Source organism: Oncorhynchus keta, chromosome 9 (assembly GCF_023373465.1).
Source record: "Oncorhynchus keta strain PuntledgeMale-10-30-2019 chromosome 9, Oket_V2, whole genome shotgun sequence".
Classification (NCBI taxonomy): Eukaryota; Metazoa; Chordata; class Actinopteri; order Salmoniformes; family Salmonidae; genus Oncorhynchus; species Oncorhynchus keta.
The window spans coordinates 43,243,905-43,345,964 of NC_068429.1; the positions used below are offsets into that span (position 1 = coordinate 43,243,905).

General features: G+C 42.4%; 2 protein-coding genes and 2 long non-coding RNA genes across 5 annotated transcripts; 1 reads left to right on the top strand and 3 right to left on the bottom strand.

Annotated features, from left to right (window-relative positions):
* Window positions 1–3,773: 3,773 nt before the first annotated feature.
* On the bottom strand, window positions 3,774–7,662 carry LOC118387891 (uncharacterized). Its single transcript, XR_004826467.2, has 3 exons — window positions 6,438–7,662; window positions 6,135–6,324; window positions 3,774–6,019 (listed from the first exon to the last, which is right to left on the bottom strand). It is a non-coding gene; the product is annotated as an uncharacterized LOC118387891 (long non-coding RNA).
* A 166-nt stretch (window positions 7,663–7,828) lies between these two features.
* Window positions 7,829–45,081, top strand: LOC118387890 (phospholipid phosphatase 1-like). 2 transcript variants are annotated; one of them, XM_035776707.2, is made up of 6 exons: window positions 7,829–8,293; window positions 23,994–24,148; window positions 38,284–38,567; window positions 42,232–42,289; window positions 44,083–44,259; window positions 44,538–45,081. In XM_035776707.2, the coding sequence occupies exons 1-6, from the start codon at window positions 8,236–8,238 to the stop codon at window positions 44,658–44,660; spliced, it is 855 nt and encodes a 284-aa protein (XP_035632600.1). In that variant the 5' UTR covers window positions 7,829–8,235; the 3' UTR covers window positions 44,661–45,081. The 2 variants fall into 2 exon arrangements, with proteins under 2 accessions (XP_035632600.1, XP_035632601.1); XM_035776708.2 differs by lacking the exon at window positions 23,994–24,148 and adding an exon at window positions 33,073–33,224 and having other exon boundaries at window positions 7,836–8,293.
* On the bottom strand, window positions 9,191–11,173 carry LOC127931863 (uncharacterized). The gene is made up of 3 exons (XR_008143365.1): window positions 10,747–11,173; window positions 10,481–10,546; window positions 9,191–10,292 (listed from the first exon to the last, which is right to left on the bottom strand). It is a non-coding gene; the product is annotated as an uncharacterized LOC127931863 (long non-coding RNA).
* On the bottom strand, window positions 45,021–95,580 carry LOC118387889 (exosome RNA helicase MTR4). The gene is made up of 26 exons (XM_035776706.2): window positions 95,020–95,580; window positions 94,310–94,453; window positions 92,637–92,703; window positions 92,432–92,494; window positions 92,171–92,283; window positions 91,422–91,596; window positions 91,031–91,246; window positions 90,414–90,512; window positions 89,457–89,577; window positions 89,169–89,300; window positions 83,372–83,451; window positions 82,214–82,324; window positions 81,888–81,989; window positions 73,333–73,458; window positions 69,635–69,785; window positions 68,435–68,607; window positions 68,139–68,207; window positions 67,787–67,915; window positions 63,416–63,526; window positions 62,777–62,965; window positions 58,610–58,773; window positions 54,222–54,327; window positions 47,950–48,006; window positions 47,018–47,180; window positions 45,710–45,814; window positions 45,021–45,251 (listed from the first exon to the last, which is right to left on the bottom strand). Exons 1-26 carry the CDS (start codon window positions 95,109–95,111, stop codon window positions 45,199–45,201), a joined length of 3,111 nt encoding a protein of 1,036 aa, XP_035632599.1. The 5' UTR covers window positions 95,112–95,580; the 3' UTR covers window positions 45,021–45,198.
* Window positions 95,581–102,060: the final 6,480 nt, after the last annotated feature.

A 102,060-nucleotide genomic window follows, 5' to 3' on the forward strand; every position in this document is an offset into this window, starting at 1 on the left:
ATCAGGAGCATGCCCAGGCGTTGTAGGGAGGTCATACAGGCACGTGGAGGCCACACACACTACTGAGCCCCATTTTGACTTGTTTTAAGGACATTACATCAACATTGGATCAGCCTGTAGTGTGGTTTTCCACTTTAATTTTGAGTGTGACTCCAAATCCAGACCTCCATGGGTTGATAAATTTGATTTCCATTGATAATTGTTGTGTGATTTTGTTGTCAGCACATTCAACTATGTAAAGAAAAAAGTATTTAATAAGAATATTTCATTCATTCAGATCTAGGATGTGTTATTTTAGTGTTCCCTTTATTTTTTGAGCAGTGTATTATTATTCATTTTTTCATGGGCTATTAGCTGAACAATAGACTATTCAATCTTTACCAACCCCACTGCATCTTGGTGCAAGAGGCTTTTACTACAGTCCCTGGTTCGAATTCAGGCTGTATCACATCCGACCGTGATTAGGAGTGCCATAGGGCGGCGCACAATTGGCCCAACGTCATCCGGGTTTGGCCGGGGTAGGCCTTCATTGTAAGTAAGAATTTGTTCTTACCTAACTTGCGTAGTTAAATAAAGCTTCAATTTAAAAAACAACTGCCAGCAACCGCAGCGCAATCAATAGGAGGTGAACAGTGGCTGGTGCTGAAAATATAGCTAACTTGTTACGCAGGTTTTGCACACCAACAGATGGCTTTATAGGAGTCTAGAATGTATCCCATCATGCAAATGTTTCCTATTAGCAGGACAATAGATTTCTATAGCCCAACTACTGTTGTGAAAATCACTCAACTTGCAATGTATTCGATGCTTAAGTACTCTAAAGTGTTACATTTTTAACTCAAAACAGCATTTCTTCATCGACATCTTTATGCTTTTGTTAATCTTCTTGATCTTCTTCCTTTTTTCTGTAGCAATTTTGAGCAAATTGCTCAAGGGCCACGGTTGATTTGTCTGTGAAGATAACGTTATTGAAAATCTCGCCAGCTTTGATTCATGCCTGGGCCTGCAGGACACAAAGTTCTTTGTTTGTCAGACGAATCACTAGAATCATTGACTCACTCACGTGTTGAAAAGGGCGAGGAACGAGATGGAGTCACCATCCATGTCAGGCACACCTGTGAGCTCTGGTATTCCACCTCCGACGGGCAGAGTCAACATACGTGGCAGGTTTGTCAGGTCTTCGGTTCACCCTGACATTTCCATTTCTCTTCTGACAACTTGACCAACTGCTCACCAGGCACAGCAAAGGCCGCCCGGACCGTTATGCTGTTCTGCTATTCCAAGGATGTGTAACTGAAGAGAGATTCCATGAATGGGCACAGAATACATAGCCTTCCCACTGCGGACGTCTATTTCAGCACCGTTTCACGCTGCTCCGAGACAAGCATTGAGAAACAAAAATGTTCAAATATTCCATGATATTCTTAAGATATGTGTTGACTTGAATGTCTGCAAAATAATCAAGTTAGGTTTCTCCAGAAATAAATCATTAAAAATAACAAACTGGCTTTATTTAGAAATTAGAGAGAATGCCTCACCCCATGTTCAAGAATTGCCTTTTTTTCGGTCACTCTAGGTTAAATTACATTAAATTAATAACATTAAATAACATTTTTAAACAAAGCGATTATTATTATTATTAATTAATTTAGAATTATATAAAAGCCCCTTAGATATTCTCAGATATTCTCACAGGAAAATTATTGCGTCGATACTACAGAACAGTACAAAACAAGCGAGCACACATGGTTAATGTTCTGATCATTTAAAAAATAAATAATATATATATAACATTTTTCACCGAGCCTTTCCATAAGTCCACGCAAGTTTCTTCAACTCTCTTCTCACTGTAATTAGAGAGAAAAGCCTACAAATATTTTAGCATGGTTTCGCGCTGCTCTGAGGCAAGACTGGTCTTGATAAATCAATGAGATTTTTATTTTCACTTCATCTCTGTTTGGGTATTGGTTAGACAATAATTAGAAAATTAGGGTGCAGAAATGTTATGCTCTTAGTGTAACCTTTATTTAACTATGCAAGTCAATTAACTTCTTGCGGCGACCCATCCCGGATCCGGGATCGTGACTACGGCTCAAGCTCATTACCATAACGCAAAATGCAAAAAAATATTCTTAGAAATATTTAACCTCCACACATTAACGAGTCCAATAGCTCAAATGAAAGATAAACACCGTGTTCATCTACCCAGCAAGTCAGATTTCTAAAATGTTTTACGGCGAAAACATAGCACATATTTATATTAGACCACCACCGAAACAAAAGACGAGAGGCAGCCATTTTGTCCCAGAAAATATAAAATTATAAAAGCAGGATTAAAAAATAAATCATTCACTAACCCTTTGAAAATCTTCATCAGATGACAGTAATAGTACATGTTACACAATAAAAAAAAATCTATAATATGCCATTTATATCCATAAATCTCTGTTTACAATGACGACATTTCAAAAATGCTACTCAAATGTCCGGAGAAATGATGATAGCTCCGACAGATAACGTCAGATAACAAGCAATAAACATGACTAAATATACATGTTCTACATATAGTTACAAAGATACACTTCTTCTTAATGCAACCGCTGTATTACATTTATTTTTAACGTTACAGAATTCGTTCACTGGCTATACAATGAGATGGCGCTCAGATATTAGCAGTATGTCTCCTCTACGTTTGGAGTCCACAGAAACCCAAAATAACCACATAAATATTCCCTTACCTTTGATGTTCTTCGATCAGAAGACGTAGAAGGTGTCATACTTACCCAATACATCGTTTGGTTTCACGTTATGTGTCTCTGTATTAGCATATGCTAACAGCTTCAGCTGAAATGCACCCAAAATGACTTCTGGTCCCGCACTCTTGCGCATCAAAACTGTAAATTTACATATTATATGTTGACTAAACTGGTCAAACTATGTGCAGAATCGAGCTTTATGATGTTTTTAACATGTAAAACAATGATCAGTGCGAACAAACAAACCGCCTTCAATTGGTGTTTCTTGGAAAAGACGGTGCCCCAAATCGGCCGCGCGCAATAGAGTGCATGTATTTGAAAGTGACCCGAACATTTTCGCCCGCCAAACGACGAGGGCTCGCGGGATTCTCACAATGAACGCGCCATTTGAAAGCAGGCATCGCGCCGAACACATACATACTGTTCCCAGATCGGTAGCTGCCTGGGAAGGGTGGGGGCGATGACGTCAAAGTTGACCCAACTTTTCTCTTGACAAGAGAGAGTTTGGGAGAAAGGCTGCCCTGAGAGTTCTGCTTTACATACAGACATAATTTAAACGGTTTTAGAAACTTTAGAGTGTTTTCTATTCAATAATAATTATTATATGCATATATTAGCAATTTTGAAAAAATATTTTCAGTTTACTATGGGCACGCACTTCCTCCAAAGGGGGCAGTATTGAGGCCTAGTCTTGAGAGGTTAAGAACAAATTCTTAATTACAAGGACAGCCTACTCCTTCCTCGTGCCCTGCGGGGAGTCTTTAGCTATATAGCCCAGTAATGTACTGCCGACTGTCACGTTGTACAGTGCCATATTTTCCATTCCATCCTGAGGGAAACCAAGAGGGTTTTTTGTTTTCCTTGGAATAGAAAAAACATAATATGAATCAAATGAATTAAGCAAGTACCATTCAAAGTTTGGACACACCTACTCATTTCATTTTTTTTTTACTATTTACTACATTGTTGAATAATAGTGAAGACATCACAACTATGAAATAACACCCGTCTCCCGTGTGCCCTGCATTCTGTAATAATAATAATATAATATATGCCATTTAGCAGACGCTTTTATCCAAAGCGACTTACAGTCATGTGTGCATACATTCTACGTATGGGTGGTCCCGGGAAACGAACCCACTACCCTGGCGTTACAAGCGCCATGCTCTACCAACTGAGCTACAGAAGGACCACATGTCTGTAGTACAGACATGGCCTGCTCTCCCTTATGTAAGGAATTAGGCACCTTCCCATGTTTACTACAGTATGTATTGTAGACTGCACAGTAGCCTAATAAACAAATACACATTTCATTAATAAAATAATGATGAAAAAATACTCTTTCAAAATGCAGATGTTGATTTAGTTATGGATCCATAACGAATTACTATGGGAATAAATATCACTGATTTACAGAAATATTGGAACAAGGTTGTGTAATGAAGGCAAACATTTTAGAAACCTCCAATCCTGTAGCCTATTCCCCGAACGTCGCGTTGTACAGTGCCATATTTTCCATGCCATCCTAACAGAAACCTTGAGGGTTTTGTTTTTCTCTGAATAGAAACACCATAATATTAATCAAATGAATTAAACCAAATTTCTTAAAATCAATCCCATATACTATGTTACTACAAAAAAAAAATGTTTTCACTATGTCCTTTTGGGGTATTGTGTGTTGAGGGATTGATGAGGGAAAAATATTTTCATCCATTTTAGAATGAGGCTGTAGCGTAACAAAATGTGGAAAAAAGTGAAGGGGTCTGAATACTTTCCTAATGCACTGTATTTAATGAGATTATTAGTGATTCATTTACATTTGTCCCTCATTTAGCACATTTATTTTCAGTCATATCCAATACCAGGTGTATCAAACTCCGTTATTTGAATGATGCTGAGTCTGCGTATATGCAGATAGACAGACTAGAAATGTTTTAATAATTTCATTTTTTTGGGTGAAGCTTGCCACTCCCTTTAGCACACAACATGCTTCGATTCACCCTGTCACAAGGAGATGTATGGTTGATTTAAGAAGAAATGTTCAACCCTGTTACATGCAACCCTCTTACTTTATTTGGTACTTAATAGGCACTTATGATAGTCAAGTTGATCATGTGCTCTTTTTATGACCGAATGTTAAAATGAGGCGAATTTACACTTCTCAAAAGGCCCAGAATTGGTGGAATGATCCATGCCATGTTAGGGTACTAGGGGGTAACTAGCACCCCCTAAGAACAATGTTGAATTGCTGACACAAAAAAATAAAATTTTGGTATGTGCATTTAAACCTATGAAGGTCATGCTAAGGCAAATAAAATATAAAGTTAAATAAACACTTTTTAAGTTATTTCATGAAATGTTGTTTTTAGATAGGGGTGTTTTTTAAGTACCGGGGTAACTGCCCCCCGAGTAGAAGATTATGGCATAGAGTTTCACACAACTGTGTTAAAATCAATTTAATCAGTTTTATTTAGAAATGATTTAGTAAGTAATACTTAAAAGCTAAATCTAGCTGCCTTATTTTAATGATTTAAAAAAAATATTGGTGTAAATTGTGTTACACATGTCACTATTAATATCTGCACTATGAGTAGATTTGATGTAAAGTCCCTCTTTTTAACTCACCTGCACATTCATTTTCTTTGTTCTTTCATTGTTGCTTCTTTTTCTTACAATCCATTATGTACAATTTCACTAAATAGTATTGGAATAATGCAAGATTTTAAATCCCTGCAGTCTTTAAATTGACATTCAGGAGCAAAAGGTTTTCAATAGCTTTTTTTAAATTCATTAAAAATAAATATATTAATTGGAATATAATATTGGAATGGAATATAACTAATAACATGAAATAACACTGGAATATAACATTTAATAACAATAAATCATAAGTTAACCAATTCAGTGTAACATTGATGTTACATCTCTTTTGCTCTGCTATTGCACAACCCATGAGCCCACCTCCTGCAGTTCTCACACCTAATCCAGTCCCCACCTGTGACTGAAACCAGCACCTCACGGAAAAGACCCTCCGCACCCCCTTCTTTGGTGGCTGATGTGGCTTGTTGTGTTGCACCAACCTTCTTTGAAGAACCTGATTTGTTTTCTTACTCTCTCTCTCTTTTCTTCTTGTTGATGTTTCTGTCGAGCATTTTCCTCCAGCAACCTTTTGTAAGGTGAGGCTGTCAATACAGCTGCAGACTCTGCCTTCCTCTTCCTCTGCCTCGCCTCCTGGAGCCTCGGCCACAACTCCAATAGAACTGCTGCAGTTGTTGGTTGTTGGTTTAAGCAAAAACAACAGGAACACATGAGTATTGGTACAATAAACACTGCTAATCACTATATGCAAATATATATTCCCTAACAAATATATATTACCAACATTTGGAGCAAGGGTAGGCTGCACGGTGGAGGTTGTGGCGGAAGTAGATGTGGTGGAGGTAGAGGTTTTGGCGTTAGAGCTGGTGGCGGTGTAGGTAGAGCTAGTGATGGTGGCTGTAGTGGTGGCGGTGGTAGAGCTGGTAGCTGCATCGGTGGCAGCGGTAGAGCACTGTGGTTGAATGGATTCCTTGCATTGAAAATAAACGACCATAACAATACATTGGTGTAAGTACAATAAACACTTTCTACCAAGTAGATGCTTCTTCTGCTACTTTTCGTTTATAGATAACTTTATCTTACTGGCAATGGGCTCTGGCTCCTCTATAACCTCAGTGACCATGAGGTCTGCCTCTGTGAAGATGTCCTTCTCCAAAGGCCACAGCCCACTGGCCCAGAAGGCCTCCACTCCTCTCTCCACACTGGCCACCTTGTTATAGATCTTTGTGAAGAGTCTAGCCATTTGGTATATACATATCCTTTTCCCAGGATGCATCGTCATCCACTGATCTGCTGCCCTGTTGTAAAAGGATCAGACCCTTGAAAATGGTACGGTCTAACGGCTGCATTTTGTGACAGCCTCTTGCTGTCAGAACAGCCTCCGGGGTCTTATGGGAGTGGTGTTCATCGAGGATGAGGATGTGGGGTTCCTCAGGGGTGCAACCAACACTATGGCTGAAATTGTGGAGCCAGTCGACAAAGATGGTACTGTCGACTCAGCCTGAGTCACTCACCCTTCCAACGGGCTGTGCAGGTGCTCCAACCAGCAGCTGTTCGTTCATCCTCTTCCGAGGGAAGATGAAGAGGGGCAGTACGTACTGCCTCGCTACACTGATAGCACAAATGACTGTGACTGTGAAGCCACTCTGCGCTGGTCAACCATGCAACACGTTTTGTTCCCTCGGTGGCCACCACAGGCAACAGTTTCTGGACTTTTGTCCATGTTCCAAATCTTTGTTTTCCCGATGTCCCTGATGCTGTTTAAAATGTCCTTGTAGGCCATAAAAAAACTGGTCAACCTTAAGTTTATTAAAGCCCACGGCCCTCGCAAGACTGGTTGCTTGCAATACTCAAACTGACAGTTGAGGGTTGCGCTTCATTAAGCAACTGAACCAATCCACCCATGCATACCCCTTTCCTTTGATGAACCTGTGCTTGATTCCCATCCTCTCTGTCAGATCAAAGGCGAGTCTTCTCACGTCCCATGATGCGATTGACGAGGTCACTTTCAGACACGAAAGAGAAGACTGACGCCCCACCCATTTGGCTGAAGACTGAGTTTTTCACCTCCTTTCCTCTGTGGTGCCAGAGGAAAGGTACTCTAATAATAAGTACTCTAATAATGGTATCGAGTGAGAATGACTAACAACATCAGTGGGGGCCCTCTGGAGGTCAGGGCACATGCCCTGCGTGCCTGGTTGGTACTCAGCCATGAGTACTACAAGTTTAGTTAGCTGGCTCTATTAAACAGCCTGTGTAGTATTTTCTTCCAGATATCTGTGTGCCTTTTCCTCAATTAGTTATTAAAGGACCATAATAACATTGCTACAGTAACTGAGAAAAGTAACGCAGCAATGGGACAGATTATTAGAGTAAGTACCGAAAGGGGACGTGACCGGTGTTCTCATATTGTGCTGGCAAGCAGGCGATAGGCTCTTCTGTTGATCCGCGTCAGCTGCTATCATGAAACCCCACTGTGCAATCCTGTACAGAACTCCACCGAATAGTTTACGCCGGCGGCCAAGCGATTTTGAATGAGACGGCAGAGACCGTCTAATTTAGCTTTGATTAGAATTTCGATGCGCGCTATAATTCGGTAATTCCAAGGGGAAGATCAGTTTTGCATTCCGTGTCACGTTACGGCGACTGGGCTATCTGTCGCCATTAGGTTAGCCCTCCAATGGTAGGCTACTCGATTGACGGTTTTTAATCATATTTTTAGGTAGAAGTGTAGTTTTAGTCTAATGAGATCTGCGGTTTATTGATAGGCTTGGCTTCTGCGCTTTCAAGGATAAGACAACGACACGTCCGAGGAGCAATTGACTCGTGCGAGTGTTTTTTCTCATCTGTGTCCACGAGCTGAGGAGAAGAAGCCGCAATCATGTTCGAGGCGAGAGGGATTCTTTTTATTCTGCTTGACATAGCCTGTTTAATTATCGGTATGTATCTGGTTGGCTTGACTTGCGTATTATGTTGTTACATTGTAATGAGTTAACCTTGTTTCCGTAATGATGTTTTTGACAATCGCTGTCACGTGCATGCATAGGCTATGGCGTTGGGAGACCGTGGGTTTGAGATTCGATATTAGCCAGACATTCGGACCTTCAAATTCAATAGCTCGTTAACGACTTGAGGTACATACCTCAGGTTAAGCTGTTTACGAAGGCAAAAGTTGTACAACATTGCACAGGTCTTATTTTTTAATAATCATATGGTAACGGTGTAGGCAGTGTGGCTCACCGTCAACGCAACCAGTTCGGGACCGTCGACAAAGTACATGATCACAATATTGAAATGTCAATAACTCTTCAACCACATGACTTAGCAACATATTTTCAGTTGTCCATTATTCCTTACAAGGAGAGCTGTGTTGCACATCCGTTGGCTTTGTCATAAAATTATTATATAAAGAAATAATTTAATTAAAACAATTCTCACAATTCAATAGCTCCTTGATCACATGACCAAGGCACATCAAACCAATTTTGTATTGCTCAATGGAGAGGGGGCCACATTGCACACCCTTTGGTAAAAAAAAAAAGAAGCACATATACAATTTTATATAAATATTGAAAGTTTAGAATTTCAATAGCTGTTCACCCACGTGACTTAGCAACGTCATTTCAACTAATTTTACATGTAAATGCCAATATTGAATTATTATGCTGTTGTAGTTGGCTATACATGTTCATGGCTAGTGCAGAGAGAAGTTTCATACACAGGTCTGTAGAGATGTTAACCTCAAAGTCTAAGCCGTGGGGTAGGGGGGTTCTACTAAGCTAACATATGGAATTGTTTTAAGATAGCCTAATGATCCAAGGTATGACTATCTGATTTAGAATTTTAGGACCCGTTTAAGTATACTTTTTTTTAAATGAAATAATATTTTGATAAAATATAGAATTGCCTTTATTACTATAGCCCATAGAAACGCGTTGAATTGGGTTTGGCCTTGGGTAGTATCCAGATTGTCATACCGACCTTGTGCCATACCAGGATATTTGGTAGTACTGGCACTGAACACAAGGGGCACTATTTTCAAACCTCACAGATCTTCTGTTATCCAAAAGTCAACATTCCTAACATGTACATTTAAAATCCCATAGAGAATGCTAACTAAATTCTAACGAGCGCATTGCAAGCATTTTATACAGTCTGACTTAAAGTATTTGCAGGACAGACTCCCCAGTTCAAAGTTATACAAGTAACTAAAAAATGCTACTCATAGTTTGATGCATGCACAAAACAAATATTAGACAGCAAGGCTCTTGATCCATGAGGGGATACTGATCAAGAGCCTTGCTGTTGCCAAGCTAAGCTTGATTTTGGAAGTAACTAACCACTTAGCTAGATTGCTAACTAGCTATTAAATGAGCAAACCAATGCACAACTGCAGAACTTTAAGCACAGTTTAGATATAAGATGGCTATACTGAACAAAAATATAAACACAACATGTAAAGTGTTGGTCCCTTGTTTCATGAGCTGAAATGAAACATCACAGAAATGTTAAATGTGCACAAACATATTTTTTCTCTCAAATTTAGTGCAGAAATTTGTTTACATCCCTGTTAGTGAGCATTTCTCATTTGCCAAGATAATCCATCCACCTGACAGGTGTGGAATATCAAGAAGCTAATTAAAAAGCTTTATCAGTACACAGGTGCACCTTGTGCTGGGGGACAATAAAAGGCCACTCTAAAATGTGCAGTTTTGTCAAACACTACCACACATGTCTCAAGTTTTTAGGGAGTGTGCATTTGGTATGCTGACTGCAGGAATGTCCATCAGAGCTGTTGCCAGAGAATTTAATGTTTATTTCTCTGCCATAAGCTGCCTTCATCGTTTTAGAGAATTTGGCTGTTCGTCCAACCGGCCTCACAACCGCAGACCATGTGTAACGACGCCAGTCCACGACATCCACATCTGGCTTCTTCACCTGCGGAATCATCTGAGATCAGTCACCCAGAGAGCTGATAAAACTGTGGGTTTGCACAACTGAAGAATTTCTGAACAAACTGTCAGATAACATCTCAGGGAAGCTCATCTGCTTACTTATCGTCCTCACCAGGGTCTTGACCTGACTGCATTTTGGCGTCGTAACCGACTTAGTGGGAAATTGCTCACCTTCGATGGCGAATGACATGCTGGAGAAGTGTGCTCTTCACAGATGAATCCCGGTTTCAACTGTACCTGCAGATGGCAGACAGTGTGTATGACCTCGTGGGCGTGTGGTTTGCTGACGTCAACGTTGTGAACAAAAAATACATCTTAAGGTTTTGAAGTGTAAGAAAGCTCAGGAAATATTTCTGTTTTTTTGGACACATATTTAACCCTTTTATTTTTGTTGGCACAAAACTACCTCCATACTTCCATTAATTTGTATGGGTTACCTTCAGATAAGTCCCTTTACACCTGTAGGGGTCGTAGAGCAAAACAGAGAACATCATTGTGTTTGTGAGAGTCTCCCTTTCCACAGTGGGGTCATATCGGTCCGATTTTTGAGGTGTCTCATGGTCTGACAAACGTTGCTGTAGCTCGGCCACTTTCCACCGCAGATGGAAAGGCCAGTTTTATTGCTTCTTTTATCAGAGCAACAGTTTTCAGCTGTGCTAACATAATTGCTAAAGTGTTTTCTAATGATCAATTAGCCTTTTGAAATGATAAACTTGGATTAGCTAACACAATGTGCCTTGGGGTTGGGGTTGTTGCTGATAACGGGCTTCTGTACGCCTATGTAGCTATTCCATTCAAATCTGTAGTTTCCAGCTACAATAGTCATTCACAACCTTAACAATGTCTACTGTATTTCTGATACATTTTGTTATTTTCATGGACAAAAAAAATGTGCTTTTCTACCAAAAACATGGACATTTCTAAGTGACCCCAAACGTTTGAACGGTTGTGTGTGTTGGAATCTTTTTGCGAGAACTAAAGGCTATGCAATATGCCTTTCTATGTAAGGAATAATATACAATTGAAATGAGATTGCGTGGTTAAGGAGCTATTGAAACGTAAATATTGTGATCATGCACTTTGTTGACGGTCCCTAACGAGTTACATTGAAGGTGTGCCAGGCTTTCTAAACATTGCGGTGTGATTTATGAATCTCCGGTCCAAATTGGGGGACGTCAGACCTGGCAATGTATACCTTGTTTCCGTAATAAAGAGCCTAACCTGAGATGGGTAGCTCAAATCGTTCGCGAGCTATTGAAGTTCGAATGTCTGAATTTCTGTCCGATATTGAGTCTCAAGCCAAGGTGGAAGACCAAGGGTGTGGTTATATGTGTTGCATATTGGTCAAGCGAGGGTGCGGTGCATCTTTCTTCAATAACTTGATTATAAATCATAAACATCCGAACAAGTATTTTATTTACTGCTGCTGCTGGTTTACAGTAGTTGCTTGATGTTGATCAGTTTGTTGCGTTTGCAATGTAATAGACATTGGTAACAAATGTAACTGTTGCGGTCTTGAATGATTGTTGCAATGTAACTCCCGACAATTTGTAAGAACCATGGCGTGAGCATTGCTGTTGTTTAGATTGTATCGAGTTCCAGCCAACACCTCTATCGTGCATCCACACCATTATCTATTCAAAGCTGTCTTGTCTTCTATTTCAGGCAATATTGAATTGCCATTTATTTGTGATGATTTATCCATTGTTGCCTGGAAACATATTGTGTTAGAGATTCTCTTAATTAAGAGCTTTATGGATAACCCAACCTGTCTCAGCATATACTTATGAATTCTAAAATCATTACCTGGTCAATTTGTGTCAATTCTGCACTCATGCATTTTGTAATTTAGGCTACTTCTAACAATGCCTGGTTTATGAGATACTAGGCCTAAGTAATATAACATATAAAGTTCTGATAATCTCCTTTTCAGATTATGACTCATCTCAATAGGTTTGTGTAGGGGTTTAATCTCATTCTGAATTATGGAAGTCCTGGATGAGTCATAGATAATGTATTCCAAAGTGCAGTGATCTAATTTAATTTCCCTGTGTGCTGAACGTTATCTAAGAGGCCCATGAACCTCAACATGTGAAGTTAATAGGACCGTGACAAATTAAAGCTAAGAATCGATTTTATTTGGGGGAATTAAGGCATATACAGTTACCATTTTCCATCCTTAGTTTTAGAAAAATGATTTGCCTTCTGTAAAATGTAAGAAGCATTGCCTTGTGCCTTGTAATTCTGTTACCAAAAACCCACATATTGTAAAGATATTTAAAAATGTCTCTCCCTCATGAGGATGAAAGTTCGCAGAATTAAGTAAAGGTAGACTTACCAATTAGTTGGTGTTTTACTGATATCACATTTGTTTATGAATTAATAAGTGATTAAAACTCGTAATTTTGTAACAGAATTACAGAAAAATCTGTAACGAAATTACAGCAATTGAATTGGCTACAATGGGAACTCATAGTAGTCACAAACCACAGTTGGGTCACCTGCTTACTGTCCTGTCCTCCCACTGACACACTGTTATGTTCAGCTGTTTTCTTTCTGTTGTCTGGTGGTCAAAGCAAGACTGTGAAAACGACAGTCTGGACAATCCTTCCCTCTTACTCCCTCCCTCTCTGCCGCCCTCTCTCGCTCTCCCTCTCTCTTTCCAGTTAATGTCACCTCTCCCTGCTCTTACTGACAGCTACAATGGCACCACCACCGACCCGCTTTCCATTTACTGTAACAAGCCAAATCGAATTTAATTTGTCACACGCACCAATACAACCGGTGTAGACTTTACTGTGAAATGCTTACTTTACGATCCTTTTCCCAACAATGCAGAGTTAAAAAGTAATAAATTCGCACACAAAGGAAATTGTAACATAATAAAATAATATACAAGGAGTACCGGTACCGAGTCAATGTGCAGGGATTTGAGGTAATATGCACATGTAGATAAGGGGTCAAAGTAACAAGGCAATCAGGATAGATAATAAACAGAGTAGCAGCGTATGTGAAGTGTGATTGTGTGTGGAGTCGATATGCATTTGTGTGTGTGGTTGGAGGCCAGTGAGTGTGCATAGAACCGGGGCAAGAGAGTCCATGCAAATCAAAAGGGGATCAATGCAAATAGTTGGGGTAGACATTTGATTAACTGTTCAGCCGTCTTATGGCTTGGGGGTAGAAGCTATTCAGGAGCCTTTTGGTCCCAAATTCGGTGCTCTCTGCTGCCTCTTGCTGTGCGGTAGCAGAGGGAACAGTCTATGGACTTAGGTGACTGGAGTCTTGGCCATCCAGGACCTGGTATAGAGTTCCTGGATGGCAGGGAGCTCGGCCACAGTGATGTACTGGGCCGTACGCACTACCCTCTGTAGCGCCTACGGTCAGATGCCAAGCAGTTGCCATACTAAGTGGTGATGCAGCCAGTCAAGATGCTCTCAATGGTGCAGCTGTAGAACAGTGAGGATCTTACAGCCCATGACAAATATTTTCGGCATCCTGAGCAGTGGTGATTTTAGCATGGAAATCTTGGTGGGGCAAAAATAAAGTGGAATGCATGCCAGGGAAGTCTCTAAACAATACATTACTTGCACTATAACGGTGACAAACAGTGCCCACATAAAGTTGTCCCAACAGCAGTCCCAACATCTTACCACTGCTACACCTGGCTTTCAGCAGAGCCTTGTCTGGCAGCGAAACAGTTAATTCAGCCTCATTTACTGCCTTTAAAAAAAAACAGCTTATATAGCTGACTTGCTTAAACACATTTCTAATGACAATTGAGATGTACAAACTATGGCATAAGGGGACGACAAGCGGATAAGAGGCAATCCCTAATTTTGATGAAGACATTAACGAGCGAGCTAGGACGGACGTAGTCAATATAACTATTTGTTTAGCACTTTTGAAATGTACAGCGACAGAATTCAGAACATGGGCCGTTCTTACAGTATTCTCCCTGTACACCAAGTTAGTGTAGGAGAAATAAAGGGGGCATATAAGCAGACAATGAAAGCTCTTTCAATATTTGATTATTATGTTTCTCTCGAACAGGTTATAGGCTACAGCAGAACAGTAGGTGAAATTAAGAGGAGTAAATAAACCACATTATTAGGGTGAGGCACATGGGCTACTAACATCTTACTACACAACATACACTTAGTATTACTTTCTTATCTACAGTATACATATCTCCCTGGCATATGAATCAGCATACAATACATTTTTCGACTCACATTGTTGTGCTCGGCTCACTTGAACAGGAAGGTGGTGCGGCGGTCCTCAGAGTTAAGTTGTTTTGAGCGTAGCACAAATCATGCTTCATTGACAGCATGGCCAATATCGAATGTTTATCATTTAAAACTTAATCCCAGATTTGGGACCACACAGCCACTGTCACTGATTCCTTCCAAACCAGTTGTTGAATTTGCTATTTCCAACTGGTGTAATGTTTGTTCAATGGCCGATGAGCACCGATGTGTTTTTATCTATAATTTCTCTTCGTATGAAAAGGATTTGCCAGTAGATTGTCGACTTGATTTATGATGACTGCTAGCTAAGATTGGACTGATCATGTCAACATAATACCTTCACAATCAAAGCTACTGTGGGGCAGCAGGTAGCCTAGTGAGCGTTGGGACAGTAAACGAGAGGTTGCTGGATCGAATCCCCGGGCCGACAAGGTAAAATTCTGTCGTTCTGCCCAAGCAAGGTAGTTAACCCACTGTTCCCCGGGCGCCAAAGAAGTGAATGTTGATTTAAGGCAGCCCCCCGCACCTCTCTGATACAGAGGGGTTGGGTTAAATGTGGAAGACTTTTTCAGTTGTACAACTGACTAGGTATCCCCTTTTTCCTCCTAAATAAAACATGATTTGATGTCATTTTATCTGTGGCCAATGACCTTGAGCCTTCTTGGATGGGCACTTCTATGGCAGCAGCCGAAGGGATAGAATTTTCAATGTTTCTTCTTACACTTGGCAGTGACGTAAAGTCCCCATGAGTGACAGAACACTGAGCCAGTCATGATGCAAAACTGTGTTTTCTGCTGCCTTGCCCCACCACCACAGAAGGCACTGAGCTAGGCTGAAACACCTGCATTTTGGAGCTGCCTTACAAACATGGTCTCTTTTTTGTTTTGTTGAGTATGTGGCTTTATTAACTCAATGATAAAAATGATATATATATATATACAGTGCCTTGCGAAAGTATTCGGACCCCTTGAACTTTTGCGACCTTTTGCCACATTTCAGGCTTCAAACATAAAGATATAAAACTGTATTTTTTTGTGAAGAATCAACAACAAGTGGGACACAATCATGAAGTGGAACGACATTTATTGGATATTTCAAACTTTTTTAACAAATCAAAAACTGAAAAATTGGGCGTGCAAAATTATTCAGCCCCCTTCAGTTAATACTTTGTAGCGCCTCCTTTTGCTGCGATTACAGCTGTAAGTCGCTTGGGGTATGTCTCTATCAGTTTTGCACATCGAGAGACTGACATTTTTTCCAATTCCTCCTTGCAAGACCGCTCGAGCTCATTGAGGTTGGATGGATAGCATTTGTGAACAGCAGTTTTCAGTTCTTTACACAGATTCTCGATTGGATTCAGGTCTGGACTTTGACTTGGCCATTCCAACACCTGGATATGTTTATTTTTTAACCATTCCATTGTAGATTTTGCTTTATGTTTTGGATCATTGTCTTGTTGGAAGACAAACCTCTGTCCCAGTCTCAGGTCTTTTGCAGACTCCATCAGGTTTTCTTCCAGAATGGTCCTGTATTTGGCTTTAAACTTCTTCACAACAGTATCTCGGACCTGCCTGGTGTGTTCCTTGTTCTTCATGATGCTCTCTGTGCTTTTAACGGACCTCTGAGACTATCACAGTGCAGGTGCATTTATACAGAGACTTGATTACACACCGGTGGATTGTATTTATCATCATTAGTCATTTAGGTCAACATTGGATCATTCAGAGATCCTCACTGAACTTCTGGAGAGAGTTTGCTGCACTGAAAGTAAAGGGGCTGAGTAATTTTGCATGCCCAATTTCAGTTTTGTGATTTGTTAAAAAAGTTTGAAATATCCAATAAATGTCGTTCCACTTCATGATTGTGTCCCGCTTGTTGTTGATTCTTCACAAAAAAAAGACAGTTTTATATCTTTATGTTTGAAGCCTGAAATGTGGCAAAAGGTCGCAAAGTTCAAAGGGGCAGAATACTTTCGCAAGGCACTGTGTGTATATATATATATATATATATATATATCATTTTTTACTTTGTTTGCAAACTGATATGTGACATGTATTAATGCCAAAATAACATGCAAAAAAGGCAAGCTCCCCAAATATATATATATAATTTGCAAAAATGTGGGGCTCAAAACAGGTGGGACTCTGAATGACAGGTCGCTACTGCTCCTGAGGGGGAAGAGGCATTTTCATGCCCTCTTCACGACTGTGTTGTTGATGTGGACTCTGAGGAACTTGAAGCGTTCAGTTGTTGATGTGGACTCTGAGGAACTTGAAGCGTTCGACCTGCTCCACTATCGGCGTGAACAGGGGCGGCTCGGCCCTGCGTTTCCTGTAGTGCAAGATCAGCTCCTTCGTCTTGCTGATGTTGAGAGGTTGTTAAATAAACCATTGCCAGGTCTCTGACCTCCCTATAGGTTGTCTTATCGTCGTCGGTGATCGTGTCTCTGGCATACTTAATGACGGCGTTGGAGTCGTGCGCGACCAAGCAGTCTTGGGTGAAGGAGGGGACTAAATTATTCCATATGTGGTTACTACATGATTCCATGTGTTATTTCATAGTTTTGATGTCGTCACTATTATTCTACAATGTAGAAAATAGTAAACAGAAACACCCTGGAATGAGTAGGTGTCCAAACGTTTAACTGGTACTGTACATGGACACAATAAATACAACAGAGTAACTCTACATGTAATAACATGATTATAAACAGAGCAAATGAATGGAATACAGTATTGACGGCAATAGCACAACATCGATAGTGATAAATAGAACAAAGGACTGTATGAATATAAATAAACATGTAATAACATGCAGTGCACGACCAGCTAGATGTCCTTAGCCAATCAGAGGGTGCATGGTCAGTTCAGAGTGTGGGGCAAGCAGGCACCAGCTGATTGGCTGAGACCCATGGGCTGTGCGCTGATCGATATCTCACAATGAGGAGAGGTGGACTCTGCAGAGCCAGCCAAACGTAAACCGATGTGCACATAAACAATGTGAAATAGTGTCTACAATGAGTGTTTTTATTCACTTTGATTAGCAAATGGTGCCGTGGGACCTCTGTTAAGGACCCTCGTCCAACTACGTCAGCATTTGCAAATGGCTGATTTATAGAATTTGTTAAATGGACGTCCAGCTGGTGTTGTTAGCAATAGCATAGGGCTAAGTATGTCAGGTTATCTGATGGTTGAAAAGGCTTGTTCCATCGCGTGCCACTATGTCCAAGATTTTATTTGGTAGATGAGGATTTAGAGACTCAACGATTCAAACTGTTTCTAATCTTCACAAGTATGGCCCCTCAATCACCAATGTCATAGATTTGTGACTACGGATAACTTCATAGCTGTCTCTTGAAATTGTGGTCTATCGGTAAATCCTAGGGATGTGTGTGTTTTGTCAGGCTTGCTCACGTAACTAAACCCATATGGTTGGTTTTAAGTTACTCTGCCGGTCGCAAGAAACCTTCATGTACATATCATGGCAGCCTGTGTGTGGTGCTTTTACCTCTGCACTTTCACAGACAACCAAGTAACCTAAACATGGAAGATTCCTAGCCTAGTATTAATGGAGTGTATTGGTGCATGGATATCTCTGCACTGAAGCTTAACCATGACCACAGTCCTCCCTTGTCCTCTTTGAAGAGAGGAGGCCAAGACAGGATCAGATTATGAGAGAGAGAGAGAGAGGGAGGGAAGGGAGTCCTGGGATGTTGTTGTGGCCTGCTGTGTTTTACACACCCACAGGCGCTCTCAGCTGTCACTGCCACTCAATTTAACGGGGTGGCACAGCTGACAATGAGAAATGAAAAACCCAGATATAGTTACCAGACAGGAAAGAGAGAGCAGCTCGGAAGGTTTGGTTGTGGCTGGCTACTAGGCTATAGGTAGCAGGGTTGGGGTCAATTACATTTTCAATTCAAGTCAAAAACTCCTCAAAACAATATAAATTCACTTCCTAATTGACAGAGTAGTAAACTGAATTGACCCCAACCCTGTTGGACGTGTACTCGGAACATGCACTGACCAGCTGGCAAGTGTTTTCACTAACATTTTCAACCTGTCCCTGACCCGGTCTGTAATACCAACTTGTTTCAAGCAGACTACCATAGGTAGTGCCCAAGAACGCCAAGGTAACCTGCCAAAATTACCATTGCCCCGTAGCACTCGCAAATATAGCCATGAAATACTTTGAAAGGTTGGTCATGGCTTACATCAACACCATCATCCCAGCCACCCTGGACGCACTCTAATTCAAATCCCGCTCCAACAGATCCACAGATGAAAAAATCTCTATTGCACTCGACACTGCCCTCACCCACGTGGACAAATCAAATCAAATGTTATTTGTCACATACACATGGTTAGCAGATGTTCATGCGAGTGTAGCGAAATGCTTGTGCTTCTAGTTCCGACAATGCAGTAATAACCAACAAGTAATCTAACTAACAATTCCAAAACTACTGTCTTATACACAGTGTAAGGGGATAAAGAATATGTACATAAGGATATATGAATGAGTGATGGTACAGGGCAGCATACAGTAGATGGTATCGAGTACAGTATATACATATGAGTATGTAGACAAAGTAAACAAAGTGGCATAGTTAAAGTGGCTAGTGATACATGTATTACATAAGGATGCAGTCGATGATATAGAGTACACTATATACGTATGCATATGAGATATATAATGTTACTTACCCTACATTATTAAAGGTAGCATTGTTTAAAGTGGCTAGTGATATATTTACATTTCCCATCAATTCCCATTATTAAAGTGGCTGGAGTTGAGTCAGTGTCAGTGTGTTGGCAGCAGCCACTCAATGTTAGTGGTGGCTGTTTAACAGTCTGATGGCCTTGAGATAGAAGCTGTTTTTCAGTCTCTCGGTCCCAGCTTTGATGCACCTGTACTGACCTCGCCTTCTGGATGATAGCGGGGTGAACAGACAGTGGCTCGGGTGGTTGATGTCCTTGATGATCTTTATGGCCTTCCTGTAACATCGGGTGGTGTAGGTGTCCTGGAGGGCAGGTAGTTTGCCCCCGGTGATGCGTTGTGCAGACCTCACTACCCTCTGGAGAGCCTTACGGTTGAGGGCGGAGCAGTTGCCGTACCAGGCGGTGATGCAGCCCGCCAGGATGCTCTCGGTTGTGCATCTGTAGAAGTTTGTGAGTGCTTTTGGTGACAAGCCAAATTTCTTCAGCCTCCTGAGGTTGAAGAGGCGCTGCTGCGCCTTCTTCATGACGCTGTCTGTGTGAGTGGACCAATTCAGTTTGTCTGATGTGTATGCCGAGGAACTTAAAACTTGCTGCCCTCTCCACTACTGTTCCATCGATGTGGATAGGGGGGTGTTCCCTCTGCTGTTTCCTGAAGTCCACAATCATCTCCTTAGTTTTGTTGACGTTGAGTGTGAGGTTATTTTCCTGACACCACACTCCGAGGGCCCTCACCTCCTCCCTGCAGGCCGTCTCGTCGTTTTTGCTAATCAAGCCTACCACCATCAAGCCTACCACAAAAGGCATACCGACGTAAAAATGCTGTTCATTGACTACAGCTCAGTGTTCAACACCATAGTGCCCTCCAAGCTCAGGACCCTGGGACTGAACACCTCCCTCTGCAACTGGATCATGGACTTCATGACAGGCTACGCCTAGTGAGGGTAGGCAACAACACATCCGCTATGCTGACCATCAACACGGGGGCCCCACAGGAGTGTTTGCTTAGGCCCCTCCTGTAGTCTGTTTACCCACAACTGTGTGGCCTCCCACGAATCCAAAACCATCAGGTTTGCTGACGACATGACGGTGGTAGGACTGATCACCGACGATGATGAGAAAGCCTATACGGAGGAGGTCAGAGACCTGGCAGTGTGGTGCCAGAACAACAACCTCTCCCTCAATGTCAGCTTGACAAAAGAGCTGATCGTGGACTACAGGAAAGGGAAGGGCGGCTCCCTGCCATCTATACTAGGCAGTTTCTAGAGCAAGGCCCCCCCAAAAAACTGACTCCAGCCACCTAAGCCAAAGACTGTTCTCTCTGCTACCACACGGCAAGCGGTACCAGGGCACCAAGTTTGGAACCAACAGGACCCTGAACAGCTTCTACCCCCAAGGCATAAGACTGCTAAACAAGGCTGCTAAATAGCTAATCAAATGGCTACTCGGACTACTTTATTGACCCTTTCTTTTACTAACTCAATACGCACACGCTGGACTCTACCCACACAAGGTGTCCGCATGCTTCCCAGCTGAAACAGTTCGGAAAATGGCGTATATTTATTATTATGTTTTCTTTTGGCATTGTTTTTTTCCGGCTGTTTGGGCACAATTTGTTTTCTAGAGGCAAGCCGAAGTCGGAAGCCGAAGTCTACGCCCCCTCCTCTGCGATTGGTCAACAGTAGAGATTCTTCGATGAAATGCCTATTGTCATTCAACAAGAGACGACTCGTTCTCATGCACATTCTTTCACTTGAGAAATACTGCACCAAACATCCTAGTCAGATGCAAAATTGCGCATCTAAGATCTCTACAACAACAAAAACTCTAAACGTTAAATGACAGCTTTCTTGAGTTATCTTCGATTAATCCGGATTATTTTTATACTGGCTACTGTGTTTAAAAATGGACAAACAGTACTATTGCTACTTTTTTCAGGTAAAGGTCTTTTAAGGGAGTATGGCAGCACACTCATTCGGTTTGGCTAGGCGCCAGCTGAACTAAAGCATGCTGATGCCTTTACACTGACATCCCAACACACACACACACACACACAGTTGAAGTCTTACATAAACCTTTGCCAAATACATTTAAACTCTGTTTTTCACAATTCCTTACATTTAATCCTAGTAAAAATTCCCTGTTTTAGGTCAGTTAGGATCACCACTTTATTTTAAGAATGTGAAATGTCAGAATAATAATCTGCTTTTATTTCTTTCATCACATTCCCAGTGTGTCAGAAGTTTATCTACACTCGATTAGTATTTGGTAGCATTTCCTTGAAATTGTTTATCTTTGGTCAAACATTTTGGGTAGCCTTCCACAAACTTCCCACAATAAATTGGGTGAATTTTGGCCCATTCCTCCTGACAGAGCTGAGTCGGGTTTGAAGGCCTCTTTGCTCGCACACGCTTTTTCAGTTCTGCCCACAAATTTTATATAGGATTGAGGTCAGAGCTTTGATGGCCAGTCCAATACCTTTGACTTTGTTGTCCTTAAGCCATTTTGTCACAACTTTGGAAGCATGCTTGGGGTCATTGTCCATTTGGAAGACCCATTTGTGACCAAGCTTTAACTTCCTGACTGATGTCTTGATGTTGCTTCAATATATCCACATAATAACCCTTGCTCATGAAAGCCATCTATTTTGTGAAGTGCACCAGTGCCTCCTGCAGCAAAGCACCCCCCTCGTGCTTCACGATTGGGATGGTGTTCTTCGGCTTGCAAGCAGTTCTATTTTTGTTTCATCAAACCAGAGGACATTTCTCTAAAAAGTACGATCTTTGTCCCGATGTGCAGTTGCAAACCGTAGTCTAGCTTTTTTTATGGCGTTTTTGGAGCAGTGGCTTCCTTGCAGGTTATGTCAATATAGGAGTTATTTTACTGTGGATATAGATGATTTTGTACCTGTTTCCTTTAGAGGTCGACCGTTTAATCGGAATGGCTGATTTTAATTAGGGCCGATTTTTCAAGTTTTCAAAACAATCGGAAATCTGTATTTTTGGGCGCCGATTATTTTAAATTATTTTTATTTATTTTTTCAATAACAGCCTAGGAACGGTGGGTTAACTGCCTTGTTCAGGGGCAGAACGACAGATTTTCACAATGTCAGCTCGGGGGATCCAATCTTGCAACCTTACAGTTAACTAGCCCAACACAACAACGACCTGCCTCTCTCTCTCGTTGCACTCCACAAGGAGACTGCCTGTTACGCGAATGCAGTAAGCCAAGGTAAGTTGCTATCTAGCATTAAACTTATATTGTAAAAAACTATCAATCATAATCACTAGTTAACTACACATGGTTGATGATATTACTAGATATTATCTAGCTTGTCTTGCGTTGCATCTAATCAGACTGAGCATACAAGTATCTGACTGAGTGGTGGTAGGCAGAAGCATGCGCGTAAACATTTGTTCAAACAGCACTTTTGTGCGTTTTTCCAGCAGCTCTTCGTTGTGCATCAAGCATTGCGCTATTTATGACTTCAAGCCTATCAACTCCCGAGATGAGGCTGGTGTAACCGAAGTGAAATGGCTAGCTAGTTAGCGCGCGCTAATGGCGTTTCAAACGTCACTCGCTCTGAGTCTTCTAGTAGTTGTTCGCCTTGCTCTGCATGGGTAACGCTGCTTCGATGATGGCTGTTGTCGTTGTGTTGCTGGGTCGAGCCCAGGGAGGAGCGAGGAGGGGGAAGGAAGCTATACTGTTACACTGGCAATACTAAAGTGCCTATAAGAACATCCAATAGTCAATGGTTTATGAAATACCAATGGTATAGAGAGAAATAGTCCTATAACTACAACCTAAAACTTCTTACCTGGGAATATTGAAGACTCATGTTAAAAGGAACCACCATATAGGAACTTTCATATGTTCTCATGTTCTGAGCAAGGAACTGAAACATTAGCTTTCTTACATAGCACATATTGCACTTTTACTTTCTTCTCCAACACTGTGTTTTTGCATTATTTAAACCAAATTGAACATGTTTCATTATTTACTTGAGGCTAAATTGATTTTATTGCTGTATTATATTAAGTTAAAATAAGTGTTCATTCAGTATTGTTGTAATTGTCATTATTACAAATAAATGTGAAAAAAAATCTGCCGATTTTTCAATCGGTATCGTCCCTTTTGGTCCTCCAATAATCGGCATCGGCGTTGAAAAATCATAATCGGTAGACCTAGTTATCTCCAGCATCTTCACAAGGTCCTTTGCTGCTGTTCTGGGATTGATTTGCACTTTTCACAACAAAGTATGTTCCTCTCTAGGAGACAGAACGTGTCTCCTTCCTGAGCGGAATGACTGCTGCGTGGTTCCATGGTGTTTACTTGCGTACTATTGTTTGTACAGATGAACGTGGTACCTTCAGGCATTTGGAAATTGCTCCCAAGGATGAAGCAGACTTGTGGAGGTCTACAATTATTTTTCTGAGGTCTTGGCTGATGGCTTGACATCATGGGAAAATCAAAAGAAAAAGAGGCACTGAATTTGAAGGTTGGCCTTGAAATACATCCACACCTCCAATTGGCTCAAATGTCATCAATTAGCCTATCAGAATCTCCGTAAAGCCATGGCATTATTTTCTGGAATTTTCCAAGCTGTTTAAGGGCAGTCAACTTAGTTAGTTGTGCCTCAACACTACTTACATTTAAATGTAAAATGTAATATTTTTTTTTTATTACAACGTTAACCCCTTTACCTCCTCTCTCCATCCACAGGGGGACTGCCCCTGGCAGCCTTTAACTTGGGCAAAATCAAGCCCTATCAGAGGGGCTTTTTCTGTAACGATGACAGCATCAGCTACCCCTTCCACCAGAGTACAGTCACCTCCATTGTGCTCTACACGGCGGGCTTCACTCTGCCCATTTGCTGTGTAAGTAACAATAGTAGAATTTACAAACAAAGATATTTCTTAGATTAACTGACCAAACATTGAACAGCCGTGTACATAATTACCAATGCGCCTCTGTTACTGTTAGTACTACACAATGACTAACAAACAGGCGGCAGTTCTATCTCAGTGAAAAGTTAAAACGCATTGATCTAATATAATACACATACGTATCACATAAAGATGTTCCATTTAGTTCTTGTGTTACACCCCATGGTCATGATGCGTATCGTATCAGTAAGGCTTCAACATTAAGGAGGATGTCCACTGTGCTTAGGTGACCGAACCGAAGGGTTAAGTTCAACAAGGTCATACCCAGTAAGCAAAACGAGTTGATGCCATTACAACCCTATAAACTGGTTGTAATCATGTTATTTCAACCAGCTTTGCCAAATGTGTAAGGGTTAACTCAAAAGAGGACATCCAGTCCACAAACAGTTCCCCATTCCCATGTTCTCATTTCATGTCACATATCCTGATTTCCACATGTCATTTCAGTCACCTGAGAAGCTTTTACAACACGAGCTACAGAGGTTTTCATCAACATTAGGCCTTTTAGAGTCCAACGGGTCAGCGAGGAAGTCCTGGTGTTTGCAGGCGACTCACAGGAAGGGGGTTCTGGGGTTGAATATCAAAGACCATGTAAGAGAACTTAAGATGAATGCGCTCCCTAAGTAAGTCGCTCTGGATAAGAGCATCTGCTAAATGACTGAAATGTAAAAAGATATTAGAGGACCTGAGAGCCAAACCCCTGTGGTCAAGCGGTTAACTAGACCATTCAAACGTGATTTAAAGTTTAACTAGGAACGCGCATGCCCTCGCCTACCTCAGGATCTGTCTATTTCAGCCATCTATTTCCTGTGTTTTGAGGGGTGCAAAAATCCACATGTCACTTCAATCTCGCGAGATTGATTTTACTCCTGCGACACGCTTTCATCCTCTTGCTTGTGCCTATCAATTTTTCCCGTTTTACGTTACGACCGCGGAAATGTTTGTAATGACCTGTCAAATGGTCTTAATGGAATACGATAAAGCTTAGTCTGGGATATAACGCACCGTCTCAACACTTGCATCACAAGAAAGAGAAGAAAAAATGACTTTTGATGGGTGTTCTTTTTTTGTGGAATTGAAAAAAGTTCTAATTTAGTAGTTGAAATGTTCACAAATGACATGCACTGAAATGAAAAACTTCAGAAAATGAACCCTCAGATTGTAGTGAATATTATGTCTGATCTCACAAACAACGTAAAGTAAGTTTAGATTGAAGTAATCTAAAGCCATGCGTGTGATAATATAAAATAAAAAGTAGTATCCTGCTATTGACACTTGTTGAATTATGCAAGAGAACGTGACAACCGTAATAAATGAGGCAGTGTAGACTGTGCAGGGGAGTGCAGGTGGGGTAGCAAGTGGTTGGAAGGTTGCAGCCCTGTTAAACCCCCTTATGTTAATTCATGAATATATGCATATACACCCAGTGTTTTTATGCAAATGAGGCACATTTTATTTTAACACAAAATATGTAAAATAAGAAAATGTATGTTTCACAATAAACTTAATACTATAATTCCCACTATAATTCCCACAAAACCACAAATCCAACTGTTGTATTTATTATAATTGTTTTGAATACCTTTGGCAATTTCGATGACCGTTGCTAGTTTAAGGTCATGTCCATGTAAAAGGACCCATGAGCACCAACTTGAAGTTCATATGAGCATGTCAAATGAAAGCAGTGTCCTTATTTTGGAGAAATTAAGACATACTGTGCCTTCAGAAAGTATTCGGACCCCGTGACTTTTTTCCACATTTTGTTATGTTACAGCCTTATTCTAAACGTGATTAAATCGTTTTCCCCTCATCAATCTACACACAATACCTCATAATGACAAAGCAAAAACTAATTTATAAAAAAGAACAAAAAATATATATGTATTAAGACCCTTCACGTAGTACTTTGTTGAAGCACCTTTGGCAGCGATTACAGCCTCGTCGTCTTGGGCAAGCTGTGGCACACTTGTATTTGGAGAGTTTCTCACATTCTTCTCTGCAGGATCCTCTCAAGCTCTGTCAGGTTGGATGGGGAGCGTCACTGCACAGCTATTTTTCAACGTTCGATCGGGTTCTGGCAGGGCCACTCAAGGACATTCAGAGACTTGTCCCAAAGCCACTCCTCCGGTGTCTTGGCTGTGTGCTTAGGATCGTTGTCCTGTTGGAAGGTGAACCTTCATCCCAGTCTGAGGTCCTGAGCACTCTGGAGCAGGATTTCATCAAGGATCTCTCTATACTTTGCTCCGTTCAACTTTCCCTCGATCCTGACTCGTCTCTTGTCCCTGCCGCTGAAAAACATCCCACAGCTTGATGCTGCCACCACCATGCTTCACCGTAGGGATGGTGCCAGGTTTCCTCCAGACACGACGCTTGGCATTCAGGCCAAAACAGTCAATCTTGGTTTCATAAGACCAGAGAATCTTATTTCTCATGGTCTGAGAGTCTTTAGGTGCCTTTTGGGAAACTCCAAGCGGGCTGTCATGTGCCTTTTTACTGAGTAGTGGCTTCTGTCTGGCCACTCTACCACAAAGGCCTAATTGGTGGAGTGCAGCAGAGATGGGAGAACCTTCCAGAAAGACGACCATCTCCACAGAGGAACTCTGGAGCTCTGTCAGAGTGACCATCGGGTTTTTGGTCACCTCCCTGACCAAGGCCCTTCTCTCCCAGGAAGAGTATTGGTGGTTACAAACTTCTTCCATTTAAGAGTGATGGAGGCCACTGTTCTTGGGGACCTTCAATGCTGCAAAAAAAAATGTGGTACCCATCCCCAGATCTGTGCCTCAACACAATCCTGTCTCGGAGCTCTATGGAAAATTCCTTCGACCTCATGGCTTTTTGCTCTGACATGCATTGTCAACTGTGGGACCTTTTATAGACGTGTGTTTTTCCAAATCATGTCCAATTAATTGAATGGACCACAGGTGGACTCCTATCAAGTTGTAGAAACATCTCAAGGATGATCAATGGAAACAGGATGCACCTGAGCTCAATAGCAAAGGGTCTCATAGAAAAGGGTCTGAATACTTATGTCAAAGTGTTTTTTTTTTAAATTTGCTAACATTTCTAAAACCCTGTTTTTAGCTTTGTCATTATAGGGTATTATATGTAGATTGCTGAGACAATTGTTTTACTTAATCAATTTTAGAATAAGGCTGTAACGTAACAAAATGCGTAAAAAGTCAAGGGGTCTGAATACTTTCCGAATGCACTGAACATTTTACAACCATTTTCCATTGTACAAATTTGGAATAAGTTAAGGCTTTGATTTCTAGTCAAACAGATGGAAAGGGGGTCTTAGAGAACATATAAAACACAATGTTGAAGACCCCTGCCAACTAATATCAACACTTATATTTAGTTTTGGACATATTTTTCTGCCTTTTTTGAGTTTATGAAACGTTGCCTTATGTGCCTTGATATTCCGTTATAAAAAAAAATGACATTTTTAAGATATTTTCTAATATCTCTCCCTCATTAGGAGGGAAAGTTCACAGAATTAACGAGTAGAGGTAGACCTATCAACTAGTGATGCACCGATATTACATTTGTTACCGATAGCCGATATTTTCCTTGCCAAAAAAAAACCCGATACTGATAAACACATATTTTGCAGCCTTTTTAAGCAATCTAATACAGTTAAATAGTTAACACACACATGGACGCAGCGGTCTAAGGCACTGCATCTCAGTGCAAGAGGGCGTCCCTACAGTCCCTCGTTCGAATCCAGGCTGTATCACATCCGGTCATGATTGGGAGTCCCATAGGGCGGCGCACAATTTACGCTTGTCCCCATTACCACTAAAACATAATCAAAATCTATTTCTTTCACTTACTTGCTGTTTCTATGTTTATTTGTTCAGTCGTTTCATTCTCAACCAGGATTTCATCATACATGTCAAGTAGTGAAGTTTCAGCGCTGTCTGTCAGTGGCCTCTTCCTCGGTGCGCAATGTCACTGTGTCCGTTTCCATCTTGTCCACCTGTGTATGTAACATTTCACATAAACCCTGTTTCTTGTCTGCATTGAAGTAGCGGTTCCTTGTACCTAGCATCGAGCTTGGTGGTGACACAGTAAAGGGAATGCCACCTAATAGCTTGTTCACAGCCTGTGTCGGCAGTTTTGTTGAGCAGGCGTTTCAATTCCATGACAGAGGGTATCACACGTCTGCTGCAGGCACAGTTGATGAGCTTTTTTCTTGAGTCAGTTGTTTGAATTGAGCTTGCTAGTGTGTTCATGTTTCCATGTTTGAAACATGTTCTCAAATGCCAGCAGCGGTATGACAACCAGCACATTCATGAGCATCAAAACAGCTTTCCTCAGTACGGAATCCTCGAAGACCCACTGTGCTGTCAGACTCCGCATGATATCGCTGGTCTTTGTCAGCCGTGAAGCTAATAGCAGTGACGATATTACCGTGTAACTCCGGTAGGGCAACATCTGAAAAAGTAGTGTACCGGTGCTCGACTAGTCGGCGGAAGCCAACATCACTCAGGACAGAGAACGGTTGATTGTCAAGGGCAATGAATTCCATTATCTTGGCGTTAATGGATTTCTCCTTTGAATTGTCTCGCTGAAATGTTCTTACTCTTTCAAATGACTGTTCGACTTGTTGACTGCTCGAGCCACACAGCAGACGTTGTGTGCTAGGTTAGGAATGCTGTGTTGCACGTGTAGCGCTACATTTTACGTGACGTCATGTACCTACGTTTTATAGGTATTCACTTCAGCTTTGACATCGGTTTTGCACATTGCCATTAAACTAGACAAATGTTTGCATTTTTAGCTAATATCGGCCGATTCCGATATGCTCACCGATATATCGTGCATCCCTACTATCAACTAGTTCAGTGTTTTTTATAAATTATTAAGTGATTAAAACTAAAAACCTTTACCAAATCGGTAATGGAATTTCCGAGGAATCCGTAACATGAAATGTCTGCAATTTGATATGGCTACAATGACAAATCATAGTAGTCACAAACCACAGTTGGATTTACAAGTTTGGGCAGCACAGTAAAGTATAGTTCAGTAAAGAAAAGTACAGTAGTTTGTTACAGTAGAGCACACGAGTTGAGTACTCAACTCTACTGTACAGTACTATACTATACTGTAATTTAGTGTACTGTACTGTACTCGTACTATACTTTACTGTGCTGTGCTTTGATGTCCCCTACTTGAAAAACAAAATACATCTCTAATTGGTTCAAATTTGGTCTTGTTTGGGGCAGAGCTCATTAAATAATAGCCCATGTGTAGAACAATACCCAAATATGCAAAGGAGGATATTGCATATTTATACCTTTTTGTGTACCTATTTCGGATACAAATAAAATAAATTGTTTTTTCAAAGTCAATGTGTCGTGTCATCAGTGAAAACCTATTCTTTCTGTAGACATTGTTAAATCTTAATTTGGAAACATGGGAGATTGTTACCTAAATTCTATTACAAAACTTTGCATCTGCACAGTTCTTTCAGTAAATGTGTTTTTGTAAAATGTTGAGTGTCAATTGTTTACAGTAGTCTTTGTTTTTTTTAAACTTTCAAATCAGTTTTTTTTTGTTTGGCATACATTTTAAGTGAAAAATAAGTCTCAGCGTAATTACGTTATTGTGTAATTACCCTTAACCACTTTTTCCAACTTTGGCAATAGCAAACATAATTGATCCTAAGGTTTATCTGCCAACACAGAAATGAGATTTAGAAGAATTTCAACATGTTTGTTATTGAGCTTTGGATGTAGAGATGTTATTAAAACTTCAGGATCCTGTTGATAGGCTTTTGGAGCAAACACTGTCTACTTTCTCTGTCCAAAAATAACTGGAATGCTTTCCTGGAACACTCTGATTTGAGTATGTTGATACACACACACACACACACACAACTATGTCTCACTATACTTGTGAGGACTGTTTTGAGGACCAACAATTGATTCCCATTCAAAATCCTATTTTCCATTACCCTAACTCCTAAAAGGCTATTTAATAGCCTTTTATTTATTTTTTATTTATTTTTACAATTGAGGACCGGCAAAATGCCCTCACTTCTCTGAATTTTTGTTGGTTTTCTATGCGTGTGAGAACTACTGGTACTCGCAGGTATAGTAAAACGTGTACACAGACTCTAGACTTTTCTTTTGCCATTACCTATACTTAATCTGTCATAATCTACTGGAGTCTCATACATAAGTCTCACTGCTTCTGTTTACTATCTCCACTCCAGTCCCCTGGACAAGACTATTTATGGTTTACACTGATTTATTTATATGTACACATCAACCTGTTGCGTGGCAACATTTTTCAAACTGTGGTGCTTCACAATGCAGCTTTCGCTCTAACGAACAGTGGGTCTGTATAAAGCGAGAGTGAATCTGTCACTTGACTCTGTGTTGGACCAGTTTCTCCTCTCAGTCCTTGACAGCCAGACTGTTCTGGGGTCCTTTGTGATGACGGCAGCATGGTCGGACTATGATAACATCCAGAAATACAACCTCTTAGATCAGTCGTGGAGAGTATTTGCATACTAATGTGAATTAACGTCAACTATTTTGGGGGGGCTTTCGACATGTCCAGTTCCTACTTTCTTTGGGTCAATGTGTGTTGTGGAGCTAGCAGTGTGGGATTTTACAGTTTTGTGTTTGTTACTAACTACGAAAACATTTTCTTAATTCTTAATAAAAGGAAACTGATTTACCTGTATAAGGTTTAACAAAAACTTTCACAGCACGTTTGAAGCTAATACAGTTTCCTAATGTATGTAGTGTGAAACTCTATTGTGATGTTTCTTCTGTAACTAACATTGCACCCAGGTGAATCTTCCTCAAGAGTTACTTGGGCGATTCATCGCCATCGGAGCGGAGAATATTTCTGTATCTCAGATTGTTCTCGCAATTCTCGCGTAGGAACTTCATTGGGAGGAATGATGTTTGACTTGCTTTTTAAACATTTATATAACTTGTTTTGAGAAAATCGTGATGAAAGTGGGGGAAATCATGATGAAAGTGGCCCGTAATTGGCCTTTAAAAAAACAAACTATACATGCCTCCTGTAAGACACTGATATGTGAACCCTACATGACACAGACAACATCTTGGTGTCATTATACACCTTATCGTGTGCGTCAACTTATGGAGTATGTCTTGATTCTGAAATGCCAATTGTAACATTACATTTATTGAACATTAAAACAATAATATGAATATCTCAAAAATACTATTTTCGATGTTGCTTATGTTTAGACATATTGTTTGAAACGATATACGCTTCAAACGCATCAAATTTCCAGTGGGCTCTCTGGTATTTTTAATGATATGACTCACTTTATACATAGAAATTGAAGTTATTGGTCATTAACCAATCACAGCCCTCCTTTAGGATTGCACATTCAGAAAATCACAAGCAGAGGCAGATCCCGTTTAAATCCATTTAACATGCATGGTGATGGTGGTGCTCCTAAAATGTATCGGAACTACAGAATTAGCAGAGAGCCCCCTCTGGAAATGTTATGTTCTTGTAGAGTAGATTGTTCCAAACAAGATATCTTTTAAATGAACAAAACCAAAAAGGGTCATTTTGAGATATTCATATGAATATTTTTTTCATGTTGAAATATGTGTATTTCAGAACCTAGAAATACTCCATAGGGCACACTATAAGGAGTATTAATGACACCAATATATTTTCTGTATCTTGTACGATTCACGGATCCTAAGTTATTTTTATTGGAGGCATGTTTAGGTCTAAAAAGGCCTCAAACGGATGATTTTCAAAAAGAAAAATGGTTTGTGATAAATGTAGGAAGGCAGGTCCTTCCTCCTAATAAAGTTTCTATGTGTGAATTGCCAGAACAATCTGAGATGCCCCCAATGAAAATCGCTCCCGTTGGCATGGAATCGCCCACTTCCAAAAGGATGACCTGCTGTGCCCTTAAATGAACCCAGAGAGGGAGATGAAGAGAGAACGAGCACTATTGAGAGATGTTGTGGAATGGACAACGACTTGTCATATTGCATGTCCAGTCCACTGCACTCAAGCACGAAACGGCTGTGAATCAGTGCAGAGGAATAATTTGGGCATGGTTTGTTCTTCCATTAACACCATCTCTTCACCACCGGTGTGAGTAGGGGCTGTTGCCATGACAACTCTCTCACCACAATGTTTTAAACTTTTCATTCCTTTATGTTCCTGACAGCCTGCGATGTTTAAATATCTACTTAGATATGTCTTGACCTTCCTCTCTGAATGTTCTCTTCCTGTCAGTTTTAAGGCGTCAGCATGCTTCATCTTGGCTGGAGCCTAAGCCGAACCGAACGAGTGCGCTCGCATACTCAGAATGAATCGAACTCAAGAAATCTGTCATTAATTGACAGTTATGCCAAAGAGATGTTAGATATTTATGTAATTAAGCAGACGATCATATCCAGTGCAACTTACAGTAGTGAGTGCATACGTTTTCCCATACTGATTCCCCGCCATGCTCTACCAACTGAACCCATCTAACCAAGATGTTTGGTGTAGTATTCTTCATGTAAAGGAATGTGCATAAAAGCGAGTCATGCCTCGTTGAATGACAGACTTTCTTGAAGAATCCCTACTGTTGACCAGTCACTGATGAAGGGGTGTATACTTTGGCTCCAAAAAAAACGGAACAAAAAAAGTCCAAAACGAACAAAAACGTCACACAATGTCGCCATTCTATGCACGAACTCTACCGAACTGTTTCGGCCTGGGAAGCATGCGGACGCCTTTAGACAGGTGTGCATTGTCTTTATATGGGTGCTGGTTAAGGAGGGTGTTTCGAGCCTACTCCCCTAACCGATTTCTCTTGTTCTGTTTTCTCTCTCTTTGCTTTTTGCTAGCTGGACTCCCATTTGCAATACTCACACCGCTACACAATCCCTTCAAACGTGGATTTTTCTGTAACGATGATTCAATCAAGTACCCTCTAAAAGAAGACACCATATCCTATCAGTTGTTAGGTGGAGTTATGATACCCATCACAGTACTCACTGTAAGTGCACCTGTTTTTATGTTCACTAGATAACTTAACTTATCTTTCTCTTCCTTTCCCAGTCTTAGTGCTTGTCATTTAATTTATGCTATACATACATCATTGTAGCAATGGTGTGTGTGTGTGTGTATGTGTATATAGTTTAACTACTTGGCGTCATTACATTTACATTACATTTACATTACATTTAAGTCATTTAGCAGACGCTCTTATCCAGAGCGACTTACAAATTGGTGCATTCACCTTATGACATCCAGTGGAACAGCCACTTTACAATAGTGCATCTAAATCTTTTAAGGGGGGTGAGAAGGATTACTTTATCCTATCCTAGGTATTCCTTAAAGAGGTGGGGTTTCAGGTGTCTCCGGAAGGTGGTGATTGACTCCGCTGTCCTGGCGTCGTGAGGAGTGTGTTCCACCATTGGGGAGCCAGAGCAGCGAACAGTTTTGACTGGGCTGAGCGGGAACTGTACTTCCTCAGTGGTAGGGAGGCGAGTAGGCCAGAGGTGGATGAACGCAGTGCCCTTGTTTGGGTGTAGGGCCTGATCAGAGCCTGGAGGTACTGAGGTGCCGTTCCCCTCACAGCTCCGTAGGCAAGCACCATGGTCTTGTAGCGGATGCGAGCTTCAACTGGAAGCCAGTGGAGAGAGCGGAGGAGCGGGGTGACGTGAGAGAACTTGGGAAGGTTGAACACCAGACGGGCTGCGGCGTTCTGGATGAGTTGTAGGGGTTTAATGGCACAGGCAGGGAGCCCAGCCAACAGCGAGTTGCAGTAATCCAGACGGGAGATGACAAGTGCCTGGATTAGGACCTGCGCCGCTTCCTGTGTGAGGCAGGGTCGTACTCTGCGGATGTTGTAGAGCATGAACCTACAGGAACGGGCCACCGCCTTGATGTTAGTTGAGAACGACAGGGTGTTGTCCAGGATCACGCCAAGGTTCTTAGCGCTCTGGGAGGAGGACACAATGGAGTTGTCAACCGTGATGGCGAGATCATGGAACGGGCAGTCCTTCCCGGGAGGAAGAGCAGCTCCGTCTTGCCGAGGTTCAGCTTGAGGTGGTGATCCGTCATCCACACTGATATGTCTGCCAGACATGCAGAGATGCGATTCACCACCTGGTCATCAGAAGGAGGAAAGGAGAAGATTAATTGTGTGTCGTCTGCATAGCAGTGATAGGAGAGACCATGTGAGGTTATGACAGAGCCAAGTGACTTGGTGTATAGCGAGAATAGGAGAGGGCCTAGAACAGAGCCCTGGGGACACCAGTGGTGAGAGCGCATGGTGAGGAGACAGATTCTCGCCACGCCACCTGGTAGGAGCGACCTGTCAGGTAGGACGCAATCCAAGCGTGGGCCGCGCCGGAGATGCCCAACTCGGAGAGGGTGGAGAGGAGGATCTGATGGTTCACAGTATCGAAGGCAGCCGATAGGTCTAGAAGGATGAGAGCAGAGGAGAGAGTTAGCTTTAGCGGTGCGGAGCGCCTCCGTGATACAGAGAAGAGCAGTCTCAGTTGAATGACTAGTCTTGAAACCTGACTGATTTGGATCAAGAAGGTCATTCTGAGAGAGATAGCGGGAGAGCTGGCCAAGGACGGCACGTTCAAGAGTTTTGGAGAGAAAAGAAAGAAGGGATACTGGTCTGTAGTTGTTGACATCGGAGGGATCGAGTGTAGGTTTTTTCAGAAGGGGTGCAACTCTCGCTCTCTTGAAGACGGAAGGGACGTAGCCAGCGGTCAGGGATGAGCGAGGTGAGGTAAGGGAGAAGGTCTCCGGAAATGGTCTGGAGAAGAGAGGAGGGGATAGGGTCGAGCGGGCAGGTTGTTGGGCGGCCGGCCGTCACAAGACGCGAGATTTCATCTGGAGAGAGAGGGGAGAAAGAGGTCAGAGCACCGGGTAGGGCAGTGTGAGCAGAACCAGCGGTGTCGTTTGACTTAGCAAACGAGGATCGGATGTCGTCGACCTTCTTTTCAAAATGGTTGACGAAGTCATCATTCCCCGCTAATTAATTAATTAATGTGATCATTAATCACATTCTCACACTGTCTGTGTGATAGTAAATAAATGGAGCATCATACTCCTTGCAAAAGCAAGCAAGCAAACAAATAATCTGATTTGTAAATTGAATTGCATATTTTAGAGATGCTCAAAGTATCACTTGAGAACTGAACAATCAAACAAATCCCCAACTCTTGCTATTTGCTTCTCTATGTACTCCTAGATCACAAACGTATCAGACCATGGCAGTTGACCGTGAAAGTCCCAGTAGCAAAGACCTCTCCATAAGTCTACTCGGTCTCTATCTGAACAATACAATAGGAATGGCCAAACTGTCCCTCCCTCTGCCTTTCCGAGATATCGCTTGACTCTGGGCCAGTATTCTGACTGTCTAACATGCTGAGCACAGCGCCCGTGCGAGCTTTGCTAAATACATTTACACATGTTATTCAATCATTTCATCCAAAACTTGCTCGCGAGCATATGCGTAGCCAGGTGCTAAAAATGAACTTGGTTTCATAAGTCCCGCCTCTCCCGTCTCCTCATTGGTTTTTAGGAGCGTACACCCACGTGGGTGATTGAAAGATGAACTGAGGTCCACACTCCAGTCAAAGTTGGTTGCCAACTGCCATATAAAGTCCACAGGAGAAGACTAGAAGATAAATAATTTGAAACTAACTAGGTTTCTCCTTTTATCGGTGGATTAATTGTTGGGAGTAAAAAGTTCTACAAAGATCCAGGAAAAAAATAACCTTGTGCATTTCAGGTAAAATAACAACCAAATGTTTATATCCCAGGACAAATTGGGTAGCAACAGCAAACTAGCTAGCTAAATGTCCATGAATGTTTGTGTTTCGACCAGTCCCCAAAATAATTTAGTTGGTTCAGTTTTTGTTTTTATATTTCAACCTGCTTGTCCTGATCGCGTTTGGTGTGAACGTACAAAATCAACAAGCGCACGATGGCACATACGGATTCACGCCCCTGGTCTAGTTAGTACGTTTCCTGGAGAGTTTCTAGATAGTTAAACTCAAAGCACAGAGGCCCGTATTCACAAAGCATCTAGGAGTAGGAATGCTGATCTAGGATCAGGTCCCCCTGTCATCATGGTCTAAAACAGTGGTTCCCAAACTGGGGGGAGGGCCCGAAGGGTCGGCATGGGTGGCGCACATCCGGCAGGGATGAGCTCCACATCCAGCTTCTTCACCTGCGGGATGTTCAGAGTGCAGAGGAGTATTTCTGTCTGTATTAAAGCCCTTTTGTGGCTTTGCTGGTGACACTGTCAGTGATTTCTTTTGAATTCAAGGAGCACTTAACCAGCGTTCTGCAGCGATACGCCATCCCATCTGGTTTGTGCTTAGTGGGACAATAATTTGTTTTTCAACACACACCTTCAGGCTGTGTAAGGGCTATTTGACCAAGAAGGAGAGTGATTGAGTGCTGCATCAGATGACCTGGCCTCCACAATCCCCCGACCTCAACCCAATTGAGATGGTTTGGGATGAGTTGGACCGCAGAGTGAAGGAAAGTCAGCAAACAAGTGCTCAGCATATGTGGGAACTCCTTCAAGACTGTTGGAAAAGCATTCCTCATGAAGCTGGTTGAGAGAATGCCAAGAGTGTGCAAAGCTGTGTTAGAATCTAAAATATATTTTGATTTAATACTTTTTTGCTTACTACATATGTGTTATGGAATCATATAAATGCACAAGGTGCAACTTAGAAATTGACTAGTGTTAGTCATTGCATACCTTAGAGTCAAGTTATTTTTTCTGGGGGTGGTTTAGCCAATAGATATTGTTGTAATTTTTTGTCACTCAAGTGTCACATGAATAAACATTAGACATAGCAAAATGTATAGAATTGCAAGAAAATTTGCTTTAAAACTGCAACATTTTCTTTGCGCCCCATGACAAAATGTGTAGAATTGCAGGAAATGAGCTTTAAACCTGCAAAATTATCTTCACCAACAAGAGGGGTGTGAATTTTCTGTCATGAACAATATTTGGGCCCGTAGAAATAGACATGACGCGCTGGATGTTCGCCAATGCTGGAAGCGAGGCCCCCCGAGTGAAAAGATTTGGAAACCCCTGTCTAAAAGACAACTGATCCTATCATCAGTCCTAACTCTGAGACTTTGAATATGGGCCAGATAGATTCCGGTAAAATGAGGCACTCTTAGGAGCCTTGTTGTGGCTGTTATAAAATCTTACTTATCAAGTCCTTCTTTTACAGCGTTCAAAATCAAAAAGCCTTTTTAGTTCCATTAAATTGACATGCAACAGACACATGCTGCATCATAATTGACGGGAATAGACAAAAAGGTTCACATCCATTTCCAGTCAGCCAGTGTAATTGTACTCAGCAAGTAGAAACCCTCACAGAAGTTGTAACTCATTTACAGGTCATGAATGAAAGTTGGTGACTCCCTCTATCCTCAAGACAGTTCCTCCACCATTCCTTCACACACAAAGGCTTTCAGGTTATGACTTGATGGTATCTGTGTCATGGTGGTAATTACCCTTGAGGTTTAAACGGTTGGAACAGTCAACTGTTATCAGATCAACGCCCACCTCCTTGAGAGTAGAGTACAGTAGTAAGCACATGTTAATGTTGTAGGCCTATTTCCAGATAGGGGAACACAAATACGCACCCAGGTAACTGCTTATGCTTTCAGGTCTATTGTCACACGGTGTGGTAGAGAGGTGTGAGTCAAAGTTGTCACACTATTTATTTGACATTTAAAAAGACCCACTTCACCAACCGCCCACAATGTTTAAATGACACGTTTGTTGCACTCAACAATGGTCTCAATCTGCATTGGGATAATTTCCCCCTTTTATAAAAAGGCCTTTACTCATTTCACTTTAGACATGTTTCTCCGTGGACATCCTTGTTAGGCCTTTATAATATATTCACTCAGATGGACATTCTTCTAAAAATAATACCTGTAATTTTTGTGACTTGACTTGAATTACAATACTAATGTGCAAAAACTTGTAAATCTAAGCTGTGAGGGATGAGTAAGTGATCTAACCTCTACTTCCTCTCCTCCCTTCCTCACAGATGGTCTTTGGAGAGTGCCTTTCAGTCTATCTAAAGCGCATCAAATCAAAGTCCTCTTTCAGCAACATGTATGTGGCCAGTGTTTACAAAGCCATCGGCACCTTTGTGTTCGGGGCTGCCATGAGCCAATCGCTCACTGATATCGCCAAGTATTCGATTGGTCGGTTGCGACCTCACTTCCTGGACGTGTGCAAGCCCGACTGGAAGCTGATCAACTGCACGGCAGGCGCCTACATTGAGGACTTCACCTGCACCGGGGATACGCGCATGGTCAACGAGGCCAGGTGGGTGTTGAGAGGAAACTGACAGCTGGGCTGAATTTTTCTCCCTACCACTTAGCCCTCCTAGCCCTTCAGTGTTTACAGATCGGGTGGGTATTAAGGCATATCTGAGTCTGGAAAGGTATAGGCAGTAAAGTGGTGGAGCTTCCATTTTTATGCCTAAAAGGCTTTACATGGTCAATCCGACGTATGCAGTGCCTGTACAGCATTTACTGTGAATGCAGCCTCCACAGAAGTCGGAGCATTCATACTTCTTGCACTTCGTGTAGCTGTCATGGGCATCCAAAAAATTGGTCTGCGCCGCCCCACTCGTAGTGATTCAGGGCTAATCTCTATAGCCATCCAAACTAATTACAAGCAACTGGCTAAGTGAAAAGACAATACCTTACCTCTTCTGAGATGTTGGGAGTATGTTTCCCGGTGCTTGACATAGATCAGCCAAATTAGCATGAAGTAAAAAGACTGCGCAGTTCTCCCACCTGCATCTCCATCCCAAAATGTGCCTACATTTAGGCTATTGTTTATATGTGTATTACACACACACTATGTTGAGGTAAAAATCTGAGTATAATACTTGAATGGATGCCAGCCCCAATACATGTCCATGTCATCGTCAATCAACTGACTTATAGATAAAAACTACTTTGAATACCACCATCGATTTCTGTATGCTAGCTATCCTACCAGCTTGTACGAATGGGAATTAGCATTTAGCAGTCACTTTTTCGAAACTTGAAAAGGGACAACTTCTAAATGTTACACAGCAAAATATATCCACATCGAATTTTAGTAACCACATTGTGGGCCTGTTACAATACATCAAACATGACAGATTTGACCAAAAATAACAACACTTTGTTAGATCAGCTTTGTTGAAAGTGCGCCAGCGTCCTTCTGTCCTCCACGGACATTAACCTCTTTATCGCATCTACCTCCACGATCTCTTTCCAGGAGTTCAAACTCATTTTTGTGTCATTGAAATCCCTACACGAGGTATCATAAAATGTTTTATTTGTGAACGTGTTGGATAGCCTTTTGTCAAGGAAGTTAGTGTTTATACAGGATGTACCGCAGGTGTCCCAGTACTTTTGCTATGGGCTCTGGTCAAAAGTAGTGCAGTAAATAGGGAGCCATTTGGAACACAAGAGAAACTTCAAAGTGTGGACTTGCTTATTACTCAACAATGATCTCATGGTCAGCATATCAGAACCATAGAAATATAATATATTGGACTCTATTTCTAGGAACAGAACATAATCAGCAATAAAGCAGGAGATATTCTATTTCAGTGGAAGTGTGATATAATTGAGTCAGAAGATTTGTAACAAGCATCTCAACTGGTCCCAAATCATTCCTTAACCCTTCCTTTGATGTTTGCAGAGCTGTGAACGTCAATTTATGCTTGATCAGCAATGCTGTACGGAGGATGTGACGCAATTGCGGAGCCTCCGCGAGCTCTGTGCCGCATCGCTGCGCGCCTCCCAAATGTTGTAACAATGCGGGGGGCTCCGTATCGCTCCGCATTGACATGATTTATTGCTGATTATGTTCTGTTCCTAGAAATAGAATCCAATATATTATATTTCTATTGTTCTGATATGCTGAGTGATGATTAGATCATTGTTGAGTAAGGCAAGCCCACACTTTGCATTTTCTGTGTGTCCCAAATGGATCCCTATTTACTTGCACTACTTTTGACCAGAGCCTTTAGCAATAGGGCACTATATAGGGAAAATGGTAGCCATTTTGGATTCAGGCTGTGCCCAGTTGAACAACTGCTCAGCTGGAAATCGTCTATAAAGACTCACTGAGGGGATGTTTCTGACACTGACAACTAGGCTGGCTGCTTATCAGGGGGAAATTACTTCAGCTTAGAGCTCCCTCTGTACTTTAACCTTTACAATGTTTTGCAATTCCACAAATAACTGGGAGTCAAGGCCTAACTGGAATAAACAGAAGTTGGTCTATTGCCTGTCTCTAGCTCCTACATTGTACTGGGACACCTGGGGTTGCTTTAAGCCCTAATTGCAATGGACTAGGAACCATGGTTTTATCTCTATTTTGCCTTTGGGTAAATGGGTCTTTCCAGGTCAATAGACCCAGATTTGCAAGCCTGCTGCAGAGCCGGACGCGGGTCTGAGTTTAGAAGTTCCATACGAATTCTGATCTGATTCTCTGAGCTTTCACTGAAAGCTGGTCTCCAAGCAATACTCGTTATCACCACGGAGACCAAGGTTATAATTACCAGTATCAGATAACAGACAGGCACTAACCAAATTCTGTAAAACAGTCACTCTAAATTTCAATCTGACAAGATTAGAACATCCTCCTTTTTCATCTACTTGAAAACCGACAGATGTACAAAGGAGAGGAAGTCTGTCTTTATTTAGATTTTGAAATCAACATCTAAGACTTGTCAATTATAGACCAACAAAGGTAAATGGAGGGCTAGTTGTCGAGTGCCTGCCGGTCTGTCCCATCCTCAGTCGTACCAGTGTTATTGGCAGTGGTGGGTAGTTAGTTCGCTGGCTGTCTCTATACAGACTATACACTTTGGCTGTGGTGTATCATTACCTCATGTGGTAAGCCTCTCCCGTGTTACCCTAGAAACCTGAGTATACCCCATACAGAGACGACTCTAATCTCTACCATGATCCCAGGGTGGGCTCTCCCAGTCTCGTGTGGCCCCAGGTCATATTTACCTGGGTGTTGCTCTGGTCTCCCATGGCAGCCCTTCCCTGGTCGAGGGCCCGGTTCTGGGTGTTTTTTCTTTGGGATGGTAGTCATTAATAGAACAAATAACTGCCTGGTGGATCGAGTGATGAGAGCAGGTCAGATCAACTCCCCAGTTCCTCTTTCTGCAACGTGAGCCTTTCTCTCAGGGAAATGAGGCTCGCTGTCGGTCAGAACCTCTGCTTGTGTGTGTCCCAAGTGCCTTACACTCGGAAACCTCAGTGAATCAACATTATTCCGCTACATAATGGTTTACAGGGGGGGTTGGGTCCTGTGGGTTGAACATATCAGTCTTCCCTCATTGCTGTACTGTCCTCACATGGTTAATTAATAAAGATAATTGAGTTGGAGCTCTCTTGGCTCTCTCTGTGTGATGTTTTAACCTCTGTTTTCAGCCTTTACCACTAGAGAAGCTGTATTACAGCTCTCTATTATGACATTAGGCTGGTGGATTATGTTACAGTACTGAGGACTTTTTCGGTCAGTATGGTCAGGCTTTCTCCCAACACTAACTAGTGTCCACTTTGGTTCCAGGGTGTTGTCTGTGGGCCTACAGCTATCCCCACTGTTTATCAGTCATTTGCTGGGCGGGCGGATGCCTCCGCTGGGTAGCGCTGCTTAAGCAAACAGGAAGACACTAAAGGCGGCCGGATAAGTGGGCTAGGGTTGCAGCCCTCTAACCGCCTGCCCAGGGCAACTGATGCTGTCTCAACACCCCCCAAATCAGTGCTCCATAAGACGTCAGCGGACATCCCTCCCCAGCACAACTCTATTACCCAGAAAAGGGTGTGTCAGTTTTTCCAGTGTGTGCTTCTGTTGTTCAACAGAATAGGGATTTATCACCAACACTGAGCCGATTTGAAGTGGGTGAATGTGTTCCCCCCTCCCCAGTGCACACAGCCATCCCATGATGCCATTGTGTGTTATGTTGCAGGCTGTCCTTCTACTCCGGCCACTCCTCCTTCTCCATGTACTGCATGCTGTTCCTGGCAGTAAGTATACTCTATGGGGTTTCCTCTGTGTGCACTCATGTCTCAGAGCTGCGTGATATGGACATATATAATTCATATACTGAATTTTAACGATAAATTGAAAACAATGTGCACGAGTTGTTTACCCTTATCTACTACTTTAAATGTAGCCATCAACTTTTCAAACATGACATTTCTCTCGTAGGTTATTGTAATGAATGTCAGCTAAATGTCCAGTGTCGATTATTTTTGGTTTATTGTCCCAGCTCAAATGTATCAATTCATTTAATAGTTTACAGTACGTCACTGGATGTGTTATATGAATATTTAATACTTGAAATGCAAAAATACCATGAATCTGATACATAAGTCAGCAAGTAAATCAGATTAACAGATATATAAATGCAACAATTTTAATGAGTTATAGTTCATAAGGAAATTAGTCAGTTGAAATGTTTCAGCCCTAATCTATGGATTTCACATTACTGGGCATAAGCCTACCCAATCAGAATGAGTTTTACCACATACAGAAATACACAGTTTCATCGGGTGGCTGGTCTCAAGACGACCCCGCAGGTGGACGTACTGCCGAATTCTCTAAAACAATGTTGGAAGCAGCCTTGTGGTAGAATTTAATGTTAATTTATCTGGCAACAACTGATGGACATTCCTACAGTCAGCATGCCCCCACATAACTTGAGACATTGCATTGTAACAAAACTACACAGTTGAGTGGCCTTGTAATGAGCATGCTTCTTGATATGCCACACCTGTCAGTTGGTTTAATTATATTGGCAAAGGACAAATGCATAAAATAAGCCTTGTGGGTAAGAAACTTTTCATTTCAGCTCATGAAACATGGGACCTACATGTTGCATTTATATTTTTGTTCAATGTACATGGTTCAGATTTATAGAGAACTGAATTTACCTCAAGTTCATGACAGCGCAGAGACATGGGATGATAAATAAAGGCCCATTGCGTACATTGAATACTGGTACTCAATGCAGCAAAACATCCGTGCACTGTGCCAAAGTCCTGACAATCGCTGCAGCAAATGAGTTAAGACCAAATAGCAGTTCTAAAGTTCAAGAACAGAGAGAGACTAGTCCAGTCTATTTTAAGAAGTGTCGCAGTTGGCTTTCTATTCACGAATAGACACACACCCATTATTGTACGAACGCATTCAGAACTGCTGATTTTTGTCCCATTGAACAAAATGGTCCAGAAAGGCCATAACTCAACCATGTAAACTATTACAAGCAGTCACCCTTGGAAATGGCTGTAAATTGAACATTAGGTTATATTACTTGTTTTGATCATTTCTATTTCACTCAACTGTATATGGAATTAAGGCATTTAAACTTAAGTTTTAAGCCTAGTAAAAACAGCAGACGAAGGCTGATTGGTTAAATACTACTTTTGAAGTTTCAGCTGTGTAGTATGTTTATATCCAAGAGTTGACGCTGCCATGTAGAGCGGTTAGAGTAAACAAGATCTCACAGTATCAACATTAGAATGATTGTTACAAACACAATCAGCTCACGCACATCAATGATGGATCAGACCACTTTCAAACAGTAGCCAACACTTAAACGAATCTCAAGTAGAAAACCAAGAGGATTGAAGCATGTCAACGACTGGTTTCAACCTACAATTGCTCTGGCGACATTGCAGTCCTTGTGACAGCAAAGCAATTTGTCAAATTAGTTAGCATTAAATCCATTTTAACTGACGAAACATGTTAGTAGTAAAAAAACAAGGCTTTTTTTTTTAAGTAGGCAAGTCTTAATTCATTTCCACCTGTCTCCCAGCTATACATTCAGGCCAGACTGCAGGCAGAGTGGGCTAGACTCCTGAGACCAACACTCCAATTCTTCCTGATCGCTGCATCCGTTTACACTGGACTGTCCCGTGTGTCCGACTACAAACACCACTGGAGCGACGTCCTGGCTGGCCTTATTCAGGGAGCACTCGTGGCCATACTGGTGGTGAGTTAATCACACTGCTCCATTTGGTTAAGGCAATTCAGCTTTATTTGTCCATTTGTTACAATAGAAATTGGGTAATAGTAGCAGAGAGCACAAGAGGGGTATTTCATCTAGACCCAGTGGATTGTAGTCAAGGTGTCTCCTGACCTATACGTGTCCCACTTTAAAAGCCTTACTTCCTACTAAGTAGCCATTCTCTTCAATAAAATCATTAACTCTGAGGTAGGTCAACCATTTCCCTCCAAAGCTGTCCACTGACACTTGTCTTTCCCCTGCAGGTATTTTTAGTGTCAGACTTCTTCAAGAAGAGGGTGGAGCCCCAGGAGGATGTGGAGATTCCCCACACCAGCCTGCAAGAGACACCCACTAACGGAAACCATTACGACAGCAGCCCCAACTAAGCTATAGAGGAGAGGAACCGTTTACTGCATGCACATCATACCCCACTAAGGGTCGGACCACTGGGGTGGAAAGAAATTATGAGTCTCAAATGGTACCCTACTCCCTACATTGGGTCCTGGTCAAAACTAGTGCACTCTGGAGGGAATAGGGTGCCATCTGGGAATGAACCAGACATGTGAATGTAACCCTGCTTTGTGCTTTCCTGACCTATGACCTGGAGCCAAGCTGTCTGAGCTCCCTATTGGACTCTTGAGTCCCACCCATGTTGCCTTGGCTGGACTGCTACTATTACAGCTTCCTGTGTATTATCCAGACCAATATAATGTATCTTCACCTGAAGCAACAAAAAAAACATTTTGTTTTATCCAGCTGTATGTTAGAAGAAATCACTATACAGACTTTTATTAAAATTGTTAAGTATGTACAAATGTTGCGCTTTTTGGAAGGAAAATAAGCCATTTTATGCTTATTAACACAATAAAAAAATTGTCTGGATGATGTCAGACACTCAAACCAACAAACACAGGTGTCACTCAATCACAAATATAAACTGGCTGCAAACACAATATCCCTCTTGATTTTCGTAATACCTATAATGAAAAACAAAAGAAATACATGAGTATAATTGACGTTGAAATTGTACACTGCTGTAGACCATACAGTATCTCCTAGCTTGACTACAATCTAGGGTAAAAAAAACTGCACCAGTTGGAATTAGGATTGTAAGTATTAAGCTGACAGACAATGTTGTTTGCCTCCTAAGGATGTTTAGACTTTAGTTTTGTGAGCTGTGTCTTCGTAACAATGTATTTTAACTAGGGGAGATGTCTTGACTTTGGGACACAGGCACAACCGATTCTCTGAGCCCTGGTAGTAGTACACCACGTTTGAACTCTGGCAAACATGTGAAGATCGAGGGCAGTCAGAAGAGATCAGATTACCCTCTACAGACTTGTTCTCCTATTGGTTTAAACTATAGACTTAGACCACACACAAGCATTCTGTCAGCCTGAAGGTTGCAACCACTAGATGTAGAAACCGATCTTACCCTCCGCAAACTTGTTCTCCAGCTCGGTGTTACCGATGGCCTTGGCTGCTTGACACATCTGACGGAGCAGCTCCTCCAGGCGACGCATGCAGCGGATGATACTCCCTACAGAGACAGACAGACAGACACAGGGTTAGCAAGCGGATGAAACTCCCTACAGACACAGGGTTAGCAAGCGGATGATACTCCCTACAGAGACAGACAGACACAGGGTTAGCAAGCGGATGATACTCCCTACGGACAAAGACGAGAGAAGGTCAGCTGGAGCAGAGAGACCGGGATCCGGATGAAAACTCAACTTTGCACAGATCAATGAGAAATGGGTCAGTTTGCCTGGAGTCATTCCAATAGAGGATGTGTGCGTATATAACTTGGGAGATTGTCAATGGGGGAGTTGCCTGAAAGTTTGAGTCTTCAGTTACGATTCGGCCGAAGACCGTTCCATCTGAACTACACGACAACATGATACCATTAATGTGTGACCAGAACCCCAGCCCTCCTTATAAAAATGCAACCACAGTTTACACAGCTTCACATGGAATCCAGAGCCAAAATCTCAGAAGGATCTGATAACTGAACTATGATCTTGTGCGCCGCAATTAAGAGGGGAGTTGCATATGTTCCTGCTCATGTCAGGGTGAAATACAGAGCCAAATACCAGTCTTATCTCTAGAGTTACTTTGAAGAGAGAATGAGAGCATTGGGGGGGTGATCCGTTTCAGCTATTTCTCATCATTTTAAATCCTCTATACTCATGGTGCCTTAAAAGCTACAACCTGGGATTTTTTTTTCAGCAAAACAGCAACTCTGTCACTTGTTTTGGTAGACAGCTGGGGGATGGGGTAGGGGAAATGTAACCTATGCATTGCCCATTACAGCTCATACACCAGGTAAGAATCTGTTATTCCCTGAAGTGTACCTCAGACAGAAACCTTTCCAGCCATAAAGGACTAGGCCTACAGCCAATTCAGAGGAAACCATATATTTCAACATGAGAGTTCATCACCCGGTCTTCTGGCTCTCCTTCCATGTACTACAACATGCCCAGTTTGCAAAACAAATAAAAAAGTTATCAACTGCTAGATAGAGACATTGGCCATCAGAAAAACAACACCTGGAAGGCTGTCCGTTAGGTGAGTTACCTTTTGCACTGACTGCAAGTGGCTCTGGATGAGTATACCTGCTAAATAACTCAAATGTATGGGGCTACCCCACACGGAAACAGAAAACCTACATTTGGAGCGCGCCGTCCATTTCATAGGCACTGGACAGATATTAGAGCGTCGGGAGGTTGGCCAGGTGAGTTACCTTCAAAGACGTCGGTCATCTTGCAGATCTGTGCGAAGGTGGAGCCGTTAGCCCAGGTGTAAACCACGTCCATCAGGTGAGGCTTGAACTTGTCCAGGTAGGTGTCCTCATCCACCTCCAGCTTGGCCTCCGCAGACACCTTGGCAACGCGCTTGGCACACTCCTGACAACCAGACATCCAATTCCAGGTTTTATTACATCCATATGACAGTCATAGGCTGCGTGCAAAATGGCACCCTATTACTTTCATAGTGCACTCATGTTGACCAGAGCCCTATGGATACTGGTCAAAAGTAGATCACTACATTTGGAACACGTCCAGGTCCCAAAATACATAGCTATAGGGTATAGGCTAACAAAAAAATTACAAAAGGGAAAACAAACTTAAAAGTATGAATGAAAAGTACGTGGCATATCTTGCACTTTGATTATACAATTTCAGCAAACATCCACTCACATGAAGACAGGCAGGGACACCCAATCTAATCTTTCACCAAACATCTAGGCTGACAGGTTTCAGCAGACAGAAACAGCAGTAAGTCAATAGAATAGGTAGACTGGTTGGATTCCAAGTCAAACATACATTGTAGTGTAGTTAAACATGCCGGTGTATGCCTTGGTTCACAAACAGCATGAGCTAAGTGTTAGAAACCACACATCTGAAAAGCAGACTAAACCAGGCCTGAGGGGTGCATCACAAAGCGTTGAGTTTGTTACCATCCCCATTTCAATTCCATATTTATGTTATTTAAATCATATTTAGAAAAGCCTGCCGCTAAACTCATTGGCCATATCCCAAATATCCCACCGTAATTCCCTACTGTATGCAGTGCACTACTTTTGACCTGGGCTACACATATTGATCCTGCTTTGTAACCTATGCTTAACCACCAGGACAGTGCAGATTCTGCTGCGGAGTGAATAATGTTTACCTGCATCTGTCTCAGAGGTCCAGCCAGCTGCTCTGTCAGCTTGGGCATCTCGTTAACCTGAGGGAAGGAAGAGAACAAACAAAACAACACAATGACATCAGTCTAAAGCTTTGGACACACCGCGACCACCTGCTGGGTGTCAAGGAGCAAACGTGTTTTTGCCAATTCAACATGATGAATCCTTTGAAAATTGAAAATGTTGGCCAATGCTGTGGTAAGAGGCACTTGGTAGCAGGATTATTGATCAGTCTCTGCCTTTAGTACTCCTAATAAGAAAAGTGTCAACATTACTGCTGCCAGTAGGTTATTGATTTAAGGAGAAACATGCAGTGAGCTAGCTCAGTAATGGGAGCGAGCAGTCTTATGTTTCTTTACCTCATCATTTCTACTGTGTAGGCTACTGTGCCTTCAGAATGTATCCATACCTCTCGACTTACTCCACATTTTGTTGGGTCACAGCCTGAATTCAAAATGTATAAAATATATTTTTTCCCCCTCACCCATCTACACACAGTACCCCATAATAACAAAGTGAAAACATGTTTTTTAGTAATATTAACACATTTATTGTAAATGAAAGATACCTCATGTACATAAGTATTCATACCCCTTTGCAATGACAATCCAAATTGAGCTCCGCTGCATCCATTTTTCCTTTGATCATCTTTGAGATGCCACTACAACTTGATTCGAGTCCACCTGTGGCCAATTCAATTGATTGGACATGATTTAAAAATAAACTGGTCTTTAAGGTCCCACAGTTGACAGTGCATGTCAGAGCAGAAACTATACCATGAAGTACAATGAACTGTCCGTAGATCTCCGAGATGGAATTGATGAGGCATATCTGAGGAAGGTTTTAAAACAATTTATAGAGTGTTGAAAGCTTCCAAGTGCACAGTGGTCGCCACTATTGGGGGAAAAAATATAGATCTATTGATCTACCCAGACTGTGGCTAGAGCTGGCCGTCCAACCAAACTGATCAACCGGGCAAGAAGGACCTTGGTCAGGGAGGTGACCAAGAACCCAATGACCACTGACAGAACTACATCCTTGGCTGAGATGGGAGAACCTGTCACAAGGACAACAGTCTCCACAGCGCTTTATGGGAGAGTAGCCAGACAGAAGTCTTCCTGAGAAAAAAGGTACATGACAGCACACCCGTAGTTCACAAAAATCACATTGAAAGTCTGGAAAGACTTGAAGATTGCTGTTCACTGCTGCTCCCCATCTAAATTAACAGAGCTTGAGAAAATCTGCAAGGAAGAACGGGAGAAAAGCTGATACAGACACACCCTAGACGACTCAAATCGGTAATTAACGCCAAAAATGCTTCTACAAAGTATTGACCCAGGGGTGTGAATACTTATGTAAATGAGATATTTCTGTATTTCATTCTCAATAAATTTGTAAACATTTTAAAAAACATGTTTTCACTTTGTCATTATGGGATATTGTGTGTAGATGGGTAAGATTTATATTTTTATTTTATACATTTTCAATCCAGACTAACATTTACATTTAAGTCATTTAGCAGACTAACAAAATGTGGAATAAGTCAAGGGGTATGAATACTTTCTGAAGGCAATGTAAATGTTTCTTCTCAAAAGGTCACGGATGACCGCACTGATGACTTTAGCCTTTTCTCCCGCCACCTCCACTCTAGCTGGCTAAAAGTCTGACTGGTAAAGGTCACGGATTGCTGTCCACTCTCCAGGTAGAGTCACCATTGTTATCCTTGCTAATAGTAGGTCAAATATTGTTAAATTGACTTAAGGCAAAGTGAAGTCAAAACCATGATTACATACATAAACTCGGGAGATGCACTACAGTACTTAACGCAGCTGGTGGCCACACCAGATACAGACATCAACATCAACTATTCAGAGGAGACTGAGTAAATCAGGCCTTCATGGTCGAATTGCAGCAAAGAAACCACTACTAAAGGACACCAATAAGAAGAGACTTGCTTGGGCCATTAGAGCGGTGGAAGTCCAAATTTGAGAATTCTGGTTCCAACCGCCATGTCTTTGTGAAACGCAGAGTAGGTGAACGGATGATCTCCGCATGTGTGGTTCCCACCGTGAAGCATGAAGGTGGTGGTGTGATGGTGCTTTGCTGGTGACACTTGTCAGTGATTTATTTAGAATTCAAGGCACACTTAACCAGGATGGCTACAACAGCATTTTGCAGCGATACACCATCCCATCTGGTTTGCTCTTAGTGGGACTATCATTTGTTTTTCAACAGGACAATGACCCAAAACACACCTCCAGACTGTGTAAGGGCTATTTAACCAAGAAAGCGAGTGATGAGTGCTGCATCAGATGACCTGGCCTCCACAATCACCCGACTTCAACCCAAGTTGTTGGACTGCAAGGTGAAGGAAAGTCAGCAAACAAGTGCTCAGCATATGTGGGAACTCCTTCAAGACTGTTGGAAAAGCATTCCTCATGAAGCTGGTTGAGAGAATGCCAAGGGTTTGCAACGCTGTCATCAAGGCAAAGGGTGGCTTCTTTGCAACAGCTGGTGCACGATATCTAAGGAAGTCTCAAGCTATAGCTCGCCTAAGGTAAAGTATCTCATGATAAGCTGTAGACAACACTACCTACCGAGAGAGTTTATCTGTATTCTTTGTAGCTGTTTACATACCACCACAGTCAGAGGCTGGCACCAAGACAGCATTGAATGAGCTGTATTACACCATAAGCAAACAAGAAAACTTTCACCCAGAGGCGGCGCTCCTAGTAGACGGGGACTTTAATGCAGGGAAACTTAAATCAGTTTTAGCAAATTTCTATCAGCATGTTAAATGTGCAACCAGAGGGAAAAGAACTCTGGACCATCAATACTCCACACACAGATGCATACAAAGCTCGCCCTCACCCTCCATTCGGCAAATCTGACCATAATTCTATCCTCCTGATTCCTGCTGACAAGCTAAGATTAAAGCAGGAAGCACCCATGACTAGATCAATAAAGTGGTCGGATGAAGCAGATGCTAAGCAACAGGACTGTTTTGCTTGCACAGACTAGAATATGTTCCGGGATTCCTCCGATGGCATTGAGGAGTACACCACATCAGTCATTGGCTTCAACAATAAGTATGTCGATGACGTCGTCCCCACAGTGACCGTACGTACATACCCCAACTACAAGCCATGGATTACAGGCAGTACCCTCACTGAGCTGAAGGCTCGAGTTGCCGCTTTCAAGGGGCGGGACTCTTACCCGGAAGCGTATAAGAAATCCCACCATGCCCGCCGACGAACCATCAAACAGGCAAAGTGTCAATACAGGACTAAGATCGAGTCACACTACACCGGCTCTGAAGCTCGTCGGATGTGGCAGGGCTTGCAAACCATTACAAACTACAAGGGGAAGCACAGCCGAGAGCTGCCCAGTGACACGAGCCTGCCAGACGAGCTAAACTACTTCTATGCTCGCGTCGTGGCAAGTAACATAAACGTGCATGTGCACCAGCTGTTCCAGAAGACCGTGATCACGCTCTCCGCAGCCGATGCGAGTTATCCTTTTAAACAGGTCAACATTCACAAGACCGCAGGGCCAGACGGATTACCAGGACGTGTACTGCGAGCATGCGCTGACTAACTGGCAAGTGTCTTCACTGACATTTTCAACCTCTCCGAGTCTGTAATACCAACATGTTTTAAGCAGACCACAATAATCCCTGTGCCCAAAAACACTAAGGTAACCTGCCCAAACGACTACCCACCCGTAGCACTCACGTCTGTAGCCATGAAGCACTTTGAAAGGCTGGTCATGCCTCACATCAACACCATCATACCAGAAACCCTAGACCCACTCCAATTTGCATACTGCCCCAACAGATCCATGCAATCTTCATTGCACTCCACACCACCCTTTCCCACCTGGACAAAAGGAACACCTATGTAAGAATATTCATTCACTACAGCTCAGCGTTCAACACCCTAGTACCCTCATCGATAAGCCAAGGACCCTGGGACTAAACGCCTCCCTCTGCAACTGGATCCTGGACTTCCTGACGGAGCGCCAAGTCTAGGTCCAAGAGGCTTTGAAACAGCTTCTACCTCCAAGCCACAAGACTCCTGAACATCTAGTCAAATGGCTACCCAGACTATTTACAGTTCCCCCCCTTACACCACTGCCACTCTCTGTTGTCATCTATGCATAGTCACTTTAATAACTCTACCTACATGTACATACCACCTCAAATAACCTGTGCCCCCACACTGACTATCAGTACCCCTCCCTGTATATAGTCTCACTATTGTTCTCTCACTGGTGCTTTTTAATTACCTGTTACTTTTACCTATTATTCTTATCTGTATTTTTTTTTTAAACTGCATTGTTGGTTAGGGGCTCGTAAGTAAGCATTTCACTGTAAGGTCTACACCCGTTGTATTCGTGACTAATATGTGACTAATAAAATTTGATTCGACTTTGAAGAACATCTATAAAAATACTCTGATTTGTTTAACACTTTTTTGGTTACTACATGATTCCACGTGTTATTCTACAACGTAGAAAATAAGAACAATTAAGAAAAACCCTTGAATGCGTAAGTGTCCAAACTTTTGACTGGTACTGTATATATGCACACCAAGAGGTTGGAATAATAGTGTGAAAATTATGATCATGTCCTTTTAGTGTAAGGGCTGTGGTAAATTAGTTAAGACAAATAAGAAAGTTAAATTAGTTAAAAGGGAAAACTCCCCCCAAAAAGTATATTTTTGAAAATTAGATTTCTGACATGAAAAACATTTTGGGACTACATCAACAATGGACTAATGAAACAAATACCAAAACATTGTTTTGGGGTGGAATTTTACTTTAATAGACCAATAGGAAATCTCTCTGCCAATAACAGATCATTTTCAGTTTTCCCCTCCCCACTCAGACCACACAGTCTTAGCAAAATTCTTGCTTCAGAAATTGCTGTATGCTAAGAAGCTATTTTTGTTTTCAATTAAAATGGTTGAAAACTCAGTAAGGTAATTAATTACTCAAAATGTATTTGATATTAAAAAGCGCAAGTGAAAGTCTACCTCCTGCAGATGAGGGGGGATACAAGACCGTTACCCCAATTTTTGTCTTTATAAAGATTCCAACTTGTTCGTGGGAAATAATAATTGGTGTGACTCTATCTTGATCCCATTTCCCACTCTCCCATGGCAGTGCCTCAGCGCCCCCCCCCCAGCTTCCTCTCTGTGCCCCACTCCCAAGCCTATTGTAGCTCTGGCTCGGTGCCCCGGGTGACGCCCCATTAACCCCTGATGTTTTTAGCCTGTCATGATATCTTCTATGCCTGCCTCAGCCCTCATCAGCCTCTCCAGCAGCAGCAGGTGGAAGCTCTCCCTCCACACAGAGAAGAGTGAGCAGCTGCATAAATATCATCATACAGCACACTAAAGCCTTTATGTGGGGTGACAGGACACTGGACGACAGCTGCATGTGAATGTCACAGAACTGATCTGCTAACAGACAACTGAGAGCGCAAAAGAGCGAGAGAGAGAGAGAGAGAGAGCGCGAGACTTGCAGGCAGTAGAAATGACACATATAGAAGCGTAAATCTAAAATTGCAGTATAAGCCAGTAGACATGACAATACACAAACACAGAGCTAGACCGTTAAATGTAGTGCTGACATGATGATGCGCACACGGCACTAGACCTTTGCTCAAGAATACACATGTAATGTCATTACACGATGATACACACAAAACACACGGAGCTAGAAAGAGCAGCATTTCACACCCCACCACTAAGCTGAGACACACCCTTACTGAGGGCTGCCATACTGGGACCAGCAGTGAAGAGGCTATGGCGCTGTGGCGCCCTGCTTACAGAGAACAATGAACACTCAGAGGGGAGAAACGTGCCAGAGAACTAACTGTTTAGCAGAGTGACCACCTGCCTGTACGATGGAGTTTAAAAAGAGTGGACTTTGTTATTGCGGAGGTCAATAATCAAGGAAGCCAAGGCAAAGTTTTCAAACATTTGACACAGGAATTCCTTGTTTTGAGGGGAAGCATCAAGAGGATGTACTGAGGACTTGATTAATTTAAACACTTAACATTCAAGATATGGGGTGACATTAGACTACTATCAGACTTGAAGTAATAGGTCAAAGTGCTTTTAGTGAAAGGGTGTAAGAAATGTCGTGACGGCATTTGAAGTTGTAGAGTGTGGGGAAAGAAGATGGCTGCTTATCTGGCCAAAAGAATGTTTTAACGGATTGCGCAAGAAAAGGTGTGTGTGCGACTTACGTTCTCCTGGAAGATGAAGACGCTGAGTAGAGCGGTAACCTGTTCTGCAGACAGATCGTTGAACAGGCCGTTGAACACCATCTCAGTCAGTAGAAGCTCATCAGCACTGGATCAAAAACAGGTCTCAGACCAGTCAGTGTTTTTTTAATAGCATGTCGATACAGATAACTGTTCTAAGAACAGCTGAACACCATCTAAGTCATCAGCAGCCAGGGGTTAAAGCAACAAAAAGAATCCCATGAGAAACTTAAGCAGATCGCAGATGGATTGTCTCGGGCCAAGTTAACGTCAAATTTCATGTAAGAAAGTCATGACCATCATTTAATTTGTATGTGTATTAAACTGCCAAGTCCAGTCCTCCCTAGGAAAATGTTATATACAGTGCCTTGCGAAAGTATTCGGCCCCCTTGAACTTTGCGACCTTTTGCCACATTTCAGGCTTCAAACATAAAGATATAAAACTGTATTTTTTTGTGAAGAATCAACAGCAAGTGGGACACAATCATGAAGTGGAACGACATTTATTGGATATTTCAGACTTTTTTAACAAATCAAAAACTGAAATTTGGCATGCAAAATTATTCAGCCCCTTTACTTTCAGTGCAGCAAACTCTCTCCAGAAGTTCAGTGAGGATCTCTGAATGATCCAATGTTGACCTAAATGACTAATGATGATAAATACAATCCACCTGTGTGTAATCAAGTCTCCGTATAAATGCACCTGCACTGTGATAGTCTCAGAGGTCCGTTAAAAGCGCAGAGAGCATCATGAAGAACAAGGAACACACCAGGCAGGTCCGAGATACTGTTGAAGAAGTTTAAAGCCGGATTTGGATAAAAAAAGATTTCCCAAGCTTTAAACATCCCAAGGAGCACTGTGCAAGCGATAAAATTGAAATGGAAGGAGTATCAGACCACTGCAAATCTACCAAGACCTGGCCGTCCCTCTAAACTTTCAGCTCATACAAGGAGAAGACTGATCAGAGATGCAGCCAAGAGGCCCATGATCACTCTGGATGAACTGCAGAGATCTACAGCTGAGGTGTCCATAGGACAACAATCAGTCGTATATTGCACAAATCTGGCCTTTATGGAAGAGTGGCAAGAAGAAAGCCATTTCTTAAAGACATCCATAAAAAGTGTTGTTTAAAGTTAGCCACAAGCCACCTGGGAGACACACCAAACATGTGGAAGAAGGTGCTCTGGTCAGATGAAACCAAAATTGAACTTTTTGGCAACAATGCAAAACGTTATGTTTGGCGTAAAAGCAACACAGCTCATCACCCTGAACACACCATCCCCACTGTCAAACATGGTGGTGGCAGCATCATGGTTTGGGCCTGCTTTTCTTCAGCAGGGACAGGGAAGATGGTTAGAATTGATGGGAAGATGGATGGAGCCAAATACAGGACCATTCTGGAGGAAAACCTGATGGAGTCTGCAAAAGACCTGAGACTGGGACGGAGATTTGTCTTCCAACAAGACAATGATCCAAAACATAAAGCAAAATCTACAATGGAATGGTTCAAAAATAAACATATCCAGGTGTTAGAATGGCCAAGTCCAAGTCCAGACCTGAATCCAATCGAGAATCTGTGGAAAGAACTGAAAACTGCTGTTCACAAATGCTCTCCATCCAACCTCACTGAGCTCGAGCTGTTTTGCAAGGAGGAATGGGAAAAAATGTCAGTCTCTCGATGTGCAAAACTGATAGAGACATACCCCAAGCGACTTATAGCTGTAATCGCAGCAAAAGGTGGCGTTACAAAGTATTAACTTAAGGGGGCTGAATAATTTTGCACGCCCAATTTTTCAGTTTTTGATTTGTTAAAAAAGTTTGAAATATCCAATAAATGTCATTCCACTTCATGATTGTGTCCCACTTGTTGTTGATTCTTCACAAAAAAAATACAGTTTTATATCTTTATGTTTGAAGCCTGAAATGTGGCAAAAGGTCGCAAAGTTCAAGGAGGCTGAATACTTTCGCACGGCACTGTATTTAACTAGGCAAGTCAGGCAAGTCAGTTAAGAACAAATTCTTATTTTTATTGAAGCCCTAGGAACAGTGGGTTAACTGCCTTGTTCAGGGGCAGAACAACATTTGAACCATGTCAGCTCTGGGATTCAAACTTGCAACATTTCGGTTACTAGTCAGACGCTTTTAGGATGCCATTGTCCCCTTGGAGCTCTTGCGTAGTGATGGGCATTCAGAGTCTCTTCTGTGAGCCGAATCATTTGGCTTCATTCACCCAAAGGAGACGTTAATTTGGCTCCCAAACGGCTCTTCGTTCAGTAATGCTTACAAATTTGACCGAAAACCCTTAATTTAAAGCCTAAAACGTTGCTAACCATTATGTCAGATTGTGAAATGTTAGTTGAAATACATTTTTACCTGACCAAGTTGAAATACATTTTTACCTGACCAAATTATTAGATGGCCAGCAAAATGAATGTGGACCAGACAGAGTCGTTCCAGCACGGAAAAATGACCATCTTCAAATAAAATAAAAATCTATATATATTTTTTTAATGTATTTTCGTTTTACTATTATTTAGGCCTTTTTTTAGATCCCTTTATTCCCCCCAATTACGTGGTATCAAATTGGTAGTCTCAGTCTTGTCCAATCGCTGCAACTCCCGTACGGACTCGGGAGAGGCGAAGGTCGAGAGTCGTGCATCCTCAGAAACACGACCCAGCCAAGCCACACTGCTTCTAGACATTGCCCACTTAACCCAGTAGCCAGCCGGGAAAACACCGTACACCTGGAGACCGGGTCAGCGTACATGCGCCCGGCCCGCTACAGGAGTCATTTGAGCGTGATGGGACGAGGATATCCCCTACCGGCCAAACCATCCCCTAACCACTGGGTCAATTGTGTGCCGCCCCATGGGTCTCCCGGTCGCGACAGAGCCTGGACTCTAACCAGGATATCTAGTGGCACAGCTAGCACTTCCATAGACCACTGTGTCACTCAGGAGGCCCCAGATAATGTTTTTATAAATTAATCTCCAGATAATCGGTGTCCCGAATTCAAAAAGAAATAGTAACAGTATTGAAATTAGGGAGCCAGGTGAGCGGCTCTTTAAACTGGGATCCCCTCTTTTTAACAAAGGCCAAAACTGCTTTCAAACGTGTTTTCCCACGATTGCATTAACAATTGTTGTGCATCGACTGCTTGTCAGAACACATTCCCTCTCTATGGCTTCGCGCAATTTGAAAGCGCCTGCATAGAACACACACCAACAAGCCGACTAGGTAACTCTACTACGAGGTTGTCTGCTTTTGTTTTAATAACATTACATGGCAAAAATAGTCGTTTGAACGCCAAGGTGGTGTGCAGAATATGCTATTTAATTCACTTCATCTGAACATCGGAGTGTCAGCAACAATCCTGCAAGTCAATTCAATGCAAAAAGTTTAACAGAGAAAATGTTTGAGAATACATTTGGGAATACAGTGAGCCCCAATATGATATTTCTGCATCTAACTTTCTCACTCATTATTATTCACGACTCATTCGGGATTATCCGTAATCATGGTAGCGTCCACATTAATGTATTACTGAGTAGAAACATATTATATTCTTATTTACAATAAAAGTGACTCCAAAGTGACAATACTTTATTTACCATTTATTCATATTGGGCACAAAATAATCTGAAACAACCAAAACTAAGAGCAAACGCATCCATCAAATGTGTTGAGTCAAAAGCTTGATGTCGTCATTGTGTGCTAAGAATATGGGACCAAATTCTACACTTTTGACTACTTTACACAAGTAAATTTGTCCCAATACTTTTGGTCTCCTAAAATGTACATGAAGTGCTGTAATTTCTAAACCACAGAATCCAGACATAATTTAATTAAACAATATTCAAAATAAATATAACTGGGCAAATTAATGTTCTAAGTTGTAAGACACTTAAAATGCATCAGTGATTTAGTTTCCTGCAACTTTGACACACGACAAGAATGCCCCAGTGTGTACACTGTGTAACTGTTAGCAATTAGGCTAACTATAACCACCTGGTAGAGATGGAAAGGCTTTCCCAAAAACATCCTCAATTAAATGTTAACTACAAAGTAGCCTATGCACCTGGCAGAATGATATGATTATTTGCATTAGTCGAGTGACCATTTGCTTTGCAAACTCTGCAATCACATCGCTAACGAAACCATGGGCCCCTACACCCACAAAATTCTTATATTTTTCCCAGACCTAAAAAGTAGTCTCTTGATGTGTTTTAAGCATCGTTGTGGAATTGTTTTCTATATTTAAAAAAACTATTGAGAACAAAAACATGGAGAAAGAGGCAACAAAAATAAAACCTATTTTATAAAGGCCCTATTTGGGTGAAGTGTTACCAGTGGCTTTTCTTTTCCTTACCTGCTGATCTCACAGGCCACTCGGCCCTTCATTTCGATGACATCCGAGGAAGTCGCAAACCCGAGACGCCTCAGGACGCGCTTCCTGCACTTGAGCTCGTCCATCTGCAGCACGGTTCGAGCCTTCTTCAGCTCCCGCTTGGCCCCTTTGATATCCCCCGCAATCTGACATACAGACACAGGATAACATGACACTTAAAACCCATTGCGCCCTAGTAAGGAACCAGAAAATATGACTGATCTCAGTGCTAACAACCAGACCATAGACCGCTTTCAAGGAAACAAATATGTACATTTGTCATTAAGGTTGAACAATCCATTTAAAATGTACCATTTTATGCATATCATAAGGCCATATTGTAATGTTTCGAGAGTCCAGATGAAGATTTGTCGTGCATGACTGAAGCTGCAAACTGTGGCATTCAATCCAATCAGAGCTCAGCCATAGCCAAGACTGACAGCCGAGGCGGAGCTAGTGTTGGTTAACCGTCTCGGTCTGTTACAGGCAGCTGTTTTCCTCTCCTCCACACACAGTGCCCAACAGTCCCTGCTTAAAACCATTATCCAATTACAGGCTCACCCATCACCATTATATCATGCTGCAGAGAGAGTCTGACTGACAACACGGGGCAACTAGACAAAACCAATATTAGGCAACCTCACTTTTTTTATATTTTTTTTACCTGTGTTGTAGAGTATACAGGTTACGAGATGTGGGCGCCGAGTGACATCACTTAGTAAAGTAAAAGTGGGCGTACGTTACGAATGGTGTTTGACCGGAGCATTGCAACTTTGTTTAACCAACATTTCATTTGTCATTTAGCAGATGTTTTTATTCAAAGAGATTCAGGGTGTTCACACTACGTCCCTTACAGACAATTTTTGTGAAGTGTGAACACTCCAAAAGGAACTCAGAACCCTCAAAAAGTGCCCCGAAGTGAACTGAGACCAATCGAGAGGTGGTCCGAGTTCAGTTCGCTTGAATTCCGTGGTACGGTTCCCTTTTTTAAGGACAATGTGAACACAAAGCTCCCTAGGTTCAATTGTCATTATTTCCGCACCACACACTGGACTACTGCAACACTGTTTCCACTGCCATAACACCATTGGTGCCATAAATGAGAAGATGAGCAGGTTCGTGGGAAAAAAGCTTTGGATATTGATTAGCGATTGTCAAGGATGCACAGAAAGAAAGTGTTGGGTTCAGATTATTTGTTTGCAATATGTGATCTATAGGCTAAGAGAGCATCATAAGTTGTTCATTATATTGTTGGGTTTGAATAGTGTGCGAAGACAACATATTTGGCGAGAATTACAACATAGGGTACAAAATCAATTCTAGGGGCAGTAGCTTACATTGGGTGTACAGCATTAATTAATCTGCAGTTATTATTCTGTTATTTATTCAGTTACCATTCATATTAAATGTTAATATTATCTTCTGATGACAATTTTGTATAATATTTTACCTAAATGCAATCTATCAGCTTCCAACTGTAAGTGGGCATATCTAGCTGTCCAATAACACATTCTGATGGAATGGCAGAGTGCATTGAGTGAATGTTGGAAAAATATATTGGTTCCTCCTAAACATAGCAATGTGAATGCAAAGAGGACTCGGACCACAAAGTAGGTGAAGTAAACTGACAAAAGAGTTGAGTCCTCATTCAAATGCAAGGGCAGTGTGTCTGCAAAGAGAACTTGTCTTTTTTTAAACATTTTTTTTTTACCTCAAGAGTTCACTTTAAAGAGGACTGAGATCAGAACTTCTAGAGGCCTGTGTGTGAAAACAGTCTTACAGTAGTTAATACATACATTTTCATACCCCCCCCCCACAATATACTGGTCCCCCATGGGAGTTGAACCCACAGCCATGGTGTTGCAAGCGCCATATGCTCTACCAACCGAGCCAGACAGGACCCATACACATAAACAACAAGCTACACACATGAAGGCCACCGGTCGGCTATTAGTCTTTCTCTGGGTCACACGTCATAAAAACCTACATTGAAAGGTATGTTGTTTAATTCAATTGAAATGTCATAGTATATCCTTGTAGTATGTAACAAAGTCAAATTGATATTTTTATCAAATTTAGAAAAGGCCTGTGTTAAAACAAGCATTTGATTTTTTGGAGGGGGTGTAAAAATGAACTCACAAGTTTCCAATACTAATCGTCCGTTCGGAATAACCATGCACGTCCCTAGTGTAAGGTTACGCCTATGAATTTTATTCAAGCCCAAGTCAACCCAGAAAAACCACCCAGAATGGAACCAGCTTTGTGTTACTAGTGAACGTGCACGTCTGTACGAGTCTTTCCTTCTGTAGCAGGCCGATCAGTAGTGTGGTGGTCCAATCCCAGAGGCCAGGCAGAGGATTGGAGATCTTTTTCGAGCAGGTGTAAATCTCACGTCATGCCTAATCAAACATGGTGTGTGTGTGTGTGTAATCTGGTTTACAGGGCGTTATCCCTTCCCATGCGCAGACATGTAATACATCCCACACACAGAGATAACAGAGGTCATGGACCTAGGCCAGTTGTTGGAGCAGGGAATGGAAAATATAAATAACCAACCCAGCACAGTACAGCTCGCGACTTAAAAAGGAAAGATTCACCCATTTTGAATGCTATATTGCTTGTGTGCATCTCTGAGCGATGTTCGATCGATTCCAGGGTTATTTCATGTGTATCTGAGTAGTTGCCGTTCAAAGCAGGCAGAAATTAGTCTGGTATTACGTAGCACTGTGATAACGTCGCTCTCACTACACTGGAAGTTTATAGGAATTCAATACGGGCCTATGTCATAACGCGGGAGGTTGTCTTTGGAACGAGAGCCCAACACACTTCTCCTATTTGTCCAACTCTTCGGTTCAGGGTGCATTTGCATGGAGCCTTTGCATTGCCGCTGTGAACATCAGACTTCACTCTGCGAGGCACATCAATCTGCAGATTGAACATGGTGAGATTGTAGACTCCAAAATTGATAGTGCAGTTTGTTTAGGCAATTTTACAGCCAACTACCTACTTCACATGCTGAACTGTACTTGGATTATTGTATTTTAGCTACCCAGCAGGCCCATAGACAGCATTACATGGGTTTTGTAGTCGCCTTGGGCTGCAACAGATTTCCACATGTTGCTACCAACATTATGACAAAAGGAAACATTTGTTCACAACAACAAAAAATGTCACGTGTTATTTAACACTGGAAATTACAAGGAATGGGTGGTTTTGAATAAATGTTTCCTGTAAAGCTGGAACATGTAACTTTTTGGGCTTCCCAACCAAATTCGCATAGAAAGGCGTTATAAATCTGTCACTCTCATTGAAACAAGTCTAAGAAGTTCTATGGGCGATTTCTATGATTCCCATTCTTAAGTTTTGTTTTTGTGTCTTTTACTTTTGGTTTTGTACATCAGCTTCAAACATGTGAAAATACAATATTTCTGGCTATGAAAAGTATATTTCACAGCGGTTTAGATGATTCTATACAGTATACTTGGTTGTTTTGTCACAAACTGAAATTACGAAAATTCTTAATTTTTGCAAACAGGAAATAGCGGAGCAATTTCTCCATAGTGCTTCTTCAACACACATCCTCTCACAGGTATTTGGCATCACAAATATTAACTTTATTCCTCATTTCATAAATATCTCCCTTCTTGGCATTTTAGAGCTAGCCAATAAAAAGAGACACAGTCGGTTGGTGCTGAATGTTCTGCCAAAATTAGATGAATGAAGGAGAGCAATCTCATTTCCATCAGATATTGTACTTCACCACACCCTATGTCTATTTCTGTCAGTAAATGGCCGTTTCCAGCTCAGGCGGACAGGAAGAGACCGAAAACAATTGTTCTGATTTAGGCTAGATCTACTTAAGTGACCTTGGGGTGTGGGCACTTGGAGGATTTAGTACAGAACCTTTGATTTACGTCGACAGAAAAAAACTAAGTTCAAAATCATTCAAATATTTTTCGTCAAAGTCAATGTTTCTTGAACCACAACCTATCCACAAAACATAATACTCATCATAGCCCAACTGACAAACTATCAATCATTACTTACTGACAGAACATTATATGGTGCCAGCAATACAGTGGGCAGTGTGGCCCTACAGGACATGAACCAACCAACCATCCCAAATACCACCACCCCACCCATCCTCACCAGGGCTTTCCTCTCGCAGAGGGAGTAGACGGCCTCCAGGCTAGGGTCAGAGTGCATGGGGTGGGAGTACATCCTGTGTTCAAACGCCTCCACCTTCTGGATGACCTTCTTCAGACCCGGGTCCTTAATGCCCATGTCATCGATGGGGTCCAGAAGGGGAACGCCGTCCGGGAACCTCTTCTGCACCTCCTGTGTGGTGGAGACAGGACCAGAGAATGATCCATGAGAAAGCCTTTGATCACCGTTGACAAATAGATTTATTCTATCTACAGTACCAGTCAAAAATTTGGACACCTACACCTTTTTCTTTATTTTTTACTATTTTCTACATTGTAGAATAATAGTGAAGACTTCAAAACTGTGAAATAACATTAGGACTCATGTAGTAACCAAAATGTTTATGATAAATGTTTCTCATGGTGTTGTCCCCTCCAGGAATGAAACTGGTGAGGGCCCAAAAAAAGCTAAAAAGAAAATTTGCACAGATTTTTTTATATTTTTTTTATATTGGTGTAAACTGCAAGGAAATGTGGCTATTTTCAGAGTTGGGTTGTCACAATACCAACATTTTACTAATGATGTGATACCAGGCCAAGTATCACGATACCGAGAAGTAGTTTGATACCACAGGGTTCTCACCTGTATGGATTTGAGCATGCTCTGTCTGTTGTCATAAGGCCGCAGATCTTTGGGGCTGTAGAGACGAACTGAACTGATGGAGGTCAGGAGGTGGAGCATCACAGGAACCACCTGATCAGAAGCAATACAAAATCATAAGTATATTAGTTGATGCATACATTTGCTACACAAACACATATGCATCTATTTACTTAGCATCATCCAATGTAGCTGTCATCATAGCTTAAAATGGTTTAGGTTTAAAATGCATATAAAGAACTAAGACGCAAAACTGTCTGCTGCTATGTCTACAGGATCTGTATATTGGCACAAACTGCAGAACACCTGATTCAACTAGTCAACCTCTCCATTTAAATCAAATTTGATCCCCTCGTCTGTACTTTTTAATGCCAGAAAAGCCACTGGATATTGGTCTGCAGATCCCTGCAGTCCACACACTGCCAGATCGACGGCACAGGCTACAGAGGAGCTGGAAGAGCTTGGGGAGAGAGGGACTTTGCCGTACTTTGACAGTGAAGGGGAAGATATGAGGGAGAGAGTGGGGAGAGAAAGAGAGGCTTTGCTTTGACAGAGGGATTCATCGTAACGCGTTTAACAGGAGTGAGCCCAGAAAGCAGTGCCAGACAGCATTTCAGCTAGAGTTTAAGGGCTCCTCTGAGATATGGAAGAATAATACGAGACAAGAGACAGGCAGGCAGCTAAAGTCATCCAGATCTAGACGGGGCTCACAGAGGAGTTTAGGACAGGAGGCCTGCACTAAATAACAAGACAGACTCTAAAAGGACTAGTGCAAAATGGTGGAAACGTGCACAAACAGCAAAAGACACAGCAGTTTTAAAGCATGGTACTTGGCAAACTTGGATTCAAATACAATTTCAAGTTTTTCAAATACTTTGAGCATTCGATTTAGCCTGCCTGGAGTGCCAGGTGGGCGAGTGTTGTAGTTGAGAGTTCTCTATTGGTTCCATTGGAACAGGCAAGCTCAATCATGCACAGAAACAGTATTTGAAATGATTCAAACAGTATTTGAACCCAGGTCTGGTGGTATTTGGGTAGAAGACAGCCGATTCTGCATCCTTTGACTCTCTATGTCCCCTATCTTCCAGGCCGGCTCGGTCCTCCCCTCCCGCTCCGTGGCTCAACGACTCATTGCGAGCTCACAGAACAGGGCTCCGGGCAGCCGAGCGGAAATGGAGGAAAACTCGCCTCCCTGCGGACCTGGCATCCTTTCGCTCCCTCCTCTCTACATTTTCCTCCTCTGTCTCTGCTGCTAAAGCCACTTTCTACCACTCTAAATTCCAAGAATCTGCCTCTAACCCTAGGAAGCTCTTTGCCACCTTCTCCTCCCTCCTGAATCCTCCTCCCCTCCCTCCTCCCTCTCTGCAGATGACTTCGTCAACCATTTTGAAAAGAAGGTCGACGACATCCGATCCTCGTTTGCTAAGTCAAACGACACCGCTGGTTCTGCTCACACTGCCCTACCCGGTGCTCTGACCTCTTTCTCCCCTCTCTCTCCAGATGAAATCTCGCGTCTTGTGACGGCCGGCCGCCCAACAACCTGCCCGCTCGACCCTATCCCCTCCTCTCTTCTCCAGACCATTTCCGGAGACCTTCTCCCTTACCTCAACTCATCCCTGACCGCTGGCTACGTCCCTTCCATCTTCAAGAGAGCGAGAGTTGCACCCCTTCTGAAAAAACCTACACTAGATCCCTCCGATGTCAACAACTACAGACCAGTATCCCTTCTTTCTTTTCTCTCCAAAACTCTTGAACGTGCCGTCCTTGGCCAGCTCTCCCGCTATCTCTCTCAGAATGACCTTCTTGATCCAAATCAGTCAGGTTTCAAGACTAGTCATTCAACTGAGACTGCTCTTCTCTGTATCACGGAGGCGCTCCGCACCGCTAAAGCTAACACTCTCTCCTCTGCTCTCATCCTTCTAGACCTATCGGCTGCCTTCGATACTGTGAACCATCAGATCCTCCTCTCCACCCTCTCCGAGTTGGGCATCTCCGGCGCGGCCCACGTTTGGATTGCGTCCTACCTGACAGGTCGCTCCTACCAGGTGGCGTGGCGAGAATCTGTCTCCTCACCACGCGCTCTCACCACTGGTGTCCCCCAGGGCTCTGTTCTAGGCCCTCTCCTATTCTCGCTATACACCAAGTCACTTGGCTCTGTCATAACCTCACATGGTCTCTCCTATCATTGCTATGCAGACGACACACAATTAATCTTCTCCTTTCCTCCTTCTGATGACCAGGTGGTGAATCGCATCTCTGCATGTCTGGCAGACATATCAGTGTGGATGACGGATCACTACCTCAAGCTGAACCTCGGCAAGACGGAGCTGCTCTTCCTCCCGGGAAGGACTGCCCGTTCCATGATCTCGCCATCACGGTTGACAACTCCATTGTGTCCTCCTCCCAGAGCGCTAAGAACCTTGGCGTGATCCTGGACAACACCCTGTCGTTCTCAACTAACATCAAGGCGGTGGCCCGTTCCTGTAGGTTCATGCTCTACAACATCCGCAGAGTACGACCCTGCCTCACACAGGAAGTGGCGCAGGTCCTAATCCAGGCACTTGTCATCTCCCGTCTGGATTACTGCAACTCGCTGTTGGCTGGGCTCCCTGCCTGTGCCATTAAACCCCTACAACTCATCCAGAACGCCGCAGCCCGTCTGGTGTTCAACCTTCCCAAGTTCTCTCACGTCACCCCGCTCCTCCGCTCTCTCCACTGGCTTCCAGTTGAAGCTCGCATCCGCTACAAGACCATGGTGCTTGCCTACGGAGCTGTGAGGGGAACGGCACCTCAGTACCTCCAGGCTCTGATCAGGCCCTACACCCAAACAAGGGCACTGCGTTCATCCACCTCTGGCCTGCTCGCCTCCCTACCACTGAGGAAGTACAGTTCCCGCTCAGCCCAGTCAAAACTGTTCGCTGCTCTGGCTCCCCAATGGTGGAACACACTCCCTCACGACGCCAGGACAGCGGAGTCAATCACCACCTTCCGGAGACACCTGAAACCCCACCTCTTTAAGGAATACCTAGGATAGGATTAAGTAATCCTTCTCACCCCCCTTAAAAGATTTAGATGCACTATTGTAAAGTGGCTGTTCCACTGGATGTCATAAGGTGAATGCACCAATTTGTAAGTCGCTCTGGATAAGAGCGTCTGCTAAATGACTTAAATGTTATGTTAGATGTTAGAAGGGTAGACAGAGAGAGCCAGGGGGATATGGGATATATGAGAGAGGGAGAAAGAGAGCGGGATGAAATCAGATTTTTAAAAAGCGTCTGTGCCCATATGAACATAAACTAAGACAGAGTGTGTGTGTGTGTGACTGGATATGAACCTAAACTGAGAGAAGTCTCAAAGTTGAAATGGTGTTTATATTATATAGAGGGTTACAAAACCAAAGGAAAATAAATAAATGTTTTATACGAGGGCCATCGATCCCGACCCCACCATTCATGGTGTTTCAATGTGAACTTGAACATACTGTATAAGACAACAAATGAACATAGCATACAAGCTCATTTGTCCTGAAAACAGAGATAAAATATGTGTTCCATGTCCATTATGTGGTTGTTGCTTTAAGTTAAAGGGAAGCTCTGGGACACAGCACAGCAGCAGTTTCACCATTAACGACTTGGCCATGTTTGATTTCCTTCAGGCTCAAGGACAGTTACAGTGAAGTAACCCCTCCCGTAAATGACGTGTGTGTGTGTGTGTGTGTGTGTGTGTGTGTGTGTGTGTGTGTGTGTGTGTGTGTGTGTGTGTGTGTGTGTGTGTGTGTGTGGTCCACATTCTAGAAAGAACCACTTCAAAATGTTGGATTCCATCCTGCGGCAGACCACCAAACCAGGAGTACATAGTATCCACTGGTATTATTGTATCATTGCATTGGCTATGTCTGAATTAGCAACCCATCAGGTCCTTTGACTCTGTGTGAGGCCATATAGGGTCAAAAGTAGTGCACTAGGGCACTGGTTCCTCCCCTTCAATCATTGGGGAACATCCCACACCTTTCTCCCCCTGCGATTCTATACATTTCACCATGGGGTGGATTCTTCCTGCAATTCTACACATTTTACCATGTCTAATGTGCTGTCGGAGTGACTCAAAACATTACAATACATATGTGCAACAAAAAAAAAATAGCTAAAATTTTTTTTGACAAGTTAGAAATAGCTCTGCAATTCCTAATTAAGGTCTACAATACCCAATTTCAAAATTGCACCTTGTGCATTCTACTATCACAACTTAAGAGGAAGTTGAAAGCCTGAGTTCCCTAAAAATAAAAAATAAATAAAGGAACCACCCCCATTTCTGACGGAGCCACGTCGTCCCCCATCATATATATGTACCCACCTGCATTTCCCCCTTCTCCCCAGCGGCAGCGGGTTTGGCAGCCTCTGTGGCGGTGTTCTTCACACTCTCCTTACTGCAGTGGACCAGCACCTCTACCACGTATAGAGGGTCTGCGTCACCCGTTATGGCCTGGAAGGAAACAATCACACACCCTCAACATGGGTGCAACACTAAGCATTATGGGGTATCCTGAAGGACAACAAATGCATAAAAACAGAGCCCCAAAACACATGCTATAAAAACACACGCTATAACACAAGGTGTATCTACATTGTATTTAGTTTTAATAGCAAAAAAAAAAAGTTGTGTTTTCACAGATCCTTTCTGATAACATTCAACATATCAAAATTACCTTGACATTTGACTTCTTTGAGAAATTAACAACCACACCCCACCCAAAGTCAGCATCTTCGTTTTTGACCTGGAAAATAGTTCAACATTATAGGCACGTCTGTATGTACAACAAACGCTCATATTGTTCCTTATCTCAGAAAAACTACATTGAAAAAAAAAAAAAAAAATGTATCTGCGTAAGCCCTTTTGAACAGCACATGAAGACCAAAGAACGGTGGTGTACATTTTGTCTTTGGGCTGTGCTACATAGTAAGTATTTGAGTTGGTGGTATGAGTGGTATTTGGGTCTCTAACCTTGACTAGTCTGCCAGGCTGGAGGAAGGGAAGACAGTATTTTGGTTTGTGGATGAAGTCCTCTATCTCCTTGCTCAGTTTGGCCAGCTGTTGGCGGATCTTATAGTAGGTCACCACACTCTCCTCGTTGGGGATCTCTATGGCGTTGTACATCTCTTCCAGCTTCGCCATCTCTGTGGACATCAGAGGAAAGGCAGTCGTACACACAGAAATAGAATTACTAGAATGGGAACGCACACCAATAGAGTGGGGATTCCCGTTCTGGTAATTCCGGTCACACGGTATGGAGCGAGCAGCTAAAAAATTGCAGCTCAAACCGATGAATGATATACACAGACATTCTAATAAATGTATGCTATCGCTAAAATTACTGTGTGTCGCAAGTTCGATGGATCGCTGTGATTCTGCCCTAATTTGAAAATAGAGCTCACGGGGTCATTTGTTTGTTGTTTGTCAAGGATAGGGGATTTGGAATGAGAAGCTGTTATTTTTGATACTATACAGACATCAACACGTCTTACCTGCGTGTGACTAGGAGTCACTTTTTGGCACTCCGTTTACCTGCCTCTGTCAATTCCAAGGTGCACTGCTAAATCAGATTCTTTACATACAAATTGACAATTGATACTATTCTCACCCATCAGACTGTCAATTTAATCTCGTTTTTAGGCCAACTATTGTTATAAATGTGTGTGAAATTAGTTTGGATATAGTTTAGGCGTAGTTTCAAGCTGACTGCCAGAGAATGACTCGCTGTGAATAAACAGGCAGGGGGAGAAATGACATGTTCTCTTAAACTGCTTGTAACACATTCTTTTTGTGATATTAAGATTCAAACAATGTCGGTGTTTTAAAACAGACGCGTTAAGGAAAAGTCTAGAACAGGCGGAAGACGCGACTTAAAATGGTGAGAGTAATAAAAAAAAATTTTAAAGCACATTTGGCTCGAGTCAAAATGACACTCTCCTAAAGTTAAGAGGATCAAGAATACACCAGCAAGTAGGCAACATCAAAACATGTCTTTATAAAGCTTTGCATGTACTATATTTGGCCAAACCATAATCAGCAGAACAGTCTACCGAATCAATCTGATCTATTCTCTTGAATAAAGCACGACTAGCCGGGGGGGATTCCCAACCAATGGAGAGGTCGAGAACCAAATCCAGGACTGGAGTAGGTAGGCCTGTATTCTGTACTCACTCTCTACGACCCCGGGCACAGCCCTGTAGTGCTGAAACTGGTAGAAAGACTTCTCCAGCATGTACTCCGGGTTGATCTCCTCCACCCGCAGCAAGTTGAGAACCATGTTGTAGGTGAGGTGGAAGGCACTGTTCAGAGGGTCTGCCGAGCCCTGGGGTGGGAGAAAGGAGAAGATTGAAGGGAGAGGTTAGGTTTAGACAGATGGAACGTATTCACCAGGGTGAGCACGATGTTGTAGCTTAGGCGGAGCAGAGGAGAGGACGATGGTCATTCAGCTGATTATTCAAAAGAGACACGCGCGCGTCATATGGAAAGCCGAGTAACTCAGTGAACGCATGGGACAAAAAGACCCAAGTCATGTTTTTCTATGAGGAACATTGGAATTTCAGATTACTTCATCAATTGAGTGAATTGAAATGGAGTGTTTGGATAACCCTGTCCATAAGGACAGCCGAGCAACTCAGGGAGCAGTTTCAACAAACAGTCCTTGAATCAGTCAAACATTGTCACCACGTCCTACTCTGACAAGCCCTCCAGTTAGGGACTGAAACATGGAGTTTGGATCCCCCATTCAAATCAACACAAGCTGATGGTGAGTGACTAAATGTACCAAATTGTGAATTCACATTACAACAGAAAAGTTACCCATTCTCCAAGGAAATGTTTGAGGCCACTTGTCTATGAAGCCAAGGGCAGTTGGAGTTTCTCAGAATCTTTCTTTCACAATCAAAACTGATCCTTCAGTTGTGGTTTCCAGAAAGCGATTACAACAGTACAGTAAGAAGATAAATGATATCTACTCCAGAGCAGCCAGATGTCTCATTAAAATACATTCCTGCCATTAATCTGTCATGTGTTAGCCAGTGTATTCCACAAACACATGAAGTAGCCAGCCAAATAGATAAAGTAGCTCGCCAGGACCCCCGGGCAGTAAGCCCCCCCCAGCGGGTTTAAGAATTGTTTGCTAAAAATATTTTTGGTGGCCTTTGGTACCTTCTAATGCCTTGACACCATCAGAAATACACAGCAAAATGACTGAATACTTTGAGTTGCCCTCAGACTAGACACATTTTTTGTGGTATTGTTTACAATTTCAAATAGTGAAAATGTATGAATTCACTGTATTGTTAGCTTTTTGGGATTCGTCTAGGCCTGTATGATAAGGACTATTTTCTAAGTAAGAGAACATGAAACTTGTTTTTTTTTTTTACATTTAACCAGTCGTCTCTTGAAATTAAACTATTTTACTGCAAGGTATGAATTGCCACAATGTTTGTTCTTCAAATTATGCATTTTATTAAAACAGAATAGCCTTACCTAACTTTAAAAATACATTTAAAAAATACAATTGTGCGATGGGCACTGTCTCTAATGGGAAAATGGGTCTCTAAAATAAACAGAGCAGATGTTCAATTAAGTTCTGGGTCCATACATGTTAAGAGATAGAACAAAGTCAGTTAAATTAGTGAAAGAATTTCAAATAGTGTGCAACTTTGGGAATGGCAGTAAGTCAGTTATAAAAATGTTGTTTAAAAAAAAAAATGTTTTAAGAATCTTGTAACAGTCTGCTGACTTCCCCAGGCTTCAAGCTTCCTTTCAAGAGGAATTTTCTCAGCTATCTGCAATACTGGTATGTTTGAAGAACGAAGCAGGTGTTAATCATGAGCTTCGCTACACAGAAAGCAGCAGTTGACTACTCCGACACGGATTGAATTAATTACATACATCAATATCTTTGAAAATACCATATAAAAGTAAATGTTTAACACAATTCAATCGATTTTCTTTTACCATATTTTGGACCAGAGTGAGGCTATTGCTCTACTAGCCTAACAATTTATCTGCGGATAATCGCCAAAAAGCTTACCAGTATGCAAATTAGGGAACCAAATTAATGGCTCGCTTACCAACGCGATTGGGTAGGCTACTGACAAGTCACTCACTTTAACGTCACTGCCTGGCAAGTCCTGATGGACCTCAGATCGAAAATTCAAAACGAGATCTTTAGTTGACTTGTCCCGATGCGATACCATGGACATAAACTACGTTGAATGATTTCATCGACCTCAGTCAGTTCGACACACCTTTTACCAATTTTAAAGCTTGCTGTTCGTCCAAGTACAGTAATAGCCTACGCACCAGCACTTGGTGGCTGCATATGAAATACACGAAAGAAAATAAATGAGAGTGCCAGAAAATAGGATAAGTGAATTTCGACTCATCGTTCCCACATTATATGGGACGTGCAAATCGACTCAGACGAAGGAGCATCATGCCCTCCCCCTCCGTGTAAAGAAATTTGAGTTCAACCACCACAGCGTCAACACACACACACACCCAGGTACCAGGAGGAACAGACAGCAGACTGTCAAACCACCAGTGTTTCCCTGTCATCGCTCACTTTGTGACTGACAGCCACCTGTCCCATCTATAAATCGCACATCGCAGACTTATTTTCTAACTTATGAATTAACTAGGCTACTTTTCAATTCGCATCACTTATTTTTAGAAGGAAGCTCAGCCGAGTTATTTTCTGACTTGCAAATTGTATTTTTTTAAAAACTAGTTAATTTAAGTGGGAAAAGTATCCGGATGAAAATGATTGTGTATAGTCGACAGTGGAAAGCAGGAAAAAACGGGTTAAGACCAAGATTAACTGCCTTTGTAGTCTGTGAAAGATGTTGTGCAAGCCTTAAGATGCTTCAACCCAGGACCAACGACACAAGGGACCAGGAAGCGATGGAGGACAGACCGTTCCCCAGAAAGAACCTCTATAATACAGGACCACCTAAATGGAAAGAAAGGTTTGCGCTTTGGGGTTTCAGGCTTGCAAGTCAGTTAACCAAACCAAGGCTCCAAGGGTCCCTGATTGTATTAAGACTCCCTAAAGACTTGAGGTTTGAACACGAGAGTCAGTTAAACAAACTAAGAGCTGATAGATCCCTGATTATATCAAGACTAAGGATTCCCTATAGTTTAGGAGAAGTGTTTGGCTGAGGCTGAGTGAGTGTGTACTTGCAAATGACCTGAAGGTTAGGAATGAGCTACAGTTTAGGGGAAGTGTTTTTCTACACAGGCATGTCTATCTGTCCTTGTCTCTCTCTGCTCTGTGCGTGCGCGTGTAAATGACCCGAGGGTCGGAAAGTAGCTCTGTGACCCAGTAGAGAACCCCAAAACGACCGACTCACTCCATTACTGCGGCTCAGGAGAATATTAGGGTTCTTGGCTCCGGTTGTGCTTGTAAACCCCTGCCCCCCCCCTCTGTGCAATCATTCATAGAGCCTGTACGTCACCCGGACAGTGTGTGGAGGGGAGAACTGCGTCATTTTAAAAACACTAGGGGAGATGTCTTGGCCCGAGAACCATTGTGAGATCATCGCAGCAGGGGTTAGGATCAGTGCAAGATTCAAGAGTAACTGATCTGGTGCTGAAAGTGTTTTACAACTGGACTACTAGGTGTTCTGGGACTCATATAGTGTACATACTAAGATGTGTTCTATAACCCCTAAAATAAAAGATATCAGATCAATGCCAACACTGCAGGCATCCCAATCATTCATGTGTGTGTATTGACATTCTGTACACACACACACACACACACATGGAGAAAAGTTATGAGGATGATCCTTCTGTATGAAAATGACACACACACAGCTGTTATTCAAAGCCCCAGTGTGCAGTCTGTGTTTCGTCGGTACCTTAAGCAGCTGTTTCCCAATTGCAGGGCTCATCTTCTCATCCACCATGAAGATGACGATACCCCTCTCATCCATCCCTCTCCTGCCAGCTCGACCGGACATCTGGATGTACTCACCAGACGTGATCTAACACAGAGACAGAGAGCACAGCACATAAATATTGTCACTAATAATAGTCACAGCTGTCAAAACACACATGCTTGCTCGCTCGCAGACACACAAATAGCAGCCACGTCAATATTCACACATGCATGGACATCTTTTGCGTGGGAGAAGTAGTTCAGAAATGTGGAGCTAGTACCAATGACGGAAAGTAAACTATTTGGCCTAATCGTCATTAGAAATGTGTACGGAATCAGATTAATTTACGCAAATAAAGGCCAATTCTCTTTTAGATGTCAAATTCCTCTGAAAAAAAGCCAGAACAGTGAATGGAGGTTTGTGGAGGATCCGTAAGTCAATATTAAGGTGTTAAGTTTTGTACACACACACACACAACCAGTCAGAAGTTCACATTCTCATTCAAGGGTTTTTCAAAATGTTTACCATTTTCTATGTTGTATAATAATACTGAAGACATCAAAACTATGAAATAACTCATATAGTAACCAAAAAAAAGTGTTACACAAAAAACATGTTGTTATATGGGAGATTCTTCAAAGTAGCCACCCTTTGCCTTGACAGCTTGGCATTCTCTCAACCAGCTTCCTGAGGTAGTCACCTGGAATGCATTTACATTAACAGGTGTGCTTTGTTAAAAGTGAATTTGTGGAATCGCTTTCCTTCTTAATGCGTTTGAGCCAATCAGTTGTCGGGGTGGTATACAGAAGACAGCCCTATTTGGTTAAAGACCAAGTCCGTATTATGGCAAGCAGAGCTCAAATTAGCAAAGAGAAACAACAGGCCAGAATTACTTTAAGACATGAAGGTCAGTCAATACGGAACATTTCAAGAACTTTTAAAATTTCTTCAAGTGCAGTTGCAAAAACCATCAAGCGCTATGATGAAACTGGATCTCATGAGGACAGCCACAGGAAAGGAAGACCCATAGCTACCTCTGCTGCAGAGAATGGGTTCATTAGAGTTAACTGCACCTCAGAAATTGCAGCCCAAATAAATGCTTCACAGAGTTCAAGTAACAAATCAACTGTCCAAAGGAGACTGTGTGAATCAGACCTTCATGGTCAAATTGTTGCAAAGAAACCACTACTAAAAGGACACCAATAAGAAGAAAAGACTTGCTTGGGCCATGAAACATGAGCAATGGACATTATACTGGTGGAAAACTGGCCTTTTGTCTGATGAGTCCAAATTTGAGATTTTTGGTTTCAATCGCCGTGTCTTTGTGGGACGCAGAGTAGGTGAAGGGATGATATCCACATCTGTGGTTACCACCGTGAAGCATGGAGGTGGTGGTGTGATGGTGCTTTGCTGGTGACAGTCTGATTTATTTAAAATTCAAGACACACGTAACCAGCATGGCTACCACAGCACTCTGCAGCAATATGCCATCCAATCTGGTTTGCGCTTAGCGTGACTATAAATGTTATATACATTTGCGGGGCATTGTGTGTACATTAAGGTGAAAAAACAATATATTTTAGAATAAGGCTGTAATGTAACAAAATGTGGAGAAAGTAAAGGGGTCTGAATAATTTCCAAATGCATTTTGTGTGTGTGTGTGTGTGTGTGTGTGTGTGTGTGTCTAATAATAATTTATTTTACCGGTTATGGTTATTTTATTTTATTTATTATTTACCTTTGGCACGTCAGTTAAGAATAAATTCTTATTTTCAATGACGGCCTAGGAACAGTGGGTTAACTGCCTTTTTCAGGGGCAGAACGATAGATTTGTACCTCGTCAGCTCGGGGATTTGATTGTGCAACCTTCCGGTTACTAGTCCGACGGTCGTCATCCATAACCGTAGGTTATACGGTAATTGTGCCAGCACTAGTTACAACGGGCACTAACACCTATTCAGAACATTATCATGGAGAAGAGCTGCAACGGCTTGATTTGCCACTTGGTTTATAAACCCTCTGCTTTACAAAAGCTGCCTGCCACACATGGCCCTGATTAAATCACCAGATTCCATTTGGTCTCGGACATAAACATTACTGACTCTGCCACGAACGAGCTAATCGAAACAGTTCCTTTTATGCCTTTGTCAAGCAGATTCAATTCTCATCTCTTGGGCATTGTTGGTGCTCTACAACATTTGGTCCCGAGTTTAACACGGGCACGGGGCTATACTCTCTCCTTACATCTCGGAGATACTCGCACACACCATGACAGAGCCAGAGGAGAGCTAAGAGGGGGCAGTCACCCCGTGAAGGAGCCCTGGATCTCTCCCTTTTGCTTTGTGATGGGAGGGATGGAGGGAGAGGAGGAAGGAAGGCCTTGACTGCATGCGTGGTGTTCTGGCATCAGTTCTCCCACCCCAGATGTTCCTCGTAAGCCTCTTGGACAACAGTTTCCTTTTTCTCTCTCCCGCTCTCTATCCAGCGAGCAATCACTCTCTCCTCTCTCTCTCTCTCTCTCTCTCTCCCCATCCCCGAGCGGGGTAATAATCCAGCCATTTTATTCCCAACAGCTTGATTCACGACCGGTCCTGTGACCCCCAGCTCCTCACATAAACAGCCACGTATTGTTTGTTTATCTTTGTCAGAGCTTCCCTGGCTCCCGCCATGGCTTTATAAAGACGTCGCACAAACACGCAGCGGAAATGAGGAAGCCTCAAGATGAAAAGTCAAACAGAGAGAGATCTGCACTACATCAAGTTAACCCTGGGTTCATCTGTCAGTCTGGTTGCAATATAGCAGGGATTACCCAGATTGAGACACGTGTACTGTGTTTATCCAAAACTAATGATGGCTATTAATCATTCCAGGGAGTGATGAAACTAGGGCTGTGGCAGTAATTACATTTTGTCAACCGGTGATTGTCAAGCAAATAACTGTCTCAAACACATTTAGCATCTCCTGGCTTCCACGTATAGCCTACAAGCCACTGATGCAGACCTTTGAAACATCTACATTTTTAAAAAGTCTAATAAATTAAATACATCACAATAAATCCATTATTTTATTTTAGACAGGTCTAAAGAAACATGATATGAAGAAAATGTAGTCTACTTCAGAAGAACAGAATAGCATACTCTGCGTTGTCCTGATGTTTGGTCCTGATCTGGCTATGGGCTAAACTAATTTAGCAGACAAGATGTGCTTCGAATTCCGTGGCATTATATTATAGTATGAAGAACACAACTGAATATAGCTGAATAAAACAGGATATTTTCTCCAGAGTATTTGAGGGAGTGCGCACAATCTGTGTTGAGCGATTAATACAAGAAACAGGTTTTCCTATAGGCTTAATTGGAGTTACTCCCGGTGGGCACACCAAAGCACAACTCTTACATGGCTCTCAGTCACGTGATCGAGTCTCTCACAGGCTACAAGTGAAGACCGTCATATCTGGGACACAACTGCGCGCGTCCTTATCCAATTCCGAGGTGCATACTGAAGCTATTGGAAGAACTGTCCACATTTAATTTGTCAGCCAACAAGATGAGTTGGCCTAACGAACAGCAAAAGCACTAGCCTAGGTCAATCTACGATCCCCCATAGTATTCTATCCTGTGCGAGAAATAAATATTCCAAACAGTCTGACACTTGCACATGCGATAGATCCCAAATTAATACAAACACCAGCATCCCTGTTTTTTTTTTAGTAATGAGGCAAACGAAACAGTTCATAACGTTTAGCTTAAAATGTTGATTAACCATTAGACTATTTGTTCAAATTATAAGTGCAGTAACGCGCACACGGCAATCGGCTAAAAGTGTTCAATTTGAAAAATAAAAGGAGTCGCTAGCCAGCACCTCGCCTAAATAGGTGTGCGTTTCTTTCGCCTCTAGATTAAAAGTGTTTCATTAGCAGGAAAATACCCTTCTCAAAAGTGACTGCAAATACGATTATGCATGTAATGCTTTTATTATAAAAAAGGTGCATTTTTATGGTGAAAATTCGTCCTACACTCGCGCGCTGCATATGTATGCCAGTTAGGCTCGACACCCGTTGAAAAGCAGAAGAATGTTCTTAATTTTAAGTAGTAATTTGGCCACTTCAGTTGTGATACAAACGTTGGGCCATATGTCTTGATTCAAATACATTCAAAGGGTACAAGATGCGACTAACGATATGAAAAAAGTTGCATGAAAGGCATGAGCTCTGCTTAGTTTTTTTTGCGCAGGCTGTACACACTTCATCAGTCTCGCATTCTCAATTTGACAAGCATTTGATAATGACTTGAATTTCCTGGTGGCAAATATATCATTCACAAGTGATACGCTAATATTGTCAACCATCAGACTATTCTTGATTTAATCTGGTCTTTATATATACACTAAATAATATACAGCGTCTCAGACCACTTGACTTTTACCACATTCACCCCATAATGACAAAGCGAAAACAGGTTTGTAGAAATGTTTGCAATTGTATTAAAAATGAAATATTTTATTTACATAAGTAATTTGCAATGAGATTTGAAATTGAACTCAGGTGCATGTTGTTCCCATTGATCATCCTTGAGATATTTTTGCAACTTTAAGTCAATTGATTGGACATGATTTGGAAAGGCACACACCTGTCTATACAAGGTCCCACAGTTGACAGTGCATGTCAGAGCAAAAACCAAGCCATGAGGTCAATAAAAATTGTCTGTACAGCTCCAAGACAGGATTGTGTTGAGGCACAGATCTGAGGATGGGTGCCAAAACATTTCCGTAGCATTGAAGGTCCCCAAGAACACAGTGGCCTCCATCATTCTTAAATGGAAGAAGTTTGGAACCACCAAGACTCTTCCTAGAGCTGGCCAAACAACCAATCTCTGTGGAGATAGGAGAACCTTCCAGAAGGACAACCATCTCTGCAGCACCAATCAGGCCTTTATGGTAGAATGACCAGACAGAAGCCACTCCTCAGTAAAAGGTACATGACAGCCCGCTTGGAGTTTGCCAAATTGCATCTAAAGACTCTCAGACTATGAGAAACAAGATTCTCTGGTTTGATGAAACCAAGATTGAACTCTTTGGCCTGAAGCAGAGGTTGACCGATTAATCGGAATGGCCGATTAATTAGGGCCGATTTCAAGTTCACAACAATCGGAAGTCTGTATTTTGGGTGCCAATTTGCCGTTTTTTAAAAATCTTTATTTAACTAGGCAAGTCAGTTACACATTCTTATTTTCAATGACGGCCTAGGAACGGTGGGTTAACTGCCTCGTTCAGGGGCAGAAAGACAGATTTTCACCTTGTCAGCTCAGGGGATCGAATCTTGCAACCTTACAGTTAACTAGTCCAACGACCCGCCTCTCTCTCGTTGCACTCCACAAGGAGCCTGCCTGTTACGCAAATGCAGTAAGCCACGGTAAGTTGCTAGCTAGCATTAAACTTATATTGTAAAAAACAATCATAATCACTAGTTAACTACACATGGTTCATGATATTACTAGATATTATCTAGCGTGTCCTGTGTTGCATATTATCTGACTGAGCATACAAGTATCTAAGTATCTGACCGAGCGGTGGTAGGCAGAAGCAGGCGTGTAAACATTCATTCAAACAACACTTTTGTGTGTTTTGCCAGCAGCACTTCGTTGTGAGTCAAGCATTGCGCTGTTTATGACTTCAAACCTATCAACTCCCGAGATGAGGCTGGTGTGACCGAAGTGAAATGGCTGGCTAGTTAGCGCGCACTAATAGCGTTTCAAACTTCACTCACTCTGAGCCTTGGGGTGGTTGTGTCCCTTGCTCTGCATGGGTAACGCTGCTTCGATTTGGTGGCTGTTGTCGTTGTGTTGCTGGTTCGAGCCCAGGGAGGAGCGAGGGGGACGGAAGCTATACTGTTACACTGGCAATACTAAAGTGCCTATAAGAACATCCAATGGTTAATGAAATACAAATGGTATAGAGGGAAATAGTCCTATAATTCCTATAATAACTACAACCTAAAACTTCTTACCTGGGAATACTGAAGACTCATGTTAAAAGGAACCACCAGCTTTCATATGTTCTCATTTTCTGAGCAAGGAACTTAAACATTAGCTTTTTTACATAGCACATATTGCACTTTTACTTTCTTCTCCAAAAATTTGTTTTTGCATTATTTAAAGCAAATTGAACATGTTTCATTATTTATTTGAGGCTAAATTGATTTTATTGATGTATAATTTTAAGTTAACCTCGAACCTCTGGGGGCAGCATTTAATTTTTGGATGAAAAACGTTCCCGTTTTAAACAAGATATTTTGTCACGAAAAGATGCTCGACTATGCATATAATTGACAGCTTTGGAAAGAAAACACTGATGTTTCCAAAACTGCAAAGATATTGTCTGTGAGTGCCACAGGCGAAAACAAGATGACATTTCATACAGGAAGTGAGCCAGATTTTGAATGCGCTGTGTTCCAATGTCTCCTTATATGACTGTGAATGCTCAAGGAATGAGCCTACACTTTGTCGTTTCCCCAAGGTGTCTGCAGCATTGTGACGTATTTGTAGGCATATCATTAGAAAATTGACCATAAGAGACTACATTTACCAGGTGTCCGCTCGGTGTCCTCCGTCAAAACTATTGCGTAATCTCCAGGTGCGTGCATTTTTCCATTTTGTTCAGAGGAAAACAAACTGCCACGAGTGATTATCATCGAATAGATGTGAAAAACACCTTGAGGATTGATTCTAAACAACGTTTGCCATGTTTCTGTCGATATTATGGAGTTAATTTGGAAAAAAGTTTGCTGTTGTAATGACTGAATTTTCGATTTGAACAAAACGGAGCGATTTCTCCTCCACAAATAATATTTTTGGAAAAACTGAACATTTGCTATTTAACTGAGGGTCTCCTCATTGAAAACATCTGAAGTTCTTCAAAGGTAAATTATTTTATTTGAATGCTTTTCTTGTTTTTGTGAAAATGTTGCCTGCTGAATGCTAGGCTTAATGCTATGCTAGCTATCAATACTCTTACAAATGCTTGTGTAGCTATGGTTGAAAAGCATTTTTTGAAAATCTGAGATGACAGTGTTGTTAACAAAAGGCTAAGCTTGTGAGCCAATATATTTATTTCATTTCATTTGCGATTTTCATGAATAGTTAACGTTGCGTTATAGTAATGAGCTTGAGGCTATAATTACGCTCCCGGATACGGGATTGCTCGTTGCTACAGGTTAAAATAAGTGTTCATTCAGTATTGCTGTAATTGTCATTATTACAAATGAATGTATTTTGTATTATTTTTTAGTATTATTTAAATAAATCGGCCGATTAATTGGTATTGGCTTATTGTGGTCCTCCAATAATCGGTATCTGCGTTGAAAAATCATAATCGGTCAGCCTCTACTAGCAACCTTGCGGTTACTGGCCAAACGCTCTAACCACTAGGCTTCCTGCCGTCCCTGATTACCGTGACAAAACAGTCACTTGGAATTTGACTGCCACCATGACTCGTTACCGCTACACCGGCGGTCACAAGGTCACCGTAACAGCCCTAGATGAAACTGTGTAATTAATAAAATGCCCCCATGAGTCAGTCAGTCACTAACATAATGATATGACCCGGTCTTTACTAATGTGACACAATCCCAGTCCTGGGTTTAGCCAGTCAAACAGGAGGGACTGAGGACATTGGGAGATCAACTGGACACTTCATTGACTGGAAGGGGAATAATATGACCGTACAGTGGGTTATGCTCCTCCATGAACTAAGAGGGACGTGCATCGTTCCCTTTCAAAACCATTTGATAAACATCTACATACACTGGCTCCGATACGATACAGGAACACTGCGTTTTAGTTTGAAACGATCCAGTGTAATTCGGTTTGATTAGAAGAACGAATTGATGAGATTCGGTTCGATATGATTCAACGCGCTAACATTTTCCATTCCACATTAAAAATCTGCTGTTGATGGAGATTATGAGTTGCCCCAATTAGCATGTAGGCTATAGCCAGATGAGAGTTGTCTCCCCGGCGGTAGCTACGGTTACTTTCATTCAGGTAAAACCATTTTCAACAGCGCATTTGATTCCAAAACATTACTTAGCAAAATACATTGGTTGTCACTCAACTAATAAAGCCTAATATTGCGCAAGTCATTTTACAAACATTTGGATGCTGAAGGAGTGCAAGATACAGAATAGGCCAACCTCATTGGTCAGCGCAAGAAGCTGCTCACAGCGCGCAGTTTGACTAGGCCTGGGGATGTCCGGCATGCAAATGATTTGTAGATCAATGAGTGTCAACACAATTTCAGTTACATGCTTAGTTCCACACGGAAGGTATTTTCGGAAGGTACAGTAATATGTGCAAAACATTTTAGTGAACCAGCGATTCTAACGTTTGAATCCATTTCCTAATCGATGGTTTGTGGTCCCGAGGACAGATGCACTCGTAACCCGGACCGGACCAATGTATATCTGTGAATCTTTACATCCCTAATGATAAAGTAGTTGCTAAGTAATTAACAGAAGGCTTTTTTAGAAGGAGTATTACCCAGCGGAAGTCTTTGCCATCAAACTTGCGTGCGTTGGTGAACAGGACAGTGCGGGCGGGCATGTTGATGCCCATGGCAAAGGTCTCTGTGGCGAACAAGGCCTGTGGAGAGAGGATAATATCACATTCAGCATACTTACTCCTATTGAAACACAAAGCAAGGCCTTCGGGTTATAGCCTTTTCACATTACAGAGCTGAGATGAACAGAGCTGTACTGGCCTTGTTATGCATCCATAATATTTGCTGGAACGACAATATCCGAGCCAGCAGAGAATAGTGAGTGAAAACGGTTGGTATAATCCAGGTGAGCTCCAGACAGGCCTACCTTGAGAAGCCCCTCAGAGAACAGGATCTCGATGGTTTCCTTTAGGATGGGGAGCAGTCCTCCATGATGAATCCCTATACCTCTCTTCAATAGAGGCAGGACGTGCTCCACCTGGAAACACACAGCAAGAATAAACAACACATTTCTTGTCAACGGTAGCACAAAGATATGCCAAAGATAGCAGAACAAAGCCAAAGCTGGCACAGTCTACAATAGAAGTGAAGCCATACAACAATCAAGTAAGATCAAATGTATACAAAAGCTGCTCACACTAGCATGAGGCAGCAATCCATCTTAAGGACAATAGAAAGAATGTGCCTGTCCTCCTCTGACCCTAGCAGAGCCGCGATCCCACATGGTCGTGACCATTAACAAGCCTGCGGAGCCGGCTTTCATAGCATAGCAGCCTTCTCCTGACATCTGTACTGCTCTACAAAATAACGACCACCGCTGAGTCTAACGAAACTGCACTATGAGAGACAACCGCACAGACGAACAAATCCAATACAGCCTGAACTTACGGCATCAAGGGAACGAAAATACTGTGTGTGTGTGTGTGTGTGTGTGTGTGTGTGTGTGTGTAAAATCAAAGCCACCAGAAGGAGCCACAAAGAGAGTGTGGAAACTTTTACAGTGCCCTCTTAAAAAGCTACTTATATAGAACCTCCAAAATAAACTCAGCAAAAAGTCCCCTTTTAAGGACCTTGTCACTCAAAGATAATTCGTAAAAATCAAAATAACTTCACAGATCGCCATTGTATAGGGTTTAAACACCGTTTCCCATGCTTGTTCAATGAACCATAAACAATTAATGAACATGCGCCTGTGGATCAGTCGTTAAAGACACTAACAGCTTACAGTCGGTAGGCAATTAAAGTCACAGTTATTAAAACTTAGGACACTAAAGAGGCCTTTCTACTGACTCTGAAAAACACCAAAAGAAAGATGCTCAGGGTCCCTGCTCATCTGCGTGAACGTGCCTTAGGCATGATGCAAGGAGGCACGCTGCCCAGTCATGTGAAATCCATAGATCAGGGCCTAATGAATTTATTTCAATTGACTTAATTCCTTGTATGAACAAAACTCAGTAAAATAGTTGCAATTGTTGTGTTTATATTTTTCAGTATATTTTCAAATCAATCAATGAGAAGTACTCACCTGGGGCAGCTTCTTGTCATCGTCTGACAGACAGTCTATGGCATTGTTGAACACCTCCTCCACCAGCTTCTTCTCTTCATCTGGAAAAACAAACGGAACAGATTTACATATTCATTCACACATTTAATTAACAAATCAGACTTGTGTATTGTGCATTCTGCCACCTGACCGATAGAAGAGTCACTCAAAAGCTAAACGTTATCCTTCTGACAGAGCAGGGTGTGTGTTTTGTTCTGTCCGAGGCCAATGTTGAATACTTTGTAGAAATACAGAAAAGTACTCATGCTTGATATGGATTCAACTTCATTGGAAGACAAAGTCGTTTGGATGTGATAAGACTACGTCTTAGCTTCTCAGCCATCATCCAACCACAATTCGATGGTGTTAAAGAAATCGATTGAGAAAGAGATGCGGAATTCAGCCCCATTCTGTGTGATTCATGCAAGCTTTGTAGGTCTGATGCAGATCTGATTATCAATTCCATATATTCCACACCACAAAGACTAAGCCACAGGTGTCAAACTCATTCCAAGGAGGGCTGTGTCTGCACTTTCACACCTCCCTTGTACTTAATTGACCAACCAAGGACACTCATTTGTAGGAACTCCCCTCACCTGGTTGCCTAGGTGTTAATTGGACAGGAAATAAACAAGCAGACACTCTGCCCTCAATGGAAAGAGTTTGGTGTAAGCCAATGTGCATCAGAGTGTGCCTCTCCTCACCCTCCACCCAACTGCCTGTCACAGATGTAGGCCTAACCAGAGCTGACTCGTTGAGAAATGGTTCCTCAGGTTATAGCTAGAGGACGACCGATTAAATCGGCATTGGCCGATTAATTACGGCCGATTTCAAGTTTTCATAACCATCGGTAATTGGCCTTTTTGGACGCCAATTATGTCCAATTACATTGCAAACCATGAGGAAACTGCAGGCTGACCACCTGTTACGCGAATGCAGCGTCAAAAGGACGATGTGGCTGCGATGAGCCACGGTAAGTTGCTAGCTAGCATTGAACTTATCTTATAAAAAACTATCAATCTTCACAATCACTAGTTAACTACACATGGTTGATGATATTACTAGGTTAACTAGCTTGTCCTGTGCTGCATATAAACAATGCGGTGCCTGTTAATTTATCATCGAATCACAGCCTACTTGAACATCGCCAAACAGATAATTTAAACAAAAAAACGCAGTCGCAAAAAAAAGTACATTCGTTGCACAAAATGTACCTAACCATAAACATCGATGCCTTTCTTAAAATCAATACAGGAGAATATTATATTAAACCTGCATATTTAGTTCAAATAAAAGCATGTTAGCAAGGCAATATTAACTAGGGAAATTGTGTCACTTCTCTTGCATTCAGTGCAAGCAGAGTCAGGGTATATGCAACAGTTAGGGCCGCCTGGCTCGTTGCGAACTGCGTTTCTTCCTAACAAAGACCGTAATTAATTTGCCAGAATTTTACCTTATTATGACATAACATTGAACGTTGTGCAATATAACAGCAATATTTAGACTTAGGGTTGCCACCCGATTGACAAAATAAGGAATGGTTCCGTATTTCACTGAAAGTTTCCGTATTTGACCATATTAATGACCAAAGGCTCGTATTTGTGTGTTTAATATAATTAAGTCTATGATTTGATATTTGAGAGCAGTCTGGCTGAGCGGTGGTAGGCAGCAGCAGGCTCGTAAACATTCATTCAAACAGCACTTTGCGAGCAGCTCTTAGCAATGCTTGAAACACAGCGCTGTTTATGACTTCAAGCCTATAAACTCCCGAGATTAGGCTGGCAATACTAAAGTGCCTATTAGAACATCCAATAGTCAAATGTACATGAAATACAAATGGTATAGAGAGAAATAGTTGATGCGTCATAATTCCTATAATAACTACAACTTAACTGGGAATATTGAACCACCAGCTTTCATATGTTCTCATGTTCTGAAGCGTTAGCTTTTTTTACATGGCACATTATTGCACTTTTATTTTCTTCTCCAACACTGTGTTTTTACATTATTTGAACCAAATTGAACATGTTTCATTATTTATGAGACTAAATAGATTTTATGTATTATATTAAGTTCAAATAAAAGGGTTCAGCGTAGCCTAGTGGTTAGAGCGTTGGACTAGTAACCGGAAGGTTGCGAGTTCAAACCCCCGAGCTGACAAGGTACAAATCTGTCGTTCTGCCCCTGAACAGGCAGTTAACCCACTGTTCCCAGGCCGTCATTGAAAATAAGAATATGTTCTTAACTGACTTGCCTGGTTAAATAAAGGTAAAAAAATTTAAAAAATTCAGTATTGTTGTAATTGTCATTATTACAAAGATATATAAAAATCGTCTGATTAATCGGCATTGGCTTTTTTTGGTCCTCCAATAATCAGTATTGGCATAGAAAATTCATAATCGGTCGACCTCTAGTTATTGCTGTTAAGTGTCCATAGTAAGGCTGTGCCATGGTCCACTGCTCCCCGAGAAGGCCTACACTGCAGTGAGGACAGTCCCAGGGCAGCAGTAAAACCACATGGACAGAATGACAGAAGGAGAGAGCAAGCAAACAAACCACAGCCTACGGGTAGGCCACTTGGCTTACGTCAGCTCTCTGGCACTGGGCCCAAACGTAAACACTTTCAAATACACACACACGTAGACCTACACACACACACACACACACAAATGCATTTCCACACACACAAACTAGTTTCCATCACATGGAGACAAACTCATCTCAAGAGTAATATAATATACACATGGATACCGTTTTGGCTCAGATCTCATAACAGAAACAGTCACATGTTAAACTCTAAACACACAACTGCCATGTGACTACGGGCACAAGAGGTGCCTGAGTGGTGTGTAAAGTAGAGTGGTGTCAGCATGACCACACCAGCAATCCATAGTAACCTGGTCAGCACCAGAAAAGTATTCTAATTAATTATAAAGCCCATCTGTCTGATATACTATTTATATAACAGTGTGACTTCATCAGATAACCATTATATACTGAACAAAAATATAACGCAACATGTAAAGTGTTGGTCCCATGTTTCATGAGCTGAAATAAATGACCTCCGAAATGTTCCATATGCACAAAAAGCTTCTCACATTTTGTGCACAAATTTGCTGCCAAGATAATCCAACCACCTGACAGGTGTGGCATGTCAAGAAGCTGCTTAAACGGCATGATCATTACACAGGTGCACCTTGTGCTGGGGGACAGTAAAAAGAGCACTAAAATGTGCAGTATTGTCCCAACATAATGCCACAAATGTCAAGTTGAGGGCGTGTGCAATTGGCATGCTGAATGCAGGAATGTCCACAAGAGCTGTTGCCAGAGAATCGAATGTTCATTTCTCTACCATAAGATGCGTCCAACCTTTTAGAGAACTTGGCAGTGCGTCCAACCGGCCTCACGACCACAGACCACGTGTAAACACGCCAGCCCATACTTTACATTAGCGGCGGAGATGTTGAAAAAGTGTTCTCCAGCGCCAAGTAAGACAACAGATGGCAACCTATGATTAAAAAAAGTAAGCCATTTCATATTCAGGAAATGCAGGACTGATATTTTGATGTGCAACCTGGCGCGCTAGAGAATTTGACGACATCTTGCTAAAGGCTATAATATGGATAAGGGTAAGGTCCTACTAAAACTTCACAGCGCTACTTGATGCAGGCATATCCACTGCAAATGGAGTGCCCTGCACGGGTCTGTCTACAGCCTACTCCGGTTGTAAAGTGGTGCTATGAACTCAATATAAAAAAAATATTAAAAAGTTAAAAATACACAATGTACTCAAGTCCCTTAACTAAAACAATGTTATTTGCTTTAAAAATGTACATTTTTTCCTACAATAGCATTTTGAGCAACAGTTATATGCTTGTGCATCTCAGAATGCATCTCTACCACCTCCGTGCGCGGGAGAGGGATTGAGAGTTCGCAGCAGACAGTGAAACAAGCACAGGCAGATACTTTCATAGCCTTTGCAATATGTTGAGTCGTGCTATCATTGCTGACCAAATAACGGTTATAACGGAATATTGTGTCGCAAAAATCACAGAAAGTTAGACGGGTAAGAGGAACGCGGCGTCGGTAATTTTCGGGTTCGTCAAAGTTCTAGTCAAGCGGCCCGATCCAGTGTCACACAGCTTCCTTGCATGCAGAGTAAGCCATGCGGGCACCATAAGCCGCGTAAGTAAGCCATGACCGACAGTTCCATAAACACAGCCTAGAAACAAATATGTCAAAAGATTAAAGCCCAGTCAGTTCATTAATTAAAAGAGAGCGAGAGAGTCAGAAGGGGGAGTGGAACGTGGCTCCAATTAGGCTACTACCACCCTCTTACACCACAGAGACATAATATAGCTAGCCTAAACCTGAAGCTCTGTTTCTATAAAGACTACTAATACGAAACTACGTCTTATCCCACAACAGTGCTGCAGTTTATTAAAAAAATAAATTAAACGCTCATCTATTAAGTAATATGATAAACAGGCATTAGGTTCAGAAGAGAGCAAGACGGAAAACAAAAATATTTGACTTTCCATCATATAGGCACGTCACTCAAGCGAGAGCACTAGCACCGCCTAGATAGGTCTTGAGGAATTCGTCGGAAAGTCCTCAGTATAAACCACACCTCGCATAGTCAGATTGTTTGTTTGTGTAAGTAGAACATCTTACACCAGATGTGTCAGTGTGTTGCAAAGCAAAAACAAACCAAGCGAGCGAGAAACGCACAACGTCAAAATATTTGCTCGGGAACTGGAGCACATGCTCAAGTCTACTCCATTACAAACAGAATCCTCCTGTGGTCAGGATGGGGGGGGGTAGAAACCTATGTTGCCAAGGGCCTGGCTCCAGCCAAGCCAAATCTGCTCCATCTTTATCAATACACTGTCGTCTCTTCTCCCTCCAGAGACTGGCCGGGCAGATGAGAAAGTACAACACCCATATTCATATCAACTCGATGAGAGATCGTTCACATCATGCCCAGTGGAAAGAGAGCACTTGGCGTTCTTGGATGTTATAACTGACTTCATCGAAATCGCACACAAAAGCGTGACGATTCGCCAGCTACGCAAGGCGGACTCTGACACGCGCGTTCTTCACAGTTAGGCCTAACCAAATTAGATCTGCAGCCCAGATTCATCCTGCAAAGAATCAGCACAGGCTGCATAACCTACTGGCAAAGAGTGTGTAGTCAAGTATTGGGGGGCAAATCTATGGCAGCGTCTGAAGTGACACCCTATTCCCTATATAATGCACTACTTTCAGTGGCGATGACTCAAATGGCACTATATAGGTAATAGGGTGCTGTATTGACAGGATGCCATGCATTTCTGAGTGGTATGTGCGTTCACATCAGTGGATTTAGTTAGTATCATCAGTCACCCCCCAAAGAGAGCGAGAACAGTAAGATGTGTACAGTTAATAGAAAACATAACATTGAATGACTTGAGTGATGCCGATTATTAAAAACACCCCTAGCAAACTTCATGACATATACCTGCCCCACCCTTCGAGGGAGTACATGATTCACTTCATTCGGCACCGAACAGAAGGGAGGGAGGGGGGCACACACTACCTGAACTTCTCCAATTAAGGAACACCCTTTTCCGCTGAAAATCGCTTTGCTACGGTGTGCCCTAATGAATTTCCATTGGGGCACGGTGTTACCCACATCACTCATTGAAGGAGTAGCTACCTGTGTTGAAGTCGAGCTTGGGCACCTGCAGGGAGTATAGTTAGGCTATTAAACTGTATATTATTATGGGGATAACTATACCTGTGTTGAAGTCGAGCTTGGACACCTGCAGGGCATAGGCCTCACACTCCTTCTTGCTGAAGCTAAAGATGATGACCGGCTGGAAGTTCCGCTCCATGATCATTTTAACAATCTTAAACACGTTGGATGGCCCTAAAGAGAAACACAACCACGTTGAGAACAAAAAAGAGAAACCATTTTGAAACCCTAATTTAGATGACACAGAATCCCCTGACAAAACTACTCCCACAAATACTTCCGCTATTCTAAAATAACATAATGGTTTATCGGTCTTAGTCTCACACACACCTCGTGTCCCTCCTTTGCGCCCCTTGGGGTCCCATTTGCCCCCTCCGCTGCTGCCTCCAGAGTCACCAGTGTCTCTCAGCACCTGCATGGCCGTGTTGAAGTTGTCCTCCCTGAACTCTCCCTGGAGGAGACAAGTCAAGCAAAGGATCAACAGCCAACTTTAACCCGACAGTACACCAGGCAGACAAACTGGCCCCATTTCACATTCTGCAACAAGATGACTAAGATCGAACCACAACTCAGGTGGGTCTTGTGTGGTGAAGGATTATTTACAGCATGTTTTATTGCCTGTACCCTTGGTAGTGAGATTGTTGTGTGTTCAGTACCTAATGAGAGTAAACTCTCGCCTCATTTTATTTGTTGAAAGTGTGGAATATGTCAGTGATGCGGGATGCATTCTAATCACAAATCGTGCGTGGGAATCTTGGGATATTATGCACCTGGCCCAATTGTTCAGGAAACAACACATCGAGCTATTCCTCGAGGTGTGACTGGTCCACACTCTTAAGCTACTAATTGTATGTTTAGCCTAATACCTAACAGCATGTTTAGTCACTGACCGACATTGTACACCAAACCTAAATAATGAAGTGAGAGGAGTTCTGTTTGTTTCCCGGCACAGAAAGGCATTCTGGGCTGGGTTTCCAATGAGCATGGTAGCACTAAGATTATTTAAATTCTACTGAAACTAAATTGACTAAAGATTATCTTAGTGCTATGATGCCTTTGGGAAACCCAGCCCTGCTCAACACAGCACTAGATTATCTTTATGGCTACATCTATTCAATTATTGTACAAGGAACCAAATTAAGTATATTTCCACTGACAGGCTGTGCATTATCTCTCTGTGTGTGCGTGTGCGTGTGTGTGTGTGTGTGTGTGTAGTAAATGCAGAATGTCATGTATTATTGTCCTAGTCAAGACTGAGGAAACCTCGAGCTGTGTGCGTTTCCTTACGTTCTCATCCACCACAAGGTGAAGTCCGTCGCCACCTGCTGGGAAGATGTAGTGCTGCAGGGGGGTGGGCCGGAAGTCAGTGTACACCACGTGACAGGGCTGCATGGGGACAGGTGGAAGTCAACAACATGAGCACCTAACGACAATCCCTGAAATTCTTTTATACCATTTCGTTAAGACAATTACACTTGATGCATGTCTATACAGTTAACACAAACACGCTGACAAGAACAAGTCAATTGTATGAGCACCTGATGCTTGATACACAAGTAAGCACACAAGGGATATTTTTGGCTGTGTTTTCTCAGCCTTCGAAATGGAGAGGCCAGTGTTGTGGCCCTGCCTTTCTGCGGACTGAGGTTTATCTGGCAATGGAAGGAGACTGGACAGCCAAGGGGACAGTAGCTGATCACTAGAAAGGGCAGGTGTAAGGGAAATGCCTTGTAGGGTTTGTCCCAACCAGGTCTCGACGAACCTTTGGACCTTTTAACGGTCACCCCGACACCTTGGCCCAAGCGATTCAAACCCCTCGACGAGGTCTCTAGTTGTTGGGTTAAGGTCGCTCCGTGGTAGCCTACACACATCGATAAAAGTAAATACATTTATTTTTTCTTTACCTGTCTGTGGAGGTGGCAGATCCATTCAGCGAACTGCTTGGCGTTTGGGATGGTGGCGGACAGGAAGACATAGTGAACGTTGTCAGGAAGCAGGATGATGGTCTCCTCCCACACCACGCCACGCTCGGCATCTCTCATGTAATGGATCTCATCAAAGATGACCCAGGCCACCTCTCTCATGACCTCTGACCCTCGGTACAACATGCTCCTCAGGATCTGGAACACAGAAACAAATGAAATGTCAACATAATCGATCATTTTCAAACTAGACATACTAGTAACACTAGAGAAATGTAAGTACAGCTTAGTCATATCCTAGCTCAGCCTAAAGACACAGTGGAGATGGTTTGCGAGAATAATGTAAATATAATGGGAAGCTGTAAAGTCATACTTCGGTAGTCATGATGAGGCAGGAGGCGGTGGGGTTGATGGTGACATCACCGGTCATCAGGCCAACATCCTGGAACTCTTCGTACATCTCTCTGTACTTCTGGTTACTCAGGGCTTTGATGGGGCTGGTGAAGATGACCCTCTGCTTCTCCCTCAGAGCTAGAGCTATGGCATACCTGGATGAGGAAGGGAGAGGGCGGGAAAGTGAGTAAGAGGCTTTTTCTGGTGGGGGCAAAGCCAATGGCGCAGTCACCGGCCTAAGATTTTAGAGGTCCTCCCGTTGGCTGTGGTGACAATTTAGCTGTTTTAAAGCTAATTTCCTGCAATTCTACACATTTTGCAATTGCTTTTGCTATTATAAGCGGAACATTAGAACAAAATAATTGCGGGGCCATGACAAAAAAATACTCCGGAATGCATAATTTTGATTCTCCCCGACTTTAAAATTGTATTTAGTGAGTGTCAATTCTCAAAGATGATCTTACAAAAATTCATACTTAATATCTTGTTTTAGTTGTTTAAGTTCATACTGAAAATACAGTTTTGGATGGAAAAATTTTCTTAACTCAGTTGAAAACAATCCAGTATTTCACTCATCAAACGCACAAAACATCTGAACAGACTCATACTCTTTTCCCACCATCTTGCTAACCCGATACATACTGTGCTGCACAGTACATTACAGCTCGGCTTAGTTCGGCCAAACTCAGTAGTGTTAAACCTGAAAGGCTATCAGCATATCAAACTCACTCTGCACAGACAGTCTTTCCTGCAGAGGTGTGGGCAGACACAAGCACTGACTGGTTGTTATCGATACACAGAATGGCCTCACGTTGGAAGGGATCCAGAATGAAGGGGTACTCCTGCAAAAAGAGATCAGTTTGATGTTAGCAGGAACACAGATGGGTGGGCTGGAGTCATTTGACAAGGCAATGTCAAAGGCCATGAGTTTCAGACTGCGCTCTCAAAGTATCCCAATCCAATCAGTGGACTGATGTATCGTTACAGTACCTTGGCTGCTTTCCCCACACGAGGATTAAGCTGTTTGTACTCCTCATTGGCTGGTAGGGCCACCTGTCAAGGTAAAGAAAACAGATTTTCAGTAAAGGGAACCAAGTTGTAATATTGAGATATTGGCCTACCTAGGTTGCATAAATTCATTTTTTTAAATGAAGTCATTAAATTCATATTTCAAAAGTCCTGTGAGCGCTCTTACCTCGTGGTTGCATCCTTCCACTGTCTCAACCGGCTCCACCCTCACCTTGGGCATGCAGTCGGCAAGACTGAAAAAGCGAGTTTCACATTCATCAGTATTCAATCCATTAACCAATCTTGATAATAATTCACATTTCTTTGCAGATCATATAGTCATGAAGATAATTGTGTCTATAACAAGACAATAACACTAATCTTGCCCCGCCATATTGTTATTTTTTCCTAAGGAGTGCGCCAGTCGGTAGAGATGAAAGATAGCGAGTGTGCAGAAATAGCAGTGGGCTGGATTAGAACCCGTGCTGCAGGGGTTCGGAGTGTGGTGTCAGGAAAACAACCTCTCACTCAACGTCAACAAAAGAGATGATCGTGGACTTCAGGAAACAGCAGAGGGTGCACCCCCCTATCCACATCGACGGGACAGTAGTGGAGAGGGTGTTAAATTCTGTAGCGTACACATCACGGACAAACTGAAATAGTCCACCCACACAGACAGTGTGGTGAAAAAGGCGCAACAGTGTCTCTTCAAACTGAGAAGGCTGAAGAAATTTGGCTTGTCACCTAAAACCCTCAAACTTTTAGATGCTCAATCGAGAGCATCCTGTCGGGGTGTATCACGGCCTGGTACGGCAACGGCACTGCCTTCAACCGCAAGGCTCTCCAGAGGGTAGTGCGGTCTGCGCAACACATCACCGGGGGCAAACTACCTGCCCTCCAGGACACGTACAGCACTCGATGTCACAGGAAGGCCAAAAAGATCATCAAGGACAACCACCACCCGAGCCACTGCCTGTTCACCCCGCTATCATCCAGAAGGCGAGGTCAATACAGGTGCATCAAAGCTGGGATCGAGAGACTGAAAAACAGCTTCTATCTTAAGGTCATCACTAACATAGAGGCTGCTGCCAACATACAGACCCAAATCACTGGCCACTTTAATAAATGGATTTAATAAAGTTATCAACTAGTCACTTTAAATAATGCCACTTTAATAATGATTACATATGAGATGAGTAATGTAGGATATGTATATACTGTATTTTATACCATCTATTGCATCTTGCATATGCCGCACGGCCATTGCGCATCCATATATGTATATGTACATATTCTTATTCCATCCTCTTACAATGTGTGTAAAAGGTAGTCATTGTGAAGTTGTTATATTACTTGTTAGATATTACTGCACTGTCGGAACTAGAAGTACAAGCATTTTGCTACACTCGCATTAACATCTGCTAACCATGTGTACGTGACCATGTGTGCTAACCATGTGCACCATGTGTACGTACACCACACAGCGTGTTGTCACCAAAAGAATACTGTCGGTTGCAACTGTTAAAACCATTGAATTGTTAGATATTACTCCGCTGTTGGGAGCGATGAACACAAGCATTTCGCTACCCACGCAATAACATCTGCTAGAAATGGGTATGTGATCAATAAAGTGTTATTTGATCAGGTTACAGTAAGTGTGTATTTTGCATTTGTGAAATATTTTTTTTTTTGATGTGAAAGGTATTTATATTTCAAGAACCATACCATTTAAACAGAACACGTAAGGTCCTTGGACTAAGGAGTAAAGTTAGGCTCCATTAGTCCAATATTGGGCACATTCAATATTGGGCTAAGACCACCCCTGCCCAAAAATCTAGCCTTGTTCAAAATCAATCTTACTTGATCTCCTCTGTAGAAACAGTCTCCAGCTTGGACCTCTTCCCAAAAACCACCTCATCTGTCCCGTTGTTGTCTGCTTCCCGCTTACTCTTGGCTGCATAGAACTCAGCCTTTCCTCCTTTGCCATTTTTACTGGTCGATTTCCTAATGGAAGGGAATATTTTACGGCAATGTTACTTTAAGACAGAAACAAGTAGACTTTCTGCAGCCCCATATGTTGGTAGGTGTTATTCCTCAGCAATTCCTGGCTGATATTTGAATATTTAAACTTAAATGTTATCTAGCTAAGGAGCATAGACCTGCCAATCAAAATAATCAGGACAATACCACCACTTAAAAAAATATTAAAATAGCTAATCACTAGATAAGACTATGGAGAGTATAGAGGGTCAGATCAAATAAAAGTTGACACACTGGACTGCATCATTCATAACTAACATAGTTCACATTTTCAACAAATAAAATGTTGAGAGAGCTTATTCTTATTAGCTTGGTAGTAAACACACAACAATCTAACTACCAAGGGTCTGGGATGAAACAAACACAATGCCGGTGTAAACGTGGGCAATGTGCTGTAGCTAGCTAGCATTAACATTGAGGTCTAACGTTAGCCCTGATGCCCCCTAGGCGCGTTCTCATTTGATAGTTGTCCATGTCACTACTTGAACGAAACATCTCCCTAACTGAGTTAAAGCCCATAGCATACATACCCCTTTTCAGGTACCGCTAGTTTCTTTTTAGTTGAAGTTGTTTGTTCTTCATCAAACACGCTGAACAAATCGTCACCAAAGGCATCCGCCATGATTGCAAGAGGAAAGCACACAAATCCCACAATGCAAATGCATCAGCAATATCACTTCCTGTACAGCATCCGGAAACGATCAAGTCATAACACGGGAAAAATATTTTTGACTCGTTTTACTATTCATAAAACTAGCCACAGCATTATCAAAGACAGTACAGTATGAGGATAGGATAAAACTGCTTCTCCAACAAAAATCCCCTTTCACACTTGTCGGTCATCGGGTGTCTCACGCCGAGCTGCGCATGTGCAAACTGTCAAATTAAAGGCACTCCTTCGATATAATGTTGTTTTTGACGATAATGAAAACGTGTCAGTTTGTCACTCTCGCAAGATTTGAGTAATAACATGTTCAGCTATTTAATACATTGGCTTATACCTAGGTTGTACCTTTAGATTTCGAGAAAATGAACAACTCAGGAACAATTTGTGCTTCTCTCATTGCCTTCTCAAACCCCAGTCTGATCTGTTTGTCTGTTTCGCAAGCTTTCCCAAAAGTCTCGCAATGTGCGCATCTGGTTTTCTTTTTCTTCTATTATCTAACTGCAGTCCGCAAACCAATGTTAAAAGTGTATGCCGCCACCTACTGTGTTGGAGTGTGTGGTCAATCACTGTTTACAACATTTCTAAATCCCCCTACCTAACTCAGTACTTCTGAGAAAATAAAAAAAACAGCCCTAATAACTTGTAATAGACCCTTCCCCATCCCCAAAATCGCTTACACTCCCCCCCCCCAACCCCATTCAACCTCAATGACCCTACACTTCAATCTTTCCATCTCTTCAGCATACTTACAACAATATAACAACACATGCTCCAACGTTTCATCGACCATACCCTCCAGACACAAACCATTCATATGCTTGCCAACCAGATGTAATGACGAGTTCAATGTACAATATCCTAAGCGCAATTGAGCAAACACCACCTCTTCCTTCCTAATCTGACCTTTGAATCTTTGTCCACCAACCTTTCGTTGGAGGGCATATGAATGCCGGCCCTTGTGCTCGGAGTCCCATCTCTTCTGCCGCACATCTATCAAAATGGCTCTGATCTTACATTTGGCCTCACCTCTACCCAGTGGAACATTAATATCAATCATATCTCGTTTCAAAGCTCTTTTGGCTAACTGGTCTACAATTTCATTCCCTTCCACGCCTGAAAGTGAAGAAGAAGAAGAAGAAGAATCTCACTACTACACCCATTCTCTCAATTCTCCATAATAACATTAATACCTCCAATAGAAGATCATTCCTATTAGATTTACCAGATGATAAACTATTCAATACAGACAGAGAATCTGAGCATCCTATAATTCTAACAGGTTGTACATCCTCCGCCCTCTGGAGGGCAACTATTATCACCAACAGTTCAACTGAGTACACTGACAGTTCATCTATTAGTCTTCTACATATCCGCACATCAAATTCAGGAACGTATATGCCTGTTCCTGTGCACCCACTATCTGGGTCCTTGGATCCATCTATGAAAAATGGTTTAAAAAAAGCATAAAAACTTATACCAATGTAATTGTCAACCAGTTTCCCTATATCACTGATTTCTGACCAATATTTCCTTTTCTCTATCAAGGTTAGATAAACAACAGGATCTGGGAGCAACCATGGAGGAACATCCCCTATCAACAAAGAAGGGCCAACCTCTAACTCCCTCAAACCACTCTCATCAGCAAGCTTTGCAACTGTCCAACCAAAACCCCTGCCTTGTCTACTAGTATATCCCCAACAGTCATCTAGAACAGTAGCAGTGAGATGCTCAACCTCACAGCTTTTCAATCTAACCCAACAAGCTAATGACAATGTTTTAAACCATATATCCAAAGGCATCTCACCTGCCTCCACTAGTAAGGCACATGCAGATTTGGATTTAAATACACCAATACATATCCTTATTTATATTTTTTATTTAACCTTTAATTAACAAGGCAAGTTAGTTAAGAATAAATTCTTATTTACAATGACGGCCTACCCCGGGCAAACCCTAACCCGGACGAATCTGGGCAAATTGTGTGCCACCCTATTGGACTCCCAATCACAGCCGGTTGTGATACAGCCTGGAATCAAACCAGGGTATGTAGTGACACCTCTAGCACTGAGATGCAGTGGCTTAGACCAGATTTTTTTAATATACTGGATTTTGTACAGCTTTTGTTCCATAAACTATACACCCATAATCAATTGTCATCCTGACTGGAGCTCTATAAATATCTATCAACGATATTTTGTCAGCACCGCATTCATAACCAGAGACCGAGCGCATACAGTGTATTAGGAAAGTATTCACACCCCTTGACTTTTTCCACACTTTGTTACATTACAGCCTTGTCCAAAATTAAATCATTTTTCCCCCTCATCAATCTACAGTCATGGCCAGAATATTTGAGAATGACACAAATATTAATTTTCACAAAGTCTGCTGCCTCAGTTTGTATGATGGCAATTTGCAAATAATCCAGAATGTTATGCATTTCAGCCCTGCCACAAAAGGACCAGCTGACATCATGTCAGTGATTCTCTCGTTAACACAGGTGTGAGTGTTGACGAGGTCAAGGCTGGAGATCACTGTCATGCTGATTGAGTTTGAATAACAAGGGGCCTCCCGGGTGGCCAGAGACTCTGGGTTCGTGCCCAGGCTCTGCCGCGACCGGGAGGTCCGTGGGGCAACGCACAATTGGCATAGCGTCGCCCGGGTTAGGGAGGGCTTGGCCGATAGGGATATCCTTGTCTCATTGCGCACCAGCAACCCCTGTGGTGGGCCGGGCGCAGTGCGCGCTAACCAAGGTTGCCAGGTGCACGGTGTTTCCTCCGACACATTGGTGCAGCTGGCTTCCAGGTTGGATGCGCGCTGTGTTAAGAAGCAGTGTGGCTTGGTTGGGTTGTGTATCGGAGGACGCATGACTTTCAACCTTCGTCTCTCCCGAGCCCGTACAGGAGTTGTAGCGATGAGACAAGATAGTAGCTACTAACAATTGGATACCACGAAATTGGGGAGAACAAAGGGGGTAAAAAAGAATAATAATAATAATAAAAATAAAAATAAAAGAGTTTGAATAACAGGCCGGAAGCTTCAAAAGTAGGGTGGTGCTTGGAATCATTGTTCTTCCTCTGTGAACCACGGTTACCTGCAAGAAAACACGTGCCGTCATCATTGCTTTGCACAAAAAGGGATTCACAGCCAAGGATATTGCTGCCAGTAAGATTGCACCTAAATCAACCATTTATTGGATCATTAAGAACTTCAAGGAGAGCAGTTCAATTGTTGTGAAGAAGGCTTCAGGGCGCCCAAGAAAGTCAGTGGAAGCATCCTTAGACCATTCATGTGTGTGGTTGCTTCTCAGCCAAGGGAGTGGGCTCACTCACAAATTTGCCTAAGAACACAGCCATGAATAAAGAATGATACCAACACATCCTCCGAGAGCAACTTCTCCCAACCATCCAGGAACAGTTTGGTGACGTACAATGCCGTTTCCAGCATGATGGAGCACCTTGCCACAAGGCAAAAGTGATAACTAAGTGGCTCGAAGGAACAAAACATCGATATTCTGGGTCCATGGCCAGGAAACTCCCCAGACCTTAATCCCATTGAGAACTTGTGGTCAATCCTCAAGAGAATGCAAGAATGGGCTGCCATCAGTCAGCATGTGTCCCAGATGTTAATTGACAGCATGCCAGGGCGGATTGCAGAGGTCTTGAAAAAGAAGGGTCAACACAGCAAATATTGACTCTTTGCATCAACTTCATGTAATTGTCCATAAAAGCCTTTGACACTTATGAAATGCTTGTAATTATACTTCAGTATTCCATAGTAACATCTGACAAAAATATCTAAAGACACTGGTGCTTAGGGTCGTTGTCCTGTTGGAAGGTGAACCTTCGCCCCAGTCTGAGGTCCTGAGCGCTCTGGAGCAGGTTTTCATCAAGGATCTCTCTGTACTTTGCTCCGTTCTTCTTGCCCTCAATCCTGACTAGTCTCCCTGTCCCTGCCGCTGAAAAACATCCCCACGGCATGATGCTGCCACCACCATGCTTCACCGTAAGGATGGTGCCAGGTATCCTCCTGACATGACGCTTGGCATTTAGGCCAAAGAGTTCAATCTTAGTTTCATCAGACCAGAGAATCTTGTTTTCCAAGATGTTGTCTGTACCATCTACATCACAGATCCAACCTGTGCTCAGGGGTAGACGAACAATAGATGACTTTCTCTGTCATAATCTGTCACATTGACCCCAAAAACACATTTGGAAAGAGGAGGATGTTAGCTTTCTAATGAGATCAACATACAAGGTGTGTCACCAAACCATGTTTTTGAGAAAAAAATAAATGTTACTTTTAAGACATTTATTCAATTAATTAATAACAACTTAATATAAAACACAATACATGAAATCCATTGGCATGAGTGTCCATGTTCTTCTTTGGCATACACTCACGCATGCACGCACACACATCTTGCTCTAACTATACAGACATAGTGTCTGTCTGCAGCGTACTTGTGTCTGTGCACAAGTACGCTGCCAGTCAAAAGTGTTCGAACACCTACTCATTCCAGGGTCTTTCTTTATTTTTATTTTTTTTTACAATTTTCTACATTGTAGAACAATAAAGGGTGGCTATTTGAAGAATTATCAAATATAAAATATATTTAGATTTGTTCAACACTTTTTTGGTTACTACATGATTCCATATGTGTTATTTCTTAGTGTTGATGTCTTCACTATTATTCTACAATATAGAAAATAGTCTAAATAAATTAAAACCCTTGAATGAGTTGGTGTTCTAAAACTTTTGACCGGTAGTGTATATGTGCAGGTATATACAGTATGTGCATACAATTGTACACATACAGTACATTTGTACATATACAAACAACAGAATGTATTGGCTGCATTCAAAAAAAATCACACATTGTCATTATGGCAAAAGGTGGCTACTTTTAAGAATTTCAAATATGAAATATATTTTGATTTGTTTACCACTTTTGGTTGCTACATGATTCCATATGTGTTATTTCGCAGTGATTCTACAATGTAGAAAATAGTAAAAATAAAGAAAAACCCTGGAATGAGTAGGTGTGTCCAAACTTTTGGCTGGTACTGTACATACATATGTACGACAGCGAAATACTCTCACACACTACACATGTTCACGTCGTGATATGTTTGAGGACTACATGTGATGTCCACGAATATATCATGGTTGTGGCCCATCGTTTATCATGGTTGTGGCCCATAGGCTTGCAAGGATAAATAATGAATAAATTACCATGTTAAATAACAACTTCTATAAATCCATGTCACAGAGAATGTGTACAGGCTATAGTCAAACAAATGTTTTCCGTCTGACACGTCCCTGGGCACAGCACACAAAACATGCAGATGTGCCCAAGCAACCCTCCGACAAACCCAGGACCTGTAACGGCGTTCGTCTGTTGAAGGTGAGTCGGACCAAAATGCAGCGTGGTTAGTTCGATACATCTTTAATAAGGAAAAAACACGAACAAATACAAAAACAACAAACGGAATGCGAAAACCTACACAGCCTATCTGGTGATATACTAACACAGAGACAGGAACAATCACCCACAAAATACACAGTGAAACCCAGGCTACCTAAATATGGTTCCCAATCAGAGACAACGAGAATCACCTGACTCTGATTGAGAACCGCCTCAGGCAGCCAAGCCTATGCTAGACACCCCTACTCTGCCGCAATCCCAATACCTACTAAAACCCCAATACGAAACACAACAAAATAAACCCATGTCACACCCTGGCCTGACCAAATATATAACGAAACACAAAATACTAAGACCAAGGCGTGACAGAACCCCCAAGGTGCGGACTCCCGGCCGCACACCTAAACCCATAGGGGAGGGTCCGGGTGGGTGTCTGTCCACGGTGGCGGCTCCGGCTCGGGACGTGGACCCCACTCCAACCAAGTCTTAGTCTCCCGTAACGCGTCCTTTGATTGGCGACCCTCGCCGCCGACCTTGGCCTAATAACCCTCACTAAGGACCCCACTGGACTGAGGGGCAGCTCGGGACTAAGGTGGAAGCTCGGGACTGAGGGGAAGCTCGGGACTGAGGGGAAGCTCGGGACTGATGGGAAGCTCGGGACTGAGGGGAAGCTCGGGACTGAGGGGAAGCCCGGGACTGAAGGGAAGCCCGAGACTGAGGGGAAGCCCAGGACTGAGGGGAAGCCCGGGACTGAGGGGAAGCCCAGTACTGAGAGGAAGCCCAGTACTGAGAGGAAGCTCAGGCAGGTAGTTGGCTCCGGCAGATCCTGGCTGGCTGGCGGATCTGGAAGAATCTGGTTGACTGGCAGATCTGGAAGAATCTGGTTGACTGGCAGATCTGGAAGAATCTGGTTGACTGGCAGATCTGGAAGATCATGGCTGACTGGCGGATCTAGCTGCTCTGGCTGCTCCATGCAGACTGGCAGCTCTGGCTGCTCCATGTAGACTGGCAGCTCTGGCTGCTCCATGCAGACTGGCAGCTTTGGCTGCTCCATGCAGACTGGCAGCTCTATGCAGACTGACAGCTCTGGCTGCTCCATGCAGACTGGCAGCTCTGGCTGCTCCATGCTCCAGACTGACAGCCCAGGCTGCTCCATGCAGGCTGACAGCTCTGGCTGCTCTATGCAGATTGGCGGCTCCATGCAGACTGGCAGCTCTGGCTGCTCTATGTAGACTGACAGCTCTGGCTGCTCCATGCAGACTGGCAGCTCTGGCTGCTCCATGCAGACTGGCAGCTCTGGCTGCTCCATGCAGACTGGCAGCTCTGGCTGCTCCATGCAGACTGGCAGCTCTGGCTGCTCCATGCAGGCTGTCAGCTCTGGTTGCTCCATGCAGACTGGCAGCTCTGGCTGCTCCATGCAGACAGGGAGCTCTGGCTGCTCCATGCAGACTGACAGCGCTAAACAGGCGGGAGACT

Bases quoted from the DNA above. Each gene is read 5' to 3' on its own strand.
- LOC118387890 (XM_035776707.2), top strand. From the start codon at position 8,236: ATGTTCGAGGCGAGAGGGATTCTTTTTATTCTGCTTGACATAGCCTGT. The intron at 24,149-38,283 runs GTAAGTAACAAT...CCTTCCTCACAG, and splicing joins TCACTCTGCCCATTTGCTGT to ATGGTCTTTGGAGAGTGCCT. The intron at 42,290-44,082 runs GTAAGTATACTC...CCTGTCTCCCAG, and splicing joins ACTGCATGCTGTTCCTGGCA to CTATACATTCAGGCCAGACT.
- LOC118387889 (XM_035776706.2), bottom strand. From the start codon at position 95,111: ATGGCGGATGCCTTTGGTGACGATTTGTTCAGCGTGTTTGATGAAGAA. The intron at 89,578-90,413 runs GTAAGGAAACGC...TGTCTCCTCCAG, and splicing joins ACCTTGTGGTGGATGAGAAC to GGAGAGTTCAGGGAGGACAA. The intron at 45,815-47,017 runs GTAACTCACCTG...CTGTCTCTGTAG, and splicing joins GATGACCGACGTCTTTGAAG to GGAGTATCATCCGCTGCATG.